We start from the raw sequence: 136,894 nt of genomic DNA, 5'->3' as shown, positions 1-136,894 counted from the left end.
GTACACTAACAGACTCCCAACGGATACAAAAACGGAAATCTTTTTTTTCATCCGTTCGGCGTCCGTTCGATCTATACGGTAAGGTGTGACCACAACTTAATATAGATTTCTAATTAAAAAATGAGGCGGTGACCGTGAGACGGTGGGTTTTGGGGCATACGTAGATCATGAATGAAAAAGGACAGATACAAGCAATGTGGAATTACAGAATTAGGCAAAATAAAACTCCGCAAAAAAATAGTTACAAAATGTCATTCTCTAAAATACTAGTTTCAACAAAACTCAAGTGCTTCGCGTGTTAAATAGAACAAGTGCCTTATTACTTATCCGAAGTGTTGATCATGCAGAATTTAGATTTGAAGATAAGTGCGCTTTTTAAATTTTACATCTAAAAAAATAATGTCAAGTGATGTATTGAATTCAATACTTTGTGATTATATAACTTATCGAACATTAATATGTATTTGTCTTCGTCTTTTGTCTTTGACTTTCATATCGTACATTTTTTTCGCAAGGCTTGTGTATCTCCTTTGTACCTACATGCTTTTTTGCATTGTCTGTTTAGGGGATACCATGATTAGTTTTCCTGAATTATATGCGTTACAAATCTTGTCATGAAATTCGTGAAGACAAAAACATACAACAAACATCATAATAAATGAAATATTATGGTCTTAATTTGTTGACGATTGTTGATTAATATCCTTCCTATCTCAAAATCTATTTTTAATCAAACTTGTTTTAGATTTAAAATTTAACTTATTCCGATGTTAAATCTGTAGGATGGTAATTTAATATCATTTCGATTAAAACCTTCAAATTCAGTTTTAACTGCATCCCAGTTGGTAAATTACCCTCAATTTATATAAATCAAAGTAGCTAGAGTATTGTTATAAGGTCGTTTATTGATTGTCGCAACAGTTCAAAGTAAAATTAATAATAGCAGAGTAAACAATAGCAAATTAAAGCAATCGAGTGATCTTTAACAGTCTTAACGCTATTAAAGACCATGGAATTACTAACCTCTTCAAAGTTCTCTCCAATAAACGTTAATATGTACATTATGCCATATTTATTACCTACCCAAGAGCTAAATACTTCTAGGAAACTTTAATCATGAATGATTAAGGGTTGGATATGTATTACAAGCACATTTATAATTAACTTGATAATACATGTATTCTCATTAAGAAATTATTATTTAAAACAATTTAAAACAAAACCTTTCTTTGAAATTCAAATTTAATTACTTCCCTACTTGAATCTAAGTACAATAAGTTTAACCTCTTCGATCAGCAGATCAAGTGTTTGTGTGTTTCTTTTAAAAGAGAGCACAAGTCGGTGATGATCTAGTAAAGCATTGTACAAAACACTGCTAAGAAGATTCCTACACCACGAAAGCAACAGAAAAAGTATGACATATTAGAAAAGAAATATGTGGTTTGATTGCTAGTGAAATAAATATTTACCTTAGCCCGAAGGACGCGGCTGGTTAACATTTTCCCTAATTCTTCGTCAATTTATCACTTTCTGCACCAATTCTGGGCCATTGTATAAAAAAATGTAATCAACGTGTGTTTCTTTGATCTCAGTTCTTCATTGGTTAAAATCCGATTATGACGTCGAATTTTCTTGTTTTTAACTGAATTTTCTATTGTGACGGCATGAAAAAAGACTAAAAAGCCTGATGACGTCACATAGAAAGAACCCATCATTTTGCAGATCAGTCGCCAAGAAGGAATAAGTTTGCCTGTGTATTGTTTGAAAATCATTACAGAAACAGATTTCCCCACAAAATCTCGTGTAATACGATATTTATCCACTCTCGAGTTAAATTTTATATATTTAAAACGCTCGGGGAGCATCGCGTTTTAAAATTGAAATTATAATATGACGTCCTTATTACGCTTTGTTAACAAAACCGTGTTCTAATGAGCACAAAAATATGTTTGACACATGCGCACGGACTAACTGTTTATATTTACGTTATTTCCATCGTTATCCTTTTAAATATTAACATTTAACAACTTACATAAACTTTTATTATATATTTTTAGCAAACAACATATGTTTGCCCTGCTCGTAGTTTTTAAACATGAAATGTAATATACACTTACAGACTCCTCGGGGAGGACACGGGAACAGTCAAACATTCTTACTGTATTTTCGTACGCTTCGACCTATAAATATATTGTATTTGTCATATTAGAATCGAAATAATTCCTTCATGTCATGCTCTATGCTCATTTTAACATGGGTAGGCATTATATTTGACCACATTTTACACCTCGCTAGCGCTCAGTGTAAAATATCGACAAATATAATGCCTACCCATGTTAAAATGAGCAAAGAGCATGACATGAAGGAATTATTTCTTAAATTTAACTGTCTCGAGTGGATAAATATCGCAATACACTCGATGCAGTGGTAGAATCTATATTTTTCTCATTCTAACCCAATTTATCATTTTCCTTATGTGTTGATAAATTTTATGTAATCAACGTATGGTTCGTTTGATCTCAGTTATTCATTGGTCAAAATTCTATTATGACGTCAAGTTTTCTTGCTTTCCTCTAAATTTTCTATTTTGGCGTCATGAAAAAAGAGGATCATGTCTGATGACGTCGCATAAAAAGAATACATCTCTTTTGCAGATAATTTGAAGAAAAGGAATAACTATGCCTCCATTTTGTATAAAGTCATTAAAGAAACAGATTCATTCATGAATTATCATTGATATTGTTATATTTATAAATTAACTGTTAAAACTTTACAAAATTTTGAATTTGGTTAAATACTAGGTTCTACCTCAGACATAGATTACCTTAACTGTATTTGGCAACACTTTTAGGAATTTTGGATCTAAATGCTCTTCAACTTCGTACTTTATTTTGCTTTTCTCAACTTTTTTTGAATTTGAGCGTCACTGATGAGTCTTTTTGTAGACGAAACGCGCGTCTGGCGTATAAAAATTAAGTCCTGGTATCTATGATGAGTTTATATTTAACCGCCGAATTTTGTGTCATACAAAATTTATTCAAATAGTTGTGGCGGAATTCCACACAAACAGATGCAAGGCACAGTCTTCAACTTGGAGGGAGATGAGAGTTTATGGGTGTTTGTTTTTTTTTGTTTTTTTTTATTTTGCTCTGTGTTGGAGGCCTCACTGGGACTTAAAGATGAAGAACAGCAAGTTGCTTCTTTGCTTTTGGTGTGTTTTTCTGACTGTGTTTCCTTTCTTTTCTTGTATATGAAACCGTTTCGTGGAAACCTTTTTTTATACTTTAAAGTGAGTATACAAAACTTTAGAGAGCACTAGTTAATTTCTACTATATAATGTAATTTTGAAAATGGATGATATACTTCTTACCATTTCCCTTTAAATTATATTGTCATTTACTTTTGACAGTTGTACAATGTATGTAATTAAACAATTAAATTTTGTTCAATATTACTAATTAATGGAAGCGAAAATTTGCAAAAGTTAACATATCGCATTGTAAACTTTCAAGTACATGTACCTATTGTGTCACTTTTTTTGTTTAATATCAACCATCATTTTTACGTGCTTCTTGAATTATATGACTAAGATCATGAGGTCTGAGTAGTCATAAAATAAAACTGTGTCGGCATAAGTCTCACATCTTCTTCGTTAAGTAATCTATAAAAGAAAAAGAAATGTATCTAGCCCTAGTTTGAAATGAAAATGACACAAGGAAACAAAAAGACTTATCATGCGTTATGTTTTAGATCGTTGTTGTATTCAGTGTTTTGTTATTTTGATGTGTGTTTAACTATATCCAATATTAACGAATACATGGTATTAACTACTCACAGAAACTGATGCTAAAATTTTTATTTATAACAATATATTGAATCGTTCGATAACAAATAATCCAGAAAAACGTATTCGTCCTGTAACAATAAAACGGCAAATAGTTCATACATGTTCAGGGCATGTACAAATTAAAACAATAATACAAAAAGTAGGTTATGAACATCGGTAGACTACTGTTGCCTTTTATGAAATAGAGGCCGTCAGAGATGAAAGTCCGATCTTTTTTATTGCCACTGGAAAATGAGGATGCAGGTTTTTTTCCTTGCGAAAGACATTCTACGGACCATTAATGACTGAAGCAATAACAAATGCATAAATATAAACAAAGTTTAAAAAAAAACAATACCAAGTCTTTCAAATAAGATGAAATGTTGTTACATTTTTTATAGAAAAATTCCGTTGATTTTATAAGGTTTAGGTTCATTCTTTCCCCATGTATAAAACGTATAAAGGTCGATTATTCTTTGAACCATTGCACAACTATCCGTTATATTGCCCTGACCATGCATTTGCAACTGCACGTTAAATAAACATCAACCAATGATCTAGTATAATCATACTATAAATATAATTTTTGAAAATGATGTATCCAATCTGCTTAATGAACTTTGGTTCAATATCTTGTTTACGAACGAACTCAAGGACTAAATGTCCTTATTACTTAGTTTTCAAGTAAAGAGATACAATTCATAGATCAAGGTTGCGTTTTTAAAATATTTTCTTTTTGTACAAAAGTATTCTGTAAAGATTACAAATGTATTGTGTACCCTAACCACTTGTTGGTGTAATGATAAGACATAGTAATTTCCAAGCTTTGTTTCTTCTGTCAGTAATCGGCTGCAAATCGAAACATTTGGTCTTGTAAGAGACATATTAAATTGGATTTAAACAATACTGTTATCACCATAATTGTTTTCTATTGCTTTAATATTTGCATATCAATTTAGTTTTCTCCTTATTGGTCTCATGTTGATGTATTTTGCCTCCTTACAATGGATCAGACACAAAGTACATGAACCTGCCTGATATTTTAATCAGATTCAACCGTATTTCCAATTGATACAAAAGTTCAAACGAGATCACATGTTTAAGATAGCAGCTGTTCTGTACTATTCATATTTTTAAACTTTAAATTGATAAAATATCCCAAAGCATAATTCTTCTTCCTTCATTTTTTTTTTCTGTAAAAGATATAATGAGCAAGGTCAACACAATAAATATTGCAGAACTCATTGTTTTCGTCCCCGCAAGGCCCCACAGCTGACATTCAGTAAGCCTAGTTTATCTGTTTTATTGAATGCCAACATCAATTAAGTTTAATTATTCTGAGAATCGTATGTATCAAACTGTCTGTTGACAAATATTGGCTTACTGTCATATCACCCGGGTTGTGACTTGGTATTGGTTTACTGTCACGTCACACATTTATCTCATTTAGATTGCATTTAGATAAAGGCTGATTTAGATGACGCATACTGATTCCGAAAGACCGGAACAAGTTATTTCTATACTCAAAATATTTGCAGTCTTACTCTTTTTAGAAAATAAACATTTGTATTTATTTCATATCAAATCTCTATTCATTTGAAGATAAACTTTGGGTAGCAAATAATTTTCCTTAATGAAAATAATCAATTATCAAGTGAAAAGTTTGCATTGACTATCATACCAAATGTCCTTATTTTATAGTATTTTCTGCCGGGTCTAGGTCTCATCCCTAATCATGAGAAAATAGGTCTTATTCACGTTGGATATTTCATCTAGAAACTTATAAATTATGATAAAACTTAAATATACATATTTGTAAAATTGTCACTGGTTCAGACGTACAATGTACTTATAAATATAATTATTACTGTGATGTATCTTGCATTAATTTTACAATAGATAATTCAGCTGATCGGTAACAAACCCATCTTCATGCTTTGTACAGCATGTACTGTATTACGACGCTAGATTAAAACTGAAGAGAAAAGGTACAAGACGTAACACCCGGCCACCGAAAGCTTTGTTTTTTGTGAAGCTAAGGTGGTCGTGTCGTCTAGCGAGACGGCTACAGTGCAGGCGATTTGGTGTCACGATATCTCAGTAGTATGAGTTCGAATCCCCGCAAGGAAGAACAAAACTAGATGTGTCAAAACAACACGAATGGTCCCGTCCCAAGAAGTTGAAAAATCTGCAATTTAAATATAAACACATGTGGACACAAATGTTGGTAGTCTAACATATCAAAAATCAGCTCAAAATATGGAGGGGAATAGAGAAAAAACCGTATAACTGTGATTTTCAACAATTTCTCAAAGTCCAAAGCCCGTAATTTCGGCAAAAATTAGTGGAGCAGAACGAAACTTAAACTTGATTTGTAACTCATCATGGTTAACTTACATACCAAAAATCAGCCCAATATATGAAGGCGTTTAGGGAAAAAGTCCGTAACCTTGGGGGAGCTATATACATTTGTAGCTTCCTGTTCGGTGTGAGCCAAGGCTCCGTATTGAAGGCCGCACTTTGACCTATAATGGTTTTCCAAAGCCCGTAATTTTAGCAAAAATTAGTGGAGCAGAACGAAACTTACACTTGATCTGTAACTCATCATGGTTAACTCACATACCAAACATCAGCCCAATATCTGAAGGCGTTTAGATAAACAGTCCGTAACCTTGGGGACCTATATACATTTGTATCTTGCTGTTCGGTGTGAGCGAAGGCTCCGTATTGAAGGCCGCACTTTGACCTATAATGTTTTTTCCAAAGCCCGTAATTTTAGCAAAAATTTGTGGAGCAGAACGAAACTTACACTTGATCTGTAACTCATCATGGTTGACTTACATACCAAAAATCAGCCCAATATCTGAAGGCGTTTAGATAAACAGTCCGTAACCTTGGGGAACCTATATACATTTGTACATTGTTGTAGCTTGCTGTTCGTTGTGAGCCAAAGCTCCGTATTGAAGGCCGCACTTTGACCTATACTGGTTTACTTTTACAAATTGTTAAATGGATGTTGAGGTGGCTCATTGACACTCATACCACATCTTCCTATATCTATTTCAACACAAAACATTGGAAAGGCTCGAACCTCACCCTTCCCAAGTTGGGATATTTGTCTGACATTTATCTATCTATTTATCTAGAATTGTCGAAAATGAACAATCTTAGTATTCGTACATAGCAACTATTTCAGGATTAACATATATCAAATATTTTAATCTGAAACATATTTTTGTGTCGAAAACCGCAAATTAAATGAATAATGGTCAATTAAACATCTGTCCGTCCCCAGATAATAAAAGTATCTTGTTTGCTAATTTTTACTTAATTAGAAAGGAGAGAATTATATTATGATTGATATTTGTTGACCAGTAAATAATTAAATAGGAGAAAATATCAATTGATACTTAACCCCTTGAATACATTGGAAGGTAAATATCATTTAGTGGTATAGTGTTCAGCAAACACATTTCTAAAAGTAGCTGATTCGAACCATATTCACACAAGAACCCATTTATATGATCTACTGTCTACATACATATTAATTGCCATCGGGGTTGACAGCTAGGACGACCTGCTAACATTTTACGTAGTTACAGTGCTAATAGACAGCGGTTACAAAGACACTGAAAATATCATACGAACGTTCATTTTAGGAAGTTCTTATACTTGGTCTCACGGCCGAAAATATTTCTGTCATCATAAGTCCGTCGTTACAATAGTTAGATATAATCAGCTGGACCACGACAGTATAATTCGCCTAACTCTGTCTTTTTGTCGATTAAAACAAATAACTCAAGAGAATTAAATCTGAAAATATTGAAAAGGGAAAAAGATTGTAAAAAAAATTCAACAGAATAAGTGAAAAACTTACTTTACATTAATACGTAATGCGCAGATATATAATTAGCAGTATGATCAAAACATGACCCTGCTCAATTTCAGAATATGAATATTCATATTTTAAAAATATTTTGATTTGATATTATTGGTACTGGCCAATATTTTGAAACTGAGAAAAAAATAAAACTCTTGCCGATTTTCCGGATCCTGCTATTCTATTCTACAACACCAAAATTAATGGAGAGATACGACGAATGACAACAGGCTTATCTAGAGACTAGACTGGTAGATATTATGGTCTGTAATATGTTTAGAGATAAAGCATTGGTATAAGTCTCAGTGGTCATTCGCACTAATCTATTGTTGATTATTCCTAACTTTAATGATTAAAATGATTTTGAGGAACAATTTAAAGGTTCCGCGGAACACTGTCTTTTGCCACTGATTGCTTCTATCAGTGTAGAAATGGAATGTTTAAAACTACACATGTAAAAAACAAAGTTTATAATTTATAAGTTAAAATACAAAATGGGTAGGGGTATTTTCTTCAAATGGTATTATTATAATAAAAAAGCTTCATTTGGTCAATAGTTTCTTGAGATTTAGAAAGTTATTTAAAGATATTGTTTAAAAAATCTGTAACTAGAGATTGTATTATAAATCCTTCATTATGTTCTTAAGCAGTCCCAATAATCACTTGCGTGTGTAGGCAAACACGAGAAAATAGTTGTATTGTCAGACAGGTGCAAAGAAGAAAAACAAAAGAACAACAATTGTTTTCATATTTTTGTTCTAAATGACATAGTTTACGCATAAAAAAGTTATAATGATCCATGGTTCACAATTCTCTATGAAAGTTTGATAGTCAGAGATAACGATGTTTATAAGTGATACAAAATATGCATGTATCAAAAGAGCATTCAAACTTATAAGTTACAAAGTAACAAACTGACAATGCCATTGCAATAAACGAAAAACGCAAATATTTCAAATAAATGTTCTGAATAGTGTCTTCAGTCAAGTGTCATCCAAGTTTCTTTATTCAACAAGACAGTTCTCAATTTGAATATCTCAGAGAACTAAAGCCATCAATTGATGACGAAGACGACGACGGATTGTCGAATCGATATGTCTCGCTTCCGCAAGTTCGCCAACCTTCTACTCGAGACTAACAGTGAAATGGGTTAACGTTTGGTAGAAAACTACAGACGAAAGCATGAAATGGCATTAAAAACAAGCAAGACGGTATATTTTATTAAATTTTATTTTCAATATTGTTTCACTTTGTCTCGTAGCTGAACATATATGCTGTAAAAAGGCCTTTAATTGAAAGAAAATTACCATATATAGTTCCATGTCTTTTTTTAAATGTACTGACTCAACAAAAATGATTGTTTTTTTTAATTATGTAAGACACTGTACGGATGACAAAGACACATGCAGTGTATCTCTAATCAATGAAAATAACACCACAATCACTACAGACTTACATGTACGTAGGTCAAAGCGCTATAATATAAAATATATCTAATTTCAAGAACAGCTGTGGGGGGCCGGAATAGAATTTGATACTTATCTTCTTCTGCGATGATTATTCGTTTAATGTTTGGAATCTCTCACAAAATGTGAGTCTATTACATTATGTAATATTTTCAATGTGTGCTGTAAGTAGGTAGAACGATTAAATAAATAATAAATTAAGAAAGGAAACGAGGAATTTGTTATAAAGACAACAACCATACCAAAGAGCATATAACAGCTGTAGGCCCATATCGGTCTTCAACGCAGCGTGAAATTCGCGTATCCGAAGTTGGTCCTCAGCTGGCCCTTTAATAAAATGGTGTAGTAGTTCAGTGAAACTGTACATCAAACTAAACTTCAAATCCTAATGAAATAATATTGAAAAAAAACTCACAAGACTAACTACATGTAAAGCCAGAGGCTCAGGCCTTGGTACAGGAGTAAATATGCGGCAGGGTAAACATGTTTTGTGAAATCTCATCCCTCTTCTTACAACTCTAGCCAATATAGAAAAAAGCATACACACAACAATACGCACAGTAAATCTAAGTTAAAAAAAAGAGTCCGATTCCGATGTCAGAAAAGATAACAAAATAAAGTTACCAAAATGCTATATCAACGAGAAATTTTCTACAAAAATGCAGATACTGCATGTACTAAATTTAAACTCCTTTTATATTTATTTTTTGTGATATCATTAATTCAAATTTATTTTTTTAATATTTAACTGTCTGATTATCAAATAAAACTAACGCCTCTGTCACTATTTGAAATATAAATAATGTCATACATATACAATGTGGTATGATTGCCAATGTGAAAACTCTTCACAAGATACCAAAGGCAAAGGACAGTAAGTAATAGTTTACACCGAGAGTTAGTTATACACCTCGGGATACGGCATGTCTGGATAAGAAACCCCGTCGCCTCCGGCCGACGGGGTTTCTTATCCAGATAAACTATAGGTCACGTAAGTTAGAATTGTGAAAATACAGGACATATTTTAGTTTAAACATCAACTCGGCAAAACGATTTGTGGTTGCGTTTCATCTATGTGTCATATTTTCAATCGCGAACTTTTTACCATGATTGTCCAAGGTATGGAGAAAGATAGATCATATATATTTAACCTAAAGACATCCTTCTGTATATGCCTACTCATATTAAGAACTCTGTAATTTAGATACTAAGGTTGGTCGATGTATGGCATAATTGTTTTCTTTTATTGATATCTCATATTTCTATCCGTAGGTTTTTCCTGTTTTTCTTGATTGAATGTTTCATTCTCTTTTCTTTTCGGGACCTTTCATAGGTGACTAAATGGTGTGACTTTTTCTACTTGTTGAAGGCCTAATGGGACCAAGTTTATTTGCTAACTTCAACGTAATGTTGGCTATGACGGGTAATTGGCTGTCATTGTACCACATATTTCCTTTACACACTTTGTGTTTGAGTCGACGGTATTTTTTCTGGACTGAGCTATTCCATGCGATAGGTTCTTCACTAGGTTCCGAAAAAAATTATCATGGACTCAAAAATAAAGGTTTCAAAGGAGATACATGTATGGTATGATAGCCGAGTATCCAACATAATACGTAACCATTAATAATTACATTACAATTTTCGATGCGTTTTAAACACGTAAAAGGAAAAAAAGTTTTTTTTTAAATTTCAGCAAATCCCAAAAAGGTCTCAACAGTAAAATGGTCTGATTTTTTGGACAATTACGATAAACTGTTTGTATGTGCCTGTCTCAAGTCAGGAACCGATAATTCAGTGTTTGTCGTTTGTTGCTGTTTTATATATATTCGTTTTTAGCTCATTATTTTGTACATAAATAAGGCCGTTATGTTTCTCGTTTGAATTGTTTAACATTGTCATTTCGGGGTCTCTTATAGGTAACTGTGCGATATTGGCTTTGCTTATAATTGTTGAAAGCTGTATTGTAACCTATAATAGTTGATCATGTCTGCGTCACTTTGTCTCTTGAGAGCTGTGTCATTGGCACTCATACAACATCTTCATTTTTATATATACAATAGAACATATAGTGCTTCTCCTAATCAATATATCGAATTTCAAAACATATACTAGTATGTTTTTTTTAATTATTGAACAGACAAAAATTACATTTAATTTCATTGAATTCTAAAACTATGTATACCTAATTATAATCAAATAGAATAAAAAATTTGAAACACTAGTTTCGGCTATTCGCATCTCCTGGTAAACGGGAAATAACTCTATTGTCAAAAGTATTCTGGACTATCGTTCGTTTATCTGTATGTTTCACTCGGTCATAAACTTACCCTCAAATATTAGAACGAAATTATCAATACTCTTTTAGATTCGGAGCCAAACGTACTCGGTTAGTTTAGAGTGTTATACATTTGTAGTTACATTGAAAAGAAAACAAATAAATGAAAACAAAATAAACTATGATTATGAATAATGTTTATTTCAAATTAAAGTCATAAGAAACCTAAAAAAAAAATAATAATGTATATGTTTTTTATAACTCAATGGATAGTTTTCATTATAAAACTTATGTACATATACTTTTTTTCTGAAGAAAATTCTTTAATTTATCCATATTTAGAAGAAGTTTACTTATTTGAATTGCTTCCTTCCAGCAAGCAATTCCCCCGACATATTTTCCGTATGCAAGGTGACCTCAGTGTGACCCATCTCGTAAAAATCCGGTGACCACAATACGCATGAATGTCCTTAAAATAAACTATTATCTGAATTTACATGTTAAACACGTGCTCAATTTCCATGCTTTTTTGTATATTTTTCGTCAATTGTTGACAAACAGGTGACAATCGTTAAACTTCGGCTTCAAAACACGAACTTTAATTACCTGCCATATTTTCACAACAACACTAACCGATTGAAAAAAATTGACGATTATACGAAATTCACACGAAAAAAATGATAAATTCGAGCACAGAAGACTAAGTTTATGATGTTTGTATGCATTGGTTCAAGAATTGGAAGAACATTATTTTTCATCGGTCACTCGTTTCTTATGACTTTAAATAAAGAGCATCTGCTATGTCGTGCGACTATCTACTGTACAAAGTCTTTGGTATTTATTGTAGCCTTATATGGCGTGTATATTCAGAGTGTTTCTATATATTTGGATATTCGGTACAAGTATTGGTTATACTTGGATATTTGGTACAAGTATTGGTTTTGTGTCTACATTGATAGGTTGTTTAAAACAGGAGGAGAATAAATCCAAATATAAAAAAAGATAACAAATTAAAACAATGCATTATAAATAGCCCTTTACTACGTACAATCCACACACAAGCCCTGTACTAAGTACTCCTTTCCGCAAAGATAGAGAAAATTTCTGGATAAGGGAGTTAGGGACTGCAATGTCATATGGTTGCAATGACAATATTAAAGGAGTAGGAAATTTGTCAAGTCCTGCCTGCAGTGATGTTAATGTAATGAGTTTATTTAATACTACTTTACGACAACAACGTAGTCATGGGCAAAAACATTACCATCGGCCTAATGTAAAAAAAGTCTTCCAAATCTAGATCACCATCTGGGAGCTTTGATGAACTTCTTTCACATCTTCATCATCCACTAGGGTTACATTACATAAGAACTATTCTCTTTTCACTGCCAGTTATTTTTCTAAAACGTTTGAGAGATTACGCACTTGACAAAGGAGTCATCAATATATTTTCTGCAATATACAGACTAGTCAGTATTATTTGTGATGTAGCTCTTTTCCGTCTTTTCAAACCAGTAAGATCGGAACCTTTACATGAGGAAAAGAGGAATTTCCTTCCTGTTGATTTTGCCAATAGAGGAATCGATGCAATCAATATCTGCAACGTTCTACATCACAAGGAGGTAACATCTAAAATTCCTATTCATTTTCAAAATCAGTCTGTTCCTATTATATCCTACAGTTACACCAAAACCATTGCACCTAAAATATGTAACTAAAAACAGGCATATAATGGTTTACTTTTTAAATTGTTATTTGGATGGATAGTTGTCTCATTGGCACTCACACCACATTTTCCTATATCTAATTACAGGACCTTGACTTAGAACAATACCTTAAAAACCCTCCGACATGTGACTGTTCCCACTCACCTTACAATAACAGCCCCTCTGGTTATGTTATAACTGGGGATCTTCACATAATTGAACATGAAAATCTCCGAAAGGTGATTTCTCATGGTCCTTAGTTTAGAGAACCCCAACACATCAATTGGAGCCATAACTTCAAAATAATTATGGGCTCTGAGTTCAGTATTTTTGTGATTTTAATTTTTTCTATTGAGGACTACGCCAGAGCATGGGCTAAGCGAGAAGAAGTTGAACTGGACACTTTGTCAGAATGGGTAAAAACTATCAGGTCTCTGATAAATCGTCGCAATCACAAGTTGAAAAACTGTGTGAACGATCGACTAAAGTCCGTTTTCAGAGACAGAGAGGCCATGGAATGTCTATCAACTCTTCATGATAAATATGTTGTTGTTTCTGCGGACACAGCTTCAAATAATATTGTCTTTGTATGTAAATCGTATTACTACGAATGTCTTGTAAAATAATTGGGTATAACGGAGCACTCAGGTAATCTCAAATACAAAGACATATCATTTGACAAGAATGAGATTTTAGCAAATCATAAGTCCTTCATGGATTCAATATCATACATTATATTGAACATCAAATCGGAGGACTTACCTTGTTTGTATTGGATACCAAAGCTTCATAAAATTCCGTACAAACAACGGTATATTGCTGTCTCATCTTCATGTTCCACTAAAGAATTGTCTATTAGATTGACTAAAATTCTGTCCGCAGTGAAAGAGGGTCTTCAGAAATACTGTGAAACTGTTAACTCGCGTAGTGGTATTAACCATATGTGGATTCTTAAAAATTCTAAAGAACTTCTAGACAATTTTAAATCTCGGTCTTTTTCTGAAATTAGTTCCATCACAACTGTTGATTTTTCAACCCTGTATACCACCATTCCCCATGTAAAATTGAAAAATCGCCTAAAAGAAATTATCCACAATGCCTTTCAACATAAAAATGATAGCATACGCTATAAATTTATTACTTTGGGATTTCATAAGGCATTTTTCGTTAATAGTGACAAACAAAAAGGTAAAACATGCTACACAGAAGAACAAGTGGTCAGTATGCTGGAGTTTCTTATCGACAACATATTTGTTGAGTTTTGAGGTAGACTTTTCAAACAAATTCGACATTCCTATGGGAACAAACTGTGCGCCTCTTCTTGTCGACCTCTTCTTGTTTTCATATGTATCGGAGTTTGTCCAGACACTCGTCAAAAACAAGAGGATCAAAGAAGCCAGACTATTTAATTTCACTTTCAGATATAATTATGATGTTCTTTCCATAAACAATCCGAACTTTTCTGTTTTGGTTCCATTAATATATCCCCCATAACTAGAGATTAAAGAAACAACAGACACGGCTTCCTCCGCCTCATATTTAGACTTTTATCTCGAATTTGACTTACACGGTCATCTCAGTGTCAGAATCTATGACAAACGAGACGATTGTAATTTTGAAATTATAAATTCCCCCACCTTAGTAGTAATATACCAACTTCACCTGCATATGAGATATATATTTCCCAACTTATGCGATATTCAAGAGCTTGCAGCTCCTACTCAGACTTTGTAAAACGTCATCAGTGTCCGAGTAGAAAGTTGATAAACCAGGATTATGTCAAAGAACGTCTCGTCCTTTTTCTAAAAAAAAGTTCATCGGAAGGTACCAAGACCTTGTTGATAAATATTCCGTATCAACTTCTCAAATAATACACGATGGTCTTGATGTATAGATTCTGCGTACTGATGTTGTTTATCATCTTAACAACATGTTTAATTGTTGTTTCATTTGTCTTTGTTCTATTATTAATATTACTTTTATTGTTGAATGGTTTTATGTGATATCCGTTTGACGTGGCTCGGTACTTATACATCTCGTCAATGTGTTTTTTATTGGCTTTCATTTTTTGTGGTTTGTTTTGTATATGCGACTCTTTGTATTTCTTTTGTTCTTATAATGTGACTCTGTACTTTAAAAGATCCCGTCAGTATGATATTGGTCTATTATATGTCATTATGATATATTTCTATTATGAATTACTATATATACGTTGAACCACAAACGTCAAACTCATTCAAGCGCGTAGTGGAATTTTTGGATTCTCATATATTTTATCTCTAACTTTTGGACTAGTTTGAACCTCAGTCTGTTTCTGTAATTTATTCTTGCATACTTTTGATGTTTTAACCCTGTATGATTACATTGCCTATGTAAATTTTAAAGTTGTTGTATGTATGCACATTGAACGACAAATTTATGTGACGTATAAAAAAAATCTGACTTCAGACACTCAAATAAATCAATGTGTTCGTAGATAGTAGATGTTTTTGTGTTCTGTTAAATTGTTCCTTATAAAATTGTTATACGATGATGACTGATGTACCCATATTCTGACTATTTTATTAATTATGACTATTTATTTAACGCATCATGTAAATATAACGGAATTTGATGAGACTGTTATTAAAGTGAGAGGGTTAGCGCTATAGAACCAGGTTTAATCCACCATTTTCTACATTTGAAAATGCCTGTACCAAGTCAGGAATATAACAGTTGTTGTCCATTCGTTTTTTGTTTTTTGATTTTGCCATGTGATTATGGACTTTCCAAATTGATTTTCCTCTGAGTTCAGTATTTTTGTGATTTTACTTTTTATCAATGTTATGTGTCCAACGCTCTTTTTTTGAATTTATCTTCATCAGGAACACCCTAAGCCAAACATTTGACAGCCAAGAATTTATTAGAACCAGAACATATTGAGATCTATTTCACCACAGATGAACTTAAATAAATGCAAAAACCATCTTAAGTGACCGAATGAGTTTAAACTATAATTTCCTTACAATTTATAAATTTTTAAACGAACAAATTAAGAAAAGTTTTATTTTCATAAATTATGTTAACCTGGTGATACACCCGCGGGCTGATAGTCCACCAGTGGCGTCATTGTGCAGTACTGTACAAAACTAACACAACAAATGCTCTTTATCAAGATCACTCACTAATTCAAATAATTGAAAGTACAATTATACATCATCATCACAGATACCAGTATTGTTTACGTCAGACGCGCGTTTCGTCATCAAAAGACTCACCAGTGACGTTCTTTTAAAAAAGGTTAAAAGTCCAAATGTAATACGAAATGGAATAGCATTGATGACCAAAAACTCCTAAAAGTTTTGAGGAAGAAAAGCCTTAGTGCTTCAAAAAATCAAAATTTATCATTTTGATCATACAAAAGTGCTGACTACTTGGCTGGTGATACCCGCAGGGGGAATGAAGACTCCACATGTTGTGAATAGACTCCTCATTGATACCAGGGTTGAAAATTTGTATTTTGTATTTATTAGTAACGCTTTTATTGAAAAGAAAAATTTAAAAGGCCACATGGAATACAAAGTTGAAGCGCATTGAGGAACACATATTCTTAAAAGTGCTGCCAAATACAGCTAAGGTAATACTGGTTACCTGTCCCAAGTCAGGAGCCTGTACATTCAGTTGTTGTCGTTTGTTTATGTGTTACACATTTGTTTTTCGTTAATAGCCAACAAATAGCATCGCCCCTCGGTTTTTGATGGGGTTCGTGTTCCACAGTCTTTACGGACCGGTCAAAATTTATCTACACATAGAACCGGTGCACTTTTTTCACAGATAATATCCATAGGACACAAGTTTTTTTCAAACGATTACTTTGAAATAATTTTTATTAACATTTTTTAATAAATCTTGAAATAACCGGGTATAATATACAGTATGTAAAAATAAAAATTAGTATATAAAAATTCAGATAGTACACTTTAATTTTTTTTATAACTTTTTCAAATCAACTTGGATTTTCATCAAACTATGCAGCTATCTTAGATATATATCAAGCTTACTTAAAACCATTTCATTTAGTTTTTTTTTTGTATTGCTGTAAAATTTAAGAATTATTAAAAGTAATCTTGGTAAAAAAATCATCAAACTATGCAGCTAGCTAAGATGTATATCAAGCTTTACTGAATCTTATTTCATTAAGTTTTTTTTTTGTATTGCTGTAAAATTTAAGAATTAAAGTGATCTTGGCTATGATTTGCAATTCGGACAAAATAGAGATAGTACACTTTAATTTTTTTAATAACTTTTTCAAATCAATATTGATTTTCATCAAACTATGCAGCTAGCTTAGATATATATCAAGCTTACTGAATTTCATTTCATTTAGTTTTTTGTTGTATTGCTGTAAAATTTAAGAATTAAAGTAATCTTGGTAAAAAAAGGTAGGATTTGTAATTTAGACAAAATAGAGATTTAACAAACACCTATTTGTGGTTTGATTGCATTATGCAATGTCTTTGTTTTTGTCAATGCTTTATTCATAGTATAATGTATGATAATGTCATGCCTGTAATTGTATGTGAATCAACAAAATAAAACATGACTATGCGGTATGGGCTTTGCTCATTGTTGAAGGCCATACGGTGACCTATAGTTGTTAATGTTTGTGTCATTTTGGTCTTTTGTGGATAGTTGTCTCTTTGGCAATCATACCACATCTTCTTTTTTATATGAAACTGTTGCTTTTGATCATATTATAAAGACAACATATCTTAAATGCCTCTATTTTAAAAGTATACTTTTATTTACAATACATTGGAAAAGTAGGATAGGACACCAACCTTTTTATTACTAAGTTGGCATAGGACATCATTTTTTTTTTAGTCAGAAAGCCATAGGGTTGTAACTTTTATTAAATGTTTTTATTTTTTGAACCGGTCCTATATGGGATAAATTTTGACCGGTCCCTTAGTTGTTTGTTTTGTGTTTTGTTCACTGTTGTGTAAACAAAGAATGAATGTCCAATTGGTATCTTTCGCCTTTCTTTTATTTCGGTTTCAAGACAGACCCTAGTACCATTCCACTGGTGTTTTTTATTACTAGAAATTGAACCAAAGTCTGCCGTTCGATAATGTTGATACCAGTAAAGTTATGGAACATTACTATATTACAATAGTTATTTTTTTATTGTTATTTTGTTGTCAGGTGCTGATATCAGGAAAACATCATTAGGTTACAATTTAATCTTTTATATGTGTGAATGTATTTGTATATTGAATTCGTGTGATTGCATTTTTATATTTAATTCTTGTAGTTGCTTATAACTCTTATATATATGGTTTAGCTATGTGACTTGTCTTTGTTATTCTTTTATTATTGTGTATGTTTCTTTCTTTTTTCTTTTATATTTAGAATACAAAATGGTTTTGGTGTATACCTGTGTGTGTTTACACAATATTAAAATGACGTATACCTAAAGTTGCTATCTGTTGTCCTTAATAAGTTATGTATCTAAGAAACCTGTACATGTTTCATTATTTGAAATGTGTCATTGCAGTGGATTTTCATATGAACTCTTTTCATTTAACTCATAAAAAGAAATCTATTCAAAGGAAAATAATTTTATTGTAATAAAATTTCAGTCAAGATGTGTAAAAAAGGAAAACATCTACAGTGCAAACATGTTTTTGACAAAATGTCCCTGATAATGAAAAACCTCAAGTAAAACTGCCCAGCAGTCATTTTGTTCACTTAGACTTTAACATGTACATACTAGTATAAACTGAGTACTGCAACACATTATTGAGTACTGCAACACATTATAACAGTAATCAGATTATTACCGAAGCCCAAAAAGCATAGCATAAATAAATTATTGCCTAAATTTGATTTAACATATAAAACTTTATAGTTTTAATGCGTCATTAGAGCAATTAACGATCACCCAGAGGGTACAAAACTAACCTTTTGGAATCCAAGTACGAAAACAAGACTTTTTGTGATGGTCTATTTAGACCAAGATAAACGTAAGAATTATATCCAAGTCTATCTAAGGTCAAGTTCGCCTAAGGGCATTGACATTTTAGTTTCTTCACAGTTTCTAAATTTATAAATGACATGATAATAAAATGACGGATATCAAAATAATAGTTTTATTAAATCAAAATTTTCAAGCGACCAACAAAATTTTTTCATAGTTTTATAAACCTCCAAAAATATCCCTTACATGTTTCACATGTCCATAACATCTTTGTGCTGTAGGCCCTTTTCTTAACAACAATGTCGCAAAGTGAAAACACTATGTATAAATCCGATATTTGTAAAATTCATTTCTAGTATGTCGCAGTAGATATAAAGATAATGAATCAAGTTTTAAGTTTACAATTTTACATATTGTTTTTTAAAATTGCAGCAAAAATTAAATATCCAGTTTCTGATCTTAAAAAGAGAAGATCAAGTCTACAATTTAGTTACAGAACAATAACAAAAAACACCATTGTACATGTTAAATGAAACACAACCAAATTGCCTCAAGTGGTTATATAATGATGCATAGTCTTCGCTTCAATAAGATTAAAATATTGAATTCTGCATAGTAAAAACATCAGTTGAACTTTGTACGAAAAAGTTGAAATTTAAAGCTGGATCATAAGAACTCAAAGTTATCTTTGTAAAATATTTTAAATGTGTGTTTTGTTTTTAAACGGCAAAGATGTTAATATATTTCTGTCCGAAGACATGAATCGAAATTAGTAATAAACACAATAATCTTTGTCTGAAAACCTAAACCAGTAGTATTATTTGAATGACTATCAATGTAGTTTGGCCCGCTTTTGTTTCTTTTGAGGGTAAAAAGGGTTATGCAGTTACCTTTTTGATATTACATGCTGTATTTCGGATTTTTGTTTTATGATTTCCAACAGGCTCGTGTTTGTGACAGTGTTATATTTTCCCGCGTGTTTCTAATTTGTGATACACTTATTTGACTGGAAATCCAAATTGTACGATATTTGAGATAATGGTTTCGATTTTTTATGTCTGCAGTATAAAACTAAAACACACTAAAACAACACAGAAAACATTACAAACATACAATATTTACATTGAATATATTACATGTACATGTTTTTACTTGCTAAAATGACCAGCATTTTATATAAAGGGAATCGTTCTATTATCAAATCACTGTACGAAAGATACATCACAATTGTATAATTATTGCCAAACATTTACACAATGAAACATACTGAAAATACTAACTCGATTATTATTGCTTTAAACCTTTGAACTCCATTGGATCATATGATAAGTTAAACAACAATATGTGTCTGTTTGGACACCTTTACTCGGCCGTCCAATCATATTTGAATGTTTACTTGACCGTAGAATTTGGTCACAAATGATTAAGTATGTATTTTTAAAACTTATCTTTAAAATTGAACTTTTATTAGTTTCAAGCTGATGTGAACACTCTTGATGTATACTGCATGTTCCTTATTCAACACCTTAACATAATTAGTTAGAAGCACACTCTGCATATAATACCTAAAAAAGCTGCCACCATAACGAACATGTGTACTAAGTTCCAAGTTGATTTAACATAAATTTTAAGGTAAATGACCTTTCACTAAAACATGCAAACGTTAGCGGTATTCTTGTCTCTCTGTGTCACTAATTTGTTATCATTTACCAGAAGAAAAAAAAACTGGAAATATTAACTGTAAATAAACACTTAAATTTTATTTGTTTACTTTGTTGTTGGTACGACAGTGAAAAAAGTATTATAAAGGGAGTAGACCATTGTTCAGAGAGATTACTCTATAATTCAAAATTCATCAATGTATTTTAATCATTTAACTGAAACAGATTGAAAATAATCTATGTATCTTAGAACTTATAATGCATTTATAAAAAATGACTGACACAAACATACTGACGATTTTTAGAGTTATTTCCCTTAACACAAAAGGACAAGTATGTCAAAGTAAATCTGACTCACCAACATTCTTTGAGTAACTGACCGAATATATATTAATCAACATCATTGTCTATAGGACTAGTTAGGAGGTTACCTTCTTTAAATAATCTCCTTTCGAAATATAATATGAATTTTGATAAAATGTCGTCATGAAACAACTAACAAATGATATAATTTTCCAGATGACATCACTTATATCAAATTTCGTCATTGAGACAACACTCTACTAGCACGAAACAAGAACAAAAAATATTCCGAATCCAAAAAATACTTATGACATACATTTCTTAAGAACAAATATTAAGTATTAAATATATTTAAAAATGATGATGCACATTCAATAAAAAAAAACACGGTATAAAACTTAATACATTTAAACTATCGAAACATGAAAACATAAGGCAAAATAAAACAATGGTAAAGTTTACGACGTAATTCATATAAATATATATACATAAATCGGGATAAACATGTTCGATAAAAAAAATTAAGGAACAACAAGACAAGTTTGTTTGCGATATAAATAAAATGTATTTACATTTAACAAAAATGTTTTAATGAATATATATACATTGTGTATAGATATTTTATCAATTATTAAAATAAACTTATTTAATTAGATTTAAAAACAAATTATTCAACGAAGACAAAGGGCTAATATTTTGTACACCAGTAATGCCTTTCGTATAAACAAGACTAATCACTATGCCAAAAAGTGTTTTGAGCAATTAAAAATTTTCCAAACACTAGAGTAATTATAAATTTGACCATGTCCATGATATAACACGTCTATAAAGGAGACGAATCATTGTCATCTATTTAGTTCATAGTTTTTAGTTTGTTTTCTTGTTTAGTGGTTGTTTTTGTTAAAGAATGAACATAATGTTAATGTTTGTGTCATTTTTGTCTTTTGTGGATAGTTGTCTCATTGGAAATCATACCATATCTTCTTTTTTATATTATAACACGCTATAAATTGCATGCGTCCAAAGTTTTTTTCTAAGGATTTCCTTCATCAGGAAAGCACAAGCCGAATAATTGAAAGCATATGATGTATACATACCGAAAAATTTGAAGACCAAACAGTTTCTTTTTTCAACAGTTATAAAGAAAATATGAATGATATAAAAGTAACATATAACAAATCCAGTGACGTTATCAAAACAATCATATTTTCATTTGTCTACGTCTGAATGACGCCATCAATGCTTCGTAGATTGCTGTTATAAAATTTAATATGACAAACAAAACACTATCACAAGATTCACAGTCACACTGTTAACGTTAGACTTCTTGAACGTCATCAATACTATCGTTTTCGTTGTGCTTTACAGAGTTTCCGTTCATAAACTTGAGTCCATGAAAATCCAAAGATGGAATTGACGGCCTTGGAGAAGATCTAGACGACGACGGCAGAGTCTCATTTTCACTTATCAGACATAACGACGAGCTGTCTAATTTCATTTTGTTCTTTCTCTTTCCAAGCGTTGCTATAAATGACAAAACAGTAACATAAATGATTGAATCGATACAGTTATTGATATTTCAAAATTTTACAGGCTACCAACAAAATTGTATACACGTTTTTCTAAGTGATAAAGAGTAAAATAGCAAAAGTACCGAACTTCTAGGAAAATATAAAACAAATAGTATAATCAAATGGCAAAATCAAAAGCCAAAACACATCATACCATTTGAATAACAACTGTCATATTCCTGACTTGGAACAAGCATTTTGTTTTTATAAATATGGGATTAAACCTGGTTTTATAGTTAGCTGTATCTCTTACATTTATACAGTCGCATACAAATTCATAATGTTGACAACGATGTGTGAATAAAACAAACAGATATAAATAGATGCCTGTAAAAAAAAATGTCATCCTGGTAAAATTTTGTTAATATAATCTGGTCTTCCAGTTTGCAGAATGAATCTTTGCTGCAGAGTAAATTCATTTACAATGACTTAATATATTAATTTGACTTGCAGCATCTTTATCTTAATACAAAGTGATTTCATACACTTGACTTGTTTCTACCCCTCTAACATTTTAAATGAGTAAACAAAAATAGAATTATAAATTGAAACGGAGAATATGTCCAATAGACCAAAGAGCAGAAACACAGCAGAAGTTCACCAATAAGTCTTCAATGTAGCGGGAAAAGCAAACGGAGGCGAGCCTCACATGACCCCTAATTAATAGTGTGTACTCATACAGCGAAATGAACGCACACCAGACTTCAAATCAAATTTAAATCATTCTAATTTTTTAAAACAAAAACACACGACTAACAAATTAAAGTGGTTCTTGAATTGGGACAGTCGCAAAAAAAATCGTGGGATTAAATATGGTTTGTGAGATCTAAATCTCCCCCATACCAACACAAATCAATAAGCACAGTAAAACTCAATGTTAGAATAGGTAACAGAAGAAGCTAAGACAATGACAATGATCATCATAAGTTAACAAAGGACTATCACCAGTTAATTCTGACATGCCAGACTCCAAACAAACTGACCGAAAGATTTTGCCTTCATCATATAAAAATCAAGCACCATCCCTCCCGTTATGGTTTTAGTATCATGCCTTCATAAATTATACTAGAAGAACAAAACCTGTGGCAATGTTTGATAATTCCTCGATAGAGAATTACAATTTTAAAGGAAAGCTATTGAACTCGTTATTTAACTTATTCAGAAGCGTAAAGTAAAACTAATGGCTTCGCAGGATTTAACATTATACTTTGGTTGACCATTATGTGTTAGAAATTACTTAAAGTGTGTCCAACTTGTCGTAAACGTTATATCATCGAATATATAATCACCACATGCGACTGATAACGGAATTATAATTTTACAGCACTGCTGGTGGACTAGACATTGTCTACCCTCCGAAAACACTCGAATTGACCTCTTGAATAGTTTAAGAGCAATGTACCTGCCTTTGTTTTCGTTTGCTTTTTTCTCTCTATTAAATGTTCAAATTTCTGTGTTTTATATGTGTCGTTAATATTTTTTGCTCGTTGTGCACTGTAAACCATTGAATCATTACAAAATGTAACTTTCGGTCAAGTTTTACGGTAAAAAAAATTACAATTTGTCAGACAAGAAAATATTACGATTTTAACTTATGAGATAATAGTTATAGTATTTGAATTGGAAAAACAATAAAAAAAAAAAAAAAAAAAAAGAAACAGACATTCAGCGTATCGGTTTTAATGTTCGGAATAAATCCGGGATAGGTTTACAGGACAAGGAAAGTGGAAGTTGATATTTATTCATTACACAAAATCGATTGACAAACATTTTGACTTTGCTTTACAGTTTGGTACTTTGTAACACATTTTTTTTAAACAAAAGAAAAAAAGTAACATAAAAACATTGTTACTGTGTTACTGAAAAAAAACATACAAGTAACAATTAAAACAAGACTTATTTGCTAGATATATATTTCTATCGTCAATGTAATTCTATCGATTTATGACTTTTGAACACCGATAAACTACTGTTGCCTTAATTTAACATTATAATACGCAATTAAACGTACACATACACATATACTTACATTGGAACTTCTGTTCTGCTTTTAAACATTGATCAACCTTCCATTCATCAATACCTTCTGATAAACATAATCTTCTTAGAGCATTACACTGGTACTGTAATATAACACATGATAATCGTACAAAGAGAGATAACTCTATACACTAACAAATATGAAGTAATATTATACAAAAAGAGATCAGTCAAGAATAAACTCCTATCATATAAAGGGAGATAACTCTATACACTAAAAAATATGAAGTAATATTCTACAAAAAGAGATTAGTCAAGAATAAACTCCTATCATATAAAGGGAGATAACTCTATACACTAACAAATATGAAGTAATATTCTACAAAAAGAGATAAGTCAAGAATAAACTCCTATCATATAAAGGGAGATAACTCTATACACTAACAAATAGGAAGTAATATTCTACAAAAAGAGATAAGTCAAGAATAAACTCCTATCATACAAAGAGAGATAACTCTGTACACTAACAAATATGAAGTAATATTTTACAAAAAGAGATAAATCAAGAATAAACTCCTATCATACAAAGAGAGATTACTCTATACACTAACAAATATGAAGTAATATTTTACAAAAAGAGATAAGTCAAGAATAAACTCCTATCATACAAAGAGAGATTACTCTATACACTAACAAATATGAAGTAATATTTTACAAAAAGAGATAAGTCAAGAATAAACTCCTATCATACAAAGAGAGATAACTCTATACACTAACAAATATGAAGTAATATTTTACAAAAAGAGATAAGTCAAGAATAAATTTATATCATACAAAGAGAGATAACTCTATACACTAAAAAATAGGAAGTAATATTCTACAAAAAGAGATAAGTCAAGAATAAACTCCTATCATACAAAGAGAGATAACTCTATACACTAACAAATAGGAAGTAATATTCTACAAAAAGAGATAAGTCTTTTCAATATCAAGAATAAACTCCTATCATATAAAGGGAGATAACTCTATATATTAACAAATATTAACTGCTATTATATAAAGAGAGATAACTATACTCATTTAATGCGACTTTTTGTATTTCTTTTGTTCTTATAATGTGACTCTGTACTTTAAAAGATCCCGTCAGTATGATATTGGTCTATTATATGTCATTATGATATATTTCTATTATGAATTACTATATACGTTGAACCACAAACGTCAAACTCACTCAATCGCGTAGTGGAATTAACTATTTTTGGATGTTGATAAATTCTATCTATAACTTTTGGACTAGTTTGAATCTCGGTCTATTTCTGTAATTTATTCTTGCATACTTTTGATTTTTGAACCCTGTATGCTTACATTGTCTATGTAAATTTTAAAATTGTTTGTATGCACATTGAACGACAAATGTATGTGAGGTATAAAAAAAATTCTGACGTCAGACACTCAAATCAATCAATGTGTTCGTAGAAAGTGGATGTTTTTGTGTTCTGTTAAATTGTTCCTTTTAAAAGTGTTATACGATGATGACTGATGTAACCATCTTTTGACTATTTTATTAATTGTGACTGTTTATTTAACGCATCATGTAAATATAACGGAATTTTATGAGACTGTTATTAAAGTGAGAGGGTTAGCGCTATAGAACCAGGTTTAATCCACCATTTTCTTCATTTGTAAATGCCTGTACCAAGTCAGGAATATGACAGTTCTTGTCCATTCGTTTTTGATGCGTTTTGTTATTTGATTTTGCCATGTGATTATGGACTTTCCGAATTGATTTTCCTCTGAGTTCAGTATTTTTGTGATTTTTCTTTGTACAAGTATAAAAAAGTTCAGATTGATTTTATAAAAAAGTAGTAATATGCATATATATGTCTATACGATTTAGGAATATAATTTCAGCATCTGTTTAAATAATGATTCTGTTTCAAATTAGAACTACCTTATCGATTTAGGAAAAAAAAACATCTAAAAGTATTTTTTCGATTACACAGATGTGACATAATCCTTCTGGAAAAGGGAACGTATGTGATCTTGTGCACAATGAAAAAAATTTTAGTTTCAAATTGCATATCTTGTGCAAATTTTTTTCGCGAAATAGGACAATAAAGCAATATGTCACGAACTTCTCGTAATGGTACCCACTAATTTTCGGTATCCACCATTAATCCAAATTTCGTTACATTGTTGCACATCGTATTTATTGCCGAGTTTACACAGTGTAATGGACACATTTTTTCTGGTGAATATTTCAAATCATTGTAAAACTAGAAACGTATACAATAATAATTGTGCCTAAAATAGGAACAAGACACTATATATTTAAATTGCATTTCTTAGTATCTTTTATATATTGATGTGTTACCTTAAATATTTGAACTTTAACTTCAGTATCTCTAAGAGTGTTCTGTATTTTCTTCTTACGTCCGTACAAAAGTTTTAGTCTAAAATGCTCATGATCTTTTACTGCTACCACTAAACCTACAAGGTAAACCAATCGTTGACATCTTTAACTGATACATCTAAATCAACAATGGTAAAACAAGTATCATGATGTTTCATTCCTACCACTAAGCCTTCAATGGTAAACCAATTATTACGAACTTTAACTGATACAACGAAATCGAAAATGAGAACTATTTCTCTAATATACTCCAGTTGATCAACGAAATATACATTAGTAAATCAATTATCGGAATCTTTTTCTGCTAAAACTATACCTATAATTAGAGATTATCGTTGATCCTTTGAACGAGATTGATTTTCTCGTTTGAGCCGTTACGGAGAAAGTGAGATAATCAATCGAGTTGAGATGACTTTTCATAAAAAGTTTAACGCTATTTCACCTATAGCGACGTCAAGTTCAGTTCAACTTCATTGACAACGCCACGTGCTACTTAGTTTCTGGCGATAATATTTCATATTACTTGACTCCGCTGAGATAGGTATTTTTTTTTTTTTTAAATTAATGAAAGTTTTATTGCATTTTTGCTGTTTACTCAATCTACAGCTTTAATTACATATCCCTTAAATAAGTTATTGAATATCTAGGGGCAAATATTCAATAATAAAATTAACGGTACCAAATTTCTTGCACCAAATGCGCATTTCGACAATACATGTCTCTTCAGTGATGCTCGCGGCCAAAATATTTGAAATCCAAAGCTTATATAAACGATGAAGAGCTATAATCCAAAAGGTCCGAAAAGTATAGCCAAATCCATGAAAGGAATCAGAGCTTTGCATGAGGGAGATACATTCCTTAATTTATAATAATTTCTAGTATTTTATAACAGCAAATTTTAATAACACAAAAAATCCGTATGTTCATGCCAGTACCGAAGTACTGGCTACTTGGCTGGTGATACCCTCGGGGACTAATAGTCCACCAGCAGAGGCATCGACCCAATAAAGTATAGAAAAAGGAAATTATCAATTCACAAGATCAATGGAAATTTTCGTAAAATAATGATGATATTCGGGAAAATAATTCCTATGATTTTTTGTTGATTTTTATAAACTTATTATAATATCATATGCAATCGGTAACTGTAAAAAAACATTTTGACCGTGGTAAATCATGCATTTTAAAAGGGTAAGTTTTTATAGGTTTGCTGGTATATTTTTAGTATATGTTTTCACATCCGATTTGAGTATTCCGAAGTAATATCTCTATACGCCTACAAATAAAATTAGAAAGTAAAGTTTGAACCATACAGCAGTCATTTCAAACACTTCTAAAGGAATCTATTTTAGCGATTTTACCCTTTACCAAGTTGACATTATCAATTCCAGTTATTTCCCTTTTAAAACAAAAATTCCTTGCATAATAAAGTCAACAGAGAATAAGAAGAGTTGAAATAGTAAGAAATTCCTTAAGACCTTACTTTTATCTATGAATTTAAAAATAGGCAGGAGATCACAATAAAGAAAATCCAAAAACTGGGCAATACGAACAAAAATAGAAACTCAGAGGATCTCTGTGTTTTTGGGGAGTGGGCATAATATGTTCTACTTGTGTCACTGTCATTAGGCTAATGGTAAGTACTAGTTTTCATGATGTGTGTTTTTATAGTACCGACTTAGGTACAAACTAGTCATGTTCTTCAACTTTGTGTTTGAAACAAATAAGTACGACAGCACAATTTACATGTTTAATTGCAACTGCTAGAAAAAAAAACATTTAATACATTAATACCTCCTGATCGAGGTAACTCTTTTTTTTTTTTAAATATATAATTTAAACATCATAATACATGAACATAACTGTAAGATATGGAACAGCAAATAAAAGCGTTGGTCTCTTGTTTTTTGTTCGTTGTTTATTCAAAACGTTGTGCCAGGAAAATCAATCAAACAATCGCAAATTAAAATGGATAGACACAAAAAATTCGGAAGAAAAAATAACGGAGATCTTTTCTCGCACACATACGGGCAATACTAATGCTACCAACTCAAACGAGGTACAGGTAATTTGTTCCAACTTCCCTTGCACTAAATATTTTTTGCACAAAACAGCTGATAAGCAACTGTCACATTCTTTTCTTGCTACAGACATTCTAAGGGAATATTATAGAGACAAGTTGACTTTATGCCATAAAGTACTGAATTATTCGTGTTAATTTGCTGTTCTATTCATTGATAAGAAAATCAAAACCTATATATAAACTTACTATCAACGACTCGTATGACTCTCCATGGTAAAAGAAAGGCTAATATAAACACAAAATCCCTCGTACTGTATGTTGGGAAAGCAACTAATAGAACAGTATCTGCGACGAAGGAAATAGTAACAACAAATGCATCAAAAACCTGCAAAACAAAGAAGGTATATTATGTCGTAACCGATATATAAAACATAGAATCTTAAATTGGTACCATTAATTAATAAAAAAAAAAATAATGATAATAAGTTAGGGCCTAGACTACTCGAAATTGGAAGGTTAACTATAATGCATCGCATCAAAGGAGTGGTACCAGTTATATCCAAAGAAATAATTGCAACAACTTTTATGTATGTGTGTACGTGACCTACCAGGAATCTCTTTTTGCATTAATAGTCAACAAAAAATTCCGTTCATCTTACCTAACGTCGATTTTTGACGGAAGTCAATATGCAAACTGGACATGTCATTTTCTACATTTGTGTATCACAGAATAATCAAGTCATAAGTAGTATTAGTTTATTTTATTATGTTATTTTTCTTTTAGATTAAAGGATCATTTTGCTAAAGGTTCAAACTGGAGTGTCAGGAAAGCGATCATACTTTTGTCTCCTCTCAAGATTTTTGATGTAATGGAATGCTTTGAGCATGTGACACAAGTGAGAGGTTGAGCCTCACGTGTGTCTATCAAACCAGGTTTAATCCACCATTTTTCACGTAAAAATCCAGGTTATTAGTTAGGCATATGAGAGATGTTATCCATTCAATTGAAGTGTTTGAGCTTTTCATTTTGCCATTTGATTAAAAGTCTTTCCGTTTTGAATTTTCCTCGTAGTTCAATATATTTGTTAGTTTGCTTTTTTTTGTATACGTTCTTTCTTTACCAACCCAATTGAGGAGTGTTATTTTGTATGGAACGAAATCCTATACATATCAGTTTTGGCAAACTATGTGTTATCAAATACTCTGCGTACGTTTTTTTGGAAAATACTTGAGTATGACTGAGGCATAACTTGCTATGTCGACTGAAGAAATCTTGATATAATCTTGTTATGATCTTCCATGCAATCAAATTTAACAGCATAAACACAGTGTGACATAACACTTGCATAACATGAATGTTTTTTTTTCTCTTCAAGTTAGATTTTAATACTTAATAACTTACCTCTAAACGTCTATGGAAAAATAAGGAACCAGCACACAGTGCTTTTAAAATTGTCTGAAATTCAAAGAAATTTCACTTTCAGTAAAGATCATCAATCTGCAAATTTAGATAACTCTTTTACCTTCATATTGTATAATGTTCTATACAATTTATGGAAATTTTGATCGTACAAGTATTACTTTATTTTACAATACAACATATCCTTGTATCGATTTTTACAACTAAACTGTTCGAACATTTTTTGATAAGAGAGCTACCATTTGACTTTTATGAGGGATGGGGGCTAGGGTGAACTTTGAAACAAAGGCAGGACAGGGGTTTTGAGTAAAATGATGAGATTCTATGCAATAAAAAAAGCAGGATGACAATTAATGTAAAATAAAAGTAAGGATTAACTAATGAAAGGCAGAATCCATATAGAAATAAAATGCAGGACTGCGATAACAACTTAAACAATTTTTCATCTTATCCCCAACCCTCACAAAATTAAAATGGTAGTTCCCTTAGAATAAAAATAAGGTTATAATACATCCTGTCATTGAATTATAGTTCTATGGTAAATTATCGCATTGTAGTCTCTTTTTTTTTTTGGCTAATGTGGTTTGTCTATATGCTTTTGTTTTTCATTGTTGACATATATTTTGGCTATATTGTGATCGAGATTATAACACAATGTTGACTGCTGTACCCCTATTTAGTGACCTCTTTTATGTCTTTGTGTTTTGTTCACACATTTGTTGTCAATATACTAGAATTTTATGCAACTGTCCTACAAGTGAGAGATGAAGCTAGCTATAAACCCGGTTTCAACCCAACTATTTCTACGTAATAAAATGCCTGTACTAAGTCAGGAAGTTGTTACCCATTCGTTTTTAAAATGTGTTTCAGCCTTTGATATTTTCCGTTTCGAATTTTTCACTGAGTTTGGTGTTTTTGTTATATTACTTTTTGAAGGGCTGATTTACCATATAAACCGTGTTTGCTATTATATCTATGGTACTGCCGTTTACTTATGCAGCACCTCTATAAGATGGGTGATACACATTTTAAGTGATGTGTCGTAAGCTCAGATGATTTGTAATACCCTTTATACTATTAATGAACCTGTACTTTAACCGGAATATTTGACTTTCTTTCAGGTAAACAAAAACATTTATCTCTCATCTATCTCTTTAAGATTTGTCGGTCGAATATATTTTGTAACAATGTTATCTGATGAAGCTGTTACATCAAAAGAAAAATCAGAACTACTCTAGCTCAATTGTTTTTAAGATAAGAAATTCTCCCTATAGAAATATGATAGGGTCATAAATATCTGCTGTCATCTACATTTGTATGAAGACAAAGTTTTTTTGTATGTCTGTTGAAATAAGTCAGACTGTCATTCTACGCATTTTTTTAAATGTGTTTTTTTTTTTTTTTTTTTTTTTTGTGGATTTTTGCTGTTGAGATATACTTGGCAGTTTGAATTTAGACCTTGATTTTCATTGAATAAAATAGTTGAATTCTTCTAATGAGAATTTTTTTCTTTTATTGATAAATGTATACGGTAATTTAATCTTTAAATATTATCTAATATGTTTAATGGTTTGATATTTCCAGATGAAGGGTAAATTCAGGAAAACGCGTCTATTTTGAAGGTGGAGAGCTCTTTGCGTGTTTCGACATTTATACATCCTTTGTTTTCCGAATATTTGGAATCAAGCTTCCCTGGCGAAAACAAATCACATCATGACATTTTCAAATCAAAACCAAACATTTACCATGATACCAGTGATACATAAAACTTATACAATGGGGTTTATCGGTCTTAGTACTGCAACTACTGTATCTCTAGTTTGTCAACACTGAGGTTGTCAGTTTGAATCACGCACGTGTCAGATGCCCTTGTCTTCAATTCTATTTGAAGAAATATTTCTATATAAATACCAATTAACCAATCATATCAAATAAAATGACCAAGTAATTAATATAAAACCTACCTCTATTACAACAATACCTAAAATTGCAACGCTAGCAAAATGACAAATATGAGCAATTTCTTCCTCTATACTATATTCCTTATGAGAATCTATCACAGTCTTGATATCAAACATACTATCCATAGTTCGTACATCCGGGTTCATATCAGTCACAGGAAGAATGGTTGACATTGGTAATGTCCGTTTCACTCGGACTTTGTATTGTATAGAACTATTTGTGGAATTATTTATCACATCCTGATCAGAAATATTCCACTGAATTGTCGCCTGTAGAAGCATGTTAAATATTTCCTGAGTTTGTTTTCCTTTTAGGATTTGTTCGTTTGAATGTCGTATTAGTGCTAGAAAATATTGTGTACTATTGGTGAAGCTTTCTGTTTCTTCTAGGGTAACTGAAATAAAATGGTATATACATTTGAATAACGGTAAGGTATCAAAACCATTATTTGTTTTGCTTTTGTCATGTTCGTGTTTTAATCAAAATAAACAATTATTGTTAGAATAGGAGTTTCGAAGCGACAATATTCATCTGTACTCTAATGATGAACCCGGCAGCCATCATTACGATTCTAACTCGATCACGCGACTGAGGCATTAATAACAAAAAACTGTAAACAATGAACCTTGCACTGAAATCTAATCAATCATATTCCTGTTTTAAAATTCAAATCATTGAGTTTCTCTCCTGTTACATGCTGTGAGAATCGGAACAAGTTAAACACAAAAACAACAATAGGTTGCTGATCTTACGTGTTACTTTTTTCAGGCAATATCAATCATTGTATTAGAAATCTTACTCTACACTTTAATTATTAACTGTATTATGAAACATCACAAATGTCAAGAAAACATGTGATACATACATTTTGAAATGAAGTGCCGTATTGCCTATACAATATAATTTAATTATTTCTCCGGGTATCCTACAACAGCTTTGTCAAGAATCGATATCGGTAAATATAAGTCAACAAAAAAATTAACACAGATACACAGATTACATAGAAAAGTGTTATTTTTCAAGTTTATTTGCAAATATAGTATTAAGTTTGTGATAAAATTTGTTGTACATGTACAGGAAGATAAGTGGTAAACATAAAGTGAGACTCGCCATTGCACTGCTTACCTTTGACCTTGTACAAGTCGAGAGTTAACTCCCCTAACACTAATGCACAGTCGAAAATGCATAGAATTACTAGAGTTAAAAGCATGTATTTGCTTTTAAAAAATTCATATCCCCGTCGACGGATCCTGAAAAATAAGATAGATATAGAACAAATTCAAATTGAGATCATTTTTTAAATAAGATACTATCTGACAAGGTTGAGTAACCGTTCAAAATAACAGTCAATAAAACACACAAATACAGCACAAATTGAATGGAGCAACGGCACAATTAAAATCCTTTTTTTTTAATTCTGCTTTTATTATTAGATGCTTCTTACGGTTCTACGTATTTGACTTTTTAAAATTTAAGTTCGTCAAATATATATATATTTATGACATCCATGAGAACCTACTATTAGGAGTACTAATAGGGAGAACACTAAAACAGTACTGTAGGTTTCGCAATATTTGATTTGTTTACTAGATATCAATGGCCACCGCTGTAGCAAAACTATGGGGTTTTTTTTTTGGAAATAAATCTATTGAAATTGTAGATTTCAAGCTTTTTTAGGACTCCACAATTTGTTTCCAATGAATGATTCAGAAATCAAATAGATCAAATATCTATGTTTGCCAACATGGTCGTGTTTTACAGCGACTCTGTGTTTGCCAACATGGTCGTGTTTTACAGCGACTCTGTGTTTGCCAACATGGTCGTGTTTTACAGCGACTCTGTGTTTGCCAACATGGTCGTGTTTTACAGCGACTCTGTGTTTGCCAACATGGTCGTGTTTTACAGCGACTCTGTGTTTGTCAACATGGTCGTGTTTTACAGCGACTCTGCAAGGTGACTAGAGTAGTTTTAGACTTAATTAAGGGTTAACTTACAGCATGTATAATACAACTCTTTTTATCCGAAAGTAAGATTCAGTTTGAAACAAATTATATACGTGTATGTTTAAAAACTTTGCCTGACGTAAAAAAAATATATTTGTGGCTTTCTCATTTAAATTGTTTTACGTTTTGTCATGTCGGGCTGTTTAAGCTAATTACTCTAGTAATCTAGTAGTGTCTAATTGGCATTCATACATGTGCTGCATATTCTTATCTTTTGGTTCTTCAAATATAGGAAACGAAAACAGTCTTTGCTGATTATAAAGGGAAGATTTTATTTCAGATGAATCAATTAAAGCTCCAAGTTGTGAACGGTTATCACTGCCCTAACATTTAATTATATTGTATATATATTTTGCCCACAACATACTATTTTTCTACGCACTGTTCTATTATCATCGTTGTGATACTGTGAAGAATTGTTTATTAGTAGTTTTGCTCTCATGATTTTCAAGATTTTTCGTGAAGTGCTTAGTCTACGTAAACAAACAAAACGTCCTTATACACCATGTACTAACTATTACCCCTACTTAGGATAATTTATTGTCCTCCTACACCTTGCCAATTATAAATAATTACCGTTCAAACTACTGCGTAATGTTTAATTGACGTTAACCGTCGGAACCTCGCCTCAACGATGTAACCACTTGTTATCTCAAAATGATTTATATATCTTGGATCATGTAAGTCTCCCTGATGACTCTACTTTATGTACAAGAAAATAGGGGTTCTTCAACAAAGAGATAGATAAGTCATCTCTTATTGTTTGTGTAATTGATTTGTTTTTTGAAAGATAAGACCGAGACGTCCTATTTCCGTCCATCTCAAAAACAAAGAACTCTTCAATAACAAAGCATTTCAGTGTAAGGTTGACTGAATTGAAATTGTAAAATGTTTGGATTTGTTTAGAGAAAAGATTGTCATGACGTTGTACTTCATAACTATTATATTGAACTAAATGTTTCATATGGATTGAGTTATCATTGCTTTGGCCATATTCATAAATTACCGGTTTTATTTTCGTTGATTGTTTTGTCATAGATAAGGCTGTTGTTCTTTCGTTTGAATTGGTTCACATTTTGTGATGTCAGGCCTTTCATTAATGGGTTTTGCTCCTTGTTGAAAATTGCACGGTGACCTATGGTTGCAAAATCCGCCTCGTGTTGACTTTGCTGGATATTGTTGTTTCACTTGCAACCATACTTAATATCCGAATTCCCCATATCGTGATAACGTGCTTGTTATCATGTCTATCGTGTATGGGTTCGATCCCTAACCAGGTCGAACAAGAATCTTGTTATCATGTCTATCATGTATGGATTCGATCCCTAACCAGGTCGAACAAGAATCTTGTTATCATGTCTATCGTGTATGGGTTCGATCCCTAACCAGGTCGAACAAGAATCTTGTTATCATGTCTATCATGTATGGGTTCGATCCCTAACCAGGTCGAACAAGAATCTTGCTATCATGTCTATCATGTATGGGTTCGATCCCTAACCAGGTCGAACAAGAATCTTGCTATCATGTCTATCATGTATGGGTTCGATCCCTAACCAGGTCGAACAAGAATCTTGCTATCATGTCTATCATGTATGGGTTCGATCCCTAACCAGGTCGAACAAGAATCTTATATTGGTAGATTGTTTGTTTTTCCAAAAGAGGAAGACATCATGAACCTTTAAGGTGTTCGCTACCCTGGTTTTTAACTTTTTGTCAGATACAAGAAAGCTTCTAGTTTTATCCATCAATTAATATTCCCTCTAACCTCTTTTTTCATATTTTTGATACATATTGTTTCAAATGACAATTGTTGATAGCTGCATATTCCGAAAGCATATTGAATAAATTGGAATGGGATTCAACCTAGGCGATTGTGCAAAATATGCAGGATATATAAATATACAGCTACGTCAAGTTGAAATGTAGACCTATTCTCATATGAATTGTTTGTTTAGGATATCCGCGTTTTGCATAAAAATCTTTCATAAAATGTTTGAGCTGTCCATAGGTTTTATCCTTGCAGAGAACAGTGTTTGTTCCTACAAAATATTTTCCCTTTTTTAAATGACAATTAAAATTTTCAATTTTGAACTGTAATGTGTTTAAATTAACGGAAATCAGACGTGTATGTTAACCATTTTTTTAGACTCACAATATTGCGTTACTGTGTATGTATTTGTTTTTTCCTACATGTAAGTATGCCAGACTTATTTCCAGCTGCATAGTTAGCAAAGTTAAATCGATAAATCATAAGTTAAAATTAAAAATAACATTCTGCAAACAATATAAGCATGTAGTGGACGTTAACATGAAATGATGTTTAATTTTTACGCTTGTTTAGTTTGGAAACGGATCTACAAGAACAGTGATTGATAATAAAATATCTTAATTGTTTTTTAAGCTTTCTCACTTTCCAAAATGTTCATGAAGGTGTAAAGAGTCTTGTTGGAGTTCCTCCTCGAGTTCGTTCTCTATCTTTTCCACATATCCATGTGTCTTGGCGAGGACTAACGTTTCTGCTACCAAGGTCTTCAAAAGATAAAAAATATCAATTAGCAAAATATACAATGATGAATTTAAAAATTTTAAACGTATATCTATTTTCTTCATTTTATGTAATTTCATCATGAATAAGAAAGAATAAACGTCAATAAGACAGCATATTGATACATGTACATAATCATACATAAACAATTTACAGAGCACGCTAGTCTTAAAACACAGACAAGTGTCCCCACACTATGTAAATGAGTAGGTCCGGTAAGGGCCGATTTTGGCCTCAAATTTCAGGTTCATCTAACGAAATATTTTGAACACTTTTTTAACACTTAAGTGTCTATTTCAATTGATTCAATTCGTTAATGAGAAAGATTCTAACTAATAAAGTCATTAAAAACGCTTCGATTTAGGCTTAAATATGAAAAATCTATCAAATATGCAAAACATCGTCACTTTTCAGATGGTTTTTGGCAAAAATGAAAGTGGCCACATTCGTGTTCATCCTCAACCTTTATATGTGTTTTGTATTATCATCAAATACAACTACAATGCTTGTGTCATTTCGGTCTTTATTTTGAATACTCTATAATAAACCGATTGCCTCAAATCAAACATAAGGTCTAGATTTCAAGTTGGTGTGACCACAAACCGCATCAAACACAAAATTTCATTCATTTCCATGTTCAATTAACACAAATTTGACACTTAACAGAAGGCTGTTCTATATACCTTAATTGATTTAACAGCAACCTACCTTAAATCGAAACCTAGGACGGACAGACAGACACACTGACGCACAGCACTGAACATATTAACTATCATATTCGGCTCTTATTATAAGATAACTGTACTTTATGGAAATTATTTTTAACATATGCATTGTATATTACCCTGATAGCACTTTCCCTCCTCTTTCCATATTTGGGTTTATTTCCTCCGCCATCAGGAGTATGTCCATTCAGAGATGCACCAAAATTAGGGAACATCGATAAAATTCAGTTGTACTTTAGAGCTCATCGGATCCTGTTAAATCTTTGACACAGAACAAACTTCCCTATAAAATAAAAATATAGAACACCGATACACTAATGTTAAATTGAACCGATAATTGTTTCTTTTGATTAATATTTGATGTAATTATAGTGTAAAATATCAATTTTAATGTACCCTATTATCATAAACGATCACAAAACAAATATAACCTACATTTTATCTACAGAAATAAAAAATCTTGTTTAGAAACAGCTTGAATTACAGGTATGTACGTTTCAATTAATTTGACAGGGATTGTTGTAAAATTCGAAAAATTATGTTTTACTAGCAAATGGTACTATAATAGATTAACAGGGCCGTGGTTCTATATGCCACTAATAGTTGTAGGCGGAACCCAAACAACATTTAAATATTGCATGCAATTTGTATAAAAACAAAATATAGTGCAACAGTGATTATTATAACTATAACTATTAAACCGTTCATGGAGATCGTAGATAGAGATGCACATTAACATTCTTACTTTCCCACGTTTAAATATTTGCTGTTGTCTAGCATGCTATGACTAATGATAGTTAAATAACATTATGAACTTATTAAAACGACTACAATAAATCGATACTGGACAAGATCTGTGGAGGCTGTGGAAATATAAAAGTACTGATTTAAGTTATTAGCACTAAGACATTATAACAACAAATACTCGATTAAATCAAGTTAATATCATCCCATAGTTATTAACAAAACACTTCTGTTTCTTTTATTCTCTAAGACGAAGTTAATTACAAAACATGGGATGTCTTGTTTTATTGTTTTTGTTGAGTTTTTTTATTATTAGAAGTTGGAATTGTTGGTGGAAAGGGGGATGTTGTTGATTAACCGGAAATACGAACAATACAAATTGTGTATACCAAGGTAGTTGATGCTTGCATTGGCTACTGATACCCTCGGGGATTTAGAAGAGGTATTTAAAACGTGGTAATCATAACATTAATGGTACAATGGCTCATAATCATTGAATTTCGACTATTAATAACTCTTCAGTGATGCTCGCTCGATGTCACAAAAAGGTGAAAATATGTACGTTCATAGAGTCAGATGTATTCCAAATGAATTCATGTATATGCCATTATCTTATTTAAAAACAGGCGTATTATAAATATGGTGTCACATATTCCGTATAGCGGGTTATTTTCACGGGGTGTAAATTTTCGCTTATTTTCGCGGATTGAACAAAATCGTCAAAATAAATTCCGTCAATATAAAAGTCCACATGCAAAGGTATTAACAAATGATCGAATCTGCCAACATAATAACCGCCAAAATATTTCTTATACCTTACTCAATAAAAATCGCATATTTTTACACCCGCAAAGAAAACCACGCTATACCGTATAAAGGATACATTTGTGTATTCTTTTCAATTTTGATAACAGTAAAATAACATACCACAATATCTGTTTTGTCACGTGTAACAAAGTACTGGGTCTTTGGATAATGATTTAATGTATTGTCTTCTTTTGATAGATAATGAGTGTTTTTGGAAATATTCGTAAATCGTGAATTCAAAAATATAATCAACCAGTTATTATTCGAAAACTTTGATCAGAATATGTCTACGGCACAAATATAGACTTTAATCATCAATTGTGTCAACAATTTACGTCCGTTGTCATATAGTTATTCTACTTATTTGCATTTGCATATATTTTTCTGAATTTGGCCTAAATGAATCAAATTAGTGATAAAAATTATGAGAGAAGATAAGGAGATCAATGCAAAAATCAGCAGTAAAAGAAAACAAACGTCAAAAAATGAAAACACCGAAAACTAAAGCTTGAGTAACACAAACACAATCTCAGTTTGTTAATTTGTCTTTTTTGCACTCAAGCTTGTGCTTATTTCAGTGTCTAATTCATTAACACAATAAACATATCAATTTCTTTTAGATTCATTTCAAAGTTCAAATAAAGATCATTTAACTCTAGAATAATGCTTTTATTAATTTACAAATGTACTATATATATATATATGATATATGTTTGTGTGAAATGTAAATGACGTCTGTATCAATTTGTAGCAATCTACAATATATATGAATTAATTCTTGTCTTGCTGTGATCTGTTTTGTTAAAAAATCTGGTGTATAATCAAATGTTATTCCTTCTCCTTCAATACATATAAATGAAATCATCATTTTTATTAGTTTTTTACGTGACGTATTGAACTATGCAATTCATCATATTTACGTCAATAGATTAATGCTGATTCTGTAAAAACGAGGTTCTATTAGAACGCGAGGAACCTAAATGTCAAAAACTTATTTATGCCAATATATCTTTTTAAAGCAGACGTATTATAAAAATGGTGTCACATATGACAATATTTTATTCAATCGGCAGCTGGGAGAAACTTTACGTAAAAACAATATCTTATCTTATTAGAAAAGTTCACGTCACATCAAAGCATTGTAAAGATGTTAGCTATACAATTAAGAAAGGACATGGGGAATATGTCATAGCGACAACAAACCGACCATGGATCGGGCAGCAGCCGAAGGCTACAAATGGGTCCTCATTGTACCGAGGAACTCTCGCACCCGGAGGCGTCTTTAGATTCATATAATTTTATAGTCACGGTGTTTAATCAATACCGTTTCATGTGTTTTGCAAGTTTAATTGTTTAACTATTTAATTTACGAAAATACGGTTTGTTTGTTAAAAGAATCCCTCCTAACCTCCCATCCAAACTCCATAAACTTTATAAAAACTGTTTTTTTTTACATGGGTATATTTTAAAACAAAACGTGCGTAAGATGCCAAAATGACATTCAAAATGTATACGTGGTAGAGAAACTCACAATGTCTTGGCACAAACAGATCAAATGACACATGCCAACACGTAGAAAACGACAGACTGAACAACAGGGGACAGATTTACATATACGCAAAAGCGAATTGGTTACCTTTATTTAAACATTTACGCCAACACTAACTTGTGTATATTCATTTAAAAGGGTGAGAAAGAAAATAGAAGGAAACTCTCCTACTGGACCCTTAAGATGCCATGACTATAAATTAATAACGCTTGTCTTTTTGTAATTGCAACCTGAATTTACAACTTATTATGACTACTGAGCCGTTCTAAAAATCGTTTCTCTATTTCCGATGCAATTTTCTCCATATTCGCTTTGTAATTATGAATGTGTTGTCAATACTAGCACATCCTTCAATTTTCATAGTTTGGATCATGGTATCATTTCTACAGAGGACAACGAAAGACAATTTATAAAACCACGATCAAATTAAAGTTCACTCATCCATATCGTATTCAATCAAAATATCTTATCTTTTTTACATTGTATATGCAGCTTGTTACTTTCCGTAACGAGTGAGCATTTTGATGTCGCTTGGTATAAACTTTATTTAATCTTAATATGATAATAAACGAGTCTTTTTATTGTTATTTATAAAGTTATTATTGAAATCAAAAATCGCGAGTTGATATCAAGTTCTCAAGGGTTGTTTAACCGGTTTTTCTTAAGGAAAAAGATCATTTATAGTATAAAATTATCCTTAAAAACATAACTCTTGGCTTTGGCTATTTCAGGAATCCATTTTTCGTCAAGGTATGTCTCAGTTGTCGAACGTGAACGTGTCAAACTGGTCAAAGCTTTTTGTAAACTTGACAATGGAAACATTAATTGGCAATATGGTGAAAAATGTAAGCTAAATGTAAAACATCAGGCAGTCATTGTTAGATAAAGAGGACGAATTAAATGTATTTGCATGGTACTGTTTGGTAATAGAGGTATTCAAATTTACAGAAAACCATATTTCTTCCCAATGTAAAGGAGTGGATACAGTAAGACCCCTTTTTGTCCCAAAGTATAGCAGTTTTTACAAAATTGTTAAAATGTAAATTTTTAGCTATTTATTGGAAAGTAGAAGTATACTTCTATTACATAAAAATGGGCTGTTTTTTGACAATACTGTGCACATATATGGGATAATAACATCATTAAGTCATGCAATGTTTCTAAAATCTTCACAATTCTAGCTTTTGAAATTTGAAATGGTTTCCGTCTTAAATGAAAGTGGCTGCATTTGTGTTCATTCTTAATATTTAAATGTAAATTGTATTTGATGATAATACAAAACATATACAAAGTTTTAGAGTGAACGTGGATCCGGCCACTTTTATTTTTGACAAATAAGACATTTGAAAAGTGACATAATTTGGCATGTTTGATAGATTTTTCATATTTACGCTTGAATAAGAATGTCTCTAATGACAAAATCAGTTAATATCTTTTACATCAAATTTTAAAATCGACTGACGTAGACACTTTAAAGTGTTTAAAAAGTGTCCAAAATCTTTCATTAGATGAACCAGAAATTAGAGGCAGAAATCCGCCACTACCGGACCTACTTATTTGTTAGCCGATAAATAAAAGCTAACGAGTTTTCATTCACTAACATATAATTGATCTTTTATCAATTCATCTTTCTATTGATGGGTGTGACTGTTTTGGATAATATTGCAAAATATACTGTTTGTTTTAGAAACTTGTGAGATATTTTTTCCCATTGTGATTGATGGGACAAGTTATATAATGCAAATGAAACTAGCATGACCCAACATTCACCTTTCAATTATACAAATGCAAATAAAATCAAGGGGTGAGGATTAAAAAAAAACACTCGAGTTTTCAATTGAATTTGTTATGGCATCATATGTATGTAGCATACGCATGTTTGTTCATTGTTAAAAACCACAATAATAAATGCACACTCTAATGTTTGCAGTCGCATGGAAAGAAAATGAATATTGGGTCTTGATAAAAAAAAATATTGCAGTATACAACTTGTATGTTACATAATTTAAACTTTTAAAAAAAAATACTTTTTTAATAAAGTTTTTGTAACACAATCAACTGATAATAAAGTGCGATTGACTGCAAAACCTTTTTCGTATGTTATTTCAAGTATGCCCTTGTCTTTTAAACAAACAATGATTAATTTAAAAAAAAAAATTCAAAGTAGTAAATGCATCTTTAAATTTCCAACTAGCTACATTTTGTTCTCTTTTTTAGCATTTTATACTATTTTACATTGAGTAATTATCATGCGATACAGACTAACGTGTTTCATTAATTATAGATTCATAATGCCTTTATGTATCTTCTGTACTCGGTAAGATCCATGTTGTAACATTCACAGGGGTTTGCAAATAAAACTTCAAACGTTATTGAATATTTTTAAGACTTAACGTGTGTTTCTTTTACATTGTCTATGCATTCAAATATCTTTAAATTTTCTGCTATATACTGATTATCAGAATAAGATTTACCGGGAGGGGCATAAACATATATTCAGCCACTAAATAAAAATATACATCTTTCAAGTTATTTGTCAAATTAGTTCGAATCTACATATTAAAACACCTGTAAAACTTCGTTCTAGACTCTAATAGAAGTCAAACAACCAGCTTAATGGTACTATTGAAGTATCTATATTATATAAAGTTCAATCAATCATAGAATATGAATTATTTACTGATGGTGTGATGAAGAAGCACAAGCAACTGTCCTTGAAATTGATATAAAATAATACATAGAAGTTTAAGTAATTCTGATGTCATAATATAAAACTTCAGTAAATCATACTACATAAAATGTATTTGTGTATATATAATACCGATAGCTAAATATATCTTATGACAAGGGGCGTTATATTTATGGTTTCTGAAAATTGGCCAATTTCTGCAAATTTATTGTGATTTTTTTGTCAATGGGAATAAGAACAATCTTTGTTTCGGCTTAAATAAACAGATTTATTTCTGTTGCAGACATACAGCCAATACATCACAATTTAAAGCAATTATTTAGATCAAAGACGTTGCAGAGCGTTAATAGCATAATACTTTCATAGCGCCTAACGATTTGTTTTAAATATATCCCCATTAGGTAACATTTAATAATAAATCTCTAGGTTTTTCAGAGGATAAATGGTGCGTCAGATTTCTACCAGATATGAACAATATGTCAAGAGTCAAATATTAAAGCAGCGTCACATAATTTCAACACATGATTCGGTAGAACACAATTTCAATGACCTCGCCCATCCGGTATACGAAAAAAAGGTTTGCAACGTTGGTCTTTTATTAGGACATATATTTTTTTAGTAAAACCTTTACATTTTTTTTTATCTCTGGACATTTTTTTCGCATTCACATGTACTTACAAGCTTTATCTGAACATTTTGTATCTATTAACGCAAATAAAGGTAAAATGACGGTTGAAAGGAAAATATGTGAAAGAGGACACCATCCGACCAAAGAGCTGAACATAACACCACCATGAGTCTTCATTGCACCAAACGTATCAAGAACCAAAGGATTTGAGCTTCAGCTTGTCATATAACAATCAGGTAGATTAGTTCAAAGAAATGGGCGCCGCACTACATTTAGAAACATATAAATAAACCAAATCGTAAGAAATAAAACACTGAAGACTTACAAAAGGCAAGGTTATTGCATTGAAACAGTCTAAAAAATGCATTGGGGTGGTACATGATTTTTAGATATCAACCCTCCCCTACATACAAGCGTATTATGTAACAAAATCATTCTTTTATTTTTGGTACTATCAATTCATGTCTTCCGATTTTGTATAAATTGATTCTTGTCTATGTTGTTCACAACTGATAATAGAAGATGACAGCTTTTCTGACCTTTGGTTATAACGTTTTTGATTGGACAGTTATACTGTCATTCACTAGATTGATAAGAGAAGATTTTAGTACAATCGATTTAAGTAAGGAAAACATCACCCGCAAGACAATTTCCCCGGAGAAAATATTGTTATATAAGATAAACAGCTAACTTTGGACAACTGGACTGTACATATAACAACACAATTATTGTCTAAAATGGTCAGCTGTGTGGTTTAATTTCCTTATCCTGACATAAGACAAACCTCTGGAGAAATATCAATATGATTAATGAGTCTAAGATATATTCATCTGGTATTGTCTATATAAAATCTACAAATAAACATGCTCAATCTAAATGATTCCTTTTATAAAATTAAACCGTCTGCATATTTTTTCTTTTGTCATTTGTAAGCCTTGTTTGATTACTTTCAAAAACTAATTGTATTACGACGAAAAAGGAAGGAGTGTAACATAATGCGCATGTTAATGCGCTTTTTTATGATCACTAATGTAAAATTGTGCCTTATTGTCCCAGTGTTTTCCCTTAAATACATTCACAACTTTAATCGTATTCGAGATTTTGTCTTCATTGTTCGAGATTACGGTTTGTGCAGTATTTTTGGTGGTAAAGCGTAAAGATTAGACTGTATGCAAACATCATGATGACTTCAGTGTTTGTTATTTTGGAGTTCGTGATTAAAGGGATGTTGTTTGCGTGTGTGTATATAATCGTTTATTCATTTGTCTTTTGGTATCGTCCCTCTTTATTACTATACTATATATATTTTTTTCATAAACCTCCGCAGTTGGATGAATTTTTTATGAACACATCAGTCATTTCAATGAATTAAAACGATTTCTAAAAAAAATTTTAAAAAATCTTTTCTTCATTATTGCCCATTGTTCACATACTGAAGGTACATCTTTCCTTGTTTTGTTTTTATATTGATATATACTGAATGTTCACTTTGAAATAATGCCGTACACAATTTCATGCATTTATGTTATTTATCACAGGTGTATATCAAAGCGCTATAATTTGGTCATATTGAAGTTGCTAAGCTCTGTTCATAACACACCTGACAGTTATATACTTTCTGTTATTTGTATGTCACGACGATCGTTATAAATACTTTTTTTTGTAATATATCGTTGCTTTGTATTCTCTCAGTCTTTGGTAAAAGACAAACCTTCATTAAAACGTAATACATGTACATGGATAAGATTAGTGCAAATAATGCCAGTTTTTTGGGGGTTTTTTTTCCCCTAATATTGGGATTCGGTAATTTTACCGTATACGACTGGTATTTTTTGGCCAATGCCTCTGATGAACCGATATCACTAAAGGTCGAGGAAAAATTCCTATATACATATGCATAGATATAGTCCAAAGAAGACATATACAACTTATTGCTATTAGCCTACTCGGCCGGCCGACCCGACCGCTTGACCTTTTGACGCATACAACAATCACTTTTCCATTGTGGCGTCAGACATTTTGTTTTATGACGTCAAAATTTTACGGGAACCTGTGTGATATCCAGTAATGGCGGACAAATAGCGATAAGGTGTATTGCATCTAACCATTATATTCCTATGTTAATATATGCTAATAAGGTACTTTTATAAAAAGAAAAAGTCAGCATGAAACAAGGATCCTACATTAAACAAAATATATTCATTTGCATCCATTCTATTGAAAAACAATTTCCAATGATTGATTGCTATAATAGCTATCACCTTCTCCTCGTGGTAACTTGTGTTGTTCAGTAGAGATATCGATATCCCGGGATGGTTATATCATTTCATGTTATGCTTACTTTAATGTTATTAATGTAGCTACTAATGTTGCAAAGAATTTTTTGATATTTTCGTTACATTTCATGCTCCCCTGATTTTAGATACAGTTCTATTATAAATACAGTTCCTCATAACTAACTAATTTGAAGTTTTTTTCATGTTATGATGTTTATTCATCAATGCATCAGAGTATTGCTTTGTTAATGAAGATAAGGATATAAATAATGTTGTTAAAAACCACAACAATTATGTCGTAATGATATCTTACGGCCTTGCAAACGTATTTTATTATATAATTCTTTTTCAATTATATATAGTTATCGTCAGATAAAAATAAACATTTGGAAAATAAGTGAATTGCATAATTTTAATGTGCTGAACCATGATATGTTCTAAGTTTGTACTGATGCAAGTATAAAAGAAAATCACACAAGTGGAAGATGTTGGCAGCTAAATCAAGCTATCTGTTCTTATTTAGCTCAGTTATTTTTTTAATTCATCGTTTTGTTTGTGCTCTTCGACTTTGTTTGCTTTGTTTTATTCCACTTTTAATATTAATTGTCTCATTGGCACTCACACCACATCTTCCTATATCTATCCGTCGATATTGACCATAGATGTGTAATGCTCTTAGAGTGTTGCATTTGATTTATCATAATCATTAACCGTCTCAATGGATAATATGCTAAATAGGGACTGCTTACATATATGATATAAAACAGAACATTTATGGACCCTTTTTTATTTCTTACTATTATTTTGGATGATTATAACAATAATGATGAATTGGGTGTCATTTGCGAGTTAAAATGGTATCAGACATAAATGTTTTATAAATAACAGTTAAGTATTGATAATTTTACACGGTTTTAGATAGTTTACTTTATAGGAAGACATTGTGTTATGTCTAATTAAGTTCCATCGTACCAGAGGATGTTTAAAGAATAAAAAGTAAAATCACACAAATACAAAACTCCGCGGACAATTCAAAACAGAAAGTCTCTAATCAAATGGCAAATCAATAGTTTGATTACATCACACGAATGGACAACAACTGTCATATTCCTGACTCGGTACATGCATTTTCTTATGTAAAACGTGGTGGATGTAACGTAGTTTTATAGCTAGCTAAACCTCTCACATGTATGACGGTCGCATGAAATTCCATTAAAAAGACAACGATAAGTGAACAACACAAACATTAAAGGAAAAAATGTCAAAAATAAAGACACAGCAATCAACATAGTGGTATTACATTAATAACTATAAACACAAACACATATTAATTTTTTAATATTACATTAATTGAAGTTCACTTGGCTGTGTACAAACTAATTTGGAAATTCAATATTTTAAGAGGTCTTTAATCTGATACATGTTTCACTGACACGTGTGTCTAGTTTCTGTATTTTTAATATTATATGAGCTAAACAAAGAAATTCAACGAAACTTAAGTTAAATAGTTAATAGTTTCTGCCACTGTCTAACGTTCTGTATCTAAATGTGCATACATAATTTACTTTGAAACAATAAAAAGACTATTAAGGTAACCGTTATCCAAACAAGGTAAATCCATTATCACTCATTGCCAACTGGTTGCTAGCTTTAACTTAATGGTACATGGATACACAAAAAAGGGATATACATCATATAGAAGTCCATATACAATATTCCAAAATAAATAGGTGTCTCTACAACATATCATGCTCTAAATAAACACTAGTAAACAAGGACTATCAAACTTCATCAAGTAAACCAGGCTAATAATTGTGTCGACAGACTCAAGTTTTGTCTACATCAGACACGTCAGTGACACTTAAATGAAAAACATTGAAAAAATCAAATTTGAAGAGCATTAAAAATTCCAAAAAAGTTGCCATACGAGGTTACGGCAAGTAATACCGTGGCGTAGAAAACAATAGATTGTTTAACTTGTCACCTTCTTTGTTTGAACGACAAAAGATAAATTTAAAGAATATACTATTTAAATATCAATTCTGGATAATCACTTTACCTCAAAAATAAAGGTATAGAAATGCAGAGATATATTTCATAAAAACATCATTAATTAACAGAATTGCCTTATTATCAATGGATAACGGTTTCCAATTAAACGGAAAAAAAAAACAAATAACTTGTACTGAAAATATTTAACAATGTTGTCTTTTCTATGATATAGATGCCCGCAATTAAACAACAGCATTCATTCTGAATAAACTCTTTGAATGATACACAATGGACATTAAAAAGAAACAGTCACCAAACCCACCAACAGAGCCATAAGCTCTACAGGAAGTTACGATATTGTAAAAAAAAATCATATTAAATTGATAGATACAGAATTTTAAAGAAGGAAAATCAATGGTATATTTTATTTTATTTGTAAATTGTAAATCACCAGGTTGATGGTCATCTCTTTTAAAAAAGAATGCAACGATTGACCAAAGTAAACGCAGTTTAATCATAATTTTATAAATAAATAAATTAAGAAGGGATAAGACGGGTGTGTCAAAGCGACAACCACCCGACCAAAGAGCAGAAAGCAGCCGAAGACCAGCAATGGGTCTTCATTCCAGCGAGAAAATCAGGCACCAAGAAATCGAAGCTTGCTTCAACTGGTCCATAAATAAAAATGTGTACTAGTTCAATGATATTGGACATCATATTAAACTCCAAAATATATAACAGTTGTGAAAGGTACCAGGCTTATACTATTAAGATAAATGAACTAAATTTGAAACTCATACAAGACTAACTAAGGGCATAGGCTAAAAAAATCGGCGGGATTTAACATATTTTGTGAGATCTCAATCCTCCCCTTATGCATCTAGCAAATTTAGAACGCACAGTAAAAATAAAAGATGTCCGAGTTCAATGTCAGAGAAGGTAACAAAAAAAACTAAGCAAACTTTTTATGATACATAAATTAACAAAGGACTACTAACAGTAACTGAAACGTGAGCCATTAAAGTTAACGTTGATGTTTATAACCCTCTATACCACCATTCCCATGTGAAATTGTACTTTGAACTACAAAATCATTATACATTCTTCCTATGTGACGCTTATATCATCTGACGTCATACATGCGAAGCAATGCATGTGGTTTTTAAATTTGATAGATGCTTTTTGTGTTTTTTAGTTAAATATTTGTTTTAAGATTGTGACACAATGATGACTGTTGTGACTATTTTACCTAGTATATCTGTTTTATTCACACCTCGTTGTAAACATAATGGAAGTTGATGCGAATGTCATCCAAGGCATATGTTTAGCGCTATGACACAAGGTTTAATTCCCCAATGTGTACATTTTAAAATGCCTGTACTAAGTCAGGAATATGACAGTTGTTGTCCATTCGTTTTGATTTGGGTCTTTCCGTTTTGAATTTTCTTTTGTGATTTTAACTTTGTTTAAGTTTGTTATGCTAAACTATTATTACCGATTGATATGACATTTACAGCTTATAACTTTATATATTCTATTCAATAATGATAATTCGATTAAACAAACTAAAATCCGGTTCAAACTCCTACAAATCCGGGAGAAACACAACAACTATAAGCGGAAAACAATGTTACAACAAAAGCACTTAATTACAACAGCAAAACAAATCCTACCAACATACATAGAAACAAACTGGTGTTAACATTTGCTATATTCCTGACTTGATAAAGGGCATTTTAGGACAAAATGGTGGCGTGGACCTGGTTTTATGGCTAGCCCAAATCGCTCGCTGATTTGACTATGATAAGACATCGCTATAATGACAACACTACTTAACCGACAAAATCATATTACATGTTACAACTGTATACTGTTCATTTAAAATAGCCTGTGAACCTATTGATAGCTGCATCTCTACATAGAGAAATCTATCCAATTTGTGTTTCGAGATAAATTTGAAGAAAATACTATTTTGACATTTGTTCCATCATATGTTTTTTCATGTTTGATATTTGTCTAAAGCATAGATATCAAGGGAGATTTTCTATTATTGATGATATGTTTTCAATTGGTTCTGTAATTTTAGAAGAAAGGTATTTAAAAAAAAATAACAAACGATGAACGACTGAGGCCAAGTGGTAGTGGGTTTATGATAAGGTGGGCTAATAATAACATTGTTTTTCTCGTTATGATTGTTATTTTAATATTTTATTACATGCAATGCATCAACTACATCAAAGACATAGATACTTTTAGTATGTTAGCGTCATGTGGTGAATGTTGCTTCGTTGCAGGTTTATATTGTGTTATAATTTGTAATAAGGAGCTGAAAAGGAATGTTTATTATCACCTGATAAGAAAGGTCGGTGCACTTTCAAATATGTTTGACTGCAGTACGCAGAAATTTAAACCTATTATAGGATAATAATATATGCCATGCATTCATGATGCATAAAGAAGTAAAGTTATCTCGTTCTCTCTCTCTCTCTCTGCTTTTGAATTAGGATAGAAGTTGGCTAGAAGAAGAGGAAACCTAATGCCAAACCTGTTGTCACGATCGAAACCAAATACAAAAAGCCTTAACTTGAGAATGATTACGTTATAGAAAATTTGGACATCAATTAATATTTATTATAACGATACAAGTACCCATGTACTGCATCATATGGCTCGTAATGAGCATAACGATCTAGAAATGCGATATTTATAAACCTGATGAAAAACATGGTCTTTAGTCTTTGTTTTTTTTTTATTCTTTTCATTCGTTTATTTAAATTTTGCATCATTTTCATTATTACTTTCACTTTCATTTTAAGTTTCACTTTCATTTTAATAACCTGCAGTTTCACTAATTAAATTGTTGCTTATATTTTATATTTTTGAAACCCTCAGGCTATTTTTTTGTTTACATTTAAATACGTTTTCAATTGATAACGGTACAAAAGAATGGCATCACAATTCGAATAACTTAGTGGTCGATTTTATTATTGAACTAATATAATCAATAATATAATATTATATTTATCATCAATTTTGAAAATCAATTCTAAGCATAAGTCATTGTAAATGAGGGGCATAAGAGGTGTACCGATGTCCAAATCTCTTAAATCTATTCCGAAAAAAAACAAACGAAATCAAAGCGATAAAATCAATAGGACCCACTATTGAGGGCTTTAAGGGGAAACTTAATAGGGACCACTATTGAGGACTTGAACGGGATACTCAATAGGGACCTCTATTGAGGGCTACAATGGGAAAAGCGTTTCCTTTTGTTAATTTGTGTACAGACACACTTGTAACAGAGTTGATACATGTAATACCAAAAAGACTAACGCTCAGAAAATCAGGAATATTGTGTGTGATTCTTCTCTAGTCTACACTATCAGTAAATACCAAACATGATATATATCATCAATTTTACTGCTGCAATTTATCGATGTCAAATTGTCGTTAATATATCAATTGTATAAATAGTATAAAACAGATGTATTAGTTTTGAATTATCTACTTTTAAAATACATTGAACAGCCAACAAAATGACAGTGGTAATTTAAATAGTGTTATCAACCAAAACACTTAGAACTACATGTAATCTAACAGCGGCACTTCTTTATTCGTTGTTGACAGTTATTTGAGTATAGTTTAACTTTCGAATGCGGAAATGATATATAACAACTACCAATTATCAATAATATTGTAGTTAAATAAAAAAAATCAGTTTTCAATAAACCGTTTAGAAAAAAAAACATAATTCGACGACTTGACCTATGGGAAATATCAGTTTTAGGTAACATTTGTAAAAACATACATAGGCCTACCTTAGAATATGCAATCCTGGTAATTATTATAAATCCATTTACAATGAACATATTGATTGAAAAAATTCTTAAACATAAATGTGAGAATATTTGCACGTCATGCTCCTACGGTTCAATTTCGATATATATCAACTTAATTTAATCAATGACGTAATCAGAAACAAATCGTGTTATTATAACGGTTGAAGATGCATCGTTATTCCCAGGTGGATGATTGACGATAAAAAGATGCATTTCAATTTACAAAAATATATACAGTATAGTTATTTGAGTTTTATAAATCTATTATATTCTGTTATTGTTTCCAATTTTCATGACTTTTGTTCTTTATTATACATGTAACAATAAATAATGTTAAAAAGATTAAAAAATTAGATAAGCTTTTTCTAAAAAAAATAAAGCACTAAATAATTAGAACAAAATTGAATAAAATTGCGATAACATCGTATCGTGCATCTTGGGAATTTAGTTAAAACGTTTTGCTAATTAGATTTTTATTGTGTTAATGTAATAATATAAAGATAACACTTAATAAAGTTTGTGTGTCCAAACATATGGGATGTTTTGCAATCATAAAATCGATTGGAACATTGCTTAATTAAACTGTTCAAGTACGCACTTCTCCTGAAACATGAAAAAGATGTAGCGAAAGATGGCTTATGTCTACTTATCTATTTGTAATGTTTTATAAATTAATTATAGTAAAAAACAAAAACGGGTGCAAATCTTGTAGGACCGAGACTGTTCATATAATTTAAATGACTTTGTGTAGCCAGCAGATTGTCAGCGATGAATTTTGACCCGTGAGAGCTTTACGGAAGTTTTAAATACACCATTTAATTATCATACCAGTGACAGTAAGGGAAAACGGAAAACGGTGGTAGGCATTCCTCTAACAATACCAATACTATCATAATCTAAATTTACCACATTTTATAATTAAAACTTAGACAAAACAGTTTCTTGCGGTTTAACTTTTGTATTAGAAATGTAAGTGCAATGGGGGTTTATCATATTCGAACGTAAAAAAGGTTAATTATATTTATGGCCACCGTCATTTCAAATCAAATTTATGAAAACGAGGAAGCCTTCACGTTAAATACTAACGAGAATAGTAAAATCTGTTCCAAAATACTAAAACAATATTAACTTCCTTCACTTACAGTGGATACACAAAAGGTCAACATACAACTTGAAAATTGTTACAATTTTTTAATTAACACGAAAACAATTTCAACTTTTGTTCACATTTAACTTTATTTATAGTATGTTATATGCAAGAAATTTTATCGATTCTTTACGATTTCAGGAAATTACATGTAGCAAAACCCGAGTTAAAGCGACACACCTAAATAGAGTTAAGTAGACAGTTTGGTTAACTCAATGTTTCCTCTAAATAAGTTTGTAGCAATTAGATCGAATTAAGAAATGTTCAAACGCAAAGAATTCTACGTTAATTTAGCAATAAATTTATCTTTGATTACGTGGAAACATTTGCTGAAACTAGATGAATTGTTGAATACGAATGCATTAAACAAGTGTCGGGGTTTTAAACGTGAATAGATAAATAGGGCTCTACTACAATAATAACTATGTATTGATTGTCCTATTTGTATCTTGTGTCCCTTTATATATTTTTTTTTATTCTTGTGTCACTGAATAGATATAAAAAATGTAATAAAGAAAAGAAAAGAAAAATTGATTTAGAAATGTCAATTCAGAGCTACATTACACAAAAATGATCATAAAAAGTTCTTGTTTAAAATTAATAAAAGCACAAAATCAATTATGAAACACGTGTAAAATGTTTCCACATTCTTGTGAACATATAACCAAGCACTCAATAACCATTTCAACTCTTGTAACCACCATAGAGACATATGTGTTATTCATTTAAGTGTTTGAAGTGGTAAGTTAATTATAAATACCATACGATAGATATAGAACTGATAGACAACGGTCATTCATCATTGAAAAGGGATACTTACATGTGTAAATGTTGGTTTTTTCGAAATTGTTTACAATTGTACATTCAGTAAAATTTTACTTATTACTCACTCTAGGGTTCAAAGTGTAAAACAAATCATTATGCCAGGTACATAATGATACAGAACAAATTATGATCTCACATTTTAACATATACATGTAAATGTTAATAATAAAAACATATGATTTAAAATCTGTGATCCTTTATGAACGATAAGAAATATTCGAATCATTCCACTACCCAAGCAAAATACACCTGCTATGCATTATATTGTATCCTATGCAAAGAATTAAGAAATACTGACATTAAGATCGTATGTCTAGATCTTAAAGATCCAAAAACCTTAAATAACAAAATATATCCGATAAAAATTCCAATGTGTTTAAAATAACTTTTGGGTAGAAACTTAACGAAATTACCAAAGTCGACTCAGTCCAGATAACTATGATGACTTTATTTACACATTATGTTGTTATGAAGAGAACATGACTGAAGAACACACTTAATATCATAAATTTTGCATGAATAGTCATCTGAACCAAATTGTCGGCTTTGTTGCAATATCCTGCCTGATTTTAATATTTAGTTATCTCTTTAATAATCATTCATCATCTATCCAAAAGATTTTAAAAAACACACACATTTTATAAGTCCGTCTTTTGCAATCCATTTACATTACCACATGACTATGGTGTTAAGGGATTTGATGAATAAAACAACATTTAAATAATTGACTATCCATGGAGATGATACATAAATGTTACACGATGGTGACTGCTGTACCCATATTTTGATTATTTTAAAATTATTATGTCTTTTAGTTCACGCATCATAAAATCAGGTTCAATCCACCATTTTCTACATTTGAAAATACCTCTACCATGTCAGGAATATGACAGTCCTTTTCCATTCGTTTTTTATGTGTTTTGTCATTTGATTTTGCTAAATTCAGTATTTTTGTGATTTAACTTTTTTTTATGAGCAACACATTTGCATTTTTTGTATTATTTTACCAATACATGCATATGCAGATGATACATTATTCATTACCATGCACTTCAGTATTCATTATCAATAACCTACTAGTAAGTAGAAAAAGGCTTTTGATTGATAAAAAGTTAGATTTTGTTTATGACATTCAAACATTTAGGTTTGAACAATTACCGCATATGATAAAAGACATGTGATCGGCTATTTTATTGATATATTACGAAGAAGGAATCATTACCGTATATTTGGACTGCCATTTGTGTATATTTAAAAAGACCTAAAACAGGAGGTTTTAGTCGTTATTTTCAAAGCAAGAACTGAAGTAGAACATGTAGAAAGACTTATTTATAATTATTGAATAAATAAACAATCTGTAATCAAGGTATTTTACTACTGCGAGATGGGGGAAATAAAAGTAGTGACATCACGTTAGACTGCCAGAATTTTGTTAAAGTATAGTTCACTTCGATAAAAGTAGGAGGTTTAGCTACCTATAAAACCAGGTTTCATCCATCTTTTTTACATAGGAAAAAGCCTGTACAAATTGCAAGTCAGAAATATGAGAGTTGTTATCCATTCGTTTGTTTGAGCTTTTGAGTTTGACATTTGAGAAGGTAATTTCCGTTTGGAATTTTCCTGGGGGTTCGTTTTTTGGATGATTTATAATTTTTTTAAATATGAGATAAGAGCTTCCTTAAAATTAGATTATAATGTGACAGCACTTACATGTATAAGAAAATATCTGAACTTAATATCGAAGATCTTAACAAGATGCATTATTTTGTCTTCGGTAAATGTTTTGAAAGAATTCCTTTTCATAAAAACAAAAAAGAAACATTTCAATCAGATAAGGGTGCACAATTAGTACCCATTGGAATAACTGTGTGATGAAATTTAAATAAATCAAACTTGACAAATAAGTTGTCAGTCAAAACATATATAAACATATTCAAAACATCGTCTTCTATTAAAATATTATTGGCATCTGTCTTGTTCTCTAATAAGGAAGACTTTTCATGAAATTAACGTATAAAGTGTTTCTCTACTCCGCCCATTTACTAGTATTGCTAAAATTTAAACCATTTTGCAATTTAACCGGCGACTGTGGTGGTCGTATCTTTTTATGACGTAGTATTTGTGCCCTTTTTGTACTTGGGACGACGTGTGCTACTGATGATCCTTTATATATGTTGCTCTCATTTTGCCTTTTTTTATGTTAATCTGGTTAACTTGTTTGATTATCGTTCGTCTTTTGATTATGAGGTACCCAAATATCAGTTTATACATACACCGAAATCAGTAAACATGTAAGTGGTATACGCAACCAGAAGAAAACTAGAATACACATACAACATTAGCTCACACAAGAGCATGTGAACTGTACTAATTAAATTTGTTGTAAATGAAACCACTAACTTCACAACATAATATCATTAATGAGTATTTCAATAACACAGCATGGATTGCAGTAATGACAGGCTAAACACAAAAACCACAAGTATTCATCAGACACCTACATTACAGAAATGATGTCTGTAAAACAGGCAATATTCATTTACGAACTGCATGATTTTAAAAATTATTGATTGAGATTGGAGGATATTATTTTTCTTACTTTGATTTAATTATAAAAATAGATGGAGAAAAGATAACACGAATGTTTTACGTGCATGTTGCACTAAAATGTATCTAAAGAACTTGAAAGATCAAAGCTTCAACTTAAGAGAAATGTGGATTGATTTAAACAATGCAAGCATGAAGAAAAATTACAATGAGAATTTCGAACATTCATTTACATTTAGCGTATTTACTAAGAAAAAAGGCTTGTTTTCTTATAATTTTAAAAACTTTTGGCTGTTATAAAACTATTTCAAATGTAATAAAACAATTGTATAGCATACAATGCTAGTCAACATAGGAGTAATCGTTTTAATAGTTTTTTTAATTAATGAAGAGGCGGATTCAATCCTGAAACTTTAGAACAGACATGTACGATTGAATATCAATATAATGTGAAGAGCATGTTAGAATAGACATTCGAGACCTATAATGACAATTTATTTGGACATTTTAGACGTGCAACATACCAATAGCTAAAAAATATGCAACAGATATTGAAATTTTATGCTATAAAATTTTAGAAATCACTTGACCAATAAGAAACCATATTTTTCATGTAAAGCCCTAACTTTTTGTATATGTTTAGGTTTACTTTAATTTGTTTTTTCTTGGCTAATCAGCCTTTCGACATTTGTATTAGGTTTTTGATTTTAAAAATAGTCTGGACTCTAAATATTTATAAATACACAATTCTGGACATTAATTGTGGAAATGTGTATCTCCCGCAGTAAAATTAATATTGTTAATTGTATTACTAATAGTAATATCATAGTATTTACTTATAAGACATATTGAACCTAAATATATATTTACAAAGTGATGTTGTCCATATCTTTATTAAATATAATGTGTTGATCATAGATATAGAAAGGTGTCTATGTACCGTTTGTGTTATACAATTAGACCATTTGCACGAGGTATATACAAGGATATATTGAGCTAACAAAAGTATATTCACTGATGACGAAGTCCGAGGTCGATATACTTCTTTGGTTGGATTTATCATATACTAATCTCGTGCAAAGGCTACAGTTGCTTTATTATTAATTTCCAACTATCCCTGAATCATAATTTGTAGTGCATTATATTTTATTTTATTTTTGATCATTAAATTTTGTTGAAATTTTATAGATACATGTATCATATCGCCTCTTGAAAATACCAATATATGGTTTAATGACTCTTTGGTGTACAGTTATGATCATTTATATTTTTCAAATAAGCAATCGAAAGTATACACCTTTTAAAAACTTTTAATAATATCATGAAATTCGTTAAATGACGTCGCATTATATTAGATTACAGATACTCTAAAAAATAATTCTTTTTCTATCCGCCGGTTCAGTCGACCTTTGAAAATATAGTTTTACGTGCGACTATTTTTATGAATCAAGTTAGTCAATATATTTATAAAAATTAAGACTATGAACTATGATATATAACTCCTCTTTTGATTGGTTGTCATTTCCACTGTTCAAACACAGTTCTACAGGTCATAATTTATCAATCTCAAGTTGAGCATTAAAACAAGTAGACGAAATTCTTCAGCTTGTGCAAGACAATGCTACGGAAAAAACCAGTTATCCTACCGACAGATATTTCGTGAATACCAGATACATGTTATCTGATAGATTAATTATACTGTGTCATTTTTTGAAATCATGTAGCAAAACGTGGCAATGAAGACAAGTCCCATTTACATTTGATAATTTGTTAAAAGTGACAGCCGTACAAATTTATTGAAAAACATATAAAATTACGTATTTTGAATCATTCAATAACATTTGAATACATTCCGAAATCAAAAGTTTAAAAAAAATGGTACTTGTTTGGATACGCTTTCAATGAAGATCATTTCGTTAGCATAGTTAAATTTAATCCAAATAAGGAAACACAATTGTCACAAAGTAGAAAGGTTTAGATACACCAATAATGTGCTCATAAGGCTCATTCAATTTAACCACAAACATCAAATGAAGGTTTTTTGTTTTCTTTAAAAAGAATCTTAACATTACCGTGTTCTTATCACAATGTTATTCATCATTGTTATAAATAAACCCAACTACTATTGATTATACTAGAGTTATCAACGCTTGACGAAGGCAAGTGTTACATAACTGAATATTTATGCTTATTCTGTTGTATTAAATCATGAATGTACTGTTTGGATGAAATGGATCAAATCATAGCTGAAACAAGGAATGATTAATTAGAAATACAAGTGTACCGAATAGCCGTTGGATCAAATAAAGCTGGCACATCTGTTTACTCAATGGCATAATTAACTGCTCTAAACGTCAGGCACAAAGTTTCATTCTATAGAAAGGTGTGAAAGAATTTGGAATGAGGGTTAAGAAAAAGGCGTTAATCTCTACTTGTATCTTTGATGAGTTTATCCTATTTAAAATGGTTAAGTATAAATTCGAACCATGTAACTATTTTTGTTATGTAATGATCACGATCAATGAAATAAATTGCGTTATAATAAGAAGGTAAGGTAATGAATTCCTTCCATAGTTTGTCATGGTGATTTGCTAAATAACGCTAGTTCGAAACGATGAGTGACTTTCATTCAGAATCTTCAATCTTGAACAAACACAATCACATTCTTTTAAAGTCACACCCGTGTTTGATGCATACAAACTGTTGTTTTGTGTGATGCTGAAAGTCAATATAACATGACTACATGCAATAGATATTTGTCTTATAATGACATTATATACAAGGTGGATGCACGAAAACTACAAGTCATTTTTCTACGTTCTTGAATAAATACAGATAACGAAAATATTCATAACAGTTTTAAAGAAGGTAAATGCGAAAAGTGAAAAAAAACTAAACACTGATACCGAGGAAAATTCAAAACGGAAAGTCTATTATCAAAGGACAAAATCAATAGCTCATACACATCAGACGAATAAAAAACCAACTTTCATATTCCTTACTTGGTACCGGCATTTCCTTACGTAGACAATTGTGGCTTAAACCTTGTAAAGTGGAATAAACAAACATGAAGGCATCAAAAATTATCCTTGTAAATGTTCTGGTTCAAAATATCTCGTGCACGAAAATTTCCAAATAAAGGGCGAATGTTTGTTTCGGTGGCTTTTGTCTAATAATTTTAGGTGAAAATGAAAAAAATATGATAATTATGTAAACAGAGAAGCACTAATGTATTAATGGCTTTTATAGCATATAATATATGCCGTAACAGGAATCGAGTGATTTTTTGTTGTTTCTGAAATAATTGTCACACAATTGGGAAGATAAGCAAGTCGTTAATATCAATTCTTAGAACCACGTTCTCCATTGCTCAGAGCACGTATTTACATTACATGTATTTTCATAGTACGTTTCATCATTCTATTTTGCAGGTATTTGGGATTTCCTGTTCTTAACTCTTAACTAATTATATAAAGCTTGGATCAATTATGATTTCCTATTTTTTCAATTTGAAATGAAAATAGAAGGGTTAATCAATTGTTTTATAATGTCAAATATAACCATAAGTTCTTAAAAAAATTTCAATCGATTCGTTTACAAAAAATCAAATTACGTATTGTTATTGAATATGCAGCAACACATAGTTTAAACAATTAATTTTTAATCAAGAAAATACAAAAAAATATTATAGAAACTTAAACGTATTAATAGCATATTTAATTATTATGATGTCATAGTTTTACCCAATCTGTTGTTTTATTTCTGTGGTTTTTTTTTAAATATGTATAACAGATTCCAACGATGTCTACGGAAATTCAACCTTATAAGTCGAATAAAGTGACACCGCCATAGCAAACACGGAAAATAAAACATTTGAAAACAAAGCAACATGAACCAAACGCAGACCGTGTACTGTAAGTAACACACATAATTATGTTATGCAAATCGACATTAAGGACGATATCGCTGAAATTATTCACTCAATCAACAGTAATTTGTTGTTATACTTGTATGGGAAGGAGTTAGATTTGACGTTGACTTTTTCCATGTTGGTGCTGTACTTCTTCAACTCACTGTTTATAATTGTCCTATTGATATCGTTTAAATATGAATATTTATTGATTTGACAAATAGCAATTAGCGTTTTTAAATCATCTAAATCTTGTCTCGGTAAGTATACGACTCATAACAGATTCAATTAAGATACCTGTTCTCTGTAATAACGTTTTTATTTCTACGCAGCTGTTTTCTCATGTTTAAAAAGACGACATTTGACTGAGTGTTATAATGTGTTTTACTACAGTGAAAACGTATAACATAAATATGTTTGGAACACACAGCAAAATATAACTTCTCTCAAAGTTTTTCATCTGTTTATTCATTCTCAATTTTAATTTAATACTTGCTTATATAAAAAAATAAATAGAAATACATATAACAAAAACACAGAGTGGACGTGGTTTTGAAGTTTTGACTTTTATATATTACGACTGTTTCCAGTAAAGTTAACCGAAATTGAGTTTAATTAAGGATTGCATTTGACCTTGTTAAAACAGAAATGAGTGTTATCGTATTGAACAGTTGAGCAAAAAACTTGTGCATACATTGTGCACCAGAGACAAGCTCAAACTGTTATTACATAAGATTTTCAACGTACATATAATAGATTCTGCCAAAGTGTTCAAAGAAAATGCCAACACCCATATCAATCTTATGCATCAGCAAAAGGTTTAACAGAAAGGAATGCTTAGTAAAACGCTTATCAACAATTATAACGAGTTCATCTTTAACACAAAAAAATCATGCCAATCAAAAATTGAAATAGTATTGTTATAAATAGATCCATGATTATAAAGTAGAATGTGGGTGAAGGGTAGTCTTTATTGGTGATCTGCTATTACATGTTAAGAATAATAACGAAAGTCACGAAGACATGAACATTCAGCTTATCGACATCAAAACTAAATAAAACAAATCTAATAAGTCAAGGAACTGAGCGAACTTATTCAAATAAGAAGACTGCTTACCTAGATCCCATCATGAAACTATTTTTAATTTTGATATGATGTAGTTTATGTTTATTTTATGTTGTGTACATTACTTGTAATGTGTTTTTAAAATAAGGTATTATAAGCTTATTAGAGAGATTAAGTATTTTCCATTTTTTCTTATTGAATTTTGTTTTATGTAAAGTGCCGTTTAAGTAAACTGATTAACAGGTAAAATTTTCAGATCTACAATTAGCCTAAATCTAATTCCTGTTGCTGTTGCTTTGCTTTTTTTTTGGGGGGGGGGGGGGTATATTTGGGAATGACGGGTTGATTTAATTTGATTCTAGGCCCTGCTAGATTTATTCACAACTGTGTTCTTCGACTTGCAATGACTACATTTTATTATAAACAATGTATTTCACACAATGATGGCATTTGCGTTTTGTTTATCTACTTTGTTTGGCCGTCAATTTGTTTTTATCAGCGTCACTGATGAGCCTTTTGTTGACGAAACGCACATTTAAATTATAAATTATTAAGCCTGAATTTTCATTTTTTATATTTTTCTTATTGACGTGTATTTATTTTTCTTCCAAACAAAAAATCAGTGAAATAAAATAAGGTAAATAAACATACCAACAATAATAACACAAAAGAAAACTTAAGCTTTATGTTGTTTATGTATTCTGACTATTTTAGTCGAAATACAATATCGGAAACGTAGCTAAATCGGATACATAGTTAAAATTGTATTTCGTTTAATATTTCTTCTAAATGTTTACAGTAATTTTACAGGGAAACATCAAAATGATTAAAAAAAACAATTCACATAATGAGAGAATCAATAAATTAAGCAAAAATGATCTACAGAATTGTTTAAGTCAATCCATAACTAGAAACTTAAATTTAGATAGATAGAACACTAGCTCCACTGCTGTTCTAGCTTGGGTTCCAGAAGTATATACTACATAATAGTACAAACCATCATGTTAGAACGTGCTCCTTCTACAGTGTACTTGAAATTCTGCAATAAATCCATTAGTTTTCGATCAAATTTTCATTACAGTCTTTCAACAAGAATCAATGTTTGCAGACTTAGTGACGAGAAAGTAAATGAAAAGAAAATGTAAATAAACTATTTAACCGATAATCTCAAGCTGAGGAAAGATGAAATACAAACCTTATTATATTTGGCAATGTTATTTTGTTTCTGAGTCACCTTAGGTAGCTAAGTTGCCTTTCGTTGTTACTTACACACGTATTGTATAGAAACGGGGGAGGGAGTAATTGAGGGGTTTTATAGGTATTTTTTTGTATTAATTTAACGCATTAAGCTATTCTCTTCAATATATACAATAAGGGATGTTGTTGAGATAAGTATGTATCAGTATGTCAAGCTCCTTAACACCCTTAGTATAAATAAAACAAACATATTGCAAATAAAACAAAAGAATTCAAAAATATTTAATTGAGCCTGATCATTTTTTTTTCTATTAGAAGGTCACTGGTTGATTAGGTGAGAATTTTAAATACGAAGTTTTTTTCTTGTTCTCTGGTGATATGTGAGTGTTTGACTATACTGATTAACTTGTATTTTCTTGTTCTCTGGTGATCTGTGAGTGTTTGACTATACTGATTAACTTGTATTTTCTTGTTCTCTGGTGATATGTGAGTGTTTTACTATACTGATTAACTTGTATTGATATATTTGTTGTTCTCTGGTGATATGTGAGTGTTAACTTGTATTGATATATTTGTGTCTCACTTGTGTTTAAATGTCTTATTAATCATGTTAGTTCAATACATCCGATTCCCTTAGTTTATGTCTATTCCTTCGGTATGTATCGTACTAGTCGATTAACGAGATTTGAACATCGGTTGACTACTGTCGTTTTAATTTAGGACTAGAAAGTTTCAATCTAAACTTAGACCTTCAGAAAGTAGGTTATATCTGCACTTGCCTTAAGACAAGAACGTTGAATCTTAACTTTAAACTACCGAAACTAGGTTAAATCTGCACTTTTCTTAAAGCAAGAAAGTTCCAACCTACAATTAGAACTAATGAAAGTATGTTATATCTGCACTTTTCTTGGTACTTGAAAGTTTGAAATTAAAATTAGAACTACCGAAAGTATGCTATATCTGCTCTTGAATTAGTATAAGAAAGTGTGAACCTAAAACTAGAACTACCGAAAGAATGATATATCTGCATAAATGCAAGAAATCATTTTGGGTCAATTTCTTCTTAATGCACATGTGCATGTATGTTGTTATACTATTTGTTATTTGATTTTAACGTTTAACTTATATATCCTTTTGAATGTGCACATGTTTCAATGATCATAAGAAAACTTTATTACGGCATAAGGGTTCTATCTTTGACAAGCTTGCTTGCAAGTTGAACCTTGAAGTGATTATAAGTTAGGTATACTACCCTTCTTTAAAAGTAGAAAAGTCTGACAGAAAACTGATCTATCTGTCCGCAGGACTACTCCGAAAGAAGGATAGTTTTCCTTACCAAATATTGCCTTCACGGTTCAGCTAGCATGTAAGCTAGTACAAATTTCTACACATTCAGTACATTTTACTGTAATTCGTTATTATTCTTTTCTGTGTACCATTGTATTCACAAAAGGAATCATAGGTAACAATTATAATATTCCTATTTTCATAGCTCATCAATCATAGGTAAAAACCACAAGTTTCTAAATTTCTGACAATATTTTCGGGATACGTATTGTGTAACTGTATCAATTAATTCTGCATAGTGATACCAAAAACAGCATGATAGAAAACAAAGCGTCCCTAAATATTTTGTTAATGTAAATACGACTGAAACTTGAGATATCAGTCACTGACCGTTAGGGTTATATCTGCACAATACTAACAACAACCTATAGTAATCGATTTGCTTATGTATTTTTTTAAATCAAATATTAATATTAATACAAACTAGTTTATTCAAGTGTAAAGCTAGACCTGATTGATAATTTAACGGTTTCAGATTTTTAAACTCAATCAAAAACAACTAGTTATCCGGTTGGCAATTATAAATCTTACATATTAATTACAACTTCAGACAAAAACACCCTACGATTGAAAGACGATAGCTGAGCAGCATAACAGATCAATCAAATTTGACTTTAGAAAGCTTAGGAATATTTATATTGATTTTAGATAACATTAAGTTGTTTAAAGTAGTAATGAAAGAACACGCCAACAATTTGACATTACTTTTCTCAAAATGGATATGTTCTCTTTCACCATTCTGTTTGAATGAGTATTAATAACTGGTACGTGAGAAAAAAACATTGAAGGTTGTGCAAGTTATTGATCAATGAATAAGAAACTACTCGCTTGATTGATTGATTATTGTTTCCAATGTCATTTCAACTATTTAATTAAAGTGTATCTACTAGTTATTACTTATTGAAAAAAACGGAAGTAACTGGTTATATCAAAACCGTATCAATTAAAACAGCATATTATAATCTTAACAAACAAGTTTAATACTTCCAAGACATGTTAAACTGTCCCTCATTCTGTCCGTGCTTGTCCAAAACAATATGGTCTATAACTCAGTTGTTGTATTTTACATACATCAATCCATTGGTTTTCTTATATGCTAGTTTTCGGTACTTTTAAAGCCTGTTTTACTAATGGTTTAAAGTGGAACTTGGACATAAAGTTGCTAACAACTACCTCAGTTGTATAATTGGCAATCATAACACAAAGTGGCCAATGTCGCAGCGAAAAAAAGTGTTGCCCTTTTAAATGAAAAGCAGATGTTTCGATTTTGATTGTTTCACCTACAATTGTTTCGATTTAATTCTTATTTCAATAAACAAACGTTTACCTCAATCGATATCTCGGAGACAAGGGTTTAAATGATTAATTGATTAAACTGCGCAGATGTCATGTTTAAATTCAAAAATTCAATATTCATTTCAAAGGAAATAAAATGAAGCAACATATTTTGAATGTGTTCATATGGATATAAGTTTCGACCGCGGCCATTTAGTTGAAACGAATAAAGCATGTGTGATACCGGTATATAGTTCAATGAGACAGCAACTCAGCAACACAACTAAAATATAGGAAGAGTTTTACTCAATTTTTGTTCTTTACTAATAGACATTTACAAAATTAAAAACACAGTTTGTAAAAGGTATATACCTAAACAGGCTAATGATGCTTACACCGGATTTTAATAGCTATACTTACAAACACATAATAACAAAATCAATTTCTATATAAATTGACAGTTTTAAAAAGCCATTTGATCAATAAAACTGAGATACATATAAAGAAATTAATAGTTAATCATCTCGATTTTCTTGAAATAAAACTTAGATTAAGAATGCAACGATATCGGAAGTAGAATTAGAAGAGATCGGAAGTTTAAAAGTATCGCGAACGTATAAAGATCTTAGTACAATCTTTTTACAGCGTGAATATCTTCCATTAATAAGAATTTAATATCAGTGCTGACCTGACCAATCCTTAGATAGTATAGTTTGATGGATTGTTTATAGTCCTAATAACAAACTCTGCCTGTTTCTCAAAGACTTTCTTTTGTGATTTGCCATTGATCTAATATTGATATTGATGACATTAACGTAGTTGTTTATATTACGTGGTAGATACTGATGGTGATGACGTTTGGCAATTGTTTGCAATAGTTGACTGGTATGTTTAGAAATTTAGAATTATTGAAGATTAATAAAGAATATTTAGATAACACAAAATAATCTATACAAAATATATACTATTATCCCATCCTTGACTTAATTCATATAAAGTTCAATTAAAAGAAAACCTTCTTCACCATGTTCACCACAAGACAAACATATTAAGGATGTATTCTTCTGACATTTCAGTCTCGTTCAGTCTCGTTGAAATCTCGTTCTGGAATTATGTCTAAAACATGTGGTACAAGTGGAAAATATGAATGAATTTAAAAAATGTTATAATCAAATTCAACTATGTGAAAAATTGGGTATTTCCAACGAGTAGTTTTTGAGTAATAAGTTTTTCAAATTTTATTACCAATCAAGTCAGTATTTTTAGCCAAAATTTCGAGAAAATGGGTGAGGGATACAAAAAATTATTTTACCAGAAACATGTACAACCCACATCCCTTTTTTCTTTTCAAATTTCTTAGATATGTATGTTTTCAAACATTTATAACAAAGAAGTTGAAAAAATATGCAATTTGTACTTAAAACGGAGAAAAATCTCAAATTTACAAAATTGACAACATGGTAAATTTGGCACAAAAAAGCATCAAAATATGATAAAACTTTCTTATATTAACACCTAACTATAGTTTTTGTAATTCAAATTTATTCAGATTGGTCCCCTTTATCTTTATTGAAAGTATGACAAAAAGTTTAATTGTGGAAATGTGATTTTTTTCATGATTATAGCCCAAAAATAGGTAAAAACTGATGAAAAATGAGAAAATCATCAAAATTGGGTACTTTCAAAGGGCCGTAGCAAAGAAAGAAGTGCACCACCATATGATTTTTTCTTCACCAATTATTTTTTTACAATCATATGAACCCAAAAAACAGGGTTAGAAAAAAAGTTTAATTCTAGAAATTTTTGGCTCCTCAGAGGTGTACATCCTTAAGATTGGTTTATTTTTATTTTCAAAATATTGTTTGATGTCGTATCACTTTGTTTTCTTTTTCTGTGAGAACGTTTAACTAAACACGATGCTATAGGAAATTTTATTTTAAAATATGGACATTGTTTTGTTGTTAAAAACTCTGTGTTTTTGTCATGTTCGTAGTTTTTGAAGAACCACAAAGAATCCAAATTTCAAATAGAACATACAAGTTCCAGATTTTTTGTATTACAACATTTTGTTGAGTTTTATTGATTGACATTTCAACAGACAGTCAGTAACCAAATTGGTGTCCAGAAAAGTCGTCTGTAATTTTACTGATTTCGGCTTATATTCTGACTGTGTTTTGATTCGTTTGGCGGATGATTCACACCTGGCAGGTGTTTCCTTAGTTTCAATTTTATTTACCTCAATTTGTATCTTTTTTTAATATCAGTAGTATACTGTTGTCTTCAATGTGTATAACCACTAGACATGTTTACTTTGTTATGAATAAAATTGAGAATGGAAATGGGGAATGTGTCAAAGAGAGGAGACAATGACTACTGTTTACTTTTCCTTGTATGTTGTATCGTGTTATGTTTGATGTGTATGTTTGATCATTTTATGCAATCTAATCTATAAATGTGCTGTATTGTTTTGTATTGTTCTTACACAATATATGAGTTCACTCAGTCCCAATATGTAGCTTGAAAACAAGCTATTTGATCAATATTATAATTATTATGATTTTAAAAGCTGCACGATATGAGCTACTCTAACACTGACTTTTGATTATGTCAACATATCACCTGAAGTGTGTTTAGTTTATATTAACATACTACTTTAAGTGCGTTAAGTTTATATTAACATACTACTTCAAGTGCTTTAAGTTTATATTCTGCTATTGGAAAACATTTTTGAATTCTTGTCTTCATGTTTGCTGATGAGCTTTGTCTGGATGCCTTTTTATGTTTATTTGATACATATATGACGTGACTTTGTACATTTACATCCCATCACAGTTGTATTTATGCTATATGGTAAATTTGTGTGTTCTTGTCTTTAATTTTTGCTAATATTATTTATCTGTATGCCATTTTGTACATCTTTATTACGTATTTGATTTGTTTTTTTAGTGATTAAGATTATAACGCACAACTGACTGTTGTACCCCTATTTTTGACATGTCTACCTATTATGTCTTTGTTTTGTTCAGACATGGTTGTCAATATAACGGAATTTGATGCAACTGTCATACAAGTGAGATATTTTGCAGCTTTAAAACCAGGTTTATTCCACCATTATGTTCTACATAAGAAATTGCATGTACAAAGTCAGGAATAAGACAGTTGTTATCTTTTTGTTTTCTGTGTTTTGATTTTGCCATTTGATTAGGTTCTTTTCTTTTTTAATTTTCCATGAAGTTTAGTATTTTTGTGATGATACTTTTTTCTTGACACAGCATACTTATAAAGTAGTGTTCTGGTGTATACTAGGCCTATTATTCTAGTTTTATAAAACTTTTAATCATCAGGGACATAATCTATCTTTACACTGTTTGTTTAAATTTATAATTCTTTCTTGTTTGTTATTTGACACAGAGCGGAATGAGTTTATTATTTATTCGAGAATTTAGTTATATCTTCACGTTTTTTTAAATTTTTGAAACTCTTTGATAGTTTTGATTTAAATAATTTATAACTTTTTTATTGTTATAAGTTGTTACAAGAGATGATTTAGAGTTTAATATATATATATATATATATATATCTAAATGAGGGGATGGTGCGTGATTGCCAATTACAGCTATCCGCATGATCCCAAAGGGATTAATTGATACTTTTGTCCGGGAGATTGTTATTTATTTATTAAGTAATTGACTTTGATAACTGAGAGTACTCTTATGTTAGTGCTTTATGCCTATTGTTTTATGTTAGTTCTTTTAGTTCATCGTACTGATCTTTTGAGTACAGTCCATTGCAACATTGTTTTTACAGTTTATTGTGCTGTAACGACACTGTACCAGTTATGAGGATGTCTTTTGGCTAATAAACATAGTTAACCCTGTCATAGTCTTTATGCGTCCATCCCAAGTCAGCAGCCGGTAATTCAGTAGTTTTATTTCTGACATTTTGTTTTCGTAAATTAATTTGCCCTAAAAAGGCCGTTAGCTGAATCCGTTTACATTTTAATTGTTAGGGCCTTTAACATCCGACTTTACCGTATTTGGGTTTTTTTTGTTAGGGTCTTTTACACACGACTATACCGTGTGTTTATCATTGAACAAGCTCGTATGGTAGCCTATAATTCTTACATTCACTTCATTTTAAATTAGTAGATAATTGTCTCAATTGAAAGCATAACATATCTCGTATTATTATGTGCATGTACACATGTTAAATCAACGTATGGCATTCAACAATAAACGAAGCTCATACTGTACAGTTAGCTGTATAATAGAGTAACGATTTTTCAGTTCAGTATTGAAAAAGGTAAGTTGAGCTTTTAGTAAAATATACTTTATAGATATTTGACGTCCATTGTTGAAACTGTAAACGGACCTTGAGTTGACTTTTATATGTGTGTTTTGTTTGTTAAATGTGTCATTGCCATAAATATTGAAATAAATAAAGGAATATGTGCAATTAAATTACGTTTTTGGTATAATAGATATAGGAAGATGTGGTGTGAGTGTCAATGAGACAACTCTCCATCCAAATAACAATTTAAAAATTAAACCATTATAGGTTAAAGTACGGCCTTCAACACGGAGCCTTGGCTCACACCGAACAACAAGCTATAAAGGGCCCCAAAATTACTAGTGTAAAACCATTCAAACGGGAAAACCAACGGTCTAATCTATATAAACAAAACGAGAAACGAGAAACACGTATATATTACATAAACAAACGACAATATCGATACTGTACATCAGATTCCTGACTTAGGACAGGTGCAAACATTTGCAGCGGGATTAAACGTTTTAATGGGCCCAAACCTTCTCCCTTTTTCTGAAACAATAGCATAACATCACAACATATAAAAACATACGATAAAATATCAATTAGCAGACTTAACTCAATCAAAAAACGTATGATTACAGTTATATTTAGTTATAAAATGATTAGGTATGAGCGTCAATGAGACAACTCTCCGTTAAAGTCACATTTAGTAAATAGTAAACAATTATAAGTCAACGTATGGCATTCAACGCAGACCCTTGGTTCACATCGAACAGTAAGTTAAGGGGCCCCTAAAATGACTAGAATTAAAAACAAATCAAAAGGAAAACCAACTAATTGATCATTATAAAATAAACGAGTAATAAGTTCAGTTCAGGAAAAAAATTTACGCAGAATATTTGCATGATACATGCATCGATTATAACATGGTCTTTTCATTTCGTTTAGTTGGGAAGTTTGCATTGTCAAACTTCATAATGATAAACGATACTAGGACGCTAGACGCACGTTTCGTCTACAAATATCTCATCAGTTATATTCGTATCATAAAAGTCAATACGATATGAAAACTCTACATCACTGTACATGCTGTTTAAAACTTTATTTTCATATTAAATGCATCAATCAATTTCTTCTTGTGTATAATGTTTTGATTAAAATGGTATAAGCTAAGAAAATTGATCCATCGTATCAGAGACTTCATCAGATTCAATCTCATCCTACAAACATACAACTGACAACATGTAACCGCCTATGGTTCATACGGGAGTAATGGGATAATATCTCAACAGACAACATGTAACCGCCTATGGTTCATACGGGAGTAATGGGATAATATATCAACTGACAACATGTAACCGCCTATGGTACACACGAGAGTAAGGGATAATATCTCAACTCAGATGAAAACCGAAGTATTCTATCGGAATTAACTCGGGGAAAAAAACGGAAAAGTATACACGATATATCGTGCAAAGTATACCCTTACCACAAAAAGTTGTATGTTTTTAGGTTTGATAAAAGTATATATTACCTTCAAACGTTAAGTGATTGACCAGCAGATATCAAACAACTAGATGTAGGAAGATGTGGTGTGAGTGCCAATGAGACATCTCTCCATCCATATACTAATAACAATTTAAAAAGTAAACCACTATAGGTCAATATACGTCCTTCACCACGGAGCCTTGGCTCACGCCGAACAACAAGCTATAAAGGGACCCAAAATTACTAGTTTAAAACCATTCAAAAGGGAAAACCAACGGTCTTATATATTTAAAAAAAAAAAGAGAGAGAGAGCTAGATATAGAAAGTTGGTGTGAGTGCAAATGAGACAACTCGCCATCCAAATAACAATTTAAAAAGTAAACCATTATAGATTAAAGTACGGCCTTCAACACGGAGCCTTGGCTCACACCGAACAACAAGCTATAAAGGGCCCCAAAATTACTAGTGTAAAACCATTCAAACGGAAAACTAACGGTCTAATCTATATAAACAAAACGAGAAACGGGAAACACGTATATATTACATAAACAAACGACAACTACTGTACATCAGATTCCTGACTTAGGACAGGTGCAAACATTTGCAGCGGGATTAAACGTTTTAATGGATCCAAACCTTCTCCCTTTTTCTGAAACAATAGCATAACATCACAACATAGAAAAACATATCAAAGCATGCTACAACTCAGCATCATACAGTGTGTGATGATGATCAATTATCAAATCATTCCTTAGTACAGATTATGAGTATTGTATAACAAAAAGCGTCGTCGAACAAGACGTCGATGTCTGGTTTTTATCATAATCTACATGGTACAACTTTTCATAATAACAGCCAAATATAAAAGCATTAAATAGACTGGGTAACAGTAACGCAAAATATATTTTAATTGGGTACTTAAGAGAGAAATTCGTTGTTTCGTCCCACAGGAGGCCAAGGCAAGGCATATCTTCAAATCACAAACCCATTTCAACGCATAATATTTAAGTTTTAGCTCAAAGTAAAGCTGTGAAATATGTTAAGATAAGTTATGAATGACAAACTAGATGATTGCAGTTAGATACTCATTCCGATATTAGCTTTAAACATAATATACCATCAGATTGGAAACATATGGTCTTCCGTAATAGACAACTGACTGTCCACATACCGCATCTACTTTTAAAATCGACCATTTATACCATCAACGATTGAAATCGGTATATAACATTATTTAAAGGGCCGACTTATCCATATCTATGTGTTTATGTCTCGATCGGACATTTTAATGTGCTGTTCTTTACTTCATATTTAGGTGAGGTGTTTTTTTCAAGAAAACTATTGCCTTAAAGTTAATTTTGTCCATGGTGATTTTGCATAATGGACGAGTTTACATAAACTTAGAGTGCTCAGAAACGGCAATTCGTTCAGACAGTAATTTGTATTTTAGTGCGTTTTTGTATTGTCTTTCATTTTTGGAAATACTAGTATGCCAATATATATTTTTTTTATCTACAATGTACATATACGTATAATATGACGTGACTCTGTTTTTAACTTCCCGTCATTGTGTTAATGTTGTACTTTGGTAAATTTGTGTATTCTTGTCATTTTTTTTTTTTTTTGCTATAATCCTTGACCTATATCCCATGTTGTGCTTTTTTGTTACATCATGTATTTATTTGTTTTTATAGTGATTAGATTATAACACAATGTCGACTGATGTTACCCTATTTTGGACATTTTAACCTAGTATGTCTGTTTGTTTTGTTTAAACGTCGTTGTCAATAGTGATGCGACTGTCATTCAAGTGAGCTTCGAACCTAGCTTTAAAACCAGGTTTAATCCACCATTTTCTACATAACAAAATGCCTGTACAAAGTCAGGAATATGGCATTTGTTATACATTTGTCCGGTGTGTTTGAGCCTTTGATTTGCTATTTGATTAGGGACTTTCCTATTTGAATGTTCCAAGGAGTTCAGTATTTTTGTGATTTTAATTTTTTTTCTAAATGTCTTTTTGGTTAATTTGAAGTTAATTAAGCAAAGAAAACCCTTTACCATTAAAGGACTTTAACAAGATATCAGCGACAAAACCATGCTAACTTCCAAACGAAACTATACAATCGATACTTCAGCGAAATTGTTGATAAATCTTTACAATAAATATTAAAAACTTTATATATGAAAAAGCTAAGCATTTCCAGAAAAAAGAATTATTTTTGTCAAATAAGTTATGTAAAGTTTTTATCAACAAATTAGAGACAAAGGGTAGACTTTGTGTCTTCTTCTGCAAAATCTTATGCTGGTGTTAATTTGAAGAAGAAAAGAAAATTGAAATTTTTGTTTGATGTTTTTGTGAATGAAACTTGTAAAATGTACATAGTTATCAAATTGTGTTTGAGATGTCGTTCTGTTTCTTGTTTAATAAAAAAATAAATAAAACCAAAGTAGTCGATTTGTGTGGGTAAATAAAGACCATTTGACAAACGCGTTTAATCTACCAGTGTTGTATACAATATTTATATATCTACGATGACTTACATTAAACGTCAATCAACTTGAGATATCCGATTCTTTTTCTTTTGTTTACATTCCATTAAAACAATAGTATTATATGCTATGCTAAATAGGATCAAACTGAGTACCGTTGAAATACTATCATTTTGACTACTGCTATTTTGAAAACATATAACAGTATACTTGAAACCATTAGAACCGATATTTGACTTTATGGCACCCTACAAATTTGATAAACAAGAAAACATCAAATATATTTAAATCTCTAATTGGCAACAACAATAACGTCGTAGCTTTTAACGGTGATTATATCAAGTAAAAAAGAACGATTTGAACACAAATGTCTTAATTTGATTTGAATTATAACGGATATGTCTATACCGTGTTGCATACAACATATTTCTCCAATAAACCATTTAGCGGAATCGTATATGCATAATTGTGTTTAATTCATAACATCTATATAAATGGCGTAAAAGGGTTTCAATAGTCAGAGAATAACATTTATGACGTCTGGACACTAAACGCCTACAATAGTATCTATCGTTTTTAGAATATCAAATCCCAAGCAATACATTCAATTGACCATAAGATTGTCTTCGGTTTTTATTTTTTCTTTGCCTAACATTCCTTCCACTAAATCCTCTAAAACTTTTAACTGAAAAAAAAAACAAGTACCGTACTTTTCTTTTTGGCTTTAAACTTTTTTATGTCAGCGGTACTGATTAATCTTTTGAAGACGAAAATCTAGCGTACAAAAGTTAATGCCTTGTTTCTATGATGAGTCTATTGCTTAAGCTAGTACGCCTCTTATGGGCATGATAGCTATCGACGATTCGTGTACTTTCTGTACACTTGAAATAAATTTGTGTTACATAGTCTTATTTTCTTTTTTTTTTTATTTACTGAATTTAGCGAACTAACATTTGTAGCATTAATATTATATTCGACGCAATACGATTCTACCGGGAAACGGAAATCCATTTACTGAAACACAGTTACAAAATTACCGATTTGATTACATATAAAAATTTCGTGTTGCATGAATGTCAAAGTAATTATCTCAATAAGATGTATCAGACGTATTAGATCCTTTACATACTTTTGCGATTAGTATGTACATCATTTAAATGGTTACACCGAAACCCAAAGCTGAATTTTACTTCAAGAATTTTTTTTTCTGTCTATAGGATTAATGAATACATTTTGAATTATGAAATTATAGAATCATTGAAATATGAAGAGCATTTTTAGTAAAACTACGTAAAGACAGTGAGGTAATAGTTTTTACAATTTGGAAATTAGTATGGCGTTCATTATCACTGAACTAGTATATATTTGTTTAGGGGCCAGCTGAAGGACGCCTCCGGGTGCGGGAATTTCTCGCTACATTGAAGACCTGTTGGTGACCTTCTGCTGTTGTTTTTTATTTGGTCGGGTTGTTGTCTCTTTGACACATTCCCCATTTCAATTCTCAATTTTATTTGTGTTTCATGTCTATGGCTGCGATGTCAATTATAGAAGAAACACCGCAATAAAATCGTTGTTCCTTAGCTTCAGGGTATTTATTTTTTGTCATTTCCGCATTGTAATTATGTGTTATAAATTGTTACACCTTATTTATTTATTTTTTAAATTGTGTATAGTTTGTGGAGCAAGCCACTCATCGGATAATTGAAGTTTACTGCTTTGGTGTGTATTGTGTAGCTCGTAGATGTTAATAACGTCCTAAAGATTTAAATGAGAATGGAAATGGGGAATGTGGTTAGCATGCCAAAAAGACAAAAGAGCTTTTCAGGGTTCCACATTCACTTTTTCGGTTCTTGGTCTGCTTGTGCATATTTGCATTATACACAAAAGCTGTAATGTTATATTTTTATATATAAGTACTTCGGAATACACAAAACGTTTACTATATTGGGTAACATTAGATAATACTGCGACAGTTCCAAGAAATACCCTTAACGAGGATAAATATAAATATATCGACTGCAAGGAATGTACCATTTAGTCAGGTTGAAGTGAAACACAGACACATACTATCTACCATCAGTTTCTCAATAATGTGTATTTCTTGAAATCAAATATGGCTTTTTATTTCTCTCTATATATGTGTTTACTAACGTTATTGATAATTTAGATTTTGTAGTTTTACAACTCAATTACAGGTGGTAAAATGTATTTGCATTTGTTAAGTCTTCTAAATAAACATATCAAAACAACCCCAACAATTTTCTATACACAAAATATAATTCTGTACTAAACTAGAACAATATTGCTCATTTCGATTGATTTAGAAGAAAAAAAACAATAAACAGTAGTCGAAAAATAATAATTAGCTATTTCAGTTAAATAAAAGGCAATGCCAATACTGTTTAAAATTTTATTTCAATAAAATACTTGTAGATATCGATGTAAAAGCTACTACAACTAGCGGGTTTAGGATATTGGTGGTGATCGCACCCGGATTCATCCTTATGCGAAATTTGTTAGTAACGTTTGTTTTTTTAGACATGAAAAGAAATGTTCTATACCTCATCCACCCTTTTGGGCTTCTGAGTCACTTTTTTAGGCACATTTGATTAAGATGAAATGTTTCGAACTGAAACCCAAATATGCTGATTGCATGTAGACGTGAATACTTAGTCTTGTAAAAATGTTCAACTGTACATACAAAGAAATAAGACAGCGAAGTCATAATCTTCTTCACGTTCCCTTTCAAACCTTGATAATCTGTTTTCATAAAGATATGGGCAAAATAATTGGTGAGATATTTATGTCCTTCCTTATGATGATAATTCTTTATAGAAATTATCCAAATGTTCATTGGCATCTTTCGACTTTCTTTTACAAATTGCAAAATTTGTTTTGTGTTTTTTAATCGTTTATTATAGTATTCCTTCTTGTTTTTTTAAATAATATTTCTTAGAACACATTGAAATGTTGATGATTTACATATAAAATATACATTGTTTCGTTTAATTGGTAAAATATAACTTTAAATTTATACATAATTGAAATGTAGAAAAAAAAGAGACACTTACCTCAATAATGCTTTGCTGCTATTTATCCATAACACTATAAAAATCAGTCAAAATATCCGTTAGTTCAAGCTTTTGCACAAATCAAATGAAAATTACACTTTTTTGTAAGTTTCTTAAGCATATCCTGACAATTAAAACAAATTGTTGCGGTCCGATAACGATTCTAGTAATTAGTTACCTCTACTTTTTACACCTTTATACTTGTTGCTCTTACTTGATGAAAGCAAATTGATGCAATGCTTGTTAAATATATCAGTAACATGATAACAGATATGTATCGAATGGAGCTTCGCCTGAAGTCAATGCTGAACAATTAACCAGCTTAGAGAGTATACATTGATATGAGGCTAACTTATCCCATGCTGTTAGGACGTCGAGTGTAAAAATAAGAAAATATGAAAATTTGTTTATCGTCGCTGCTATGGTGCAATGGAATATCAGTTGTAAAAATCATTATTGAAATTGTCAGCTTATGCATTGATTTCCTTTTTCATTTGTTGTAATATCGTGTGAAGCACTATAAATGTTTGACTCATGTGAGTTTCTCATAATTCCTACTTTTTATCATGTTTTAATTTCTTGTAAATTTTCCATTTTCTTTGTTCCATTGTAAATTTTTCCGTCCGAAGAAATTAAAACATGGTCCTCAAATAAGGTTTACGGGTTGTTAAAATACTAAGCAATTATTGGATTTTATATTTTTCCTCAATATTAGTCTTTGATGCAAACGTTTCAAATGAATATAAGAGTAGAATGTTGCAAAAAGTTAAAAGCAATTGCAGGAAAATAATGAATTGAAATCCATAGAATTACAACGGGATGTCTCAGTGTTGTACAACGTGACATCAAATTATACAGCCAGATTCTTTGATATCAACTCCCACGAAAACAGAAACTGTTTTAAAAATAAAGTAATAGAACTTTAGAAAACTAAGAATTTATCAACGCTGTGGCAAACTATAAAATACAATTAGAAATTTTATTCTTATAGCATAAACCTTGTCAGCTGTTTGGAAAGTGTCTTAACAGTCTTGGGCAATGTATAGTTTTAGGTCATTGCAGATTACGGTTTGCGTATGAAGTACGTTGACCATTAAAACATTGATTGTAAGATGGCTGTGTTGTGATACGTGTATCATCGAGTATTTTTCATTAGTGCATTTTTTTAGTTTTTAGGTTTTTTTTACTTTCAACAGCCACAGGTGTTAAAGTTGCAAGACAACGGTCCTAAAACGAAAACAATAAGATCAAAAGCAATGAAAGATTTCAACAGTGATTGTTTTATGAGTATGGTGAAATGGCTATCGACAGGACGTCCAGTTATTACAATATGCTAAGCTCTTTAGTCAGGCCTTTTTAAGCATGTTAAAGATATTGTTCGAAAAAATATATACCTACCCTATTGAATCTTATTCAATATCAAATTAAATATTAAACAAAGTACTTTTTTTAAATAAACATTGATTGATTGTCGGTTGATGTATGTCCCGTGGCTAACACTTCATGCATATTCGATAAAACAATTAAGCTCAGAAGAAGTTCTAAATACCGGTATAGTTTATTGAAAACAAGCACAATTATTATATATAATAATAACAAACTTCCGTTAGATTTCTCAATTGAATGTTTCATATTTTTCATATGGAGGATTTTTATATCCGACTTTTTTTCATTGGAAACGGCTGTATAATTTCTTCCATTTATTCCATTGGAACTTTGAATTATATACTGAGTGCCAATGAAAACGCAACACTTTTGTTTTTCAAAAAGATCTTTTAATTTTTTTTTTGTTTATTTATATAAGAACTTTGTACAGTTGGTTTAAAATGACTTTTAAGACAATTGACGACAACTTTACGGTTGAGTGATTTTTGGAACAAATGCAAAGTAAGGATTATTTTGAACGGACATGAACCGAGTTCACCGCTTTTCAACATACGCACCATTTTCACGATTTTGTCATTTAAAGCTTTGCTAATGTCATGAATTTTCCCGCCCTTATTTTAAGGAAACTGCAATAAACATCTGAGTAAATGCTAAGACTTTCTGACAACCAGCGACATGCAGTTTTGGGCATGATCCAACGAAGACTTTCACTGCGTACAATTACGAGAAGACTGAAGTTGTAGCCTCTACAATATCCCAAATCATCCACAAATTCAACCAAAATGGATCATTTAATGACAAGCGACATCCCGGGTACAAAAAGCAAGAAAAGCTCAGCCAGACCGATACATTAGGTCTTAAACATTTTCGATATTGACTCTGATGGGTGTACAAAAGTCACGAGAGTTCAATGGTGGTCACAACAGATCCTTTGGAGCAATTTCAGTAAAGCACCATTTGCGCAGAAATTGTTAAAGAGCACCAAAGTCTTTCCATAGTGACATATAAACGGCCGTAAGACGTAAATATCGAATTCTGTAGACCAAAAATCATACATTGTGTACCAAAAACCGTCGGTGGCGGTTACATAGACATTTGACACCCATCTTGGCGAAAAGTCATGTGTTTCGCCCGATTTTGGTCCGATCGAGCAAATTTCGCATCAGGTTGGACATGGTTTAGACGATGAAAACCACCACCAATATCATAAAGTCAGCTTGAGTTTGATATGCGGGACAAGTGGAACAACATTCCTCGAGATCACATTAAACGTCCGGGATGATTAATGTCGAGATTGCGCTGCACAACGGGGTTGTAACATGTTTTGTTAGGACTGTGAGTTGATGATTCGACATTGAATGTTTCGTTTACCTATAGCGTCTGAAAGATGACAATGAAACATTTTTGTTTGATATCGATCTATTGTTAGGATTGTTAATTTTCAAAAACAATTTATTTTGAAAGATTATCATTTCTAATATAAATTTTATTTTTGAAAAACCAAGTGTTGCGTTTTCATTGGCACTCAGTATAGTTGTAAAATTGGCAATCAAACCTATTTGTGTCTGGGTCATAACTTTACGTAGTTAAAACTGTTGAAATAAGTGCAATGTTTGGTACCATCACTGAAGGGGTGAAACAACGTTTATAAGTATTTTTGCATAATTTAGGAAGCCATCACAAAGTGATAAAGATTGTTTAATATAAGTTCGGTTGTTGTTCAATCAAATTCTTTCTTCTATCTATCAAAAATGCAAATGTTAGAAGGATACCTATATTTTAACGAAGCCGTTTCTGACACACGCTAACACGTACTAGGGGGAATCCGCTACCATAGACAGGACAATTGTGTTGGAAGACTAAATGTATACAAACCATACTACGAGAAAATATTGGTTCTGAACAACAGAGCTGGTTTCAATAATTAAAAGTTCGAAAGTCATCAAAAGTTGTTTCTACACCTATATCATAATCGAAAAATATAGAATTGATATAGAATTGATGCTCCATATCAGGCTTTGCTACAAACCTAATGACATGGTACAAATTTCAGTCGAAACGAAATAAATGTATAACCTTTATTAATTAAGATCGAGTCAAAGTCTTCGTTCAGTCAAAACCAAAATGTGAGTCAAAACGCATTTGACAAAGTAGTTCTTTGACACGATTTTCTATAAAAACTGGGCCAAGGTACTAGAACCTTGCATCAAAAAAAGATACTAATGTGCTTGCAATTCACTTATCTTCCCCGTACGTACGGATACTATCTAGTAAAATAACAAACTTTTTTTTTAAATTGAATTAAGGAAAATTTACAGATCCTGTTATTTTCATACTAACAATATAAAATTACAGATAAAACGCCAGAATTAGAACAATGTATCTCTTTAATAAAAGAACGCGGAAGCACGCATCAAGTCTTCCCGGAAAAGTGAACCGTCATAACACAATTACCATGAAAAGCATACGGGAGGTATTGAAATCAAATTAAATTGACGTATTGTGTGTGTATGTGTCGATTACAGTGTCAGCGCAGATCCTTCAGTAATACATCATTACAGCAAAATTCAATGTAATGTTTAAGTTATTATTACACTATAGGTTTTATTGTCGACTGGTGGAATTTCAAATGTCTGCTTCTCTATCTAGCTGTTTTATAAAAAAAAATGATTGACCTAGTACGTACCAAATACAATAATTTATTGGAAAGTAAGAAAAAAGCATGGTTGGGAATTAACTCATCATAGATACCAGGATTAAGTTTTGTATTGACGCCAGACGCGCGTTTCGTCTACAAAAGACTCATCAGTGACGCCCGAATCCAAAATATTTAAAGTTGAAGAGCAGTGAAGACCTAAATTCCTAACAGTTTTGCCAAATACAGCTAAGGCAGTCTATTCCTGAGGTAGAAAAGCCTGATTATTTCAAAAATTAAAACGTTTTGTAACCAGTTAATAATTATTTATAAATATGACCATATCAATGATAATGTGGTATTCCATAAGACAAGATACATATTACACTTTTATAAACGATGGTGCAATTGTGTTGGTTGAAAGTCTGTCTATGTATTTATTTAAAAGTTTACAGTCTTTTCTTTGTTCTGCCAAATGTACATGCATTTTCGTCCCTTCCGATGGAAATGCTTGAAATAACCATTTTCCAAAAACAAATATTCCTCTTTATCTGTTTTATCTCGTGAATCTCTTATATGTATATCAAGAACAGTAATTTAGCAATAAACCACAATTTAAGCTCTGTGTCAGATATACTGAAATATCTACAGTGGTATAGAATACAAATGAGAAGCACAAAAAGTAGACAAGTAGATTTTATGAAACAAAATATATCCACATCAATTTCAGTTAAAAAAAAAACATCAACATAGCCGATACCCTTCTACCAAGCACAAACAAATATATATAGAAACTTAAATTGATCAGTTGAAAAAGTTACCCGTATTAACTGCCCTTTGTACAACAGTCGACAGCTTAAAATAACAGATTTACGTTTACATTCCGTAACAAACATTTAATATCAACATATTCAGGTATCGCAGATCAAATTTATTCCTTCATAGTGTGTTAATTTACGTTATTTGATTGATTTAAGCCTTCCTATTGATATGTTTTCGTGTGTTTTTCTATGTTGTGATGATATACTATTGTTTCCGAAAAATGGAGAAGGTTTGGTACCATTAAAACGTTTAATCCCGCTGCATATGTTTGCACCTTCACAGGTTCTTGGTCAGGAATCAGTACAGTAGTTGTCGTTTGTTTATGTAATTTATACGTGTTTCTCGTTTCTCGTTTTTTATATAGATTAGACCGTTGGTTTTCCCGTTTGAATGGTTTTAATAAAAATCAACGGTACCAATTTTGTTGCACCAGATGCGCATTTCGACAATACATGTCTCTTCAGTGGCCCTTTATAGCTTGTTGTTCGGTGTGAGCCAAGGCTCCGTGTTGAAGGTCGTACCTTGATTTAGAATTTAGTTTTTAAGATTAAAAAAGACATTCTTATAATCGACAAGTAAAATCGATGTTTTTATTTATAACAATACACAATTTACATAATGCTGAACACTATTGAATTTCACCTTTAACACTTAGCATTCATCTTTGCACCAATGTATACAATGGTATAATCAGCTATCTCTATATATCTGTGATAAAGCTATGTCTTAAGAATGATACTGTGACAGATTATATCTTTATTTTATTCTTTAGAAACATCCGTTTCCTTCTTGTAGCATCGTTTTATCTCGTCATTAATTCACATAATAACATATAATACCTAGAGTCAATGAGAACGCGATGCAATCAAGGTTTCAAGTCATTTAATTTAGCTTGACGGTACCATTGATTTTTTTAACTGCTAAGTAAAATTACAAATACTAAAACATATGTAAACCATTACAGTTTATTATTAAAGACGGGAAAAAGAGAACAAAATGCAAAAAATGTAATGAGTTAAAACTATCGATACAAAAGTCGTAAATGGTAAAAATCAATCTTTCAAGAACAAACATATAGGATTTTGTTCATTCATATGGATGATTTTTCTTATCATTATTGTAACTCATCTTACCATTAGCAGATTGAAAACCTGTATTTGATTTTCTAATTTCCTTTTATTGATTGCTAACTTTACAGAATTTTAGAGATTATTGGTTTTAATCGGAAGCTGTATGACGGATGTTGCACGTGAAGCAGGATATGCAATTCCGTCCGCAGCACCTGATAGATGTATCATTTCTAGAACTGATGGAAATACAATCTTATTGAATTTTAGATCATGTATTCACCTTTCGCTTAAAAGCATTCGTCATCACTCAGCTCTACTTTATGTTACTGGTACTTAAACAATGTCAGCCTACGTGTGTATTATTATAAGAACCAAAGGATCCCGAAAAATATTTAAACTAAAAGTAGAATTGAGTGTTGTATTATTTTTAATCAGATTGAATGGACATTCGTTGTCAAATAAAGGCAACAGTAGTATACCGCTGTTCAAAACTCATAAATCCATGGACAAAAAACAAAATCGGGGCAACAAACCAAAACTGAGGGAAACGCATTAAATATAAGAGGAGAACAACGACACAACACGGAAACGCAACAGCACACAGAAACGGACCAAGCAACAGACAATACACCACGAGAATAACAAATATAACATCAAAACCAAATACATGAATATGGGATAGACAAGTACCGTGCCACGTCTTATCTCAAAAATAAGAGAAAACAGAAACGAACAATATTATAACAATGGCCATCTTCCTGACTTGGTACAGGACACTTTTAAAGGGGAATAAAAGTGGTGGGTTGAACCTGGTTTTAAGGCATGCCAAACCTCGCACTTTAATGGCACAGTTAAATATAACATTGAAATGAAAACAAAAAATTACAGGACTACAATACAAATAAAAAGCAGAACATATTAGACAAAGAAAAGCATGATTAATAGATAACAAAAAGCATCAGGTTTAAAATTCAATACGCCAAAAACGCGTCTAGTCCACACGAGACTCACCAGTGACGAAAAAAATACAAAATTGTACAGCACTGAAGATCAAAAGTTGAAAAGGTTTTGCCAAATACGGCATTGTTTGTATGCCCAGGATAAGAACATTCATATTATATAAAACAATTCACAACATATCAGACTCGGACCTCTTTTAATCTGAGTTTTACTATATGTATTATTGTGTGTATTTTAATCTACATTAGTAAGAGTTGATATATGGGAGAGTTTAGATCTCATGTTTAACCCCGCCGCATGATTGTACATGTCCTAAGTCAGAAGCTTCTGGCTTTGTTAGTCTTGTACGGTTTTTTTTCTTATTTTAGTTTGCAGTTAAATGTTTTGGGGTTTATTATGACGCCCATTTTCTTTGAACTAGTACTTCTTTTTGTTTAGGGGCCAGCGAGGCCCGCCTCTGGTTGCAGGAACTTCTCGCTTTGTTTAAGTCCCATAAGTGGCCTTCGACTGTTTTAGCTCTTTGTTCGGCTTGCTGTCTTTTTGGTCCATTCTCCATTTCCATCCTCATTTTATAGGTTTTATTTTTTTTGTCTTATATTGGTCGAATAATACTTCTAAACTTCCAGAGAAGCAATATTTTGACAGTTGCTTGAAATTAAGACTGGTTTCCGATACTTTATCTGGTTGGCTTATATACCTGAATGTTGCAAGGGAGAGATCTAGTCTATATCTTCTAGTGAAAGTCTAGAAGATTTATTCATAGAGAAATGCATTTGTATTTTATGATTCTGATCTGAGGTGTAAAAAAATCGTATGAAGGATAGGGAATTGGAAGTGTTCTGAACGCCAATATCTGCAATATGACTTTTACTTGGCAATACATAAGTGTCGAAGGTAGTCCACTCAAAAAACAAGTTGCTATAATTGCAGAAAAAATAATATGGCTCAATATGACATGCGTTTATTTGAAGATCTAGTCGATATCATGAAATTTCAAGCTATAATATTTTAATGCCAAAAAATTGCACTTAAAGCTCTCTACCGAATCAGTTTTAACTGTTTGACTGACAGGAACAGATTTTCATACATTTTTTTTTGTATAATCAAATTTGTAAAAAGTACGGAACAAGGTCGACTGTTACAATTGATTGATTGATTTAATTTGACAACTTAATGTCTGAACATTGCATGGGTACATATGCTTTGCAAAGAAGTGTGCATTAAAAGCAAATTAGATCAACAAAACAAACTTGATGTTATCAGAATTAAGTGATTTAGCTTCATGTTTTCTTTCTTGTTTACATAATTACATCATTGGTGTTAGAATTAAAACATATATATGTCATAACGCGCTGAAAGGTTATATGAAACATGAATCTCCAATAATATTGGACAGAATACATAGAAAGGTTATCGGTGATAAGACTCTCCAACAATATTGGACAGAACCCATAGAAAGGGTATAGGTGATAGGACTCTCCAACAATATTGGACAGAACCCATAGAAAGGGTAAAGGTGATAAGACTCTCCAATAATATTGGACAGAACCCATAGAAAGGGTATAGGTGATAAGACTCTCCAACAATATTGGACAGAACCCATAGAAAGGGTATAGGTGATAAGACTCTCCAACAATATTGGACAGAACCCATAGAAAGGGTATAGGTGATAAGACTCTCCAACAACTTTGGACAGAACCCATAGAAAGGGTATAGGTGATAAGACTCTCCAACAACTTTGGACAGAACCCATAGAAAGGGTATAGGTGATAAGACTCTCCAACAATATTGGACAGAACCCATAGAAAGGGTATAGGTGATAAGACTCTCCAACAACTTTGGACAGAACCCATAGAAAGGGTATAGGTGATAGGACTCTCCAACAATATTGGACAGAACCCATAGAAAGGGTATAGGTGATAGGACTCTCCAACAATATTGGACAGAACCCATAGAAAGGGTATAGGTGATAAGACTCTCCAACAATATTGGACAGAACCCATAGAAAGGGTATAGGTGATAAGACTCTCCAACAATATTGGACAGAACACACAGAAAGGTTATAGGTGAAATCAATCTCGAATAATAATGGACATAACACACTGAAAGGTTATAGGTAACAAGAATCTTCAACAATATTGCACAGAACACACAGAAAGGTTATAGGTAACAGGAATCTCCAACATTATTGCACAGAACACACAGAAAGGTTATAGGTAACAGGAGTCTCCGACAATATTGCAAAGTACACACAGAAAGATTATAGGTAACAGTAGTCTCCAACAGTAATGCACAGAACAAACAGAAAGGTTATAGGGGAAAATGAATCTCCAACAATATTGGACAGAACACACAGAAAGGTTATAGGTAACAGGAGTCTCCAACAACTTTGGACATAACACATAAAGGTTATAGGTGACATCAATCTCGCAAAATATTGGACAGATCACATTGAAAGGTTATAGGTAACAGGAATCTCCAACAATATTGCACAGAACACACAGAAAGGTTTTAGGTAACAGGAGTCTCCAACAATGTTTTACAGAACACACAGAAAGATTATAGGTGATAAAAATCTCCAACAATATTGGACTGAACACACTGAAAGGTTATAGGTAACAGGAGTCTCCAACAATATTGCACAGACCACACAGAAAGGTTATAGGTAACAGGAATCTCCAACAGTATTACACAGAACACATAGAAAGGTTATAGGTAACAGGAGTCTCCAACAGTATTGCAAAGAACACACATAAAGGTTATAGGTAACAGGAGTCTCCAACAGTATTGCACAGACCACACAGAAAGGTTATATGTAACAGGAGTCTCCAACAGTATTGCAAAGAACACACATAAAGGTTATAGGTAACAGGAGAATCTCCAACAATATTGCACAGACCACACAGAAAGGTTATAGGTAACAGGAGTCTCTAACAGTATTGCACAGAACACACAGAAAGGTTATAGGTGATAGAAATCTCTAACAATATTGGACTGAACACACTGAAAGGTTATTGGTAGCAGGAGTCTCCAACAATATTGCACAGAACACACAGAAAGGTTATAGGTAACAGGAGTCTCCAACAATATCGCACAGAACACACAGAAAGGTTATAAGTGACATCAATCTCTAACAATATTGGACAGAACACACAGAAAGGTTATAGGGGAACAGGAGTCTCCAACAGTATTGCACAGAACACAAAGAAAGGTTATAGATGATAGAAATCTCCAACAACATTGGACTGAACACACTGAAAGGTTATTGGTAGCAGGAGTTTCCAACAATATTGCACAGAACACACAGAAAGGTTATAGGTAACAGGAGTCTCCAACAATATTGCACAGAACACACAGAAAGATTATAGGTGATAGAAATCTCCAACAATATTGCACAGACCACACAAAAAGGTTATAGGTAACAGGAGTCTCCAACAATATTGCACAGACCACACAAAAAGGTTATAGGTAACAGGAATCTCCAACAGTATTGCACAGAACACATAGAAAGGTTATAGGTAACAGGAGTCTCCAACAGTATTGCAAAGAACACACATAAAGGTTATAGGTTTGCTGGTCAGCTTTTGGCTGCGGAAAATCAGTTGTTTATCGTAAAACGTGGTCGGAGTTTTTTTTTATTTAAATAATAAAGAAATCATATAACAAACAAAAATATTATTTTTATATGTCCAGAATAATTTTAAATATTTTTATTGTTAAAATGAAATAGTTTTAACGAGTTTTACGACACTGCGAATGACGCGCCGTTTCCCGGCAATGTAAACAAATTGCCAGACGACACAATGGGACGATTCAAGAAAGGTGGTTTCTCCCACAAAAAGTACAAGGATAGATACGAGAAAGTTTCTGAAGCACAGAAGAAGCGTTGGAATGTTCCACTAGAAGATCATTCTTATTCAACACAACAGAATACGACGAGTAAGTGATAAAGCCTGTGGCGGTGGAACTTGAAAATAACATCATCATAATGATACTGCAGATAGTCCGAGATTACTCCGACGTACAACTGCTGTTTTGCAGTGGGACGAAACCAGCTTGTCTGGCAAAACAGACGTTGGACGTCAGAGTAATCTCGGATTACATAGAGTCATAACGATAACACTAACCCTGAACATCACATTGAATTTTCGAAATGTCAGATTTTTTAAGAAATGCCTCACATATTTACGAAATGCCTGCATACATACATGTATTGTGATACATATAAATCAAAATAATTAAAAAAACTTTGTTGTTTCCCCAAGTCCCCAATCTCGACCCTGCCTAGCCAGGTGTGTGAAGGTAGGTAGGAAAATAATTTTATTTTTCCAAAAAGCTTAACATTATCGCACGATCCAGCAAGCCTGAAAATCCAAAAAGAATAAAATAATATTTGACTTAGTTTGGACAATAAAATTTCATGAGTAGCATCAAGTTTTGCAGTATCAGTCGGGATTGGGGAAACAAACAATATTTTATTTTAGGCCTAGTGTAAAACCATTCAAACGGGAAAACCAAAGGTATAATCTATATAAAAAACAAGAAACACATATAAATTACATAAACAAACGACAACTACTGTACATCAGATTCCTGACTTAATAGGACAGGTGCAAACATTTGCAGCAGGATTAAGTATGGAAGTGGGTAGTAAAAATCTATATGACATCTTGACTATGTTGAAGCCATGATTGCTATAATTTTATTTTTATTTGAAAGCAAAATTTTCTACTAGGAAGTGTGGCATTTTGCTAATTTGATGTCAAGATGTACGTATATATAACCAAAGAAAAAAAATCTAACTAAATCTAACTAGTCAGTCAAACCTTTATATAAAAAAGAAGATGTGGTATGATTGCCAATGAGACAACTATCCACAAGAGACCAAAATGACAGACATTAACAACTACATTGTATAAGTCACCTTACAGCCGTCAACAATGAGCAAAGTCCATACCGCATCTATAGTCAGCTACAAAAGGCCCCAAAATGACAATGTAAAACAATTCAAACGAGAAAACCAACAGCCTCATTTATATAAAAAATGAACGAAAAACAAATATGTGACACATAAACAAACGATAACCACTGAATAACAGGCTCCTAACTTGGGACAGGCGCATACATAAATAATGTGGCAGGGTTAAACATGTGATGGGGGTCCCAACCCTCCTCTAACCTGGGACAGTGGTATAATAGTACAACATAAAAACGAAGTATAAAAATTAGTTGAAAAAGGCTTAACTCATCAGATGGACAAAAATAAAATTGGACATGGCCTGAGGTACTTGTACATGTACATCCTGACAACAAAAAGACTAGGAACAGATTTGAGAGTACCGGCAGTCATCTGACAGCTAGTTCAAAGCCACTAAGTTAACATCTAATTAAAAAAAAACAATCATCAAATACTAAACATACATGGAATAAAGAATAAGGGTTTTTATGCATTACAACTATGACCTTTAATCCTTATGTTTTGTCCAAAACATGACAATACAACCATGATAATGGGGTGAGGTCTGATTATATGGAAATCAGCAGATCCAGAATTTTTCATAACTTCCTAAGAGGGGAGGGCTCTGGTCATGCTTCAGTGAATTCCTATATAATCAATAATTTTTCCAAGAAAAGTTCCCCCAAAATCTGTGTTTGTTCGCCTGAAAACATGTTTCCCATACTCTCTTTTGCCCCCTTTCACTTTCTCACCTTACACGTTCACAGCCAAAGTCCATTCAAACACATTTTATTGGTTTTGTCAAGGATTTGTATGGTAAGATAATTTTTATAATATTTTTGTATACATACAATGTACATTTGTATACATAAATGTACATGTATTAAAAAATATCTAATAATTTAACTGGAATTTTTATGAAAATTTGACTTCAACATGTATTCTGTGCGAACCAACTTAGGGGCGAACATGAGAGGTGCAAACATGTAGGGTGCGAAACTGTATTATTAAGCATGAACAGACCTGATAACGGAACACTGTAAAACATGAAATTAAAATCGCAAAAACATTGCATAGAAATAATTGTAGAGTTGTTTTGATGATTATCACAAACTACTGTAAGTAAAAACCACCTGGCAAGGAAACATATGAAACAAAAAGGAAGACAAAAAACATTTACCACCCTCTGATATTTGTCTGAAAATTTTTACATGTAGGCTGAACTTTCATAGTATCTGTTGACAAAAAAAATATATATATATATTAGATAATTCATTTCTTTTGATGGAATACTGAATTATTATGTTATGGTTATTGAAAAATTCTAGAAAAAGGGGGTTAATTTGGTGATGTGAAAAAAAAACCTTCTTAACACATTTTTTATTTCATATATGTTTTGGAAAATATCATGTACATCTACAGTATCTTCCCTTAACATGTTCCTTATCTAAGCTACTTATATCAGTACTGTCCCTAACTTAAAAACAGCCATAAACTGAAAACTGAATAGGAATAACTAAAAGTAGATGCTTATTATTATAGGAGAAAGTTGACATATACATGTATTTAATATATTGTTTATTAGAGTACGGCAAATATAAATAGAATTAGATCTATCAATTGTTATTGAAAGGGAAGGCATTTACAATATTTCCTTACTCTATCATCACAACTGAGGCCATGGAAAAATAATTGAAGCATGGTTTCCCCTAACCCGATCGGGTTATTTAAAAAAAAATTAAAAAAAAAAAAAATAGCCTGCCTGCCGGGTCTTTAAATTTTCCTTAGTTTGGGGAAACCAACAATTAATTTTCCATGGCCTGATTCTCAAGAAATAATTCTTATGTAAAAGAATAAAATACAGATTTTATGACATCTATTTAACTTCAAGTTACTTTTTGTAATTTTAGTGTTTCCAATTGGGGTTGATCATGAAGAAGAGGTTCAAGTGCCAAATTCAAGAAGCTTTACACAATGGCGAGAAGGAAGAAGAGTTGTTGAGCTTGGTATACTTGCTGATGGATTGCGTGGGTGTGCAAAATGTGGACTTCCTTTACAACTTGGACACACTACCAGTATACTTACATGTGGATTGTCTGCTATTCTAAAGGTACAACTGGGTTAAAATATACTGAGTGATCATTGAAATTGTTTGTTGTTATAATACTGATGAAAAATTTGGTGCCGAATTGACTTTCGAAACATGTGTGACTGTCAATAGACTGTTCCCTTGTATGTCTGTTGGTGCAACAGTACCTAAGAAATTGTTTTCTGTTTTCTTACTTAACGTTGCATCATCAAAATGATTTGAAATTTATAGTTCCAATGTGGGATCACTTTCAATCATTGTTTCTGACTTTTGCCCCTTTTTAAGTTTTTAAGTCATTCAGAAATTAAATGAATTTGATAAATTTAAACTTTGAGATTTAAGTTTATTTTCTGTTTTGCTTTATTTTGCTTTGTAAAATTTTACAGTAGAAAATGGACTGACTTTTGCTTCAATTAGTGTAATATATTTAAGAATTGAATGCTTCTTTTTGTAAATTCATTTGGGTGTAAAAGCATTGACCGAAGTACATTTTGTATTAAGCACATCTAATGTAATTATATATGAATAAAATGGAATAAATGTAAAGATGTGGTTTAACTTTTTTGGCAGATTCCTTGTAGTAACACAGTGTGTAGACATGTCAATAATATACCAACTGGGAAAAGACAGGAGAGAATATGGGATGCAAATGTAAAGCTTGCTTCAGGTATTTGATTTAATAACATACATACAGTCCAGGGGTTAAAAATTTTTGTTACAGCTAACTAGCCCAGGACTTTTTGGCAGGTGGTTTTTACTAGCCATGTTTCAAGAACTGCTAGCCCATCAAAACCAACCTGCTAGCCCAAGTATCACTTACAAATCACTCAGGGTGTGCTGCATAAGATGCTGGGAATGTGTGTCATTTTTTGAAAGGGCATTTTGTACATAGTCTCTGGCTTTTCATCCTCAACAAGTGACCTTGCCCACAGGAATCTTTCATTCCATGTCGCTATGAACGTTCTTTTTTGCTTATCCCGATCTGATTGGCTAAGACAGAAAAGTGATGAAGGGATTTTCCACTTTCTATTTTAGACACGCCAAGAATTTTTTGTTACTAGTCCGTCGGGCATACTGGGTTATAAGTTTTGGTTGCCCGAGACGTAAATGTCTAGTCCCGGGCGTCGGGCTAGTGGATTTTTTAACCCCTGACAGTGTAAAGTAACAATGGTCACTCTTTTATGAATTTAAACTTTTATGTCTTTAAATTGTTATTTATAAACCATGTTTATCAAATGTTATTAATCAAGTACATGTCATGGTCGTGACGTGACGTTGTTGATGGAATACAGTAGTTCCAGTAAGAAGGCGGGGCTTATAGATTAATTGAGGGCATTGACGTGTAAAGCTAATGTTTATACGTATAGCTTTATCTGTATAGTAAAATAGGTGATTGCAGTATAATCAGTGTTAAATCTATTGCAATTTAAAAATTGTTGCCAAATGGCAGTAAAAAACATGCCCTGTCCTGGCCAAGGCATGCATGTATACATAGAGAATTTTACTGTCAGTTATTACCAAATGAAAATGATTTACAAAAATATTGTATTAGATTAGGTTTTTGATTTATAGAACTGCCTTCACTATTATTATTTATAGTTTTTTTTTAATAGCTTCAATAAATGCAGGACTGGGTGAAAGGCAAGTCAACACATTACTATCTGGTTTAAATATTCCTCCTGTGAGCCATTGTATGATGTCAGCTAGGCAAAAGGATGTTGGAGTTGCACTACAAGAAGTAGCAAAAGAAACAGTAGATCAAGCCCTGTGTGAGGAAGTAGAGTTAACTAAAAGGTAAGACATATTTTTACTAGTATTATATATTAATGGCTCCCTCACATTGGTAGGGAAACAAATTAACATGTATTCTTTTCATCTCTTTCTCCTCGGGAACTATTGAACAAAGTTTCATGAAACTTGATTGATAGCTTAGACAATATAAGTAAATAAGAAATGATGTTTTAATAAATGCCGGATTGGGCGAATGGCATCTGGTTTAAAATCAGCTCAATAAAACAACCTGTTAAGAAAAAAATACCAAAAAAAAAGCTATATGGAGGAATTTTCAAAATAAACTCCATAAGCAGTAATTTTGCAAAAAAAATAAAACTGACCACGAAAACAAACGCGAACTTGATCAGTTACTCATCAAAGAAGAGTTTCATAGCTAATTTTTTATTGTTATTTCAATAGGGAATAAATAATCCCAAAAAAGTTGAAACCTTACTGACGGGCGAGTACTAGTCATGCTTTCACCTTTGGTGTCACTTATAGACCTGCTTACAAAATTGTATAGTTTGTCAGTGTTATATACTGTAATGGAAATTGATCTTTTTTCTTTCAGAAATAAAGACCAAGATAGTATAACAGCTGCTGTAGATGCGGGATGGCAAATGAGGGGCAGTGGAAGGTCTTATAACAGTTTGTCTGGTAGGTAATTCTCTAAATGATGTCTGTATAAATAGTCAAAGAAAAGGCTCTGTGTTGAAGGCCGTATATTCATATTGACCTATAATTGTTTACTTTAATAAGATGTTATTAATATTTGGAGGGAGTGAGGTATCATTGGCACTCATACCATATCTTCCTATATCTAATGACACAACAACCAATTACATTTAGGTTAAACAGCAAACCACTGGTCATAAAATAAAAGATTTCCATATAAATTTCCACTTTAAAATGTTGCAAAAAAAAAATTACTTTCTACAACTCTGAATTACCAAAGGTCACAATACAATGAATGCAATTTCAAGTATGTGCATTGTTTATAATGAATAGGGGCAAATGTCCATTGCTGACTTTGCTCTTGTTAGATTTTTAAACCATAAACATGTCAAAAAACTATAGAATAGCAAAATTTTGTGACTGCATTGACCCTATTTATACATGAATGAACTTGACTGGATAAACAGTGTTTAATTCAAAATTAATGCACCTAATACATAAAATGTGTACACTGTAGAAATTGATAGAACCTGTTCGCCAACTCATAGATTCATAGTTTCCAGGAGAGTTCATGATCCTTTTGTTTTTATACGAACAAAAACCATTTTCTGCTGTATATTGGTATCACATCGTCGTTGTCTGTGTGGTCTGAAGACACTTAGTTTCCACACAATAACTTAAGTTTAAGTGAATGGGTCTATTTTAGATTTAAACACAAGGTTTAAAATCCCAAAAGGCAGATTTGGATTGATTTAAGGGGTTATAGTCCCATCAGTTTAGGAATTATGGGCCTAAAAAAAACGGTATTAAAAAAGCATTTTTCTAGTTTTAAGACAATAACTTGTGTGAAAGTGTATGGATCTTGTTCCACAAGGTTCCACTAAAAAAAAGATTGATTTCGGTGCTATGGCCCTAACTGTTTAGGAATTAGGGGCAAACAACAATATGCTGAATTTAACCATGTAGTGTATGAGGTTTATAAATTGTTCCACAATGGGAATGGAATGCCTTTGCTTTGGAAATATACATGTATACTAGATAAAAAAGTAATGAATTATGATTTTAGAATATACAATGTATAAATGTATGCTGACATTCATGGACTTCTTAAAATATTTATATAAATGTGAGAAATTTATTATCAATTTATTGAATCTTCATTTTTTTCAGGTCATTGTTCTATGATAGGTACCGAAACTGGAAAAATAGTTAATTATGCAGTCCGAATAAAGTCATGCAGAGTTTGCTCTTTGGCAGAAAAATCTAAAAGCTCACCACCTGTGCACGAGTGTCACATGAATTGGTCTGGGAGTGCAAAGAGTATGGAAGCAGACATGGTCACAGAAATGGTCAAAGATGTGGGGAAAAAGGGTGTTAGTGTTAGCTCAATAGTAGGTGATGAAGACAGCACTACTATTGCTAGACTAAGAGCAAATGTTGACAAGGATATAACAAAGGTGTCGGACTCAAACCATGTTAAAAAACTGCTGGGAAACAGTCTTTATGAAATAAGGAAGAAGCATAAAACATTGACAATAAAAGTTATTCAGTATTTACAACGCTGTTTCAACTATATACTGGCTCAAGGCAAAGGAAATCCAGACATGATAAAAGAAAGTATACTGGCTCTTTCTGGTCACCCTTTTGGACAGCATGAGCGTTGTAACAACACTTGGTGTAGGTTCTTGGATAACCCAAATGAAAAGTTTAACTCATTGCCACATGGTAAACCACTCACAGATGGGGCCCTTCAGAATGATTTAAAGAGTGTGTTCACCAAGTATGCTGAGAATAGTGGTAAACTTTCGTCATTAGGAAGTACTCAGGCAAACGAAAGTTTTAATAGAATTGTAGCTTCCAAGGCCCCTAAACAACAACACTACAGTTCGTCTGGTTCTTTGAACTATAGAATAGCGGCTTGTGTTGCTCAGAAGAATGAAGGGAATAAATATATATTAGATGTAAGGTTTTACTGTTAATTATTCTCCTTAATTATAATAAATTGCACAAATACCATGATAATGATAATTGGAAATATCCCACTGATAATTTAATTTTGTCTGAGCATAACTGATGAATTCTTACTTGAAAGAAATGAGACAAAGGATAATAGGCCAAACCAAAAATTAAACATCAATTGACCAAAGACAACAGACCACTCTCCCAAATAAAAAAGAATAAATACATGAAAAACAAATTCAGAATTAAGTTATACTAATTAGGATTGGAATTTAAATTTAATCATCTATCATGTTGAATTAGGTACCTATGTGCAGGAGATATCAAAATATAATTATTAATCTATTATGGCTGATTGTTTATGACATCAATGTCAATTGAAGAAAGCTGTGTCCACAGATAACTGTGTTACCTTTGTAATATTTTCAAAACAATATATATCTCTTTTGATATGCAGGAATGAAAGTATTGCAACTACAATGACAGTTCTATAATAACATGAATAGTAATGATTATTTATAATGTGATATTTTTATATTTCAGGTTAACAAGAACATGTCTGTATCCCCAGGATATTATACTCTACGTTTGGCAGTCCTAAGAGATATTCAACACCGGAAAAGAAAGGCGATAGCAAATACTTATAGGTTCAAACAAAGACGAAGAAATTTAAAGTCAACAAGGTACCTAAACTTTTAACGCTTTTTGAAATTAGCGGAATGTTCTCCCAAAGGATCCATCTTTTAGGGGATTATTTCTGTGTTACTAATTTTTATTCAAGTCAATCTAGCATAAATTTGACCTTAACTTGAAAGTAATTGCAACAGTACATTTTTAAAGTTTTAATCTTGAGCATCATACCCCAAATATACACAGAAAAATGTGCCATAAAATCTAGCTTTAGGAAGACTAAAAAATCACCATGTTATGGAGATTTGCATTGAAAAGGGAGATAACTCTTGCAAAAAAAGGCAGATATATCAATAAAAACTGATACAAAAGGATACAAAATTATATCTTTACTGCTTCTATTCATCAGAATGTATTGATTCTTGACTTTTTAGCGGTCTTTAGAGTATAACAAACAACTTTAAGTATAATATACAGATATAAACAATACCAAATTTTCACATTATTTTTTCAAAATGATTACAAAGCTTCAAATTTGCAATTTCTTTAATAAAGGTGCAAGAAAAAAATAAAACTATCCAGAACACTTCGGTTTTGTATATATCAGGAGCAGAAGATTATATAATTTAGTCAAATACAAACTTATAACCCCATCAAAGTATCATACTTTACATAAATTTCTAGAAAAACAACCAAAAACTGACCAAAAAAGACTTATTTTTGCAAGAGTTATCTCCCCATCCAATATAAATTTCCATAGGAAATTAGAAATGCTGATTTTGAGTTTTCCTCAAGTTAGATTTTATGGGACTTTTTTCTGTGTATATAAAGGGCATAATGCTATAGATTAACTGAAACATTTTCTGTTGCAATTAATTTGAGGTTAAATCTTAGTTTGACAGGACTATTTGAATTTTAAGGGTGGGATTACCAATGAGCTGACTATCAAATAAGTTTATTTGATTGATGAATGTCACAATAAGCATACAAACACAGTGCACTTGTGACAATATTTTCCTGCAACCAATTGGAAAATATTTTTACCTTTGCTGCATATAACATGTATAATAATGATAAAGCATGCTTTAAAAAAAAACACCAAAATGTCAGGACTGTATTCAGTTTGTGAGTAAAACAATCAAGTCCTTCTACATTTAGTAGCTACTCTATCCATATGTTCGTATTATTCGTAAATAATGTACTAAACACTGTGGAACATTTTCATATATTAGAAATAAAACCTAATCTGACTAAAATTCGTTAAATGATTATTTTAAACTTCTTTTACTTTTAGAAGAAAAAAAGAAACAAATGTCAAACAATTTCAAATTAATAAGTACCGCCTTTGTACAAATACCTATGTTGTATGATAACTCAATGTATTTTGACTACTGTGGATTCTTTTATTTTCGTGGGTACCAATTTTCGTGGATTGAGCTAAACTTACATGTTCGTGGATATTTGATTTCGTGGTTTTGCCGAAGTCTGCATACAAGCCTATTGAAAATTTGTAATTCGTTGAACATTTAATTTCGTGGTTCTACTGTTCCCACGAAATCCACGAAAATTGGTATCCAACGAATAATTATGAATCCACAGTAATTGATAATTAATTGACTAAGGCTGAAGAGACCCTTTATGATGCCTCATTTTGCTACTTATTCCTTTTGGATTATTTCAGACATCAAAAGCTTGCAACAAGAGAAGTTAGAGAAGGTGTCACTTATTCTTCTGGCATTGGCTTGGAAGACCACCTTTCAGATGACATTGAAGAAATTCCAAGTCCATCACTTCAACCTGCATACCAAACTATTGAATGGTCCACTACAGTGAATAACATTTTCTTTGACATTGAAGCAACAGGCTTAGGTATGATTGCAGTAAAAAGATATATCTCTACTATAGAAATTTTGATTTGACATATGTTTTCAGAATTGCTTTCATATGGTCATGTGTTGAAATTGCAACCCTATTTTTCATTAAAAAAATTGAAACTTTATACATGTGTCTAAATTACCAGACAAATTCTTTATAAAATTGATCAACTACAAAAACGATGAACCACACTTAAAACATAAATTATATACAGGTACTCTAAAAGGGTGAGCTGTGTGTGCTATATGTTATACTTGTATGCCTCCAATATATTGTGTATTTAAAAAATATGTGGTATGATTGCCCCTGAAACAACTCTTCACAAGAGATCAAATAGCATAGAAATTAACAACAATAGGTCACTGTATTCCCTTCAACAATGAAAAAAGCCCATACTTCCTAGTAAGCTATAAAAAGTCCAAAATATGTATGGATTCTTTGGTCAAAGAACAATGTATGGTCAAATGTTAGGTCTCAAATTTACAAAACAAGTTTATTCTCAAAATGGACTGTTCAGTACCCAGGTTATGTTATAGTCGTTGATTTGACAATTTTAGCTTCAGTTTACTACTTTCTTGAAAACAAAAACTGGGATCAATGAGCATTCAAATAGTATAGATAATATGAATGACCGGCTTCGAAAGCTTGGGCTTGTATAGTTTAAAAAATTTCTAGTAAATGCATTTTTCAATTCTTATTGGCATGATTCTGTTGGCTAGTAGTGCTTGTTCAACATGCCTATCATGAAAGTGATTTACCAATATTATGCCTTTTATATTTCAGCAAGAAACTCTCACATAACACAGATTTCTGCAACATCTGACAAAGGTTCTATCAACACATATGTACTTCCAAAGAAACCAATAACACCTAAGGCACAGGAAATAACAGGGATCAAAGTTGAAGGTAGCAAGATGTTTTGCCATGACAAGGAAGTGAAATCTGTTGGCATCAAAGAGGCTTTAAAGATGTTAATATTATTTTTAGCACAATACAAGAAAAATGTAATTATAGGTCATAACATCAAGTCATATGACATACCAGTGCTGTTTTGTGCTTTAAATAACTGTTCAATTATGAATGAATTTTCATGTTCCATTCTTGGATTTTTAGACACACTACAACTTTTTAAATCTTTGTTACCTGGATTAACCTCATATGCACAATCAAATTTGTACAATACAGTATTAAATGAAACATATGACGGTCATGATTCAATGGAGGACGTTGTTGCTTTGAGTCGTCTTTTCCATCACTTGGCTCCATCAACAGAAGCAAAACAATTGTCATCTTTTTCCTTTGATTCAGCTGCAAGGAGATATGACCACAACCAGAAAACAAAACTACTTCTCCCTACTTTGACACCTCTTACAGAGAAGAAAGTAATTACACTAAGAACTGCAAATGTAATAGCAGCAAGTGGCATGTCTTTTTCTCACCTACGTATTTCATATGCAAGAGATGGCCGCCAAGGAATAGAAGATGTTCTGAAAGAGGAGGATGTAAATGGAAAAGTGCGTGTTACCAAATCAAAGAAGATAGTTGATGCCATATCAGACTTTTTCAAAAGTTTAAAACCAGATGAGTGATGTACTTTAGCATGTATCTTTCATATTTGTATATCCGAATTTGAACTGCATTCCAATTTTGCTTTAGGTTATTTCATATTCAAAATTTATTATATAGACTATGGTTTTCAGAGTGTAAATTTGTTTTGTTTAAAAAACTAATTGGCATGTAAATTAATGTTCAGGTATTTTTTGTTATTGAGAATGTTAATTTTTCTATCCATTTATTATCTGAAGCATGAAATTTTGGTCTAAGCAAGAGTGGAGAGTCATCTAATTCTATTGATATTTTGGAAAATACTTTAATTCAAATTGATCATAGGGACTGTATTGTACTTAAAAAATATATCAGCTATTACAAATGATTTATTCTGAAAAAATAAAGGGGATAATTTTGAGTATTGTCATGGACCTCTTACTGCACTTGTCAATATTTACATTGTAAGGGAACGTTGGTACCTGAATGGTGCCTTACATGTAATTGTTTTAATTCCCTTTCATTTTCAAGGTATAATAACAATTGTATCATATTATGGTATGCATGATAAGTTTATTAATTTTTCCAGTTATGATGTTAAAGGGTTAAATTTTAACAAAATTCTGGATTTTTGAACTTGGCTATTTTCCAGAAACTTCCTGTGATGGTCAACATATGACTGTGTGTTACAGATTGACAAAAGGAAAAAGTTGGAAAACTATGTTTACTAGCTAACATCACATAATAATTTGCTCCATAAATATACTTTAATTTTTGTTTATGAAGTTTTTAAAGTAAAATGAGGCAGTAATACTACTGAAATTGAACAAAATATGGGCAAAACCACAGTTTTTTGAAAATTCAAATTCAGTTTATTTTCTAATTCCAACATGGATTTTTTTTCTTGTATCAGTTTTCAAGATCATAATACCTTCCTTATTAACTATTAATTATTAAAATATGGTTCTAATTACAATTTTAATTTTTTACCCCTTAAAGGTTGTAGAAAGTCTGGATTTTGAGTAAAATCTAGTTTTTGAAAATCTCAATTATGCTTATAAATTTTCGAATTCCAGCATGGATATTTTTCTTGTATCAGTTTTTAAGATCATTAGACCTTTCTTTTTAACCCGTAACTTTGAAATGTGGTTATGATTGCAATTTCCTATTTTGTACACCCTAAAAGGTTGTAAAAAGTGTAGATTTTGGGTAAAATCCAGTTTTTGAAAATTTCAAATGAAGATTTTTTTTGGAATTCCAACATGGATTTTATTCTTTAATCAGTTTTAAGAATCATTAGACCTTCATTCTTAAATATTAATTTTTAAAATGTGGTTCTGATTACAATTTCTTATTTTTTAAGCCTTTAAAGGTCGTAAAAAGTGAAGATTTTGGGCAAAATTCAGTTTTTGAAAATTGAAATGAAGATTTTTTTCTAATTCCAACATGGATTTTTTTCTTGTATCAGTTTTTAAGGTCATAAGACCTTCCTTTTTAACTATTAATTATTGAAATATGGTTCTAATTACAATTTCCTATTTTTTACTACCTAAAAAGTTGTAGGAAGTGTGGATTTTTGGAAAAATCCATGTTATAGGTGGTGCTGAAATTTATCATCATTCTGCAAAACAAGTATTAAATTCTTTGCAATTTGACAAGAATTTATACTAAATATTATGAATTGTAATTGATTTATTGTTTTATGTTTTACTTATATGAGATTTTTTTTATTTAAAGGTAAAGGTATTTTTTCTATTGAAAATGGGAAGAATTACCTCCCTTTTCTGATTGTATGATAAAAAAAAATTTTGACATGGATTTCTTAATTAAACATGAAAACATGTTAAAAAGTGTTATATCTTTATTTTCTATGCCATTTTAAAGCATTCTAATTACATCAACCTGAGCAGCATACTCCCTTAAAAGCATTCGTCATCACTCAGCTCTACTTTATGTTACTGGTACTTAAACAATGTCAGCCTACGTGTGTATTATTATAAGAACCAAAGGATCCCGAAAAATATTTAAACTAAAAGTAGAATTGAGTGTTGTATTATTTTTAATCAGATTGAATGGACATTCGTTGTCAAATAAAGGCAACAGTAGTATACCGCTGTTCAAAACTCATAAATCCATGGACAAAAAACAAAATCGGGGCAACAAACCAAAACTGAGGGAAACGCATTAAATATAAGAGGAGAACAACGACACAACACGGAAACGCAACAGCACACAGAAACGGACCAAGCAACAGACAATACACCACGAGAATAACAAATATAACATCAAAACCAAATACATGAATATGGGATAGACAAGTACCGTGCCACGTCTTATCTCAAAAATAAGAGAAAACAGAAACGAACAATATTATAACAATGGCCATCTTCCTGACTTGGTACAGGACACTTTTAAAGGGGAATAAAAGTGGTGGGTTGAACCTGGTTTTAAGGCATGCCAAACCTCGCACTTTAATGGCACAGTTAAATATAACATTGAAATGAAAACAAAAAATTACAGGACTACAATACAAATAAAAAGCAGAACATATTAGACAAAGAAAAGCATGATTAATAGATAACAAAAAGCATCAGGTTTAAAATTCAATACGCCAAAAACGCGTCTAGTCCACACGAGACTCACCAGTGACGAAAAAAATACAAAATTGTACAGCACTGAAGATCAAAAGTTGAAAAGGTTTTGCCAAATACGGCATTGTTTGTATGCCCAGGATAAGAACATTCATATTATATAAAACAATTCACAACATATCAGACTCGGACCTCTTTTAATCTGAGTTTTACTATATGTATTATTGTGTGTATTTTAATCTACATTAGTAAGAGTTGATATATGGGAGAGTTTAGATCTCATGTTTAACCCCGCCGCATGATTGTACATGTCCTAAGTCAGAAGCTTCTGGCTTTGTTAGTCTTGTACGGTTTTTTTTCTTATTTTAGTTTGCAGTTAAATGTTTTGGGGTTTATTATGACGCCCATTTTCTTTGAACTAGTACTTCTTTTTGTTTAGGGGCCAGCGAGGCCCGCCTCTGGTTGCAGGAACTTCTCGCTTTGTTTAAGTCCCATAAGTGGCCTTCGACTGTTTTAGCTCTTTGTTCGGCTTGCTGTCTTTTTGGTCCATTCTCCATTTCCATCCTCATTTTATAGGTTTTATTTTTTTTGTCTTATATTGGTCGAATAATACTTCTAAACTTCCAGAGAAGCAATATTTTGACAGTTGCTTGAAATTAAGACTGGTTTCCGATACTTTATCTGGTTGGCTTATATACCTGAATGTTGCAAGGGAGAGATCTAGTCTATATCTTCTAGTGAAAGTCTAGAAGATTTATTCATAGAGAAATGCATTTGTATTTTATGATTCTGATCTGAGGTGTAAAAAAATCGTATGAAGGATAGGGAATTGGAAGTGTTCTGAACGCCAATATCTGCAATATGACTTTTACTTGGCAATACATAAGTGTCGAAGGTAGTCCACTCAAAAAACAAGTTGCTATAATTGCAGAAAAAATAATATGGCTCAATATGACATGCGTTTATTTGAAGATCTAGTCGATATCATGAAATTTCAAGCTATAATATTTTAATGCCAAAAAATTGCACTTAAAGCTCTCTACCGAATCAGTTTTAACTGTTTGACTGACAGGAACAGATTTTCATACATTTTTTTTTGTATAATCAAATTTGTAAAAAGTACGGAACAAGGTCGACTGTTACAATTGATTGATTGATTTAATTTGACAACTTAATGTCTGAACATTGCATGGGTACATATGCTTTGCAAAGAAGTGTGCATTAAAAGCAAATTAGATCAACAAAACAAACTTGATGTTATCAGAATTAAGTGATTTAGCTTCATGTTTTCTTTCTTGTTTACATAATTACATCATTGGTGTTAGAATTAAAACATATATATGTCATAACGCGCTGAAAGGTTATATGAAACATGAATCTCCAATAATATTGGACAGAATACATAGAAAGGTTATCGGTGATAAGACTCTCCAACAATATTGGACAGAACCCATAGAAAGGGTATAGGTGATAGGACTCTCCAACAATATTGGACAGAACCCATAGAAAGGGTAAAGGTGATAAGACTCTCCAACAATATTGGACAGAACCCATAGAAAGGGTATAGGTGATAAGACTCTCCAACAATATTGGACAGAACCCATAGAAAGGGTATAGGTGATAAGACTCTCCAACAATATTGGACAGAACCCATAGAAAGGGTATAGGTGATAAGACTCTCCAACAACTTTGGACAGAACCCATAGAAAGGGTATAGGTGATAAGACTCTCCAACAACTTTGGACAGAACCCATAGAAAGGGTATAGGTGATAAGACTCTCCAACAATATTGGACAGAACCCATAGAAAGGGTATAGGTGATAAGACTCTCCAACAACTTTGGACAGAACCCATAGAAAGGGTATAGGTGATAGGACTCTCCAACAATATTGGACAGAACCCATAGAAAGGGTATAGGTGATAGGACTCTCCAACAATATTGGACAGAACCCATAGAAAGGGTATAGGTGATAAGACTCTCCAACAATATTGGACAGAACCCATAGAAAGGGTATAGGTGATAAGACTCTCCAACAATATTGGACAGAACACACAGAAAGGTTATAGGTGAAATCAATCTCGAATAATAATGGACATAACACACTGAAAGGTTATAGGTAACAAGAATCTTCAACAATATTGCACAGAACACACAGAAAGGTTATAGGTAACAGGAATCTCCAACATTATTGCACAGAACACACAGAAAGGTTATAGGTAACAGGAGTCTCCGACAATATTGCAAAGTACACACAGAAAGATTATAGGTAACAGTAGTCTCCAACAGTAATGCACAGAACAAACAGAAAGGTTATAGGGGAAAATGAATCTCCAACAATATTGGACAGAACACACAGAAAGGTTATAGGTAACAGGAGTCTCCAACAACTTTGGACATAACACATAAAGGTTATAGGTGACATCAATCTCGCAAAATATTGGACAGATCACATTGAAAGGTTATAGGTAACAGGAATCTCCAACAATATTGCACAGAACACACAGAAAGGTTTTAGGTAACAGGAGTCTCCAACAATGTTTTACAGAACACACAGAAAGATTATAGGTGATAAAAATCTCCAACAATATTGGACTGAACACACTGAAAGGTTATAGGTAACAGGAGTCTCCAACAGTATTGCAAAGAACACACAGAAAGGTTATAGGTAACAGGAGAATCTCCAACAATATTGCACAGACCACACAAAAATGTTATAGGTAACAGGAGAATCTCCAACAATATTGGACAGACCACACAAAAAGGTTATAGGTAACAGGATAATCTCCAACAATATTGCACAGACCATACAAAAAGGTTATCGGTAACAGGAGTCTCCAACAGTATTGCAAAGAACACACAGAAAGGTTATAGGTAACAGGAGTCTCCAACAATATTGCACAGACCACACAGAAAGGTTATAGGTAACAGGAATCTCCAACAGTATTACACAGAACACATAGAAAGGTTATAGGTAACAGGAGTCTCCAACAGTATTGCAAAGAACACACATAAAGGTTATAGGTAACAGGAGTCTCCAACAGTATTGCACAGACCACACAGAAAGGTTATATGTAACAGGAGTCTCCAACAGTATTGCAAAGAACACACATAAAGGTTATAGGTAACAGGAGAATCTCCAACAATATTGCACAGACCACACAGAAAGGTTATAGGTAACAGGAGTCTCTAACAGTATTGCACAGAACACACAGAAAGGTTATAGGTGATAGAAATCTCTAACAATATTGGACTGAACACACTGAAAGGTTATTGGTAGCAGGAGTCTCCAACAATATTGCACAGAACACACAGAAAGGTTATAGGTAACAGGAGTCTCCAACAATATCGCACAGAACACACAGAAAGGTTATAAGTGACATCAATCTCTAACAATATTGGACAGAACACACAGAAAGGTTATAGGGGAACAGGAGTCTCCAACAGTATTGCACAGAACACAAAGAAAGGTTATAGATGATAGAAATCTCCAACAACATTGGACTGAACACACTGAAAGGTTATTGGTAGCAGGAGTTTCCAACAATATTGCACAGAACACACAGAAAGGTTATAGGTAACAGGAGTCTCCAACAATATTGCACAGAACACACAGAAAGATTATAGGTGATAGAAATCTCCAACAATATTGCACAGACCACACAAAAAGGTTATAGGTAACAGGAGTCTCCAACAATATTGCACAGACCACACAAAAAGGTTATAGGTAACAGGAATCTCCAACAGTATTGCACAGAACACATAGAAAGGTTATAGGTAACAGGAGTCTCCAACAGTATTGCAAAGAACACACATAAAGGTTATAGGTAACAGGAGTCTCCAACAATATTGCACAGACCACACAGAAAGGTTATAGGTAACAGGAGTCTCCAACAGTATTTCAAAGAACACACATAAAGGTTATAGGTAACAGGAGAATCTCCAACAATATTGCACAGACCACATAGAAAGGTTATAGGTAACAGGAGTCTCCAACAGTATTGCAGAGAACACATAGAAAGGTTATAGGTAACAGGAGTCTCCAACAATATTGCACAGAACACACAGAACGATAATAGGTAACAGGAGTCTCCAACAGTATTGCACAGAACACACAGAAAGGTTATAGGTAACAGGAGTCTCCAACAGTATTGCACAGAACAAACAGAAAGGTTACAGGGGAACAGGAGTGTCCAACAATATTGCACAGAACACATAAAAAGGTTATAAGTAAAATTGAGGCTCCAACAATATTGGACAGAACACACAGAAAGGTTATAGGTGATAGGAATCTATAACAACTTTGGACAGAACACACTGAAAGGTTATTGGTAGCAGGAGTCTCCAACAATATTGCGTAGAACACACAGAAAGGTTATAGGTAACAGGAGTCTCCAACAATATTGCACAGAACACACAGAAAGATTATAGGTGATAGAAATCTCCAACAATATTGCACAGACCACACAAAAAGGTTATAGGTAACAGGAGTCTCCAACAGTATTGCACAGAACACATAGAAAGGTTATAGGTAACAGGAGTCTCCAACAATATTGCACAGAACACACAGAACGATTATAGGTAACAGGAGTCTCCAACAATATTGCACAGACCACACAAAAAGGTTATAGGTAACAGGAGTCTCCAACAGTATTGCATAGACCACACAGAAAGGTTATAGGTAACAGGAGTCCCCAACAGTATTGCAAAGAACACACAGAAAGGTTATAGGTAACAGGAGTCTCCAACAATATTGCACATAACACACATAAAGGTTATAGGTAACAGGAGAATCTCCAACAATATTGCACAGACCACACAGAAAGGTTATAGGTAACAGGAGTCTCCAACAGTATTGCACAGAACACATAGAAAGATTATAGGTAACAGGAGTCTCCAACAATAATGCACAGAGCACACAGAAAGGTTATAGGTAACAGGAGAATCTCCAACAATATTGCACAGAACACATAGAAAGGTTATAAGTAAAATTAAGGCTCCAACAATATTGCACAGAACACACAGAAAGGTTAAATGTGATAGGAATCTCCAACAACTTTAGACATAACACATAAAGGTTATAGGTGACATCAATCTCGAACAATATTGGACAGAACACATAAAAAGGTTATAAGTAAAATTGAGGCTCCAACAATATTGCACAGAACACACAGAAAGGTTATAGGTGATAGGAATCTCCAACAACTTTGGACAGAACACATAAAGGTTATAGGTGACATCAATCTCCAACAATATTGGACAGAACCCACTGAAATATTATAGGTCACAGGAATCTTTTTTAAGGAACAGGATTCTCCAAAAATATTGAACTTAATTCATAAAAAGGTTTTATGTGACCGAAATTTAACAATATTGGAGAGAACTAACAGAGAGGTTCAACGTAACAGGAATCTCCAACAATATAGGACAGAACACACAGAAAGATTTCATATGAAAAGAATCTCTAACAATATAGGACAGAACCCACAGAAAGGTTACAGATGACAAGAATCTCTAACAATATAGGACAGAACCCACAGAAAGGTTACAGATGACAAGAAGCTCTACCAATATAGAACAGAACACACAGAAAGGTTATAGCTGACAGGAATCTCCAACAATATTGAATAGAACACACATATAGATTACATGTAACAGAACTCTCCAGCAATCATGGACAGAACAACAGACCAAACTGTTCATCTTACCCTACCGAAAATAAATTGTGGAAAAAACAACCAACAGACAACACCCACCCCAAACACACAACTTCTCTAAAAAAAAATAAAATAAGTACATTTTTAGATATAAAAGGACAAAAAAACACTAAAAACACATGACTTGGTAACGGCACATAACAATGTTTTACATGCGATAATTGATTATAGGTGACATGAATCTCCAACAATATTCTTGTAAATAGTTTTTTTTTGACACAAACTTTGTCCTTTTATTGTCCTTGTGACCGATATAGGGGACTTTATTCAATAAGCATCGGGCGGAAGAATATACCAGAACTGAAATTATTTAGATTCGTCTGCATTCTGTTGTCTATTCACTGCCTTGCTTAAATGAATGTTTGACCAGTTATTAGACATGCTAAAGTATAATGGTAACTATATCAAAACAACTTTGACATGTGATCAGAAAATCCATTGGATTTGATGCATGGGATAGAAAGTCATATTTATGTGTCGAATCGACTCATATCAATTCAGTTGAATTCATAAATTGTATTTTGTCACATTTAATATGCGTTTGAAAATAGTTGTAATATGTTAAGTACAGAATTTTGAACATGTTATATAAGATACATATATACAAGCAGGACGTAGTACCTTAAGAATAGAACTAGGATAGTATTAGTACTTTTACATTATTTTGATCGATGAGTTTTGATAAACAAAATCCACAAACTGTTTAAAACATTTCACAGTTTTCCAGCATTAGCTGACAGAAATGTGTACATATCAAGGTAAACTCCTTTATTATACATGCCTGTGATTGATGGTCCAACGTGCACAATGTGATACCATACTATCTTTATAATACTGCAGCATTAAAGTCGAAACTTGAAACGTTGATGAGAACAAATACATTAAAAATACATAACCCACCTGCCAGTATCATATTTGTTTAAACAACACATCTGTAACAATAAAGCAGTTAATATATGCAGTGTTGGTCTCGACTGTCGTGCACTTAAATGCAATTATTGATGCACTTTTATGAGTGGCTTTTCTGATTGTATTCAACCAACAGCATCGGTTTAGCTAGAATTATGCACTATCGAACATTTCAAACCATAATCTGCCTTATATTTATTTTCCATGTTAGTGTTCATTCTGTTGGTAAATGCACTGTGCAGGATTTGAGTTGTGTTTTATATTTATAACATTTGCTTTAGTCTATATGTTGCTAGTCAAAACAAGGGTTGGGTGAGCGCTGCTAGAAAAACTGGTTTAACAATGTGATATTTTTAGCGGGTACCAATTCAAATTATCTGTAATATTTGTGCGTTGTTATTTGTTATTTGTTCTTTTTTTTTTAAAGTGAGAGGGTGTAGTGAAATGTTAGTAGTTGGTGTGGCATGATGTACTGCGTCGAATGTGTTTTGTTATTCCTGTTATACCTTTGTTTCAAGTTACGTTTGTTGCTTTCTAAAAATGTTGAATGATGTAAATTCGATATTATTCTGTTGCAATAAAGGCAATTACTGAAGTCGTTAAGCTTCAGTAGTTTACTACAGTAAATTACATCTGTCAAATCATTGCATTGTGCATTATCAATTGACAAGTAGGCTATAAGTTTTTTATGATTATTTTTCATCCAGATTTTCTGTTAAAATGCGCATTTATAAACGATATTCTCTGTCAAACCAATCCAAGAATATATTAAATATTTTATTCTATGTATTAGACCGATGGTTTTCCCGTTTGAATGGTTTTACACTAGTGATTGTGGGGACCTTTTTTAAAGCTTGTTGTTTGGTGTGAGCTAAGGGCCCGTGTTGAAGGCCGTACATTAACTTATAATGGTTTAAACACAAACTCATAAAGGCCATGTATGCTACCATTACCTCATTTCTGTTTGTCATCAACTTTTTTGTCAGCAAGTCTTTTGAAATTAAGGAACCTTTGCAACATAGTATATATGTAATAAAAATAAAGTAATTTTTATATAAAACCTTGCAAAAAGGGGGAAGCAGTGCTATGTATTTACTATAAATCCATTTATGCAACAGATCAGAATAACATAAGTCAACGAACAAATTTAAATTGGAGTGACAGATTAATTTAACATTATGGTATTTTTGTAAGTAATGCAGATGAGAAGCCCAACATCATTTAATTTTGATGTGATTTCTGGGGCTCAGATGCTACACTGGCTATGCTTGTGTGCATGTATCAGATTATTCTATAAATTGAAAAAAAAATATTTCGACTGTGTACTGTGATACAGAAGAATTGGATTTCCTTGAAAAATATAAAAAAAAATAATATGTTATTGTCAGTGTTTATGTCAAATCATACTATTTTGATGCAAAACAAAAAAAACACCATAGGAAAGCTCGCATTAAAGAGTTAAATTACATTCTCACGATATAGCGGTTTACATAAATAAATAACATCATGTTTATTATTTGTTTTTGAATGAAAGTTCTATTTATGTTGCTAATTTATTATAAAGCCTTTTCATTGACGAATCATATCTCCTGTAGCGTTAAATGTTTCTATAAACATACTTGTCTGCGGTAAAAATAGACATAATTGCAAATAAACAATTTATATCGAAGGTTTCGATGTTCAAGACATGATATTCATGAAGGGAGCACACAGATGATTTTTATAACCATTATACAAGTTATCATTTTGTAATAAAAATGCTTGTTCTCGTAATCAGTTTGATAGCAGGTAAAATGTTTATGATGTAGACTGGTTTAATTCGAGGCCACTTTGCAGGAACTATTACTCAAACGTTGCAGCACGTAGATTTAACAAATATAAAAGGAAAAAAATATAAAGTACCATCCTAAGAAAGACGTGGTGCCCCTATTATCATGTATTATCAATGATTAAATGATATATTAGTGGTCGTATAATAAGAACGTACATAAAGTTTTATTCGTGTTGGTTTAATTGGGACGTACATAATGTTCTATTCGTGGTATTTTTATTCGGACTTACATAATGTTCTATTCGTGGTCTTTTTATTCGGACGTACATACTGTTCTATTCGTGGTATTTTTATTCGGACCTACATGATGTTCTATTCGTGGTCGTTTTATTCGTACGTATTCTTCTATTCTTTTTTCGTGTCTGTATTATCTATTTACTGCATGTCTTGTTAATTATTTCTATAAACATCTTTTTGATGTAGAAACGCATACACAAATATAAATTTTATATCCACGATAATTACCACAAACAATAAATTATTAGGATCATACAAATTGCCTGACTATTTCGAGTCTGTTTTTCTGACTCATGACCTATTAGATATCTTGTATTACATTGTAATGTTGTATGAATTATAAGGGTAAAATAAACTAATTATGTGGTCGTGCGATGACAATGTTAGGTCCACAGATAACGCTGTTTGGACATAAACATAGTATATTATATCGGAATAAACACGAAGAACCACTATCATCCTGTATTTGGGCGATGGAATCAATATCGGGATGTTCATAAATTCTAAACTAGTGGAATTCAATATGTGGATCCTTTCAAGAATTTATGACATATTTTAAAGATATTGAATAACATTCATTCCGATTAGTTGCTGTTGAAATTTCCGGTTTTACAGGTTTTATGTATAAAATAGTAGAGTACAAGGAACAGAAAAATAGATTTGCATTTAAAAGATTTTATAGTTTTTCTATTACAGCTTCATTTTGATTACAATGAAGCGATTCATTTATAATTTATCTTTAAAAACAATGTTTCAAAATTAGCCAATGTATGTAAATTGCCTCGTTTAGTCATCTGTTCTCTGAGCATATACAAAGTAATAATTAAATATTGCTGTCAAAACTTCCACAGACATCAGTGGAGTTTAGGTCAATTCAAGCATAGATATAATAGCATTTTTTGCGATTGACCCTGTGCTGTTGATATTTTCAGGGTAAATCAACTCTGAACCTTTTCACCATCTGATTGGATTGATTCTCCAGCCAAACTCACACAATGGAGATAAAAAAAAATAGAATTATTTCTAGGTTTGTGTTAACTTATATTATATTGCATTTTAAATTGAAAACATGTTCACAGTGGAAATATTGTAACAAATGACACTGAATATACATTAATCAAATATCTCTGGCAGTTCAATGACACAGTTATATATCAAATACATAGAGAAGAAAGCCTGTAGAAACATCAAAGCTTTTTATGAAGAGAAAAAAGTTCAAGGCCTTGTCTGAAAGTTAGTATGATTGATTGCTTGATCAACCAGATTTGACATAATGTTACATCTACCATGCTGAGCCGTAATTGTGTAGTAAAAGTAAAGAAAGATAAAAGATAGATTGAAAAAAATGGGTTAACAAGACCAGTTGTCTTCATATTTTGGTTGTTAATTCATTCTGGCATATTATGCGTTTAGTGCTATATCTTACGTATATGTCTGTCTGTCTGTCTGTCTTCTCATCAATCAATCGATTAAAAAATCTCCAATACATAAATATATTATTTTAAGTTAATTCAAAACTAATTTGTCTGGTTTCATCTCCGATTAAGTCCTTTTAATTTACAAATTATTTTTTCCTTCGTTGCTGTTTTCCTCTTTCGATTAGGCAGGTATGCGATCACCAAAAAAAACTGGATAAATGGGAAATATTTTCTAAGAAAATAATCACATCACCAGCATATTTATGAAAAGGTGCAAATACCGTTAGGGATAATAAATTTTTATGCGACTGGCATACAAGAAGGCGGTTCAGCTATTCATAAAACCAGGCTCAATCCACCATATTCTACATAAGGAAATGTCTGTACCAAGTCAGGAATATGACAACTACTTACCAATCGTTTTCCTTTCGTTTGATGTGTTTGAGCTTTTGATTTTGCCATTACATAATTGTACTTTCCTATTTTAATTTTACTTGGAGTTCGGCATTAATGTTTTGTTTTTTTTGTTTCGCAAACTTCCAAAATAGCTTATTGTTTGTTCCATTTGGTCACATTTTCATATTTTATCCAAAAAAGTTAAGTTTAAACATTTTGGCAAAATGGTAAAAATGAGTGTAATGAGTGATTTGAAATTATGAATTTATTTTAAAAATGATACATGCAAATTGAAAAGCAAAAGATAAATGGACCCAGATAAAGCGCATGGCTATGTATTTATACATCCCGTCTTGTAAATAGACGCTTCTTTGGTATATGCATAATATATTAAAACTGGCGGATTGACAAATCCCAGTTGACCATATTTTTATATCCTGATCAGCACTTGTGTTTACCATATTAAGTGCTCGTTGACTTTAAAAGGGGCGATGTACACGAAAAGGATGTAATAGATGCTGATGAAAATACGATCCAGCAGAACAACGCGTAGTATACGTGACGTATTATTCTAGACAATTTGAAATCTTTGAAAAATCGAAAATATCAGATTTAAAATGGAAATTAATTAAAAATTATGAGATATAAATAGTGCATTAGACGGAAGAACTGTTACCATTGCTCGTAGGCGAGTGTTTATGTCAAATATAATGAATAGTTTGGAAAATTTCATGATTAAAAAGAAACATTCTGTCTCGTTTTAGATGATAAATTGTATTTTTATAACTCATATATAACCTTTCTAAATTTAAATTCGTTGAGATCTTAAAAAAGACAAGACTATCTTTTGTGATGAGTAGTTGCTTGTTTTGATGGTTGTAATCAATGTCTGTATGAGCCGGTGATGACAAGAAACGACTGCAGTCTTTTTTCTATTTGTAATACGTGCAGTAACTCATGTTTTGAAGAACAAATAAATGACATAGATATAGGAAGATGTGGTGTGAGTGCCAATGAGACAACTCTCCATCCAAATAACAATTTAAAAATTAAACCATTATAGGTTAAAGTACGGCCTTCAACACGGAGCCTTGGCTCACACCGAACAACAAGCTATAAAGGGCCCCTAAATTACTAGTGTAAAACCATTCAAACGGGAAAACCAACGGTCTAATCTATATAAACAAAACGAGAAACGAGAAACACGTATATAATACATAAACAAACGACAACTACTGTACATCAGATTCCTGACTTAGGACAGGTGCAAACATTTGCAGCGGGATTAAACGTTTTAATGGGCCCAAACCTTCTCCCTTTTTCTGAAACAATAGCATAACATCACAACATAGAAAAACATACGATAAAATATCAATTGGCAGACTTAACTCAATCAAAAAACGTATGATTACACAATATGTGACCATGTACGTACGAATAATAATACCTCGTTCACATTATGCAAGATAGAGCGTCACCTGATCTAAACCATTACATGTATAAAAAATATAGAAAAAAATATTTACATATATTTTAAATCCATAAATAAAGGATCACGTTTTCCCGGTGTTTTGTGTGTGTGTGTGTGTGTGTGTGGTTTGGAAGGAGTATTTTAAATATATATATATTATCGCCTTTAAATTTGGTTTTAGGCTTTGGGAGAGGCCGGTACATACAATGTGTCCCCAACTAAAATAAATGGAAGGTTGGCGGCGTTCGTGTTGTTCAATCTCTGACTTAGACTTATTTGTGATGTTTGTTTTTTGTTGTTAGTCTTTTTCTTGCTCTCGGTGTAGTCTGTGTTTATATAACTGACGATTTTCGAATTCCCTCTTGATATTTTCTTTCTTCGAAAACATATAAAATAAACTCCCCTCCTACTCGGATTAACCTTCACTGCGTTGTGTATCAAGGACACACACTGTTATGTATCGAAGGATGGTTAATTAGATAATGAACCAGTAAACATAGGAAAATCTATTAAAACATTAAACTATAATTTTGTAGATGCACTCGTCGCGTACAAACATTGTTTCAGATGGGTTTTCATGAGTACTGACTACTATATGGATTATTCGGTGCAACACCATTTGTAAGGATTCTCCACGGAATCGGTTATCATAGAAAGCTGATTTATTAACAACATTGCTTGTCCTCCTACACAACCTGTACCTCATTAATTTGTAATAGCACTCCCTTCTCAAGGTTTTTTAAGTTTTGATGTTCTTTAATTGATTCATCTTCAATAGTACCTTTTTTTCTCTCTTCCGAAATGTATTTTTGTTCTCAAACTATTTGGTGGTTAAGCTTTATATTTCAGTACAGGGGATGGTGATACAAAAACATGTATTTATAACCCCGCCGCATTTTTGCGCCTGTCCCAAGTCAGAAGCCTCTGGCCTCCATATTCTTGTATGCTTTTTAATTTTAGTTCATGTTTATGTTTTGGAGTTTAGTATGACGTCTACTATCAGTGAACTAATACACATTTTTGTTTATGGACCAACTGAAGCACGCCTCCGAGTGCAGCATATTCTCGCTCTGTTGAAGACCCTTCGGATGTTTTCTGCTCTTTGTTCGGGTTGTTGTCTCTTTGATACATACTCCAATTCATTTCTCAATTGTATTAACTATGTAAACTGTGCATTCTAAAATTACTATGAATAACTTTAAAATAGAGACTATAACACATGACAAATACATTCACACTCCTCTAAAATACACAAGAGATAACGAAAGCTAAATAAAAAGACAAATAGAACGCATGGACACCACATTACTTCTATTCTATTCTCTAGTACATAGTATATATATTTATCTAGGGGCCAACTGAAGGACCCCTCCGGGTGCGAGAATTTCTCCCTGCATTAAAGACCTGTTGGTGACCTTCTGCTGTTGTCTGCTCTATGATCGGGTTGTTGTCTCTTTGACACATTCCCTATTTCCATTCTCAATTTTATCTATTCTATTCTACCAATAAATTTGTCTGAAAACAGTTATGATTCAGTTAACTGGTTTCTTTCTGGCACAAATCGTGTATAATTACTATAATTATCACTTCATGTCGACATTATTTATTTTAGCCATAAACAAAATCTCCCTCGGTGAAAATAGGTCCTTGAAGGAATAACAGAAAATGTTGTTTCCCACTGTTAATATGACGGTAGAGTTTATTTTAATGATCTATATGCTAGGTGGTATATTGGCGCGCTTGTAAAAAAAAACCAACACATTTATTCTATTACAGTGTTTCATCTGCCAAAAAAATAAAGAATTGAATACGATCCATTTAATTTGTTGGTGCTGCGGTCTAACTGCATGAAATCTGCCTATATTCAACAATTGCTGCAACGATTCTTTGTCAAACTCCATTCGTAAACATTCTTGAATATAATTTTACATTATTATATCCCGCTGATACGACATAAAACTGTCCAGCACTCTACTACCAGTAATTTTGGGGTAGATTGCATATACTTGTTGGTTAAACAGTCTTTCCATTCTCAATTTGATTTTTATTATACAAGTCTGTATAATTCCGAAAGTTATTTGTTTTCAAATTTCAAGACGTATCAAATAGAATAATAATGTTTCAGCTTCATAGTATTTGGGATTAGTAAATGATATAGGTCTTAAAAAGATTTCAGACATAATGATCGAACAAAAGTGTTTTTTAAACCTTTACCTCGGATGATCGCCCAAAAAAGAACCTTGATCTCTTTATAAAAAAAACTTGGTCTTTTTATTAATGAAAAAAAACTTGGTGTAAAATATTGTTTATAATTATTTTTTGACAGGTGTAACAATCCATCCATTATACAAAATCTATATTTGCTATCAATGTGAATGATCGCCAGTGATTGATTGATGATAGCGTTACCATCGCCAGTGATTGATTGGTGATAGCGTTACCATCGCCAGTGATTGATTGATGATAGCGTTACCATCGCCAGTGATTGATTGATGATAGCGTTACCATCGCCAGTGATTGATTGGTGATAGCGTTACCATCGCCAGTGATTGATTGGTGATAGCGTTACCATCGCCAGTGATTGATTGATGATAGCGTCACCATCGCCAGTGATTGATTGATGATAGCGTTACCATCGCCAGTGATTGATTGATGATAGCGTTACCATCGCCAGTGATTGATTTATGATAGCGTTACCATCGCCAGTGATTAATATATTATTGCATATTCAGTGCATTAATGTGCAATGAAGATATCGATTATATCAAACCTGTTTTGCACCACATACATGTAGTTATATAGTTAATTTGAATTAACACGTAAAAAAACTCATAAAATAAAAGTGAATAAACTTTAAGGCTGGATAAACATTGTAACTTAAGTGTATACCGACAATGTAGAAAAACCAAATGGTATAATGAACAAAATTATCAGAGGTTTGCCAGAATCTGATTATACGGATGACAATACTTTAGTTAGTTTATGATATTTCTGCTTTGTATGGAGATAAAGAACTTCAACATAGTCATTAACCAGATATGGTTAAAACCCTTATGTATCTAATTTACCTGAAACTTTATGGGTTTCTGTACAAATGACATTAAAAATGATAACACAGCTGTGAAAACTGGATTTAGAAAAGTGGTATTCTATTCTGCTGTAAATGGCCAAGTCGTTTTATCTTAAGCTACAAGATCAAGAATACTATTGATGTTAGTTTTATTCCTAACATTATATGTATAAGTTCTGACTAAAATAACTTGAAAAGAGAACATGATATTAAACTTAGAAAAGAGCTTGCCAAAAATAACATATGTTCATGATATCAAAAATGGTGTATTGGGAATGTAAATGTATGTGTGAAAAAGAACCTATTAAGGCCGGTTATAGGAGAATCGAATAGAAGGTTTAACATTGTAGATATGTTGCTACCTGTTAATTTTACGTTCAGTTGATGTTAATATTCACAAACATCATGGGTAGATTAACGACTAAATTTGAAAATACGATGTGATTTGATTACCCATGACTCATGAGGAAACTGTCCGACTGCAGAGACAAAATGATACGGAAATTAACAAATATAGGTCACCGTAAGGCCCTCATAAATGAGGAGAGCCCAAACCGCATACATGCTGATAATTTTATTCCTATGGTCCTGATCGTTAGATAGATTGATTGGCATATCAATAGAGCTTTTTTATGATTCACAAAATATAGTTTTAAACACCAATGTGCTCATTGAAATAGATGTCAATCTACACGTAGAAACAATACATCGGATAAAGCCACTGAAGCTTTGAAGAGGATTTTCATGTTATTGAAACCTTTGGTTTAAGTGGTCAAACAGCTTGTCTATGAGTTTTCCTGTTGGTAACTCAAGATACAGTATATCGTAAAGTTAATTTGTACTCTGACGGTGTTTGTGATTCCTTAAAGATAAATTATCACAGAAAATTGAAAGAATTATTTAAGATAAAATATATCAATACTTGTTGAAAAAATGTACTTATAACTGCTCGTTTGATTTGCCTGTCATTTGACATTGTTATGGGTAGCTTAATGTTATACGCTGGATTCTGTTTGAATTAAGCAGGCTAAAATCGAGTGGTAAAGCTTTTGCGTACACTATGTTAAACTTATTAGTTTAAACATGAGTTTGAGAAAAAAAATTTGTTCCACATGTCCGGTGTTATACAGCCATTTTCTCCCGGGTAAATTTGCCGTTATTCTCCCTCGGCAACTTAACATTACGTTTTCATATAGCAACACTATGGATTTCTCTATATAGTTACATCGAAATTACACGGCAGTTTGTTGTTTATATTTTCCAAATTGGTTGATCTCTGGAAAGTTGAAATTATCTGCTTTTCGGCTTGGATTGCATAGAAAAACTCTTGGCTACAATTTGCGTCTGTGTTGTCGATAGGGAAATGTGCATCTGTTAACAGGTGAATTATTTTTGTGTATATATGTAGTTCCCAATTACGAACACTAGATTCAGATCTCTTGAATGTTATCAATGAGAGGAGGTTCATATAATTGTTCATTTTTGTTCCCGTGAAGAAATTGAACGCCGTACGGTGACTTGTATGTTCACTACCGCTTTATTGTTTTGGATCATATGTTGTCTAATTTGCAACCCTCCTCATTATTATCCTCATTATGAATGTGATCATGTAATCGAAACCCGTTGCCAACGTTACTACAAGGGGAAAGATTAACTTCCCTTGCTACAAGCAGGGAAAATAGTCATGATCATGGTTTTCTTCCATCACACTGAATGGAAAAATTGCAATCAAACTTGACAGATCTAGTCCCCTCTCGGAACCTGACCTCATCGATACGAGAACAATTGATATAGGGCATCGGCGTGATGCTTATGCATGCCACTGTTTTATTAAGGAAAGTCTTTCGCAGGAATGCATCTAATTTTTTTTTACTTGTTACGCTTGGTTTTTTTTTGCTTATTAAAACAAATATTCTCAACAAATATACTAAGAATTGTGTACGCCAGACGCTCGTTTCTTTTACAGAAACTCCAAAAGTGACGTTCATATCAAAGCAGGTTAACAGAGACAAATAAAGTACGAAGTTGAATAGAATTGAGAACTCAAAATTCCGAAAAAGTTTTTTTTCAAATACAGCTTTAAATGTAACCTTATCAATATAACTATTTTAACAGCTACACGTAAAAATGAGGCGGTAGAAACCATAGGGTTTGAAACTAATAAGTCGAAACCAATTGAAAATGTTATGGCAAAAATTGAATAACGACATAAAACTAACAACAATCCAAAAACAAAACATATAAAACTAAAGACAGACCACCCCGCCAAAACCAGGAGTCTATATCAGGTACTCTGGAAGGGTAATCACATGTGTGTGAAAACCATTGTTTTAAACGTTACTCCTTTAAGATACATTGATAAGTTATTACAAGATATTAGGCATTGACTTTTGTTAAACTTAAACTAGAAAAGTATCGACTTTTTAAAATTATTATAGATTAAGCCGTTCTCTTTTAATTTTGTTTCATATTTTTCATATATTAAGGGCCTTTTATAGCCGACTAAACTGTATAGTTGTTTTTCACTGTCGAAGGCGATACGGTTGCCTATAATTGCTTACAATCAATTTTATTTGAACTTTGGTAGATTTTAGTCTTATTAGAAATCATTCAACATTTGCTTATTTTAATATGTTTCTAAATGTCTTTTTTGTTGTTGTTTATTTTTACCATTACTCGAAAGCTTGCGTCTTTATCATATTCTATGAAATAAATAAATACTTATAAGTATGATTTTCAGACGAAAAATTGCATGGAATGTCATACAATCTCGAAAGAAGTCAGTTCAAGGTCATACAAATATTTGATTTAATTTCCTGATGAACAAGATTAATCCCATGCAGAAGATCCATGAAACATTTGGTAAAGCGACAATATTACAAGTTTCACGATAGTTCAATCAAGTGATAATATTTTGAATCAAAACAAGAATCGATATTAGACGGATAAAACACAAGTTTTCATAATCAAAATTTGTGAATATGTCAGCGGCAGTACATCAATCAAACACTTATCTAAAACCTTAATCATTTGACTATTGTCTTTGCCTTAATGATCGTGTCTATATGTTTGAAGGCATTAGTAATGATATTAAGACATAGGTTTAAATCCTTATATGAATACTTCAAGGTTATCTTATAAAATGTACAGAACCTTGAACTAATGGTCAAGGTTAAAAATGTTTTTTGTTTCATTGTATATTTGAAACAGCTTTCGAGGTGTAACTTATTAAAACAAATAAACTAAATATTCTAGCACTCATTTTTACAGCTAGTTGTCTGTAGACCCATGGATCTGCAAAATGGTTCTTGTTATTATTATAACTTAAAAATAATGCATTTTGTATTAATCAACGACATGATATAAGCTTGTGACTAAAGTGATACCATATTGTGCTAAAATACAGAAGGAAACCCTGTGACTAGTTGTAAAAAGATGAACATACAAGTTAAAAGTAAAATGACAAAAATACCGAACCCCGAGGAAAATTCTAAACGGAATGTCCCTAAACTAATGGCAAAATCAAAAGCGCAAACACATCAATCAAATGAATAGCAATTGTCATATTCCTGACTTGTTATATGCATTATCTAATGTAGAAAATGGTGGATTACACCTGTTTGTATTGCTAGTTTAACCTATCACTGGTATGACCGTCGCATAAAAGTCCATTATATTGACAACAATGTGTGAACAAACCAAAAAGGCATACATTTGTAACAGATAAACATGTCATAACTACGGGTACATCAGTCAGCATTGTATTAAACTCAAAACCACTATAAAAACAAACGCATATGAACAAAAAACAAAACGGTCTTCTTTTATATTACTCAGAAAAGAGCATTTGATACAGGTTGTAAACTCAGGTGTTGTAAAGGGTTCGTCGTCAAATAGTTGCTTCTTTAAGCTTTGTGATGTATCCGAAATGTTCAAATCTGGTGATAAGCAGGAATAATGATACATTTACTGCTAGTATAACTTTCATCATTTATGTCATTCCCAGTAGTCAGCACTTTTTGTGCTGACATGAATTTTGCAACACTTTAGGAATTTTGGATCTCAATGCTCTTCAACTTCGTACTTTTTTGGCCTTTTTCAACTTTTTTTTTATTCGAGCGTCACTTATGAGTCTAGTCCTGGTATCTATGATGAGTTTATTTACACCCACTGGCTCGATGCCACTGCCGATGGAGATTAATTTCCCCGAGGGTATCACAAGCCCAGTAGTCAGCACTTTTTGTGCTGACATGAATTATCATTGATATTGATATATTTAAAAATAAAGTGTTTACAAAATTTAGAATTGTTTGAAATACTAAGGCTTATCTACCTCAGGCATAGATTACCTAAGCTGTTTTTGGCAACACTATTATAAATTTTGGATCTTAATGCTCTTCAACTTCGTACTTTTTTTGGCTTTTCTCAACTTTTTTAAATCGACCGTCACTGATGACTGTTTTGTAGACGAAACGCGCGTCTGGCTTATATATAAAATTTAGTCCTGGAATTTATGATGAGTTTATTTACAACCACTGGCTCGATTCCACTGTCGGTGGAGATTTATTTCCCCGACGGTATCACAAGCCCAGTAGTCAGCACTTTTTGTGCTGACATGAGTTATCATTGATAGTGTTATATTTATAAATAAACTGTTTGCAAAATTTAGAATTTTTTTCAAATGCTAAGGCTTTTCTACCTCAGGCATAGATTACCTTAGCTGTATTTGGCAACACTATTATAAATTTTAGATCTCAATGCCCTTCAACTTCGTTCTTTTTTTTACTTTTCTCAACTTTTTTTAAATCGACCGTCACTGATGAGTTTTCTGTAGACGAAACGCGCGTCTGGCGTATATATAAAATTTAGTCCTGGTATCTATGATGAGTTTATTTACAGATAGACATGGACGATACATACTAAATAAGAATAGCACAACATTATTTCTATCTTAGAAAATAAAACCTATCCGAATTCAAACGTGACACACATATTCCTCAAAAATCAAATAAGTCAAAATTTACGCAAAGTAGTTGTTATTTTATAGTTGGTTTTTATGTATTTTGTAGTGTTGTTTGTTTTTTGTTTTACTTCGATGTTTCTGTTTTTTCGTTGTTTTCCTCTTATAGTTGATGTCTTTCTTTCAGTTTTAGTTAGAAACCTGAGTTTGTTTTCTCTCAATCGATTTATGAATTAGCGGTTTACTACTGTTGCATGTATTTATATGATCAAACCTTCGAATCTTATAAGCATTTGAAAGGAATACTCTCCGTTGATAATATATAATTGATATCGACCTTGTTTTTCTTGTGGAGTTCAGATTGTTCAGTCTTTATTTTGTAGTTTGCTTTTTAGATTGATTTCCTTTATGTCGTATCTCTACTTTTTGCCATGACTTTGTCAGATTGTTTTCAGTCTCGAGTCTGAATATTCCTTTGTATATATTAGAATATTCAAATTATCTGAATCTGATTTATCCAATCCAATTTCTAAATTAATAAATAATTCATTTGAATCAGGTTTTTTTCCCAGATGAATTAAAAGATAAACAAGTTATACCTCTGCATAGAAATATCTAACGCTATAGATAAAGGAAACTATAGACCTGTAAGAACAGAGCCCATGATTTCAAAAATATTTGAGAGGTCTATAGAAAATCAACTTGTGAAATGTTTTAATACATTTTCCCTCATTTGTCTGTCAGCTTTATTAAAAATAATCGAAGATTGTAAAAAAAAGCTTTAGATCAGAAAAAATAATTAGCAACTATATTAATAGACTTGTCCAAGGTTTTTGACTGCCTACCCCATGACCCCTTCCTACTAAAATGCAAATCCTATGGTGTCTCCGCCTCTTCTATTAAACTTTTGGAAATCTATTAAACTAAAAGAAAACATTGTGTTTAAGTAGGTACTGATTCAAGCTACTGGCAAACAATGTTTAAAGGGGTTCCACAAAGGGTCGATATTAGGGCCGACATTATTTAATATCTTTTTCAATTTTATTCATAAAAGTGAACTCTACATCATGCAGATGCCAACACCCTTTCATACGTTGATAATGATTTAGAATAATTAATTGATACTCTAGAAGATGAAAGTATAGTTCTAATAAATTGGTTCTCAATAAATAAAAGGAAAGCTTATACAGACAAATTTCAAGCAATAGCAGTAGGTAATAAAAATAATAAAGACAAAAATCTAAAATTTAATTTAGAAGGTAATGAAATAGAATGTGAAGATGACGTTAAACTTCCAGGAATAACATTATATTTTAAACTTAATATCAATGAGCACGTCTCTATAATATGCAAAACAAAAAAAGCGTCCAAACAGCAAAATGAATTAAAATGAATAGGAAAACACCTGACTAAACTCGGAAAATTAACAATCTATTATTCTTTCCATAATTTTTTAATTAAGTTGCTATCAACTAGTTTGGCACTTTTGTGGGGAGGTTAATACAAAACAGGAAGAGAAAATTCCAGAGAAAGCACTAAGATCTATCTATGAAGACTATTCAGCAAGTTATGAAGATCAACTCTGCAAATTAAAATTGCAATCTTTAAAAATAAGAAGAATGTTATCATTGGCTGTTGAAGTTTTCAAAATTATTATTAAAAATGTCCTGGATATTTCCATGATTGTATAAACTTAAAGGAAAACACTTACTCTGTCATTTTACCTGTTATGTCTGTTTTGTTAACGTAACGTTGTAAATATAATGGAAATTGGTGCGACTGTCATACAAGTGAGATTTTAGCGTTATAAAACCAGGTTCAATCCATCATTTTCTACATTTGAAAATGCCTGTATCAAGTCAGGAATATGAAAGTTGTTGTCCATTCAAATTAATTCGTTTGATATGTTTTTTCATTTGATTTTGCCATTTCATTACGGACTTTCCGTTTTGAATTTTTCTCTCGAAGTTGCCTGCAAAACAAGTTAATTTCTATTCATTATTCTTGGTTCAATGCATTATTTGTAGCGGGGCAAATTAATTTTTTATCTCTAATATAGAGCTTCTGCTGATTTGTGCTAATTTAAGTAACGAACTAATATATATGTGCTTTTAATGTGCAAACCTTTTTTTTTTTGCATGTTTCAGTGTGTGTTTAACTGAACATGCTTTAAAGTACTTTTGGGCTGCAGGTTTATATACTGATATGAACTCTTGCTTTACATAATATGTTTTATATGTGTGTGTATGATTTGGTATGCATGTTTTGCTTCTTTTTTTTTTTGTTGCTCTGTCGGTTTTAAAAGCTCTTCAGAGCTTATGTTTGTACTTGTATTGCAAATACCGTCTATAAATGAAGTGTTATTTATGTCTTATCGTCCGCCTCTTTTTCACGTGTACCCTTTGAAAAAAAAAAATTTTAACGAGAGAATTACAGTTTTACTATGATACTCGGCAAAAACCTTTTAAATTTGGGATCTGCAATGCTGTTCAAATTCGTACTTTATTCAAACATTTTAACCTGTAGAAAGCGGGTCTTACCTTATATTTATATTAAAAAAGTATAATACATATATATAATAAATAAAACAAGAAAAAGAGACAATATAAACGAAGTAACCTTTGCCATTGGATTTCATCATCTACAAGTGACATGTTTGTGTGAAGTTGTGACTCACTAAATCCATTAGCACTTTAACGTTAAATCTTATCAATGTTTACTAAATGTCTGTCTTTCCAGGAAAACATTGAATAGTCAATAATTGCATAGCTTTACAATCTGTGGATGATTTAGAATGGAGTAAAAGAGATACAGTATTGGATTTCTATGTCATTATAATACATGACATCTCATTTGATAAAATCGACTTCATCCATAAGTATAGCACTTCAGTCTCAAAACTTAACACTGAAGGATTTAAAGTTATTAGAGCAGGAAAAATGCATGAATAAAATCTGGAGTATACGTCAATTGCATATCAAACCACGCATAGAAAGACGTCTCGGTATTAGCATACAGCTGCAGTATTCAACAATAGGCACGTTCCCACACAAAGGTTAAGCACTAAATTGACACCAGATCAGAAAGGTGCTAAATAAACGGGGAAGATATTACTACTGATCTGCTAATTACCAATATCATCTTGTTTAGCTTAAGTAAAAAAGAATGTAAACTTAAATTTGTTAAACTAGAGATTTATATTGAAATACGTCTTTAAGCATTAAAGTTGAAATAATAGTGTTATAATATCGACTCACAATTATTCTGGGTAAAATACATTTCGGTTTTCATGATTAGGAATTCGAACATAATTGGTTTTTTTTTTTTGTATTGATTGATTGAGTAAATACGAAATCCTCTTTTATATAAATTTTGTTTTGTACGCTTCTATGTTCCGACGATGGAGATATCAAAGCCTTCCTCAGATTCATTGATAATTTTTACCATGGAGAGAAGTTTTGAGATGCATGTCTTATAAGAAACATACTGTACTTTTAACTACTATGTTTAAGTTATTGTGTGTAACGCTGTATCTCTGAAGAACGTTTTCGAAAAAAAATAACATAGAATCAGACTCAATGAAGTTTTAAGTGAACAAATTTTGAACGACTCTAGGGAAAATCAGTAAAATATTTAACAAGCTCATCTCTTAGGACATACCTATAGGCAAATATGTATCATAAAACCTAACAAAAAGTTGACCATCCGTCATTACAGACATATAAATGGAGAACGTTGATAAAAACCAAAACAAAATTAAATTCTGAATATTTACATGTGTATATTTCTTTTTAAACATTCCAAACAAATATCCGTGTTTTAAAAACTAAAAGAATTGAAAAGAAACATTTTTGATATCAGAAATAAGTGATGGCTGTAATTTTTTAAATTGTCGTCAAAATAATTCACGTATTTTGTTTTCTGTACAGATATTCTGTGTATGTATGGTGGTAAAAACTACAGATATGAAGCAGCACGGTTATTCAACTCACATTCTATGATATATTACTGTAGTGAATAGTATGTAAATGATTGAAAAGAAGACTTATCATTTTGAAATGAAGAATGAAGAATGAATTGAAAACCGGCACTTCCAAATTTCAATTGCCGGGTACTCATCTTACTCATATGATGACTCATTAAAACAATGCAAACTTTGCCTGATTAGCCATATCAAAAGGTTGCGAGTTCCTCTGGTCTGAAATGATATAAATTTGATGATGTAATTTGTATAGAATAGTAAATATCTCATAATGTTTGGTTACAAGTCTATAACAAATAAACAGACATATAGGGAAAATAACTAAAATGCAAAGCTATACAGTATTAATGAAACACATTGTACATTCTATTATCCAATTGTTACATTTGTACAACTTTTCATTTTCTATCACTTTTCCTCAAGATTGTATAACACGAATATCCTAATACCAATAAATAATATATAAGAAGTGATCAGAAAAAAATATGTTGGTCATTTATAAAGTGTTTATTATAACAGTAACATATGAAAAGGAAGATGTTGTATGGTTGCCAATGAGAAAACTATCCACAAAAGACCAAAATGGCACAGACATTAACAACTATAGGTCACATTACGGCCTTCAATAATGAGCAAAGCTCATACCGCATAGTCAGCTATAAAAGGCCCCGATAAGAAAAGGTAAAACAATTCAAACAAGAAAACTAACGGCCTTATTTATGTAAAAAAAAATGAACGAAAAACAAATATGTAACACATAAACAATCGACAACCACTGAATTACAGGCTCCTGACTTGTGACAGGGACATACATAAATAATGTGGCGGGTTAAACATGTATGTTTTATGTGAATCTACAGAAACAAACACAAATTGTGTTTTGCTTTTTTGTTATGCGGAAACTGAGTTTTAAATTAGGTTTTAAAGCGGTAATGACAAACAAAAGTATTATTTCTACACACATCATTGGATATAGCAAATCCTAACAATCTGAAATATATGATTTTGAAAATCATTTGTTTCATGTAATCTTCATAAACGTTTGTGACAACCGCTTTACTCCATTACACTCATTCATTTTACTTTTTATCACCGTAATTACTAAGTACAGTATAATTGGCACCATTCTATTATCAAAGTACATTCTTACTGTCCTAGTTGCATAGTTAATAATCAAGTTTATCATGATTTGACATGCACCTTACAGATAATGAAATATAAAAAAGGGTGTACTATAAAAGTGCGGGAAAATAGATCTTTGTGTAAAATTGCATTACATAACAAATATGAATATATCAATTAGCTTCATCTAATATTTTATTTAAATACTATTGCATTATTGACATGAAAACAAAATTATAAGCTACCGTAATTTGATTTCGCTCAAGTTAATTCTCCTGAATACGGTTTTCCATCTATCCCCAGCAACAAATTATTGTGATCCATTACCACGTTAAATAATATAATAAACAGTCTAGGAACGAAAAATTACGATGGATAGCTGTGTAACATTCCTGAATAAATCCTTCGTACACGATTTGCAACACACACAAACGAAAAAAAATAAAGGAAGATAAATATTTAACAATATTGAAAAGAGTAATAAGTATTCTACGAATAATATTGACTGTAATTAAATAAGTCAATCATAAATTTCGCAGTGAACAAATTTATTTGCTTTTTCAGAAAGACAGCAACATTTAAAATCTGCTGAAATGGAGAAAGTTAAGCGTATTGTACCTGTAGCAGTCTGTTTGTGGAGATGATATTATTTTAAAGGGAAAAAACACTTGTTTTTAAGGTTTTTAAGGTTTTTGACAAAAAATCCGTAGTTTTTTTTTAAATTTAAGTAAATGAGACGTTCAAACACCTAAAAAACCAAATCCAATCCAATATCAAAATTTGTCTTCTTCATATGTAAATGCATGTACCCAGTCATTTAAAAGTTGGTTTTCATTAGTTTGCTGTGTTTGAGTACATATGAATTTATAAATTTTCAAATGAATTTACGTTTTGAATTTTCCTTGGAGCTTGATATTTTTGTTATTTCACTTTTTGCGCTCAATTGTTTAACAGGATACCATTATCTGTCTGATTTTTTTTATTATTATTTTTTTAAAATATCAATAAGATAATGAGACTCTCCATCCTAGTCACATTGTATAAAAGTTATTAATTAATATTGGTCAAAGTACGGCTTTAAAAACGAAACCTTGGCTGATACTAAACACAAAGCTGTAAGGCACCCCAAAATGACAACTGTAAAATAATTCAAACAGGAAGAACAACAGTCTAATGAATCGATATAAAACAAGAGACATTGAAAACACTGATGAACAAAACCATTAAACGCCAATCACTGAAAAAAAACAGGTTCCTGACTTACTGAGGGTGTTTACAATTACAGAGGGTTATTGCTTATTTATATTATGCATTCTTATTTAAGCTTGATATCAAGAAAGGAAATAAGAAAAGAGTTGCATATTTGTGCAGTGAGATGTTAGAACTTCTACCTGTTCTAAAATAATCACTGGCACTGCAAACGAAACAATCCCACTAAAACTAGGACGTAATGTATAAAGCGAATACATTTATATTTTTTGTTAGTAAATTCTAGATTTTTGATATTCAAAATCTAAGAAACATTTGGTCTGAACAATTTTCTATTAAATAACATATCGTACCATATATTGTGTTTAATTCAATATCAATATCTTTTCAAATCTTACATTTTTGATCTCGAAATATCATCGAGTATCATCGAAGAGGTATTAAAAATGAAAGCAACAAGTTATATATTCCATTCATCAGAAGCACTTTCCTGGATTTACCTCCACAGGAACGCTTACTTGTAGTAATGATCATATTATGTAGTAACAATAATACTCTTTTTGTTTTAAAAAGTGATATACCGACAAGATGTTCCTTGATCAAAATAAAGCATCACGTGACAATTCAGAATATAAAATAATGTTAAAACAATTAAATCAATAAATAAATATTTTACTAGACGAAGAATGAAATATTCCATGGAGTGGCAATAAAGTTTGTCAACGTAGATTAAAGTATTAATCTGTATTTGCAAGATTACTGGTCAGGTTTCTGTTTACAAGGAAAACAAACGCCATTTTTGTAGGAAGATATATTCAAGTCAATAAATTTATTTTTCGGAGTATTAAGAACTTTTAAAATCTAGTTTTGCAGGCTTAATAGTTTAAATAATCATATACAGCCAGTGTTTATTGAGGTTTAAAACATGTTTTAAGCGAACAGGTTTCATTTAAAACACAATGAAAGGAAGACTATATAATGGAATTAAGATGGAATGTCTAAATTTTTACTAAAACATTACAAAATATGTAATGAGAAACCATGAATCAAATTCGTTGTTAGTTTTTTAATAGTTTTGATGAGAATTTATAGCGGCTGCTAATTCTTGCTTACTTATTCATTTAACTATCAAAATTGTATCACTCAACCGACTTAATTACATAATACAGAACTCATAAAAAACCGTTTCAAAGACAAAAAAATCTCGCAAAGTTCTTTTATTTCACTTTTCAGATGCATTGATCCTTACAAATTCAAGCTTACGTCTATTAAAATGTGATTATGTCAACTTTCCGATTGTGAACTTACTATTTCGCAGGAGGAAAATACCTCAGTCCCAACATATTGCGTTTCGATATCTCTATTGTAACGTTATGATAGTGCATTGACACATTACTAGGAACTGATTAACAGGGATGTTTTCATGACTCACAAACTGCATGCATTGTACATTTGAACAAAGCAGAACAAAGTCTGTACAATTTGGAATTGTCATATTTTCAAGTTGATGTATATTCGTAACTTAAAACAAGATATACGTTTACAAAACCCAGAAATTTAGTTCCTGTTGTCATCTAAAGATTGCGAGCTTGACATTTGTGTATTAATACACCCCATCATACATACATCTGTTTATAGTGAAAACGTAGAATATTCTCTAGGTGATATCTCTTTGTTAGGTTATGCATATATGCATTAGATATTGAAAGAGCAAGCAATAAAGGGAATCGAAATGAAAAATGTTAAATCAAGTCAAAACAAAGATATAAACTCAAGTGTTTTAAAGTGTACAAATAAATAATGAATAAAAAATACAAAAATTGATATGCTGCAACAGACGATATTTACAGAACTATAGATTCCTGGCAGACCCATACACAATTGTGACAGACTTAAACCTTTTAGCCGGCGCAAAAACTTGGTCGACGAAGCAACAGTAAAACAGATGACCACTCTTTACAAGCCAGTGGAAGTTATCAAAAAATGAACACAAAGTTTGGGTAGCAAATGATTCACTAAGTAAGGAGGGCATTTTTATCAAAACAGGACTAGTAATAGAAATCTACAAGCTGTGGTTAGATAATAGAACCAGTCTACCGTTTCTTGGATGACAAGCTGGTAAACATGTTATAATTCAATTATGTAAACGAACTTCAGAAATGATAACCATACAGACTGAAACAATTTCATTAATTCTGCATTTCAATGCCCTACCTCACCTATTTCATGCATTGACATTGAACAAGTCACTTGCAATTAGGAGAACAAACGCAAAAATAAAATAGAAAACAATATGGTGTAGCGAATACAATTGCTGAAATTTAGTATTTTTTTACAATTGGAAGTTAAATTGTCTGTATATTTTGGCTCTTTTCGATTCTTAGTTGACGGAGTGAAACATATAGCACAAAATTCACATTCACATAATCTCAAAATATCTTAGAAAAAAACAATAATTGGTTTACAGGTATACATTAATTTTAAATCTGTCACTTGCCAATCAAGATATTCACACTCTGATTTAACTGCACCTGGAAAACAGTATGTATTTGAACATTAAAGTATCGATACACTTGTTGACTTTTATTTAAGACGTATAAATTTGAAGATCCTAATATGTTATCCTCTAGATGTCCTCTAGATTAGTTGTTGAAACTATATATTTTCTTTACAAAAAATCATCGTTTAAAAATGTAAACCACACTTTTGTCAGAATGGGATGTCTCCGAACCTGAATTAACTTTTGAAATGTTTAAAGCGAAATATTTGAAAGGCAAAGGAGTATAAAGACAGAAATAGTACAATACTAAACGATTAAATTGGAATTTACAATGATTGCGAAATCTTTCAAAGGTCGATTTAAAAAATATAAAAATAGAAAGACAAAGGAACGAAAAATGTACAATGTGCAAAATAAATTAGTGTAGAATTTCTATGCACAAAAAACTTAAACATTTACCTTTTTTTGACCAGCATTCTTGTTATAAATAATAAATTTGTCAATGGATTTGTGCTCGAAAACATGTCAACTGAACATAAACATCATTTTGAATTATCTCTATGTTTAAATCGTTATTAGGTAATTTTTTGGAGGTTATTGTTGTTTTTTGTGCTGTATGTTTTATTCTACAAAAGACCAGTCGCAATGATATTAGTTTAAACCTTGCGTATGTCTTAAAAATAAACTCATCATAAAAAAACTGGATAAAGATGCTCTCATCTAAGAAAGTTAAAGGACCAAATTGAATGGATAACGAAGTTGGAGAGTGGATGTTTGATATATTTGTAATTTGAATATTTTCCTTTTGGTTTTATGTTTTCAAACTTAATTTATTTTCAATCATAGCTGTGTTTAAGGGATTATATTATTTTTCTAACAGTTGATGTCAATAAACAGATAAATTTATGTCTTGAAAATAAAAACTGATTTCAATAATTATTATGTTTACAAGGATTTGTAAAGAGATACTGAATCGGAACATATTCATCATACAAACCTTTGATCGCATAAGAAATTATTCTTTCGCTCAAAACAATTATACATCTTGTCACTTTATACATCCAACAAATTACTTCATTAATAAGGTGTTTTGTTATTTTTGCGTGAAGATTTACAAAAAAAAACATAAACTAATTTGCACCAAAGACCAATAAACTATGATTATGGCTAAATATACAGTTCAATGAACGGTCATGGACGCATTGATATCGGGAAAGAAATATTGTTACAGTTCACATTATTTACAAAGAATATGTAAAAAAAAAAGCCTCATGGTGCTATAAAAAACAGCGACGTATTAGTAACATTGAAGCTGAATATAAAGACAATGTATGTCATGTTAGGTCTAACAAACTTTAAATTGGTTGCCTGATGAATGATGTTATTTTCACGTTCTATAGAACTTTTATTCAATTATGTTTGAAGAATATGTTAGAATTGGAATCCAAATAGTAAAAGTATTTCGCAATGTGACACCTTATTGGCAATACATGGCAGGTAAATTCAACTCCAACTAAATTGACTAAAGGCCTAGAGTTAATTTTAGAATATCTTATATGAACTGGGTCCCTTAAGAAAATGAAGATTAAAGGTTTATAAGATTTCCTGTCGAAATTATAAGGTTTTCCTTGACTTCATGGTTTCCCTCACCTAAAATACTGTGCACCACGATGTAGTTATAGTGCTGAAACTGATATTAACCTCAAAATAAACAACAATCAATTATTAAAGACAAAACCAAAGCTAAAATCAATTGAAACATTATTCAGAGATCTACCCACGATTTGAAACAGATAACTTATTAGACTATATTTAACAATGATCAATAAATTTAAATGGATTGTACCTGAATTTATTGTTTTAAAAAACAAATTACCCTTGAAAAAGGATGCGAGATTCCATTAATTACAAATACAGCCAAACGTTTGAAAAAAAAAGTTGCATTTATGAACGGGTTTTTTTCGAAATCCCTGACTTACTTATACGTATATACAACTGACCAATTTTATACATCGATTACGTTAATCGAAATCCTAAACGTGAAAACAAACAGTGGACAGTCAAATATTTGGAAACATTTGGAGAGACGAGACCAAACGACAATCAACAAATGGGAACGAACAGTTGACTCTTTTGTGGTCATTATATTATATAGTTTATTTATGAAACTGTAATGTTTACGTACCAGTACTCGTTTAATGTTAACTGCAGAAAATTCATTTCGAAACCACTTAATCGTAGCTGTTCGTTCCAATTCACCAATTAAGTTGGTCTGAGTAACATAAGAAGTCGCATTTATAATTTCGAATATATAATTTAAATGTCTTATCTTTTGTTAAAAAGAGTAAATCTAAGATCAGTTAAAAAGGATATAATCATATAAGAAAGATCAAAAGGTTGGTTAAAACAGGTGTGTAACTAATTACAAAGGACACTCTCAATATTGAAATATATGAAATTGAAGATAGAGGATATTGATTGATTGGTGTTATAGTGGCAAATATTGCTTGCATACTTGGAAGAGAGAATGCATGTGTACAATGATTTATTCAGAATATGAACAATATTTTGTACACAACCAAGACGTAAAGTTTTATTTAACATGTTAGTTCACGTAACTATGGTACAGTCATCAGGAAGACGCTTACTCTACCGGATACATAAATTATAAATCTCTCGACTCCCAGCCGACTAATCTCCCGTCGCATATTAAATCATGACTTTCCATAATCGAGGCAAGGAAGCTACCACAAGACCACAACATCAAATAGATAATAATAAAAAGGAAATGTCGGGGTATATTAAATAAATTACTGTGTACTTACTAAGTTAAAGTATTTTGTTTACTCTTCTTAGAAATACAATAATAATCATTTTTATTATATTGTGTTGTTCACTGCCTGCAAAGTATTTTAGAAAAGTGTTGATTCTCATCACATAAACATTAAACTACAGTTGATCTCTATTTGGAACTACCCTGCCAGCCGTTGGTGTGTTTTACGACAAGAGAAACATTATGTATGCATTATTTGTAATATAGTTATGTAAAATAATCCATTTGAATTTTTGGGACTGATCGAAGCCTCATGTTCATGGAAGAAATTATTGTATGCATGTACCATCTTTAAATATTTATCAGGATTACAATTAAAAGATTGGCGAAAGATACCAGAGGGACATTCATACTCATAGCATGAATTAACTTGATGTCTAATTTGTCATCATATATACAAAACAAATATGAAGAATTCTTTTTTTATTAATTAAAAAATAATTGACACAGTTGTCTTCTATGTAATAAATTCTTCTACGTGAATATTTTCAAAAAATAAAGTATTATTAAAACCGTCTTACATTTCATAATATTCAATTAATCAAATAAAATAATACTATAGAATCATTAATAATCAATGACTTAATTATCTTTTGAGTCCAAATATGCAGGTTGTTTGTACCTTGGGGAAAGCATGTCAAAATGATAATGTTTCTCTTTTTTCTAAAAAAAAATTATAAGCTCTCGACACTGAAAGATTAAATATGGGGTTTTGTTGTTTATGGGACTGCTGTTTGAAATCAACTCTGAAGTACGGCATCATATTGCAGTGCATAAGCCAGCACGATTCCACATAAACATGTAGGGTATGAGCATATTGCCAGTGGTAAATGCAAGGTTATTTTGATAAATGGTTGTTTATCTTTGTTTTGTTTTATGTTGTAAATATGTATATTTAAATTTTTCAATTCGTTCAGGAAAGTCACATGTGACATAAACTCATCAGAGATACCAAGAATGCAATTTTATATTAGTGCCAGACTTACGTTTCGTTTTAAAAAAAACTCATCGGTGACGCTCGAGTAAAACAATGATAAAGGCTTTATAAAGTACGAAGAAAAAGAGCATTGAGGATCACAAAGTTCGTAAAGATTTACCAAATACAGCTAAGGTAAGCCTTCTAGAGGTAGAAAAACCTTGATATTTTAATACTTCTAAGTTTTGAAAACAGTTGATTTATAGTTATTACCATGTCAATGGTAATTCATGTCAACACAGAAGTGCTGACTATTGGGCTAGTGATACCTTTGGGGAATAAAAACTCCTCCAGCAGTGGCATCGACCCAGTGGTTGTAAATAAAATCATCCAACATACCAGGATGAAAATTTTATATGTGTGCCAGACGCAAAAAAAAATATCTACAAAACACTCATCAGTGACGCTCAATATAAACTTAAGTTCATAAAGGTCGATTGAAAACGGCGGATAGACAAGTAATATTGTGAACGTTTATTTTTAGAATATCTAGAAACCGAAATACTTCGAGACGTTATCTAATAATTTTTTTGATATTGTAATAAGTGTTTAAAAGTGTGTATTAACAATTGATTATTAATGAAAATAGTTTTCATACACAAAAGATGTACCTAAAAAACATAAAAAATAACAAATAAAATGTTTTAATTGTCGTATCTATAAAATATCGACAAAATAAAATAAACTAATTAAAAAGAGTCTATATAATGCATCGATGATTCTGATACAAAATTGGTTTAAAATTAATAATATACAATTGCACCTTTTGTATGAGGTCAATAAAAGAGATATCGACCCAAAGCAGTATACCAATCTAGAACTTCGTACCCAGTCGATATACTTCTTTCATGTCATTATATCCTTGCATCGACCTCATACAAAACCAATAATTGTATATTATTGATTTGTTTTTATGCCCCACCTACCAAAGTAGAGGGGCATTATATTTTTTTGTCTGTGGGTCCATTTGTTCGTCCGTCTGTTCGTATTTCCGTCCGTCTGTTCGTTCGTCCGTATGTTCGTTCGTCCGTCTGTTCGTTCGTCCCACTTCAGGTTAAAGTTTTTGGTCAAGGTAGTTGTTGATAAAATTGAAGTCCAATCAACCTGAAACTTAGTACACATGTTACCTATGATATGATCTTTTTTAAATTTAATGACAAATTAGAGTTTTTACCCCCATTTCATTGTCCACTGAACATAGAAAATGAAAGTGCGAGTGGGGCATCCGTGTACTTGGAACACATTCTTGTTTATTAACTGTATTGTTATTGATTATTCTGGAGGTATTGTTCAGTGAGGTGCTTTATTTTAATATAACTGATTATGTTGTACGTTAGTCTATGTTAGTTTTGTTAAACATGTTAAACACCGTATTTTGATTAATTTTTTTATTATTTTTTAAATGGTTTAATACAGCTTTTTCTTATTCAAACTCTTAGATGCTTTACTTTGGTTATCACTGTGGTTAACGCGCGTCTTAGTTGTTCTTTTGAAATTTTTGTTAGGTCTTTTCTATTCACAACTTGTATCTTATACTTTAAAATTGATACATAAATTTAGAAAAAAATATATACCAAGGAAATGTATTTATTTATATATAGGTAATACATTGTAAAAATAATAAGTGTATGGCATCAATAAATATATGTTATGTGTTTGTTAGTCATGCTATGTATATACTACTCATAAGGTTGAGTGATGTATACATATTGTCCGATAATGGCGTCAATGATTGACGATTTAAGACTACACAGCAACATCTGAACTGGGTCCTGATGTAGGTATAGTGCCATGATTTCTGCACGCAAACAAACCTAGTTATTGGAGAACCCGTAGGTAAAATATATGCCCTATCTGACAAACATTCATTTTTCAATAACTGTTGAAATTCGGTGCCATTCATTCCAATCAATCGACTTTTTAAACATACCTATTACACACTGGCCACTTTAAAAGTAACATTGTATCTCATTGTATTCATTGAATATCAACTATGCATCTCTGACAATGTCAACACGTTAGACATTTATCTGTTTCGATTATACCTTGACCGAGGATGAAGAAGTATATTCTTACAAGACCACATATAACGTATTGATTAAGTAAAAGTCCTTGATATATATTTTATCTTGAAGTTCAAACTCCCATTATACTCCAACAAACAGAGGATATATCTTCCTATTCAATCTTTTGTCAGTTATTTCAATGATTTAACATTGCCTTCTAGAAGAGGCCTTTTCTATAAAACATATACATGTATGTAGGGTTTGACTATGCGAGTATTGTAAAGTTTTTGCAATCGATATTAGGACAACCTTTTGATTTATCTGATTAAAATAAAGTTATTATAAAGATTAAAATGTTATTGTCTTTGATTGAATTATTTTGTTATTTTGTGAAAGGCATCAATGAATCAAT

At 31.6% G+C, this 136,894-nt stretch overlaps 2 protein-coding genes across 3 annotated transcripts; one reads left to right on the top strand and one right to left on the bottom strand.

Moving 5' to 3' along the window:
• Nucleotides 1-21,747: 21,747 nt before the first annotated feature.
• LOC134685043 (uncharacterized) lies at nt 21,748-76,996 on the bottom strand. Its single transcript, XM_063544411.1, has 10 exons — nt 76,881-76,996; nt 37,838-38,001; nt 36,859-36,977; nt 33,571-33,695; nt 32,448-32,839; nt 30,466-30,519; nt 29,310-29,448; nt 27,002-27,117; nt 24,677-24,770; nt 21,748-22,600 (listed from the first exon to the last, which is right to left on the bottom strand). Exons 2-10 carry the CDS (start codon nt 37,931-37,933, stop codon nt 22,395-22,397), a joined length of 1,341 nt encoding a protein of 446 aa, XP_063400481.1. The 5' UTR covers nt 37,934-38,001; nt 76,881-76,996; the 3' UTR covers nt 21,748-22,394.
• Nucleotides 76,997-87,327: 10,331 nt separating this feature from the next.
• LOC134685041 (uncharacterized) lies at nt 87,328-100,185 on the top strand. 2 transcript variants are annotated; one of them, XM_063544409.1, is made up of 9 exons: nt 87,328-87,692; nt 90,621-90,820; nt 91,370-91,466; nt 92,413-92,593; nt 93,144-93,229; nt 94,418-95,208; nt 95,750-95,889; nt 97,518-97,705; nt 98,495-100,185. In XM_063544409.1, exons 1-9 carry the CDS (start codon nt 87,557-87,559, stop codon nt 99,298-99,300), a joined length of 2,625 nt encoding a protein of 874 aa, XP_063400479.1. In that variant the 5' UTR covers nt 87,328-87,556; the 3' UTR covers nt 99,301-100,185. The 2 variants fall into 2 exon arrangements, with proteins under 2 accessions (XP_063400479.1, XP_063400480.1); XM_063544410.1 differs by lacking the exon at nt 87,328-87,692 and adding an exon at nt 88,371-89,828.
• The last annotated feature ends 36,709 nt before the right edge of the window (nt 100,186-136,894 follow it).

Source organism: Mytilus trossulus, chromosome 9 (genome assembly GCF_036588685.1).
Source record: "Mytilus trossulus isolate FHL-02 chromosome 9, PNRI_Mtr1.1.1.hap1, whole genome shotgun sequence".
Taxonomy (NCBI): domain Eukaryota; kingdom Metazoa; phylum Mollusca; class Bivalvia; order Mytilida; family Mytilidae; genus Mytilus; species Mytilus trossulus.
The sequence above is the reverse complement of the archived record's forward strand: the minus strand, read 5'-3'. Positions and strand labels throughout refer to the sequence as shown.

What these genes read in the sequence shown, in the direction of transcription:
- LOC134685041 (XM_063544409.1), top strand. Translation starts at nt 87,557, where the DNA reads ATGGGACGATTCAAGAAAGGTGGTTTCTCCCACAAAAAGTACAAGGAT. An exon ending in AAATGTAAAGCTTGCTTCAG is followed by an intron (nt 91,467 to 92,412) that starts GTATTTGATTTA and finishes TTTTTTTAATAG; the next exon opens with CTTCAATAAATGCAGGACTG. An exon ending in GGAATAAATATATATTAGAT is followed by an intron (nt 95,209 to 95,749) that starts GTAAGGTTTTAC and finishes TTTATATTTCAG; the next exon opens with GTTAACAAGAACATGTCTGT.
- LOC134685043 (XM_063544411.1), bottom strand. Translation starts at nt 37,933, where the DNA reads ATGTTCCCTAATTTTGGTGCATCTCTGAATGGACATACTCCTGATGGC. An exon ending in TTTTCCATAGACGTTTAGAG is followed by an intron (nt 29,449 to 30,465) that starts GTAAGTTATTAA and finishes TTTGTTTTGCAG; the next exon opens with GTTTTTGATGCATTTGTTGT. An exon ending in AGTCATACGAGTCGTTGATA is followed by an intron (nt 27,118 to 29,309) that starts GTAAGTTTATAT and finishes TTTACCTTGTAG; the next exon opens with GTTTAGTGGTAGCAGTAAAA.